The sequence below is a fragment of the Phyllobates terribilis genome, unplaced genomic scaffold, assembly GCF_046119375.1.
Source record: "Phyllobates terribilis strain yellow unplaced genomic scaffold, ASM4611937v1 Scaffold_4__5_contigs__length_816908805, whole genome shotgun sequence".
NCBI lineage: Eukaryota > Metazoa > Chordata > Amphibia > Anura > Dendrobatidae > Phyllobates > Phyllobates terribilis.
Window position 1 is genome coordinate 453,573,497 of NW_027362764.1, and position 144,179 is coordinate 453,717,675.

Here is a 144,179-nt window from a genome sequence, read left to right on the forward strand (position 1 = left end):
CGGCAAATTCTCCTGCTTTGTCCACATCCACTGTACTACTGATTTAAAATTTGCTCCAATTACACCTCTGGCTCCTCTGTTTTTAGTATTTACCCTGGGCTCCAATACCGCTAGTTGCTGCTCAGAAGTGCCGTCTGCACAGTCAACGCTTGCTCCAGTGTTATTGGGGTTCAGTAACGTCAGCTGTTCCCCGGCTGTGTGTCCGACAAATTCTCCTGCTTTGTCCACATCCACTGTACTACTAATTTAAAGCTTGCTTAAATTACACCTCTGGCTCCTCTGTTTTTAGTATTTACCCTGGGCTCCAATACCGCTAGTTGCTGCTCTGAAGTGCCGTCTGCACAGTCAATGCTTGCTCCAGTGTTATTGGGGTTCAGTAACGTCAGCTGTTCCCCAGCTGTGTGTACGGGAAATTCTCCTGCTTTGTCCACATCCACTGTACTACTGATTTAAAACTTGCTCCAATTACACCTCTGGCTCCTCTGTTTTTAGTATTTACCCTGGGCTCCAATACCGCTAGTTGCTGCTCAGAAGTGCCGTCTGCACAGTCAACACTTGCTCCAGTGTTATTGGGGTTCAGTAACGTCAGCTGTTCCCCAGCTGTGTGTCCGGCAAATTCTCCTGGTCTGTCCACATCCACTGTACTACTGATTTAAAACTTGCTCCAATTACACCTCTGGCTCCTCTGTTTTTAGTATTTATCCTGGGCTCCAATAATGCTAGTTGCTGCTCAGAATTGCCATCTGCACAGTCAACGCTTGCTCCAGTGTTATTGGGGTTCAGTAACGTCAGCTGTTCCCCAGCTGTGTGTCCGGCAAATTCTCCTGCTCTGTCCACATTCACACTACTACAGATTTTAATGTTGCTCCAATTATGCCTCTGGCTCCACTCTGTTTTTAGTATTTACCCTGGATTCCAGCACCGCCAGCTGTTTCCAAGCAGTGTCTTTGGCACGGGTACTCCCTCCTGCCCAGCCTGGTTCCAGCACGCCAGCTGTTTCCGGGTAGTGTCAACGTCATTTTTTGTTGACTCCTATGTGGGCTGCGGGATCTGGCAATGAAGGCTGTTTCCATAGTGCCAATAGGACAAGCACCCCATGTAGGACTGTGGGTTTTGGTAACTGCGGCCGGCTCGCGGCCTTGAAACTTTTTTTTACATGGGTACCTTCTGCTACCCATCCAGGTTCCAGTACCGTCAGCTGGTTCTCGGCAGTGCCTTTGGATTAGGTGCCTCCTTCTCGGTATCCAAGTTCCACCAACGTCTGCTGGTCCTTGGTTGCGCTTTCTGGGTCAGGTACCTCCTGCTTAGTAACCGAGTTCCAGTACCGTCAGCTGGTCCTCGGTAGTTCCATTGGCTCTTGTACCTTCTACTACCCATCCGGGTTCCAGTACCGTCAGCTGGTTCTCGGCAGTGCCTTTGGATTAGGTGCCTCCTTCTCGGTATCCAAGTTCCACCAACATCTGCTGGTCCTTGGTAGTGCTTTCTGGCACAGGTACCTCCTGCTTAGTAACCGAGTTCCAGTACCATCAGCTGGTCCTCGGTAGTTCCATTGGCTCTTTTACCTTCTGCTACCCATCTGGGTTCCAGTACCGTCAGCTGGTCCTCGGTAGTTCCTCAGCCTTCTTGTACCTTCTGCTACATTTCCAAGTTCAAGCTTTTTGAAATGGTTCTTGGTAATCACTCTGGATCTCCCTGACGAGGACCCTGAAGACGAGGACCCTGAAGACCAACCCGAAGAAGACGAGGACCCTGAAGACGACGACCCTGAAGACGAGGACCTTGAAGACCACCCCGAAGAAGACGAGTACCCTGAAGACCACCCCGAAGAAAACGAGGACCCTGAAGACGAGGACCCTGAAGACGAGGACCCTGAAGACCAACCCAAAGAAGATGAGGACCTCGAAGACGAGGACCCCGAAGACGACGACCCTGAAGACGAGGACCCCGAAGACGACGACCCTGAAGACCACCCCGAAGAAGACCAAGAAGATGACCCTGAAGAAGTTGACCAAGAGGACAAAGAAGAGAAGACAACCACCAAGATACAGAAGAACAAGAGACAGAAAACCAAGAAGCAGAAGTACAAGAAGCTGCAGAACAAAAAGCTGCAGAACATTAAGCATAAGACTAAAAATCAGAGCAAAAGATAATATCTAAATTATAAGCAGAAGATGACTAAGCAGTGTATGGGGTGAGTCCGTTCCTCCTCGTGGTACCCCTGGAAAAGACCTGCTGCTGCAGGCCAAACTGAACGCGGACAAATCCTGTTGTAAATCTTTTGTGACGGACAGAACGAAAGGTGTAATGTTCAAACTTTTATAGATAACAACTACAGGAATGCCTGTCACAAATAAGAATATGATGAAGAAGAAGAATATGAAGAAGATGAAGAAGTAGAATATGAAGAAGAATAATAGTTGAATAAGAAGAATATGAAGAATGTAAAAAAAAAAGAATAATATGAAGAAGGTGAAGAAGAAGATGAAGAAGGTGAAGAAGAAGTGGATGAAAAAGATGCTGATGCTGAGGATGATGAAGGAGAAAGTGTGGGAGAAGTAAAAAAGAAGGTGAAGAGCATGGAAGTAGTGAAACATAAATATCTGACAAAATATATAAATACTTAACATAGTCAATATTTCCGTAACTCAGAACGTCTTTAAAAAAATATTAATTCCTGCTATTCCATTTGATTGGGCTAAACCTCTATGCCTTTATTGTCTCCCCCACCTCCCCCAATACATTCTACATTATTCTCAGTTGTTTTCCTTCATGTAGAATTAACCTACAAGGAAAGAAAGGGTTTATTTTCATTCCGATATTTCTGTCCCATTGACTTGCATTGGTTTCCGGTATCGGAATCGGCGATATCCGATACTTTTTGGGTATCGGTCCGATCCAATCCGATCCGATATTTGCCAATATCGGAAGGTATCGCTCAACACTAGTGATGAGCAAAAGGGTAAAAATGTTTTGAACTTTTGACTGTCAGGCTCCATATCCCACCATCCACTACTGCATTCAACATGAGACTACTATCATTCTTGGCTATTTCATACATAAATTTTACTTGGAACTATTTAGCATATGATTAGTTATGCATATTCTTGTCATATCACTGCATTGTTACTGTTTTGCTTTAAAAAACTAAATTTTAATTTTTATTATTTTGTTAGTATTTTGTAAATCAACCTTTGGCTTTCAACATTATCTGAAATTTTCTGGGCATACTCTCTATCAGATTCAAACATGTCTCAATCTCAGGTCTCTTCTACACATTCACAAAGTTGGTGCATACAGGTCGACTCACTTGGGTATGTATACAGTTTTTTTTATTCAACTCTACCCACAAGTGTTCAACTGAGTTAAGATCTGGGGACTTTGGGGGACAATCCAGCACCACTAGTTCATTCTCATTGAAACATTTCTTTCCAATCTCGATGTATGCTTCGGGTCGTATCTGGCTGGAAAACACTGTCGTTCTTTTCATACCCATAGTACTCGAGTATATGAAGTAACTCGTCTTGTAGGATACTCACATATAGAGCAACATTGAGACCACCATTGATCCTGGTCAAGTATCCAACGCCTTTGACTGTAAAACAACCCCATATTCAGGCTTCCTCCACTGGACTTGACAGTACCTTCAATTTCTCGATCCATTAGCCCCTTTTTGGTCCAGAATTTATGAATTGGTCTAGGATACATAGATCTGTATTAAATGCGGTTTTATTATCGACACGTTTCAATGTTGACACACTTCTTCGGGGTATAATCACATCTACCACAAGAGATAGTAATGGCAGACACTATAACAATTTTTAAAAAGGATTGGATGATTTCCTCAGTACACATAACATTGTGGATTAAATATAATTTAGTGACAAAATGTATAATTGGTGGAGAAACTTTAAACTTTATGGACCTAAATCTTTTTTCAACCTATGTAACCATGTACAGTAACTATGTTATTATCTTCTTGCTACACGCTTGTCTGATCTTCAGGGCCGAGCTCTGCTCTCTTCCCCTATGTCTGCAGCCCTTTGTTGTGCTCAATGTCAGATCCTACAAGTGGCGCTGGGTTCGTTAGTAAATAGTGATGAGCGGTTCCATGAATGTTTGGCTTCGGCTGAACTTTAAAAAAAAGTTCAGTTCAGGTTCCAGAACAGTACCCAAACTTGTTACCAAACGCAAATAACATTCAAATAAATGGGGGGCCCGAACATCCGGCGGTTGCCACTCTGTCCTATGTGTGACAGCGTGGGAAACAGCTGTTCTGACCAGCGGTAACCTTATTGAAGTCACTGCCGGTGACAGACACTAAGTATCGTGGTTCCCACGCTGTCACACAGAGGACAACGTGTGGGCCAGCAGCTGTGACCGGCAATGAGAAGGTTACCGCCGGTCAGGCGGCGACTGATTACTACAGTCATGGCCAAAAGTTTTGAGAATGACACCAAAATTATATTTTCACATGATCTGCTGGCCTCTGGTTTTAATTAGTGTTTGTCTGATGTTTATATCACATACAGAAATATAATTGCAATCATATTATGAGTACCATTAGGATATATTGACAGTTAGAATGAGTTAATGCAGCTAGTCAATATTTGCAGTGTTGCCCCTTCTTCTTCAAGACCTCTGTAATTCTCCCTGGCATGCTCTCAATCAACTTTTTGACCAAATCCTGACTGATAGCAGTCCATTCTTGCATAATCAATGCTTGCATTTTGACAGAATTTGTTGGTTTTTGTTTGTCCACCCGTCTCTTGATGATTAACCACAAGTTCTCAATGGGATTAAGATCTGGGGAGTTTCCAGGCCATGGACCCAAAATCTCTATGTTTTGTTCCATGAGCCATTTTGTTATCACCTTTGCTTTATGGCAAGGTGCTCCATCATGCTGGAAAAGGCATTGTTGGGCGCCAAACTGCTCTTTGACGGTTGGGAGAAGTTGCTCTTGGAGGACATTCTGGTACCATTCTTTATTCATGGCTGTGTTTTTAGGCAAGACTGTGAGTGAGACGATTCCCTTGGCTGAGAAGCAACCCCACACATGAATGGTTTCAGGATGCTTTACAGTTGGCATGAGACAAGACTGGTGGTAGCGCTCACCTCTTCTTCTCTGAATAAGCTGTTTTCCAGATGTCCCAAACAATCGAAAAGGGGATTCATCAGAGAAAATGACTTTGCCCCAGTTATCAGCAGTCCACTCCCTGTACCTTTTGCAGAATATCAGTCGGTCCCTGATGTTTTTTCTGGAGAGAAGTGGCTTCTTTGCTGCCCTCCTTGAAACCAGCCCTTGCTCAAAGAGTCTCCGCCTCACAGTGCGTGCAGAAGCACTCACACCAGCCTGCTGCCATTTCTGAGCAAGCTCTGCAATGCTGGTAGTCCGATCCCGCAGCTGAAACAGTTTTAAGATACGGTCCTGGCGCTTGCTGGTCTTTCTTGGGCGCCCTGGAGCATTTTTGACAACAATGGAAGCTCTCTCCTTGAAGTTCTTGATGATGCGATAGATTGTTGACTGAGGTGCAATCTTTGTAGCTGTGATACTCTTCCCTGTTAGGCCATTTTTGTGCAGTGCAATGATGGCTGCACGTGTTTCTTTAGAGATAACCATGGTTAACTGAAGAGAAACAATGATACCAAGAACCAGCCTCCTTTTAAAGTGTCCAGTGATGTCATTCTTACTTAACACTAGAACTACTGATGGAGTCATTTTGACTCCTTTCGTTTTTTATTTCTCTTCTGTGACTACATTTTTCAGAATTCCGGCTTGAAACTCTGTGACTTTTCCTCAAATATGATGTGAAAAAAGATTTTGTGAGAATAAATAATTTTGGTGAAAAATTTGCGCGTTTTTTTCAAAATTTACCAAGAACTACTGAAGGGAGTCATTTTGACTCCCTACTATATTTTGAGGTCCTTTTGTCACTAAATGTTGCTATAAAGTTTTGTGCATAATTTTTTCACTCTGTCTTATTTACCCTGATGTTCATATAGATGTAGTTCAATTTACATGTCAACTTTTCACATTTTCCTTGTGTTTTACCTGCTTGTATTACTGTGTAATGCTGAACAAAATAGCTTGTTTACTCTAGCCTCTTATCTTATGCTAATGAAGGGTGGTGTTTTTCTAAGGTCCTAGCAGGAGACAGTATTCTGGATAGTAACTTTACTTTCAGTTCAGCTGAAGAGACAAAGAGAACAGACGCAGACATACGAGCTCTGAAGACTCATACAGGTATGAATTGTTATGAAATAGTTTAGCTGTCTGTCAACTGATTCAGCCCACCTACTTTTGAAAGTGGCAGAACAGTTATTATTTCTTTTAGTTTTCATTTCATTTCTATTTTTCAGCAGGGAACTATATAGAATTAAGGAATTTGTGAGGAATATGGAGAGAAGACGTTTGATAAAGCCTCAGGATATTCTGGCTACTTTGCAATCCATACCGGAGGATGAATCGGAATCCGAATTGCAGGAACATGTATTTGATTCTGACAGTGATGAAGATTTCATTCCTCAGAACATATCAAGTGAATCTGAAGACTCAGAAGGAACAAATCCAGAAGGTAAGTAGTTATGTGTATTTATTTGTTCTTCCACACACTGAGTTAGGGCCTGTGCACACTAGCAGAATTCTGTCTGAATAGCCATCTGGATATTTTTGCCGCAATACAGGCCGTACCTGCCCGCTCATGCCTGAAGCTCCGCTCCGAACCCCGGGCTGGAGCCGCTGTCAGGGACAGAGCAGCGCTTGCTTACGCGTGAGCACGGCTCCGTCCCAGACAGCGGCTCCAGCCCGGGGTTCGGAGCGGAGCTTCAGGTATGAAACTCTGCTCTGTACCTGAGCGGGCAGGTACGGGCCGGATTGTGGTGAGAATATCCGGTCGGATATTCCGCCGCTAATCCAGCCAGTGTGCACGGACCCTTACAAAACAAAAATTCTAAATATTCATCAACTTTTTTACAGATATTCCAAGCACATCAACTGGGGATCGGGCTCATGCAGTTATGTTGCCTCGTGACCATCCTCCTGGTCGTGGACAGAAAAAATCAGCAAAACGTCCCAGAAATGAAAGAACAACAGATAACGATGGCGGCGAAGGTAATGCAACAACAAACACCAGAGAAGGCGAATCTGAAGGAATACTAGTTTCAGCGGATGGTATTCAATGGAAACCTGTTGAAATTGGAGAACACTTGCCTGGTAGGCGTGACAGCCAAAATATTCTTCGAGAAGCACCTGGCCCTACAGGATACGCCAGAAGAAATATCATTATCGATAGTCCTTTGAGCGCATGGCGTTTATTTTTTGATTCATATATATTGACACATATAAAGAACTGTACGCTTGCAGAAGCATGCAGGAACAATAATTTACAGTTTACTCTATCTGATGAGGAGCTAGATGCATTCATTGCGATATTCTATGCTCGTGGAATATCTGGCACGAACCGTCACTCGATTAGCAGTATTTGGTGTAATGACTGGGGAATACCGTTTTGCAAAGCGACAATGTCTAGGGACCGCTTTGTTGAAATTATGAGGTTTCTCAGATTTGATGAGAAATCTACTCGATCGGAGAAACTGGAAACGGACAAGTTTGCTCTATTTTCTACTGTGTGGGACAGGTTTATTGAAAATTGTATTGCGTGTTACAAACCTGGCCCATACATAACGGTGGATGAGCAACTTTTCCCAAGCAAAACTAGGTGTCCATTCACGCAGTACATGCCTTCCAAACCAGATAAATATGGCCACAAATATTGGCTAGCTGTTGATAAGAGGAGCAAATATCTGGCAAATGGCTTCCCTTATCTAGGCAAAGATGACACACGCCGTGCTGAGGACCGTTTAGCTGACCATGTGGTAATGAAGTTATTGGACCCGTTTTTGAAAAAAGGTCGCAATGTTACAACCGATAATTATTTTACTTCAGTAAAATTAGCTAAACAGCTAAAAACCAAAGGAACAACCATCGTGGGAACACTGAACAAGATAAGGCGAGAAGTGCCTAAAGAAATAAAATCCATGAAAGAGGAATTGTACAACACTAAAGTGTTTAGAAATGAAGACAATTTTACACTTACAGTATATCAAGGAAAGCCCAACAAAAATGTTGTCATTTTGAGTTCCGTCCATCCAGATGTTGTTGTTGCGTCTGATTCCGCTAAAAAAACTCCAGAAACGGTAAAGTTTTGCAATGAAACAAAATATGGAGTAGATGTAGTGGATCAGTTGGCACGAAAATATACCACACGAACATGCACAAGGAGATGGCCTGTTCATGCATTTGAAAATGCCTTAGACTTTGCGGGTATAAATGCATGGATAATATTCAAGGAGATTACCCACCAAAAAATGTCACGCAAGGCATTTTTGCAAACGCTTGTGAGAGAGTTGAGTGGTCCTTATGTCACAGATAGGGAAAAGGGTTCCACGTCCCAAGTTTCTACATGCTCAGAAGTGATGGTTCAAACAAAATTTTGCCAGATCAAAGAAAAGTGCAAGAAAAATAGATGTCGGAAATTGTAAGACTTGTGGTAAGTCTTTGTGTGGGCAATGTACTGCCATAAATCAAAGGCAATGCCTAAAATGCGAAACACCAAATGTTTAGAAGGTGAATTCTGCGCCATATTTTCATTTTTATGCTCCTCCACCTACATTTTCTCTGCTTTTTGTTCTTCAGTTGTTGTTTATATGTGTGCACTTGAATAAAAAAAAATGTTTGAAAAACGTCTATTATAATTATTGTTATTTTCTGTAGAAAAATAAGAAAAGCAGAAAAAAAACAATCAAAAGCATTACTGTTGGATCTCACAATAATAATACATTACAAAAAATATAATTATTAATAAATAACCACAAATGAAACTAAAAATAAACGAAAACAAGCAAGGAGTCAAAATGACTTCTTTCAGTAGTTCTAGGCGGGGTCACGAGTCCAGTAGTCCTAGTGTTAATCATGACTGATTGATCGCCAGCCCTGTCCTCATCAACACCCACACCTGTGTTAATGGATCAATCACTTTATCGATGTTAGCTGCTCCTTTTAAGGCAGGACTGCAGTGATGTTGAAATGTGTTTTGGGGGTTAAAGTTCATATTCTGGGCAAATATTGACTTTGCAAGTACAATAATTGCTGTTAAGCTGATCACTCTTTGACATTCAGGAGTATATGCAAATTGCCATTACAAAAAATGAAGCAGTAAACTTTGGAAAAATTACTATTTGTCTCATTCTCAATACTTTTGGCCATGACTGTACTACTGTCATCAGCGAAAACAGGTGACACTAATGAGAGTATTTATCAGCTGTCGTCTGTGCGTAGAGGTAGATTTACTGCTATCCACAGGTGCTGGAGACAAAGAAGATGGACGTGGATTACTTTGTGGGATCATTTTATTAATAAATGGGTGAACAAGGGCTAGTGTGGGGGAGTCTTTAATAAAATCTTTTTTTTTCTATGAATGTGTTTATTTATTTTTACTACTGTGTTAGTAATGGGGGTGTCTGACTGATACCTCTCTATTACTAACTATAAAAACAATTACTCTGATTTTCACCGTGCCAGGGCAATCGGGAAGAGCTGATGCTAAGCACCAGAATTGGTGTATCAAATATGATGTGCCACTTCTGGGGTGGCTGCAGGCTGATATTTGTAGGTTGGGAATGGCCCAATAACCATGATCATTTCCAGCCTATTAATATCAGCTTTCAGCTGTCTGCTTTCCCTTAGTTGGTTATTAAAAATATGGGGGACTCCATGCCATTGTTTTCATTTATTTATTGATTTATTACTAATAAATAAATAAATGAATGAAAAATACTAATACATAAATAAATAAATGAAAAAATGGTACCCCCTATTGTTAATAACCAGTAGTGATGACCGAGCATGCTCGTTACTAGGGATTTATGAGCATGCTTGGGCTAGCACTTATTATCTTCAGCGTGCTCGGGGGTTAAGTTCTCGCCGCTCCATGAACATTATTTGCGACTGTTTGACTGCTTTAATACATGTGAGGAATGCCTGTTTATCCAGCAATCCTCACTTGTATTAAAGCTGTCAAACAGTCGCAAATCATGTTCACGGAGCGACGAAAATTAACCCCCAGCACGCTGAAGTTAATATGTGCTCGCCCGAGCATGCTCGTAAATCTCAAGCAATGAGCATGCTCGATCATCACTAATAACCAGCCAAGAGAAAGCAAACAGCTGTGAGCTGGTCTTATTATTCTGGGAAGATGCCAATATCCATGGACCTTCCCAACCTATTAATATAAGCCCCCAGCTGTCTGCTTTGCCTTTGCTGTTTATTAAAAGTGAGGGGGCCCTGAAAAAATGAAGTGGAGTCCTTCCTATTTTTAATAACCACCTGGGGCTGATACTAATAGGCTGGGAAGGGCCATGGATATTAGTCCCTTCCCAGGCTAATAACACCAGCCCTCAGCTGCCCCATAAATAGCGCATCCATTAGATGTGCCAATTCTTGCTCTTAGCCTCAGGTTTTCCTGATTGCCCTCGTGCTGTTGCAATTGGGACTGTGGGGTTGATGTTAGCTGTGTAATGTCCTCTGACATCAAGGCCACGATTTAGTAATGGAGAGGTGTCTATCAGACACCCCCATTACTAACCCAGTAAATCGAAAGAAAACACACGGAAAGAAAAAATCTTTTGAAAAAAACACACAGAAATTAATGTTTATTTGAAAAAAAGTCCCCAACAATTCCCCTCTTTCCACCATGCATTAAAAAATAATAATAAAAATAAAAATTAATAATCCGCAGGGTTCGCCATAATCCATAGTATGGAGGTCCCACAATGATCTCCGTATTTTTCTTCCAGTCTATGGAGCAGCGTTCAGAGAACATAGCTCCATAGACTGAAGCAGTAGCCACTGCCGGGTCTCACGTTGCACTTCACAAGACCCGGCTGCTGTGAACTGAGATGATGTCAGTAAGGTTATCTCAGTTCACAGCGGCTGGTTCTCGTGAGGGCAGTGCAAGTGCTGGACTAATGAGTGACCGCGAGTCCAGCGCTAGGCACTCATCAGTCTGGCACTGGAGCTGCAGCGAGACCAAGTGGCTGTGAAGTCCGGTAACCTTACCAGAGTTCACAGCCACCAGGTCTCCCAGCAGCTGTGATACCCGGAAAACTTTAGGGAGCCTTTAAGGGAGACTTTAAGGTTACTCAAGTTTCCAGCTCCTGGAACACCTGGAGGCTATGAACTAAGGTTTAGAGTTTACAGCCTCCAGGTGTTCCAACATCGGGAAACTCCAGTACCCTTAAAGTCTGCCTTAAAGGCTAACTTAAGGTTTCCAGGCCTCACAGCTGCAGGGAGACCCACAGCTCGAGTGCCGGACTGATGAGTGCCAGAGAGCCAAATGCCGGATTCGTGGTCTCTCATTAGTCCGGCACTCGCGCTGTCCTAGTGAGAACAGGTATCTGTGAACTGAAGTGGCGTCAGTCATGCTACCTCAGTTCACAAAGGCTCTGCCCTTGTAAGAGCCCGCCGCTGTGAACTGAGACAACCTTACCTCAGTTCACAGCAGCCAAGTCTTGCGGAGCGCAGTGCGAGACCCAGCAAAGGCTGCTGCTCCTGTCTATGGAGCTGCCTTCTCTGAACGGAGCTCCGTAGACTGGATGAACAAGACTTGGATCATTGTGGGACCTCCATATTATGGATTAAGGTGGACCCTGTGGATTATTGTTTTTTATTTATTAGTTTTTTTTAATAAATGGGGAAAAAAGGGAATTATTGGGGAGTTTTTATTTTCAAATAAAGATTTTTTTTCTGTGTGTTTTTTCAAAAAAATATTTTTTTGGTGTGTTTTCTTCACTTTTTACTTACTGGGTTAGTAAAGAGGGTGTCTGATAGACACTTGTCCATTACTAACTTGTGGGCTGACATCAACTCCACGATCCCATTACCTTGATTGCCACCGCACCAGGGCAATCGGGAAGAGCCGAGGCTAAGCGCCAGAATTGGCGCATCTAATGGATGCTTCATTTCAAGGGCGACTGAGGGCTGGTTTTATTAGGCTAAAAAGGGGCCAATATCCATGGCCAATTCCAGCCTATTAATATCAGCCCCAGCTTTCTGCTTTTCCTTGGCTGGTTATTAAAAATAGGGAGACCACAAGTAATTTTCTTCATTCATTTATTTATTTATTAGTAAATGCGTGGGGCCCCCATATTTATAATAATCAGCTAAGGGAAAGCACACAGCTGCTTATATTAATAGGCTGGGAATGCCCATAGTTAATGGGCCATTCTCAACCTACAAATATCTGCCTGCAGTCACCTCAAAAGTGACGCATCATATTTGATGCGCCAAATCTGGCTCTTAGCCTCGGCTCTTCCCAATTTCCCTGATGCTGTGACAATCAGGTAATTGTTTTTGGGGTTAATATCAGGAGCTGGCTGAAACCAAATTCAGGGGTTAGTACTGGAGCAGTGTCAGTCAGACACCCTCATTACTATCCTAGTGTTAAAAATAAATAAACACACCAAAAAAATACTTTATTTGAAAAAATTCTCCCCACACTCCCTCATTTATCCATTTTTTAATTAAAAATAAATCCAGAAAGTTCCGATGATAATCCAATAGCAAAATGTCCCATGGCGCCCATCAAATCTTATAGGGTCTTGTTGTGAGAAATTTGTCAGAACGAGACTTCTTAGGTCACTCCCGTTAAGTGGCAGACATGGAAATTCTCACGCTACTACATACCACTGACCGCGAGAAACTCTATTGCGCCTCATTCTGAAAACGCTCTGAGAGTGAGGTTCAATAGTGTTACTAGCAGTTAGCGGCAGGCACGGGCATGAAGTCTCATTCTGAGAACTTTTTCACCAGACTCCAAAGTATTTGATAGGCATTGCGGGACATTTCACTATTGGATTATTGTCGGAACTTCCTCCATTTAATTTTAAAGCACATCTGTCAGCAGGATTGTGCTCAGTAAACTACATATATTGTCAGGTGGGTGACATTAAAATGAAACCTTGGTTGATGAAATCTATTCTGTGGTTCTTGTGTAATCTTTACTTTCAGTTTGGAGATAATGATATGCCCGTGCTTTGGGGTGGCCTGTGGGGGGGCTCTATCTGGTGCTCTGATTACATATTCGTCTCTATGCCCTTATGTCAGCTCACTGTGCCTTCACTGACCTACCTCCTATTTTACCTAGCCCCCCACTACAAGATGCATTAAGCAAAATAGGAGGCAGTTCAGCGAAGGCACAGTGAGCTGTCATAAGAGCATACAGATGAATATGTAAGCAGAGCACCAGATAGAGCCCCCCCCACAGGCCGCCCCGGAGCACGGACATATCATTATCTCCAAACTGAAAATAAAGCTTACACAAGGACCACAGGGTGGATTTTATCAACTAAGGTATCATTTTAATCAGTATAATTTCGCCCACCTGATAGTCTATGTAGTTTACTGAGCAAAATCCTGCAGACAGGTGCGCTTAAATTAATAAATGGGTAAACAAAGGAGTGCGGGGGAATAAGTATTGAAATAAAGTATTTTTTTCTTGTGTGTCTGTTTTTTTAACTACTCACTTACTGGGTTAGTAATGGGGTGTCTGATAGACACCGCTCCTTTACTAACCAATGGGCTTGATGTCAGAGGACATTACATTGCTGATATCAAGCCCAAGTAATACTCCACTTGCCAACACACAAGGGCAAGCAGAAAGAGCCGGAAAAAGCGCCAGAATTGGTGCATCTAATGGATTTACCTTTTTTTGGGCAGCTGCGAGCTGCTATTTTTAGGCTGGGGAGGGATAAATATCCATGGACCTTCCCAGCCTGAGAATACCAGCCCCCAGCTGTCTGCTTTACCATGGCTGTTTATCAAAAATGGGGGGACCCAATGTTGTTTTTTTAAATTGTTTAGTTAAAAACTAGAAGTCTGTGTTCAGGGCTTGGTACCGGAAACTAGGTGTCTGGTACAAAGCCCAAATTTTACAGTTCAGGTTCGTTCATCCATTTTATTAATATCATCTCCCAAGGCTTATTAAGGCTCTTTTGGACACATTTCAGTGTCTGAGTATTGAGATTAGAATATGTTCTGTTGCTGCTTGTTTTGACCTAGGCTCCATCCAAAGACTTCCGTTGCTATCATCTCCTGACACAATTACCTACTGTTCCGCAAAAACTATTGGTTAACTCATTGTTTGCAGTAAGCAATATGAACTGATATTAACAGACTAATCACTATTAGAGATGAGCGTTGTTCTACTCGAACTGTTCGCCAATCTCAAATTCGAGCTGTTTTGGGCGGTGTTCGAGCCGTTCGGCGAAACGAACAATTTGAGAAAAATTCGGCTGTTCGAGGTTATGTTCGATAACTGTTCGTGCACCAAAATCATAACTGGATTTTTTCTCAGTAATGATGAAAATTAATGTTAATACGCAGTTTGAGTGTACAGCGGGGTGGGGGGAGGGGCAGGGGATGGATCTCTGCAGGAACAATGAAGATCTCCATTTTTTTTTCTCTTTCCCGCATTTGCAGTGGGGAGGTGCAATCTGTCAGCCTATCAGCAGCGCACACACGGAGCGAAGTGCTTTTTTTCACACAAGCAAGGGCATGTGTCATTGGCAGTGTATGTCACATGTCCTTGCCCTATAAGACCAAGCCATTTTCCCCGTCGCCACCATTTTCTCACTGCTGCAGCTGCGTGTTAGACGGCACCGCTGTTGCTGTGTGCGCTATATCTTGTTAATTTCAAGCCAATTTTCGCACAAATATACAGATAGCTTGGGAGTAGGGAATAGTTGTGAATGCAGTCCTTTTAAGGACTAGGTTACAGCATTTCCTACGACTTTTATCAGGGAGGTCTGTGCTCTTAAATAGATAGGTTGTGGGAGTAAAGACTAATTGTAATTGGAGTCCTTTTCAGGACTAGGTTACATGAGTTCCTATCAGTTTTTGCCAGGCAGGTCTGTGCCAGTGCTGTGCAAGTTTTTTTCACAGCATTTGGCTGAATCTAGCAAAGCTAATCCTTTTTGGCCTATTGCAGAGTGTGTTAGTCAGTGGAGTAGCCTATCTGTGTTGCAAGATATAACACCTGTGTATAGAATACCAATTTTTTTACTGCACCTAGTGAAGTAAAATCTTTTGGGCATAGCATCATTCTATTAGTCCATCTATACTGACCTCCATCAGGTTGCAAACGGAATATAATTTTTTTCTGCATCTAGCTCTGAAAAAATATTTGGGCTTCTAGCAGTGTGTGGGACTTGGTCTATTAGTCCATCTATACTGACCTCCATCAGGCTGCAAATTAAAAATAATTTTTTTCTTCATTTAGCTCTGAAAAAATATTTGGGCTTCTAGCAGTGTGTGGGACTTGTTCTATTAGTCCTTCTATACTGACCTCCAGCAGGTTGCAAATTGAATATAATTTTTTTCTGCATCTAGCTCTGAAAAAATAGTTGGGCTTCTAGCGGTGTGTGGGACTTGGTCTATTAGTCCATCTATACTGACCTCCATCAGGTTGCAAATTAAAAATAATTTTTTTCTGCATCTAGCTCTGAAAAAATATTTGGGCTTCTAGCAGTGTGTGGAACTTGGTCTATTAGTCCATCTATACTGACCTCCATCAGGTTGCAAATTAAAAATAATTTTTTTCTGCATCCAGCTCTGAAAAAATATTTGGGCTTCTAGCAGTGTGTGGGACTTGGTCTATTAGTCCATCTATACTGACCTCCATCAGGTTGCAAATTAAAAATAATTTTTTTCTGCATCTAGCTCTGAAAAAATATTTGGGCTTCTAGCGGTGTGTGGGACTTGGTCTATTAGTCCATCTATACTGACCTCCATCAGGTTGCAAATTAAAAATAATTTTTTTCTTCACTTAGCTCTGAAAAAATATTTGGGCTTCTAGCAGTGTGTGGGACTTGTTCTATTAGTCCTTCTATACTGACCTCCAGCAGGTTGCAAATTGAATATAATTTTTTTCTGCATCTAGCTCTGAAAAAATAGTTGGGCTTCTAGCGGTGTGTGGGACTTGGTCTATTAGTCCATCTATACTGACCTCCATCAGGTTGCAAATTAAAAATAATTTTTTTCTGCATCTAGCTCTGAAAAAATATTTGGGCTTCTAGCAGTGTGTGGGACTTGGTCTATTAGTCCATCTATACTGACCTCCATCAGGTTGCAAATTAAAAATAATTTTTTTCTTCATTTAGCTCTGAAAAAATATTTGGGCTTCTAGCAGTGTGTGGGACTTGTTCTATTAGTCCTTCTATACTGACCTCCAGCAGGTTGCAAATTGAATATAATTTTTTTCTGCATCTAGCTCTGAAAAAATAGTTGGGCTTCTAGCGGTGTGTGGGACTTGGTCTATTAGTCCATCTATACTGACCTCCATCAGGTTGCAAATTAAAAATAATTTTTTTCTGCATCTAGCTCTGAAAAAATATTTGGGCTTCTAGCAGTGTGTGGGACTAGGTCTATTAGTCCATCTATACTGACCTCCATCAGGTTGCAAATTAAAAATAATTTTTATCTGCATCTACAGTACCTCTGAAAAAATATTTGGGCTTCTAGCAGTGTGTGGGACTATTTGTATTAGTCCATCTATACTGACCTCCATCAGGTTGCAAATTCAAAAAATTTTTTTTCTGCATCTAACCCAGCCAATAGTTTTGGCCTAATACCACAGTTTGGCCACTCAGCTCTGCTCGGTTACCATCCATTGTTTTTTTGTGCATACAACTCCAGAGTTGTGAATTAGTTAACCACCAAAATGAGTGGAAAAAGGCCTGCTGCTGGTGGAAAGGGGAATAGGCGTGTTGGGAAGGGGAAAAAAGGTTGTGTCCGTGGGGTAGGTGTTAAAGCAACAGTAACATCTGCAGAAGAAAGACCATCTTCCAGCCAAACTAAAATGTCTACTTCTTTTAGCGGACAATGTGATAAGATCCCTTTCTTACGGCCACGCCAATCGCTACAAATTCCAGATGAGGCACAAAAACAGCAGTTGCTTCAACGGATATCAAGTGCTCCTTTAAGTGGGCTCTCCTCCACATCAACTTCAACATCACAAATACTCCAGTCCTCAAAGGTGTCACCCAAATCGCACTTGCTTCCTCACAGCTCCCAAATCTCCAGCTGCCCGTCTGAGTATGAGGTAGAACAGATGGTTGAGTCTGCAGAGCTGTTTACTCATACTATAGCCTGGGAATCAGAGGTCGACTCCAGCGCTTCTGTGTATCCAGACGAGGAAATGATCTGCACTGATGCCCAGAATCTTTATGAGTCGGATCCAGGACCAGACGCAGAAGGTTCTGACCATAATGTAGACCCTCATTCCCAAACTGTAACTCCTGTTGGTGGAGACAATGAGGAAGACGATGATAAGACTCAAATACCTGATTGGAGCGACAACTTTAGTTTTTTGTCAGGGCAGGAACAGGTTGGCTCTGAGGACGACGGGTGTGATAACGCACAGGGTGATGATGATGAACTGTGTCAACCCACAGTCAGCCAAGAGATGAGGTCAGCAGAGGAGGTGGAGGAAGATGCTAGTGACGACGAGGTCAGGTTGCGCCTTCCTGGACAGAGACGTAGTACTGGAAGCACGTCAACAACTGCATCCTCAAACACAACTCTGCCTCTCACCACAAGTCGTGGTGGCTCTTCAGGTCGCATGGGTGCTAAGCCTTGCATAGCCTGGGCATTTTTTCAGATCGATAAAGATGACCCAACTCGTGTTATCTGTAACATTTGTCAGCAAAAGCTAAGTAGAGGCCAAAAAATACATAGTTTGAGTACTTCATGCATGAACCGGCACATGGACATGAAGCATAAGTTGCAGTGGGAAGCTCAGTGTGCTACAATGCGGCCTAGCCGGCCGGGCCAATCACCGTCTGCCATATCTTGTGCATCCGCGGCCTCTTCATCCTCTGTGACTGGGGGGACAGCAGTCACACCTGTTTTGGGGCGCAGACCTGCCACCTCTTTACCAGCAACAGCCAGCGTGATTGGCAGGACATCATTTTCTTTGGAGGTGGTAACACCAGCTGGTGTTGAGCGCTGTCCGACATCGATAGCACCACCTTTGGATCAAGGCAACCTAACATGTCCGCCTGCATCTTCCTCACAGACCGGCAGTTTGCCGGGGACACCCTTATCAACCCCGTCTAAGCACAATAGCCAGCCCTCGGTCCCTCAGATGTGGACAAGTAAAAGACCATTTCCTCCTAGCCATGAGAAAGCTAAGAGGTTGAATTTCACCATCTGCAAGCTCTTGGCTACAGAAATGCTGCCTTTCCGCCTGGTGGACACAGAGGATTTTCGAGACCTTATGTCCGTCGCAGTGCCCCAGTACCAGATGCCCAGTCGGCACTACTTCTCAAAGAAAGGTGTGCCTGCGCTCCACCAGCATGTCGCACACAACATCACCGCTTCTTTGAGAAACTCTGTGTGTGACAGGGTGCATTTCACCACAGACACTTGGACGAGTAGGCATGGACAGGGGCGTTACATGTCGCTGACTGGGCACTGGGTAACTATGGTGACAGCAGGACAAGGGGCTGCTGTCCAAGTCTTGCCATCCCCACGAGTTGTGCGTCAATCCTCTTTATGTCAAAGTTCCTCCACTGCTTCTGCCTCCTCAACCTCCTCTCGGTCTTCCACCTGCACCCAAAGCCTGTCTGGTCATGCCACAAGCTTTCTAACTGCGCAGAAGGGATCCTGCACACCTCCTTACTATGCTGGCAGTAGGGCTCAACGTCATCAGGCGGTTTTTACATTGAAATGTCTGGGAAATGTGAGTCACACAGCTGAGGAGTTGTGGTTAGCTCTGGAGAACCAATTTCATGAATGGTTGTCTCCACTGGACCTGAAACCAGGGAAGGCCGTGTGCGACAATGCTGCAAACCTGGGTGCGGCCCTTCGCCGGGGCAATGTCACACACGTGCCTTGTATGGCTCACGTGTTGAACCTGGTTGTCCAGCAATTTTTAGCCCACTATCCCAGACTAGATGGCCTTCTGCAGAGGGCACGGTCGCTGTGTGCTCACTTCCGCCGTTCGCATCCCGCAGCTCAGCGACTTACATCTCTACAGAAGTCGTTGGGCCTGCCACTTCACCGGCTAAAATGCGATGTGCCTACCCGGTGGAATTCAACTCTGCACATGTTGCAGCGACTGTGGCAGCACCGACAAGCCCTGGTGCAATACGTTCTGACGTATAGCCTGGGCCAACGAGATTCAGAGGTGGGCAAATCACGCTGGAGGAGTGGTCTCAGATCAGGGACCTATGCACCCTTCTGCACAGTTTTGAAATGGCGACGAAGATGTTTAGTGCTGACGATGCCATTATCAGCATGACTTTTCCGGTGATTTACATGCTGGAGCACATGTTAAACAGAATTCGGAGTCAGGTGGTGGCACAAGAGGAGGTGGAGGAAGTAGAGGAGGAGGAGTTGTATGCGAAAGGGCTAACATCTGCAAGGTCCAGACGGTCGGCAGCACCAAGGCGGCAGGCATGTGAGGGTGGGGGAGATGGTTTTACCAGGGCGCATGGTAGCAGCCAAACTAGTGAGGAAGGTGCAGGAGCCCAGGAAGAAGTGGAGGACGAACTGATGGAAGACTCATCAGATGAGGGAGACCTTGATCACATTTCTGTTGTGCGAGGTTGGGGGGAGAGGACAGAGGAAGGAAGCATGATTGTTACCTTGCCACCAACACAACAGGGACTTGGTGCTCCTGGATGCGCAACACACATGAGTGCCTTCTTGCTGCACTACCTGCAACATGACCCTCGAATTGTGAGAATTAGAAATAATCCTGACTACTAGGTTGCCACACTGTTAGATCCCCGGTACAAAAGTAAATTTGCAGAAATTATTCCTGCCATAGAAAGGGATGCACGCATGCAGGAGTATCAGCAGAGACTGTTGCAGAATCTTACATGTGCTTTTCCACAAAATACCAGTGGTGCACGTAGTGAATCTCACAGTTCCAACTTGCCAACCGTGGGACCGTCAAGTGTTCAGCACTCAAACCGTAACAGAACCACAGTATCTGCTGGTAACATCAATTTTGCGGAATCATTTCACCACTTTTTTAGCCCATCCTTTGCAAGGCCACAGGAGACAAGAAGTCTGACACATAGTCAACGCCTAGAGACGATGGTACAGGAGTATCTCCAAGTAAACATTGAAGCCACGACTGTGTCACTGGACCCTTGCTCTCTTTGGGCTTCCAATCTGGATAAATGGTCGGAGCTAGCCACTTACGCCTTGGAGATTTTGTCATGCCCCGCAGCCAGCGTTCTGTCTGAACGTGTGTTCAGCGCTGCTTGTGGTGTGCTGACAGATAAGCGCACGCGGCTCTCCACTGATAATGTAGACAGACTCACGTTCATAAAGATGAACAAATCATGGATCCAAAACGACTTTTCTACCCCTGTGTCATCCTGGGGAGAGTAAAAGCTTGATGATTGGTTAAAATCACCCTACCAACCGTTTTAAGCTTTCAAATTACTAATCATGTTTATCTGTATCTTGACTGGAAAATAATTTGGGCTTTGTAGCAGTGTGCAGCACTGATCCTATTAGGCCATCTATACTAAAGCTTCACCAGATTTAAAATTAAAAATAATTTTTAGCTGCATCTAGCCCGGAAAATAATTTTGGGGCTCCGAGATGCGCAAGGCACATAAGTGCCTTCTTGCTGCACTACCTGCAGCATGACCCTCATATTGTCAGAATTCGAAGTAATCATGACTACTGGGTTGCCACACTCTTAGATCCCCCAAACTTTTCGATCAACCTTTTCATTTTAATAAAGACCAAAAAAATGGTCATTTTTGAAATTATAAGCATTAGCAGGTTGTTAGAAACTGAAATCAAACAGTTTTCAACTCAAAACTTTATTCTAGGTGATGTTACATTTTCACATAGGACCCCTTGTTCGAAAGGAGCTTCTGAACTCTCTCGTCCATTGAATTTGTCAGGTTTTGGATGGTTTCTGCTTCAATTGTTTTGCATGAGGACAGAATACCCTCCCAGAGCTGTTGCTTAGATGTGAACTGCCTCCCGCCATCATAGACACTCCTTTTAATGATGCTCCAAAGGTTGTGAATGGGGTAGAGGTCAGGGGAGCATGGGGGTCACACCATAAGTTTGTCCCCTTTTATGCCCATATCAGCCAGAGATGCAGATGTTTTATGTGCAGCATGAGATGGTGCATTATCATGCAGAAAAATGATCTTGCTGTGAAATACACGGTTCTTCTTCTTGAACCATGGCAGGAAGTGCTGTTTGAGAAAATCCACATACATTATGGAGTTCATCTTTAGCGCCTTCAGGGATCCTAAAGGGGCCGACAATCTCTCTCCCCATGATTCCAGCCCAAAACATTACTCCACCTCCTCCTTGTTGGCGCTGTAGCCGTGTTTGCGTGGGGTGTCCATCAACCAGCCATCCTCCACTCCATCCATCTGGACCATCGAGCGCTGCACGGCACTCATCCGTGAACAAAACAGTTTTGAAATCAGTCTTCATGTAATGTTTGGCCCACTGGAGCCGTTTCTGCTTGTGTGAAGTGGATAGAGGAGGTCGACAGGATGGCGCATGCACAGCTGCAAACCTCTGAAGGACCCTGCATCTTGTTGTTCGGGGGACGTTGGAGGCACAAGCAGCTTCAAAAACTTGTCTGCTGCTATGACAAGGCTTTTTTGCCGCTGCTCTTTCAACCTGACGTAATTGCCTGTAGGAAAGAGTCCTCAATTTGCCCTTATCAGCACGCACACGTGTGTACTGTGAATCAGCTACATACTTCTTGATTGCCAAGACGCTTCATCCTGATCATCGCACAATGTTGATTGTAGTCATGCCTTGACCTAAACACTCCACAATTTGTTGCTTCTCAGCAGCCGACACATCCTTTTTCTTTCCCATTTTGGCAGAAAATGTAGGCTGCTTAATAATGTGAGAGAGCCTTCTTAAGTAGTCTTGCCTTTCATTGGACACACCTGCCAAACTAATTAGCACAGGTGTCTGCAATTGCTTACAGTGATATAAAGAGCCCTGACACACATCACCATCAATGAGTTTAACTGACAAACAAACAAATTCTTCCCTTATCACTCCTAAACACTTTTTGTATAATAATTTGGAACGCAGTGTACATGTGCTTTTCCACAAAACACCAGTGGTTCACGTAGTGAATCTTACAGTTCTAACTTGCCAACCGTGGTCTGTATGGAGTTGTTCAATAAAGGGCCCAAAATTAAGATAACATAGATGGGAGAGGTCTCTATGAATAGGAATTCCTAAGTATTTGATACCCTGTGAGGGCCAGGCAAAGGGAAAGTTGGACTGGATGGAATCCTATATGGATTTGGGGAGGGAGACGTCGAGGGCCTCAGACTTCGCTGCATTGATTTTAAAATTTTACCATGTAACAAAGTGATCTATTTCAGCCATAACAGCATGGATGGATATAGGTGATTGAGTGATATATACTAGGACATCATCAGCAAATAGAGAGCACTTGTACTCGGTGCCTCCCACCTCAATCCACCTAATATTGGGGTTATGGCGAATTGATGAGAGCAGGTGCTCCGTCACTAGGATGTATAAGAGAGGGGACAGAGGACATCACTGCCTTGTCCCATTGGTGATTGTGAAAGGTGATGAAAATGTTCTGACGCACCCCCTGGGCCTTGGGACACCCGGAGCCGGACCCTTTTTGGTGGATGCTGGTGGTTGTAGTCTTCGTGGCGGCGACCCAGTTCCGTGGCTCAGGGCGGTCAAACCAGTGGCGGAACTATTTATGTGGTTTTCATGTTTAAATGTCCGACTACGCCACCCGTGGATTGCGGTCAGAGTGAACCGCTGCTACAGGGCAGACCACTGAGGCTGGTGTTGTGGGTGCAGCAGAGCGTAGCATAACTCCCCACGGGAGGATTATAGCCTCAGGGCAGTGTATGCGGAGGATGGGGGTGATGGTGCAGGGCAGCAGCAGTAACGACACGGAGTCAGTGATGCAGTTCAGGGCCTTTACTCACAGTTCTTATTATCCAGACCACGTCTGCAGGTAACGGCTGCCCACGTCGTACTGTGCTCACCAGGTGAGGGGCTCAGACAACTCCCAGATAACTTTGGAGCACTTCACAGGACCCCCTTTGTGTGTCCTTTGTCTGGCCTTTCTTACCAACACTTCTGTCCGGCTGCCTCGGGCCTCCTCTTGGTAAACTTGGCGCCAGTTTCCCTGACCCTATGTGGTGCCTTCCTAGCGGGTGTAGCGAGGGGCTGCGCCACATAAAATGTCAGAGCCTCCGGTTTCTAGCTGAGGGTCGTTTCCTGCCTCCACTAGTTCGGGGACCGGTCTCCTCCTTTGGCCTGACCCCTCCACGCAGGTGGATTCGGGCGTGCGGTGGCGACTCGCCCGTCCGCACCCCTGGGATCCCTTCATTCCTCGTTCCTGGAGCCTTCTCCGCTCCTCTTCCTTCCTTCTCCCTCTTCCAGGCCTGGGCCTCTGTTACTAGGCCCGCCTCCGGAGCAGAGCTCATGCAGAGCCCCTGCTCCCTGCCACTTCTGCTCAGACTTCTCTGCACTGAACTAAGATGGTGCCCACCTTTTATACTCCCTTCTCAATGCACCCAGGAACTGCTTCCTCCCTGCTCCTGCACTACAGGGTTCCCCTTCCTCAGTGTTCCCTCCCCCCACTCCAGCCAGGGACAGGGACTGTCGTGCCCATCTCAGGGGCATATTGGTCGCCCTGCCCCACGGCAATGTGGTGTAATGCATGCAGGTGTCGGGTCCTGATCCACACTCCATCCTTACCTGAGAGTGAGATATCACACCTCTGGGTGAGGTGCAATACGTCTGTAGCAACCGAGCCCTCAGGGTGCTACAGTTCCATTTATCTTCAGCCTAGGTGACGTATTGCGATACAGGGCCGTGATTTTGGCTATAAAAGGGTCCCCTAGACCCCTATCCCAAGCTTTTTAAGAGAATCATATATGGCGTGCCAGGAGACTCTATGGAATGCTTTCTCAGCATCCAACGAGAGTATCTAATTACAAATTTTTAACTGCATCTAGCCCAGGAAATACTTTGTGCCTAGTAGCAGTGTCTGCTAGTGAGCGGATTATCCCGGCTGTTAAGCAAGCTGCACCACCTGTAGTTTAGACACTTAGTTTTTTCAAAGGAAATGCTTCGGGACCATGGGATACTTAGTGAAGAGCATCAGGAGGCACCCCAAGGCATAGGGCCTGGGACTGGCAGTAGGATGCCTTGCGGTGGACAGCCGAGCTCGATCCTTATAAAAGCTTTTTAACTGCAGCAGCTTTAGTGGACGCTACTGGAGCTGGAATTACCGCGGCTGCTGGCATGAGACTTGCCCTCCAATAGATCCTTGTAAATGGATTTAAAGTGTATTCATTCAAATTAGAGAGACAATTTAAATTAAAAAGCTTAGAGCTGCCTCCACCTCAGGGGGGCTCGCTCGACCCACCAGCGGACAGGCACCAGTATTGGGAGAGGGGGGCTGGCCGTCAGGGTTCACCGCGGCTCTGGCACAAACCCGGCGACACGGAGGTGGCACGGGCAGGAGCGGACTGGCCGTGTCGGCTTCTCATTTTTTGGATTTTAGAAGGGCATGACATGCCTATATCTGTGTCTCCCCCTCCTTTTACTCCTCCACCTCTTTTATTTTCGCATGACTATATGTACTTGTCACTTTTCCATGTGTTAGTTATGTCTTCTGAGCAGTTTGTCAGCTTTTGGACACCTTTGAAGGTGTTTTCTATGTGTTTCTATGTGTTTTTGTTTGCCTGCCATTGGTTTTAACGGTGTTCGAAGGTGTTCGACGAACAGTTCGGCGAACACACGGGTGTTCGACGAACCGAACCGAACTCGAACACTACGGGGGTGGCTCAACACTAATCACTATGCTGCATTCATCTTTTGAAACTCTCGTGATTTCTACAGACTGTCAGACCTGCTTGCATCACTCTTCCTGGTTCCATGGGATTACGCAGCAGTGGATGGACCTGTCATGGCTTGTATCTGCCGCATGCATCATATAGGGACCCGGATTTGCTATTTTTTGTGATGGGATGCTTTTGGCTGGGGCCACTATTTAATGTGCGCCAGCTGGTTTGACACCTTGCCCCCTGACAAAAGCTACACATCGAAACACGTGTTGGGACCTGGCGCCATTACAGCAGGAGGAGATGGACATAGGTACATGATCCATTTACTCTTTTGATTATTTATTTGTCACTTGGCTATATTTTACTATATTTTATGGTATTGGCTCTATGTGTATATGGCCTTCTTTGGCATTTCATCTAGTGTATTACAAGTTTGCTATATCCAATACTCTTATAGCTAGATTTGTTCTATCTCCTCCCTCTGTTTATGTGTCGCCTTAGTGACAACTCACTGTGCCTTTTTATAATGTGTTATCCTCTAATAAAATTGATATTTGTTCATTACATCTTGGTTATAATTTTTTTGTGAATAGGTTATCAAACTGTCAGACCTGTAGATTAACCATCCGCTTGGTACCTACTGGTAAACCCATCATTTGCTGAAAGCCTCAAGAACTGTTGTTAGAGTCTATGCACATTGCGCTATAATTTGCTTTTCAACCTGTCACTGACAACTTGTGTCTCCCCTCATGCTTCGAACATGCCTCGATCACACCCATCCTCAAAAAGCAATCCCTCTGACTAGCTATCACCCCATATCACTTCTCCCTTACGCCTCAAAACTACTGGAACAACACATCCATTCTAAACTGTCCTCCCACCTCTCCTCCTGCTCACTCTTTGACCGCTTATAATCTTGCTTTTGACCGCACCACTTCACTGAAACTGCCCTGACTAAACTCACCAACGACTTATTAACTGCCAAATCCAAGTGACACTACTCTGTCCTCCTCCTCCTGGACCTGTCATCTGCCTTTAAAACAGTGGACCACTCCCTCTTACTGCAGACGCTCTCATCTCTAGGCATCAAAGACTTTGCCCTATCTTGGATCTCCTCATATTTAACAAACAGGACATTCAGTGTCTCCCACAGACACACCACCTCCTCTCACCCCCTATCTGTAGGTGTTTCCCAAGGTTCAGTCCTAGGACCCCTGCTCTTCTCCATCTACTGTTATGATCTGCAACATGAACTAAGGAAAGATAGGGGAAAGCTGTCCCTACAGTAAGACTAAGCTGAATGCCTACGATGAAGCGGGCTGCCTGTTCATTGTGAACAGACCCACCTTAGTCCTCGGCTAGTCTGAACGAAGACTATAGAATTAAGGGATGGGTCCCTAAAGGAACTAAGGACTGGGACAAAAATTGGACACCTCCTAAACAGAAGTTGTTGCAGAGCACAAAAGAGAAACTGACAAAAAGTACTAGAGGTCCCAGAGGACCAAGCGAACTGACAGAGATAGGCACCGAAGCACCTGGCTAGAAAGACAGTCAAACAACACTGAAGTCCAGCAAAGCCAGAAGGGCGGAGCTGGAATATTTAGGCAGATGGTCAAGTGACCGCAAAACACAAGCTAGCTAAAACTAACAGGAGGGTTTTAACATCTACACCTTCGGTCTTGGACAGCTCATAGAGTCTCATGGCTTTCAGTATTACCTCTATGCTGATGACACACAAATCTACCTCTCTGTACCCGGTATCTCCTCCTTACTAACCAGAATCCCACAATGTCTGTCTGCTATTTCATCCTTCTTCTCTGACAGATTTCTAAAACGTAACATGGATAAAACTGAATTCATTATCTTTCCACCATCTCACACAACTCCCCCCCCAAATGACCTATCCATCAAAGTCAATGGCTGCCCACTCTCCCCAGTCCCGCAAGCTCGCTGCCTCGGGGTAACCCTGGACTCTAATCTCTCCTTCAAACCACATATCCAAGCCCTTTCCACTTCCTGCCGCCTCCAACTCAAAACTCAAAACTATCTCCCGGATCCGTACATTCCTCAACCACGAATCTGCAAAAACACTAGTGCACGCCCTCATCATCTCCTGCCTCGACTACTGTAACCTCCTGCTCTGTGGCCTCCTTTCTACCACTCCAATCTATCCTAAACTCTGCTGCCCCACTAATCCACCTGTCCCCCCATTATTCCTCTCCTCTCTGTCAATCCCTTCACTGGCTCTCTATTGCCCAGAGACTCCAGTTCAAAACCCTAACCATGGCATACAAAGCCATCCACCTGTCTCCTCCATATATCTGTGACCTAGTCTCCCGATACTTACCTACATGCCAACCTACAACCCTCACAAGATCTCCTTCTCTACTCCTCTCTTCCCACAATAGAATACAAGATTTCTCCCCTACTCTGGAACTCTCTACCCCAACACATCAGACTCTCGCCACCGTGGAAACCTTCTAAAGGAACCTGACGACCACCTCTTCCGACAAGCCTCCAACATGCAGTTACCCTTGCTCCACCATACCTCTGCACGACCAGCTCTACACTCACCTACTGTAGCCTCACCCATCCCCTATAGATTGTGAGCCCTCGCGGGCAGGGTCCTCGCTCCTCCTGCACCAGTCGCAGACTTGTATTGTTTAAAATGTATTGTAACTGTTTGTGCTATGTATATCCCTTTTACATGTAAAGCACCATGGAATAAATGGTGCTATAATAATAAATAATAATAATTCTGCTTGCTACATCTGTCTGCTGCTTCAGATCTGCCATTTTCCTCCAAATTGTCCCAATGGTTCTTTAGCTTTCAGTGTGTCCTATCACATGTGTTTGCCTGTCATTCTGAATAACCTCTTGCCCAGGTCCTTACTGTTCCATGTACCTTTCAGCTTGATTTACCCTGCCTTGGCTCTGTAAGCCCACCTAGACCTGGGCTTCGTGATTCAACCTCACCAGTTGAGATTAACACTTCTGGACTTAGGAGACTCTTTTCTTTGTTACAACCTAAGTTCAATACAAGGATTTAATATACTCTGGTAAGTCAATCCACATGTGGTATTTGAGATCTTTCTTTGACTATGTTATGTAGCAACTGAGGCTGATTGAGTTATGAAGCTGTGTGAATGAATGTAAGTGTTGAATAATTTTTGCTTTTGTCTATGTCAGGATTGGCTTAATTAATCTACAGTGAAATACAGTAGCTTTTGATGGTAAATGTATTTCATGGTCACAACACAAAGTAAATTATGGGACTGCAAATTAATAAAGGCCTGTCCTGACACAGCAAAACTCATTCAATAATTAAATCCTTACAATCAGCACCCCAACGAGTTATTAAATGGTGTCCTCTGATAAGAAACCATTTTCCTACTGACAGATTTCATGTTTTTGCTTGTACTTAGAAATGAAAGTCACTTCTAAAATTTTAATTTGCTGTCTTAGAGCTACATGGGGTGTTGAACAGTACATATTGAGACATGGGATTAGTGTACCTCTTCCTACTAATTGGGCATAGAAATGTGGAAACGGTTCATAGTGTTAAATATGTATTTTTCCAGAGGAAAATCAGATACATTTCATGAAAACCTTGTATGTTGATATCATGAAATGTGAACTTTAATGCTCCATAACAAAAAAAAATGCAATAATTTTTATCTGCTTTCTGCAGTAAATTAAGATCAGGCTTAAAATAACTTGAAGTAGGTTAAAGTGTTTATATAGGTCCAAACTATAAATGACTCATGCAAAGGATAGTTAAAAGTGTAATAGACGGCCTCGAGAAGGTGATGAAATATGAAGTATCTTTATTTTGCCACAGATAGGATGCAATGGTTTGACTTGTCAGTGTGTCACAGGTCTTTTTCAAGCATACAAAACAGTGTAATACAGTAGGTTTAAATAGTATACCCTATGAGAGTTCATGGCACCACCCCCCAGGACTACCCACCCCTCAAATACAAACACTAATCCATTAAAAAATTATATAGGCACGATACATATTAAATCACATATCAAGAGCGTACTAGAGCATACCTTGGATCCCAAATACTGTATATAAAAAAACTACCACATATTAAATACAGATTTCACTATTCCCAGTATTGAAGGGGTTAATAGGAAGATAAGAGAGGTCAAACTCCAATCATAAAAAAAGTATCCTCGTCACACTTGTAACAGTAGCCCATTCAGAAAAATGCGTGGAAGCCATCCAGTCACAGGGCATAGTAATGCAAAGGAAAATACATTATTATAAGATGAGCTGATATATGGTCCATAAGTATCTGGATTTAACCCCTTCACCATCTTGTAACTTTCCATTTTTGTGTTTTCAATTTTTGCTCCCCTTCTTCCCAGAGCCATAACATTTGTTATATTTTTTTATTTTTCCTCAGGCCGATATTCATAGGAGATTCTTCTGTAGACACCAAGCTGTCATGTCAACCCATCGGACTCCTGCGATCACGTGACAGGGGGGCTGATGGGCTTGCCTCATCACGCGCTTCCAGATTAGAAATTGACAGCTTCAATTAACATGTTAACAGCCGTTCGTGAATCGCGGATACACCCACGGCTGTTAGAGGCAAATGACAGCTGATCAGATCAGCTGCCATGTGCAGGGAAAGATGCGGGCTCAGCGCCAGAGCCCGCATCAAATGCTGGGAGTGGAATACCCTTATTCAGTATTTTGTATAGTGGCCTATTCAGAGTTCTGCAGTTTATTTCTTATTCAAGTGAGCGTTTAGTACAAGTCATTTAATTGTAATTACCTAATATCATGTTATGATGCTACTTTATACATAGGAAAAATTGCAACATCAAACTTTCAGATTGGTGGAGGAATGTACTGTCTTCTAACTTCTATAAATGTGTATGCAGCAGACTATAAGTAAGGCTATCTGAAGCCAGCATGGTTATCACAATGAGCAGATGGACCTTTTTACAGCCCCAAATAAATTAAAAAAAAAGAATACAGATTTGCATAAAGAGTCTATACGTTCTACTGATGGCACGTGCTAGAATGCATGGTTGTCCAACAGCTTAAAAAGACCATCATTAATTCCCATATGTAAGAGACTATTCCTTGTAAAAACATCATACTGAAGGATTTCTCAGAATTTCTAAACATGAAAGAGTTAAAGAGTTTCTCACTGAGATTCAGTGTTAATCATAAAGAGCTATCCCTGGAAATTGCCATGCAGCAGATTTTTTGCAGAATTGTCCTCATTAGTCCTATTTGCTGAAGCTAAAAGCTAACCAATTCAGAAGGAATATAAATTAATTAATTTGAAGTGTCAGGACAAATCTTAATAGTGAGCAGAAGACCATAACTGTAACAATATGTGCATAGCAGGAACTACAGGCTTGCAAGTTTAACCTTTTGTGGGCAAAATCCTTGAGGGTTTACTATGATATTCTATCTTGGAGTTGGCAATAAAAATGATCTCAGGCATCAACGTGGTATTATTTGGGATCGGTCCTGTCAAAATAATCAGGGTTAGCATTGGGCCTTCTCTTTAAAGGGAATCTGTCGCCAGGTTTTTGCTATGTAATCTGAGAGCAGCATAATGTAAGGGCAGAGATCCTTATTCCAGTGAAGTGTCACTTAACGGGCTGCTTATTGTAATCACTGTTTTATCACCATTATATTATCACTTCAAGATTAGTAAACATTCTGTCAGGTAGTCAAGCATATTCATGATATCTGTATAACCCCATCCCCACCACTGATTAGCAGCTTTCTGTGTACACTGTAAATGGACAGAAAGCTGCTAATCAGTGGTGTGGGCAGGGTTATACAAATCTCAACATTTAGATAACTGCTAGATCTGCAGCAGATAAGAGTGATTTTATCAAAATGACAGTAAGCAGCCCAGTAAGTGATATATTGCAGGAATCAGGGTCTCTGCCTTCACATTAACCCATTTGAGACCTTTTCAGTAATAGTACATAGCTGCACCACAGGCCTATAGGGCCAGCTACATACTATTACACGTGCTGCGATCGCGTCTGCACACAAGTGGTGCGAGGCGATCACCGCCAGGTGCCAGCTGATTATCACAGCTGACACCCGGTACTATGTGCAGGGAGAAGTCCCACACCGCTCACTGCACATTAACCCCCGCAATGCTGCGATCGAAGTCGGTCACAGCATTGTGGTGGCAAAGGGGGGGGTGATCGCTATGCTCACCTCTTCTGCTGGCATCCAGCGATGTCTGCGACGGCTTCCGGATGTTGTCATGATGACCCAATGTCATCACCACTTCCAGGAGGCAGGATGTTACTTTGGTCATGCACAGTGCATAACCAAAGTAATGTCTCCTCTGTGTGCAGCACTGATAGGCTGCATGGCAAAGGGAGCTGCTGCTCTTTATGCCATGCAGCCGATGAGGCTGCAAAAGGTGAAACTCCCATAGTGGGACAATGTGTAAGAGTAAAAAAAAAGTAGAAAAGTCAATAAAAAAATAAAATAAAATTGTAAAAATATTTAAAAAAAAATGAAAAAAATAATCCCCAAAAAATAAAAATATATTGAACCCACAATATTTATTATGAAAAAAAAAAAAAAACAATAAAAGTACACATATTTGGTATCGCCGCGTCCAGAACGACCTGACCTATAAAACTTTCCCACTAGATAACCCCTTTAGTGAACATGGTAAAAAACTAAACAAAAAACATACTTCCAAACAAAAAATGGAATAACACGCATTCAAAAAGACGAATGTAAATAAAAATGGTACCGCTGAAAACTTCATCTTGCCCCGCAAAAAACAAGCCACCACACAGCTCCATCATAACAAAAATAAAAAAGTTATAGCTCTCAGAATAAAGTGATACAAAAAAATTATTTTTTCTAGAAAATAAGGTAGTTTTTATTGGGTAAAAGCACCAAAACATAAAAAAGCTATATAAATGCGGTACCGCTGTAAACGTACTGACCTGAAGAATATAGCTGCCTTATCAATTTTACCACACGCGGAACGGCATAAAAAAAAACAAAATAAATAATTCCTGATTGGTGGTTTTTGTTTATTCTGCCTCCCAAAAATCGGAATAGAAAGCGATCAAAAAATGGCACATGCCCAAAAATGGTACCAATAAAAAGTCAACTTGTCCCACAAAAAACAAGCCATCACATGACTGTCGGCCAAAATATGGAAAAATTATAGTTCTCAAAATATGGTGATGCAAAAACTAGTCTTTGCAAAAAAAGCGTCTTTTAGTGTGTGACAGCTGTCAATCATAAAAACCCGATATGAATTTGCTATTGCTGTAATCACTCCGACCCAAAGAATAAAGTTGTGTAATCACTTATACCACACGCATAATGGTGTAAAAAAGTAAACGCTAGGGTTAGGGTTGTGCTAGGCTTAGGGTTAGGGTTGTATTAGGTTTGGGGTTAGGGTTCTGCTAGGGTTAGGGTTGGGGTTAGGGTTGGGCTAGAATTAGGGTTTTGCTAGGGTTAGGGCTAGGGTTAGGTTTGGGCTAGGGTTAGGGTTGGGCTAGGGTTAAGGTTGGGGTTGGAGTTATTGTTGGGGTTAGGGTTAGGGTTGGGGTAGGGTTATGGTTGGGATACGGTTAGGGTTGCGGTTAGGGTTAGGGTTGGGGTTAGGGTTGGGGTTAGGGTTGGAAGAGGGTTAGGGTTGGGCTAGGGTTAGGGTTAGGGTTGTATTAGGTTGGGGTTAGGGTTGTGATTTTTTCAAAAGTAAAGAAAAAAAATGATGACGATATGGCAACCAGTGTTGAGCACAAGTTCTCGCTACTTGAGTTTGCATCGGGTGCTCGTGTATGCACTGAGTATCGTAGGTGTTCGAGTGACATCGAGTGGCTCGAGTCTCTGCCCCATATGCTACGTGGCCAAAAAAAACATTGCTGGTATTGACTTCCATGCACGAGCGATCCTCGCATGGTTTTTCTTGGTGTCTAACAACCGTGAAACATGCGGGGCAGGGAATCGAGCAAGTCACTCGAGCACCCGTGATACATGGTGCATACCCGAGTACCTGATGCAAACTCAAGTAGCGAGCACTTGCGCTCAATAACTAATGACAACTTATTCATTATGATGACCTAATGTTGTCAAATTCTGTCATACCTCTGGGTTCAAAATCTACACTATACCCCTTGATAAAATCTCTGAGGGGTTTAGTTTCAAAAATGGAGTCAATTATGGGGGTTTCCACTATTTAGGCATATCAGGGGCTCCCGAAATGCGACATGGCATTGACTCTTGATTCCAGCCAATTTTGCATTCAAAAAGTCACACAGTGCTCCTTCCCTTCTGAACCCTGACGTGCACCCAAACAGTGTATTTTCCCCACATATGGGGTATTGGTGTACTCAGGAGAAATTCCACAAAAGTTTTTAGGTTTCATTTTCTCCTCTTACCCTTGTGAAACTAAAAAATTTAGGACTAAAAGATAATTTTTGTGGAAAAATTTAGATTTTTTTATTTTCACGGCTTCATGTTCTAAACTTCTGTGAAGCACCTGGGTGTTAAGGGTTCTTACCACACATCTAGATAAGTTCCATGAGGGGTCTAGTTTCCAAAATGGTGTCACTTGTGGGCGTTTTCCACTGTTTAGGCACATCAGGGGCATATCCGCTAAATATTCAAGCAAATTTTACATTCAAAAATTCAAATGGAGCTTCTTCCCTTCCGGGCCCTGCCGTACGCCCAAGCAGTGGTTTTCCCCCACATATGGGGTATCGACTTACTCAGGAGAGATTGAACAACAAGTTTCATGGTGCAATTTCTTCTGTTAGCCTTATGAAAAAGCAAAACTGGGGGCTGAAAAACATTATTGTGGGAAAAACGTTATTTTCACGGCTCCATGTTATAAACTTCTGTGAAGCACCTGGGAGTTCAAGGTGCTCACCATACATCTAGATAGGTTCCCTGAGGGGTCTAGTTTCCAAAATGGTGTCACTTGTGGGGGGTTTCCACTGTTTAGGCACATCAGGGGCTCTCCAAACGCAACATGGCATCCGCTAATTATTCAAGCAAATTTTACATTCAAAAATTCAAATGGCGCTCCTTCCCTTCCGAGCCCTGCCGTACGCCCAAGCAGTGGTTTTTCCCCACATATGGGGTATCGGCTTACTCAAAAGAGATTGCACAACAAGTTTCACGGTGCAGTTTCTCCTGTTACCCTTATGAAAATGCAAAACTGGGGGCTGAAAAACATTTTTGTGGGAAAAATGTGAAAATTTTATTTTCACGACTTCATGTTATAAACTTCTGTGAAGCACCTGGGGGTTCAAGGTGCTCACCATACATCTAGATAAGTTCCCTGAGGGGTGTAGTTTCCAAAATGGTGTCACTTGTGGGGGGTTTCCACTGTTTATGCACATCAGGAACTTCTCCAAACGCAACACGGCGTCCGCTAATTATTCAAGCAAATTTTACATTCAAAAAGTCAAATAGCGCTCCTTCACTTCTCAGCCCTGCAGTGCGCCCAAACAGTGTTTTTTCCCCACATATGGGGTATCTGCATGCTCAGAGGAAGTAGCACAAAAATTTTGGAGTCCATTTTTACCTGTTACCCCTGCAAAAATAAAAAAATTGGGGTCTAAAGTAACATTTTTGTGAAAAAAGTTAAATGTTCATTTTTTTATTGCCCATTCCAAAAATTCCTGTGAAGCACGTGAAGGGTTAATAAACTTCTTGAATGTGGTTTTGAGCACCTTGAGGGTGCAGTTTTTAGAATGGTGTCACTTTTGGGTATTTTCTGTCATAAAGGCTCCTCAAAGTCACTTCATATGATGTGGTCCCTAAAAAAATGGTTTTGTAAATTTTGTTGGAAAAATTAGAAATGGCTGATCAACAAAGCGCACTAATAAAAAACATTTTTGGTTCCAAAATTGTGCTTATGTAAAGTAGACATGTGGGAAATGTTATTTATTAACTATTTTGTGCAACATATCTCTCTGATTTAACGGCATAAAAATAAAAATTTTGAAAATTATGAAATTTTCAACATTTTCTCCAAATTTCCATTTTTTTCACATATAAATGCAAGTGATATCGAAGAAATTTTACCACTATCATGAACTACAATATATCATGAAAAAAACAACACAGAATCAGTGGGATCTGTTAAAGCGTTTCAGAGTAATTACCTCCTAAAGTGACAGTGGTCAGCATTGTAAAAATTGACCTGGTCATTAACGTGCAAACCACCCTGGGGGGTAAAGGGGTTAAGCTGCTCTCAGTTGGGGCAGCAAAAACCTTACAACAGATTCACTTTAATATAATCACCTAGTTTATGGCATACAAACTAGAGTTTCAACATTTGTGAATGATACTAAGCTCTGCAAGTTAATCAACACAAAATATTATAATTTAATATAACAGTTTTCAGCTGGAGGTCTGAGATGCAAATTGGCAAGTGATTTATAATCTAGAATAAATATAAGGTCATGACTTTGGGCTGAGGAAAACAACATATACAACTATGTAGTAAATAGTAAGACATTGGATAAAACTGTAAGGGTACGTGCACATGATCCAGACAGGCAGCATTTTGGATGCAGTATACTAGTGTTGAGCGAACATGCTCGACACTGCTCGGTACTCGCCCGAGCATCACGCTACTCGGGATGTTCGGCGAGCACCGAGCATTTCTGGGTTACTCGAGCGGGAGCTCGGGTCTCCGCCCTGCATGTTTGGCGCTCTTTACAAAGCCAATGAACATGCAGGGATTGCCAGCCAGTCACTGTAATGCTGCAGCCATGTTGATTGTGGGCATTACAGTGATTGGCTGGCAGCACAGCGTCACCTCGAGTATTTAAAACGGGGCGCCACCATCTTGGACACAGTTGCTCCGGATTAGACAGTGTAGGGACAGAGCTGCTGATTTAGGGAGAGATATAAACCGCGAAATAGTTAGTGCAGGGTCTGTAAAGGCTGCCAGAACAAACAAACAGTCCTTTTCAGGACTAAAATCCATCCCAGATACCAGGCAGGCAGGCTGTATAGGAGACACAGTGGTTATACCAGCAAATGCTGCATTACAGTCCTGTGTGCTCCTGTTGCTGAAATTGCTGGACTTAGCACCAGGTGTCGGGGGCCAGGAAAAATCCTTTTTTTTTCATCTAAATCCTCCTTTTTTTTTCCTCCTTCACACTGCACAAATACCCGTCTTATTAACCTTTTGGTGTCCCCCCCCCCCCCAAAAAAAAGCGTGTCTCTGATTTTTCAGACACAAATATAACTGTTCAAAATAGTCTGGTGTAGGCTAGAGAAACAGAAGTGTTGTTTTGCACTTCCACGGTTCAAACCTCTGTATTATCCATTTTGGGCCTTTTGTATCTAAAAAAAAAAAACAGTTTAAGTGTGTCGCTCACTGTTCAGCCGCAAATATCTCTATTTAAAAAAGTGTGGTATACCCCAGTAAACAATAACTGTGGTTTTGCCATCCCACGGTAAAAAATCTCTATTATTCAGCTTTTGGTAGTTTTTTCCGTAAAGAAAAACAGTAGTGTCTCCTGACTGTTGTGACACAAAAATATATCTGTTGAAAATAGTCTTGTGTAGGCCCGACATCCCAGTGTGGTTTTGCAGTTCTACGGGTCAAATCGCTGTACTATCCTGTTTTGGGCCTTTGGTATCTAAAAAAAAAGCAGTTTGAGTGTGTCGCTCACTGTTCAGCCGCAAATATCTCTATTTAAAAAAGTGTGGTATACCCCAGTAAACAATAACTGTGGTTTTGCCATCCCACGGTAAAAAATCTCTATTATTCAGGTTTTTTTAGTTTTTTCCGTAAAGAAAAACAGTAGTGTCTCCTGACTGTTGTGACACAAAAATATATCTGTTGAAAATAGTCTTGTGTAGGCCCGACATCCCAGCGTGGTTTCGCAGTTCCACGGGTCAAATCACTGTACTATCCAGTTTTGGGCTTTTGGTATCTAAAAAAAAAAGCAGTTTGAGTGTGTCGCTCACTGTTCAGCCGCAAATATCTCTATTTAAAAAAGTGTAGTATACCCCAGTAAACAATAACTGTGGTTTTCCTCTTCCACGGTTCTAATCTACTCTTTATTACCCTTTTTCCATTGATAGTGCAAGTGTAAGCTATTTTACTTCATTTACAATGGGCAAGGCGCGTGGCAAGGGACGTGGTAGTGGATGTTCTGGTGATGGTTCGTGCAGAGGACGGGGCCATGGCCAAGGTGAAAATGTGCCACAACCAACAGCCACATCTTCTCGCTCCCACTTCTTGACCAAATTACTAGGGATGCACAGAACAACACCAGTATTGAGAACTGATCAGTGTGAACAGGTTATTAATTGGATAGCAGATAATACTTCCAGTTACCTGGGCACCACCACGTCCGGTCTGTCTTCCACACGGTCAACTCTTAGTAGCCGTGAGTCTCGACCGCATACTCCTCCTCACCCTGATGCTCCTTCCTCCCACCATGCTGAGTGTCGTCAGACAGCAAGTGATCCCACACTTGGACACTCTGAAGAGCTGTTCACTGGTCCATTTCCATATTTGGGCTCCTCGCCTGATACGCTTGAAGTGGAGGAAGAGGAGATCCCATGTTGCGATGCCCAAATATTTGAACAGCCACAGCCACAGGAAGTCGACGTTGGCAATCTGTCACAAGAGGTGGACGATGACGAGACACAATTGTCAGGAAGTGAGGAGGAGGATCGTGGTGCGCAAGTGGAAGAGGAGGAGGTGGTGGATGATCTAGTAACTGACCCAACGTGGAAGGAGGACATGCAGAGTGAGGCCAGCAGCACACAGGGGGAGGGAGGCAGAGTACCCCAACAGGCAGGAAGAAGCAGTGTGGTGGCCGCAGACAGAAGGAAGGCAACCGTTCCCCATAACACCAACACGAGGGACGTTGCCAGTACAAGCGGTAGGTCTTAAAGAGTCTGGAATTTTTTTAAAGACTCTGCTGATAACCCCAAAAAGGCCATATGTTCCACCTGCCATGCCAGCATCAGCAGGGGTGACAAAACTACCAGCCTGACCACCACCAGCATGATCAGGCACATGGCAGCAAAGCACCCGACTTTGTGGGGCGAAACCTAGGGTCCACGACCAGTGTCAGCGGGTGTCACCACTGCTTCTTCCACTGTTGTGCGTGCAATAGAACCCCCTGTTGTGTGTGCAAGGCAATCCCCTGTCCATACTGCATGTAAAGATGCCCCCTCCTCTCAGTCTTCACTTGTTATGGCAGTTTCTCAAGAAACAGCATCAACGTCCACGTCCACGTCCCACCGCAGCGTTCAATTGTCCATATCCCAGTCCTTTGAACGAAAGCGGAAATTCGCAGCTAACGCCCCACAGGCCACAGTCCTAAATTCGCACATTTCACGACTGCATGCATTGGAAATGCTGCCTTTTAGGCTGGTGGAGACAGAATCCTTCTGTAATCTTATGGCGGTCCCCAGCCGACACTATTTTGCCCGGTGTGCCATCCCCGCACTACACAAGCACGTGTCCCAAAGCATCTGCCGTGCCCTCAACAACGCAGTTACTGGGAGAGTCCACCTGACAATGGACACGTGGACAAGTGCTTGTGGCCAGGGACGGTATATCTCTCTGACGGCACACTGGGTAAACATAGTGGAAGCCGGGACCCAGTCGGACCTTGGGACGGAACACATCCTCCCCACACCGAGGATTGCGGGCCCTATGTCAGTCAGAGTTGCCCCCACAGTGTACAGCTCCTGCGCATCCTCCTCCTTCTCCTCATGTTCAGCCTCCATCTCAGATATCACCACATCAGTTACAAGCTGGAAGCATTGCAGTACTGCCTCCGCCAAGCGGCAACAGGCTGTGCTGAAACTCATAAGCTTAGGTGATAAACCTCACACTGCTTGTGAGTTGTGGACAGCAGTGAAAGAGCAGGCAGATCTGTGGCTGAGACCGCTGAACCTACATCCCGGCATGGTCGTGTGTGACAATGGCCGTAACCTGGTGGCGGCTCTGAGGTGAGGTGAGATCCCACACGTACCATGCCTGGCTCATGTGCTTAACCTCGTGGTTCAGCGGTTTCTTAAATCGTACCCCGAGTTGCCAGATCTGCACGTGAAAGTACGCCGCCTGTCAGCTCATTTTCGCAAGTCGGCTACAGCTTCCGCCGCCCTTGCTGTGTTGCAGCAGCGCTTGCAGCTTCCAGCACAACGACTGGTATGTGATGTCCCCACACGTTGGAACTCTACCCTCCACATGTTGCAAAAGATTTGTGAGCAGAAGAGAGCAGTTGTGGAGTACCAGCTGCAACAAGGCCGTCGATATTCAGGTCAGACTCCACACATAAGACCTCAGGAGTGGACCTGGATGTCTGACATATGTACCATCGTGACAAACTTTGAGGAGGCCACCAAGATGGTGAGTGGCGATGACGCCATCATTAGTGTCAGCATCCCACTTGTCTGTCTTTTGCAACGCTCTCTGCAGAGAATTAAAGAGGAGGCATTGCAGCCAGAGTATGATGAGATGGATCAAGAAGCCGTAGCGGGTGATTACACACAGCCCAGCCTCATCTCATCCCAACGTGCATTGGGGGACAATGAGGGAGAGGAGGAAGAGGAGGAGGAGGAAGAACAGGATCTGCTATCATGCGTTGTAGACGGTAGTACCTGTACAAGTGTCATACTGTCGGTTCAGCGTGGGTGGCCTGAGGACAGGGGGGAGGAGGAAGAGGAGGAGGAGAGCATGGTCAGTCGTCATCTTGGTGAGGACACGGAAATATTGCCCGTTACCAGTCTGGCACGCATGGCTGACTTTATGTTACGCTGCCTTAACCGTGACCCTCGCGTTGTCAAAATGTTGGGTGACAGTCATTACTGCTTGGTGACACTTGTAGACCCCCGCTACAAGGAGAACTTTCACTCTCTTATTCCTGAGGTGGAGAGGTCTACAAAAATGGGGCAATACCAGAAGGCCCTTGCTGCAGAACTCTTAAAAAAATTCCCATCTGAACACGCTAGTGGCAGAGGTCACAGTTCGTTGCCCAACCAAGGCGTACAGGCGAGAGAGATGCAACTCCAATCCAGCAGAGGCAGGGGAACACTGTCAACGTTCTGGGACAGTTTTCTGACACCCGCCCAGCTTACAGGCCCTGAGGCGCGGGGTACTCTCACAAGGAGTGGAAAGTTTGAAAAGATAGTGAGGGAGTACCTTGCCGATCGTACCAGCGTCCTCCGTGATTCCTCTGTGTCTTTTAATTATTGGGTATCCAAGCTGGACACTTGGAATGAACTCGCTCTGTACGCCTTGGAGGTCCTGGCCTGCCCTGCCGCTAGCGTGTTATCGGAGCGTGTTTTTAATGCCGCTGTGGGAATTATAACTGATAAGTGCACTCGCCTGTCAACTGACAATGCTGACAAGCTGACCCTTATCAAAATGAACAAGGGCTGGATTGGGCCAGACTTCTCATCACCACCAAATGACAGCAGAGTAACATAAAGTCAAATCCACTGTGTTATTTCGGGAGGTGTATTCACATGCACCGCTTCACACCCACACATGGGTATACGCTTCCTCGTTTCGGCTGTTTAATCTTCTTCTCCTTATCCTCAGCCTCCACCACCACTATACCACCAGGGTGCCAGCATTGCAAGTTCCTCCGTCCTTATTTTTGGCAGCTTTTGCTTGCAAGGCATAAGCAAATACTATGGGACACCCACTCCCCAATAATGGGACTTATGTTTGTAATATGCTGTACTGCATGGCTCTTGTAAGGGGCATTGCAAGTTGCTCCGTCCTAATTTTTGGCAGCTTTTGCTTGGAAAGCATAAGCAAATACTATGGGACACCCACTCCCCAATAATGGGACTTATGTTTGTAATATGCTGTACTGCATGGCTCTTGTAAGGGGCATTGCAAGTTGCTTCGTCCTAATTTTTGGCAGCTTTTGCTTGGAAAGCATAAGCAAATACCATGGGACACCCACTCCCCAATAATGGGACTTATGTTTGTAATATGCTGTACTGCATGGCTCTTGTAAGGGGCATTGCAAGTTGCTCCGTCCTAATTTTTGGTAGCTTTTGCTTGCAAGGCATAAGCAAATACTATGGGACACTCACTCCCCAATAATGGGACTTATGTTTGTAATATGCTGTACTGCATGTGACGCGCCCCCTGGGCCGTGTGTACATGTGTGTGGGATACCCGGTGCCGGGTCTCTGGGGTCTGTAGTCTCCGTGGCGGTCACCCGGTCCCGTGGCTCAGGCTGGTCAAACCAGTGGCAGTCTTTCTTAGGTTTTGAGATTAATTGTCCGACTGCGCCACCCGTGGATTGCGGTCAGGGAGTACCACCGCTGCGAGGCAGACCGCTGAGGCTGGTGTTGTGTGCGCAGCATAGAATGGGATAACTCCCCTCGGGAGGAGTATAGCCTCAGGGCAGTGAGTGTGGATGATGGGGGTGATGGTGAACGAGCGCAGCAGGAATGACTCAGAGTCTTTGCAGTGCAGTTCAGGGTCTTTACTGATGATTATAAGGTAGACCCTCCCGGGAGTACTGGCTAGCATAAGAGGCCTGGTCAGTCTGTGAGCAAGCAGGAGTTCCCCTGGCCAGGTGGAGTTGTAGGCCTCCCCATCTGTCTGCACTCTTCCTGGCTACCTTGCTGTAAGCGGGTAGAAGTAGCCCACGTCCCTGAGTGTACCGTGTAGTGCTCACCCGTATGGCTGGTGACTTGGGGCCTTCTGTTAGCCTCCGCTCCACGACGGCGGTGCTGGTCCTTTGCTTGTGACTGAGCCTTCCGGGCTTCTATGGCCAGAGGACCTGAAATCCCCTGCCGGCTGGTTTCTGCTGCTGGATATATAAGTCCTCACAGCTTCGGACTCCTGTGTCCGGTTCCTATTGTCTTCTGCCAGGGCGAGCTCTGCTCAGCTTCCAGCCCCTGGTCTTTAGCTCCTAGCTCCTACAGAGCTCCTTGCTGTTACTTTCCCTTGCTCTCACTCTGACTCTGACTGTTTTCTGACTCACTCAACCCCGCCCAAGATCCAGTTTATAAGGGCAGAATTCTCCCCTCCCAGGATTGGGGCAGGAGGATGTTGCATGTTTAAGGGATCCTGACCATGAAACCTCCCACTTGCTCTCCGACGTAATATCTCTGTTACTGTGGTGACCAGACCCCTGGGGTGCCACACATGGCTCTTGTAAGGGGCATTGCAGTTCATCATAATTTTTGGAAAGCCTTCCATTCACTGCTTAGGCCAACAGTGCACGGGTGACCCAGTTGCTATAAATGGAAAAAAAGGTTTAGTTAACGCCCTCTGACCTCCATGTCATTTCCAAGGGGCATTGGAGTGGCTCGAAATTTTTGGTAGGCATTGCACGCACTGTATGCCCTATAACTGTGTAGCCGAACCGCTCCTTTTGTATCAGAAACATATCCTACAAGACATATCTGGTTGACAGGCATGATATTGATGCGAATGGTCCCTGTTCCTCCTGCTCTTTCTCCTTTGCCACTACCTCATCCATCATTTATCACCTGAAGCTTTGTTTTAACGGGAGTCATAGAACTTGGATAGTAGCAGGAAAACATCCAGCATTCCTCAGAGGAGGTAGGATATGCGCCAAAACGCTGACCACCTCAGGCCTAGCCGCTACTTCATACATGCGCTTGCATTACAACAAAACAAAGCAGATGCTAACTTCTATCATCCTCATCATGCTCCTCACCTTGGCACTCTCAACTCCCCTGATGGAGAAGCCAGGGCCCACCGGAGGAGTCTGATAGTCCGGTGGGCTCAGAAAATGCTGCCCTAAAGCAGGCCAGGCTAAAAAAAGTGTGGGAAAGGTTACTGGGACAAATAGGGGTGGCTGGGGACCGAGTATGGACACCCGGCCACCGCCTGGAGGCTGGGGAGCAAGCGGGGACACCCGGCCACCAGGCGGCTGGGGACTAAGTATTCATACCAGGCCGCCGACACAGCCATGGCGTGGTGGCCAGATTCCGCCTCCACATGCCTAAAAGGCCCAAATTAAAGTGCAAGCAAGCAAGCAGTATGGTATTGCAGCCTGGGGGTGGGTGGGTGGCAGGCTGCATACTTGCGCTTGCATTGCAAGGAATGGGAGAGGTACAATTGGACACTGCCCTGGGACAAGGACTTGAATGGGGATAGTTGCAAGTCTGCAACGACAGGTGCAAGGTGGGAGGCATCTTCACATGTACCATGAACAGGGGTTTGGCATGCACACACTACAGCGGAATAGGCTCTCCTTCCCACTAAATGCACTGGGGAGGGCACAGGTAATGTTTTGGTAGACGCGCTTAATCTTATGTATAAGGCACACCAGGACAAATATGGGCGGCTGGGGACTGAGTATGGATACCTCGCTGCCGAAGCAGCCATGAGGTAGTGGCCAGCTTCATCCTCCTCCAAACTAAAAGGCCCCATTTCAAGTGCAAGCTAGCAGTATGGAATTTCAGTCTGGGGGTGGGTGGGTGGCAGGCTGCACACTTACACTTGCATTAAAAGAAAACATAGCAGATGCTAACTTCTGTCATCATCATCATGCTTCTCACCTTGGCACTCTCAAATCCACCGATGGGGAAGTCAGGGCCCACTGGAGGAGTCTGGTTCTCTGGTGGGCTCGCCCAATGCTGCCTAAAGCAGGCCGGGCTAAGAAAAGTGTGTGGGGGATGTTCCAAGGAGAAAAAGGGGCGGCTGGGGACTGTTTATGGACACCGGCTGCCCCCAAGTGGCTGGGGACCGTGTGTGGACACCCGGCCGTGGGGCGGCTGGGGACCGAGTATGGACACCCGGCCGCCGGGTGGCTGGGGACTGAGTATGGATTCCAGGCCGCCAACACAGCCATGATGTGGTGGCCAGATTCCGCCTCCACATGCCTAAAAGGCCCAATTTCAAGTTCAAGCAAGCAAGCAGTATGGTATTGCAGCCTCGGGGTGGGTGGGTGGCAGGCTGCATACTTGAGCTTGTATTGCAAGGAATGGGGGAGATACAATTGAACACTGCCCTGGGACTAGAACTTGCATGGGAATAGTTGCAAGTCTGCATCTTCTGATGCGGTAAGGATCACTTATGATGGGCACACTTTTAGACAGTGACCTGGAAGTCAGAGATGCTTCCAGCGGTCTTCCCCATGCTGTTCCCTTGTCTTTTCAACACTTTATGCATGTGCCACACAGCACATGGCCAGATAAGGTTGTAAAATGTTAAAATGACATTTCACGGTGAATGCATTTGTCATAGTTGAAAGCAATACAAAAGTGCAAAAACGCATAAAAAATGCTACTTGTGAACATAGCCGAAGGTGTGGAGGAGTATTTTTGTTTTTGGTCATTTATTTTAACTTATACACAAGTCTTTTCCCTGGAAAGGATGTTCCTTAACATATTTCACAGGAAAAAAAGTTTCACTTTCGTTTTTGAACATTTTATTGTGAGCCTGTAAAAGTGGCTTAATACCTCTGACCACGTTGTTGACAGCAGTGACCTGGGGGTCAGAAATGCTTCCTGGGGCGATCCTCATGCTGTCCCCATGTCATTTGAGCACTGTCACTATCGTTTTGGGCACTTGTTAGGCTTTTAAAAGACTGCCGGGGGTGCCACCGCAAAAATGCTCGAGTCTCCCATAGACTAACATTGGGCTCGTTGCTCGGGTCGAGCACCCGAGTATCACGGCGAGCTCGGCCCGAGCTTCGAGCACCCGAGCATTTTAGTGCTCGCTCAACACTACAGTATACGTTATGCTGTGTCTAAAGCGCTGCGTTATATGAATGCAGGTGAATGTGCATGTGTTCATTGTACCATGTGGATTCACCCCATTCAATACATTGTAGTGATTTCATTTCTCTTGCGGAGATTAGCGACTCCGCAAGAGAAATTGACATGCTGCGATCTGGAAAGATGCGCCACATGTCTGTGTTCGCGGGTGATCCACCGGTGCACGGAGACGCATAGTGGACATAGGATTTCTACAAATCCCATCCACTATGCTGTACCATCTGGCCGCTGAGGGTTTGACACTGCATAACCCGCACATACCTTAACTCAAAAAGACTTGGGTGTATTGGTCGACAACAAACTCACCTTTAGGGACCACCAGTACCAGGCTGCTGCTGCCAAGGTAATAAAATCATGACTTTCAAGAAAAGACTCATCTCATGATGAGAACATAGTTTTGCCTGAATTATGAATAATTTTGGCTATACTGTAGCTAAATTAGTTTGTGTCCAGAGATGACCGACTAATATTATTAACACAATGGCTGGCCTGCAATACCAAGACAGGCGATAGACTTGGGAATATTTAATTAGGAAAATCAAAAGCATATGGATGATCTTAATGAAATGTACAAATAATTGATTGACTGATACAAAGATCTTGCCAATGATCTCTTTACAATTAGGCCTTCAGAGTTAACAAGGAGCATCCTCTACATCTTGAGAAAAGTAGGCATAATCATCATAAGCCAATTCTTTACTGTGCGAGCCTATAAAAAACTCTACCACAACAGGTTGTTATGGTCATTTCACTAAATAAGTTAAAGGATGGCCTGGATGGCTTGAATAATATAAAGAAATATTACAGTTTAAGAGAATTAGATTTTGGAGATTGGACTTTGATTCAGGGACTAGTCTAGTTTTTATCTGGGATTGAAAAGGTGCATTTCCAGTATTACTATTACCAAATTACCCAGAGGGTAAATAGACCCTAATTGAGGGATATATTAAAGCATGACTTTTATTTATATCATTTAAAAGTGGTAAGTAAATTAAAAACACAACATGGTACCAGTGTTGTATCTCTACTCATTGTAATCTCTAAAGCCTGTATAGTTAATTGAGCACACTGATTCACATTCAAAAGAATATTATATCCACCATGACTGCAGTTCATGGATTAGGATCAGCTCAACTGAGTAACTGTTTTATAGGATATACTCTGGTTACAGTAGTGCTAACTAAAAAACATCATTACATAGTCACTCCAACAAGTTTCATCACAAGGGCTTCCTCTGGGGGTTTGGGCTGTAATGACTCATACTAAAATGCATAAAAGACACTGCATTAAATTTGCACCAATTGTAGAGATCTGAGGTTGTGGGTTGTAAGTAATCACCTAGGCAGGTTATCGATGCAGCAATATTTTATTAATCACATCCATGGTAATGCAGCAATTTCAAGTAAATGGCCAAAATACAGTTCTCTCAGTCCTTAAGTTTTCAACCTGGGATCAGTTGATAACTGAGCTCCAACACTCCATAAGCCATCCATCCATCATCTCTTCTCCCACAGCCATAGGTCCTATCTCTCCAGTGTCCTTCCATCAACTCCCCACCAAACATGTCTCTCTCCTACATCCGTGGTGTCAGCCCCCTCCAAAGGTCAGAAGTGATGACACCCTCCCCCTTAGGCATTTACTTTAATATGAGACTGCATGTAAGACCACCTGTGGTGACAGCTCCACTGTGTCCACTCTTTCCATCTACATAAGGGGTCCCTTGGCTGAAAGAACAATGACCCAAGGCCCCTGAGATAAGGTCACTGAATGGAATAGATACCTGAGGTTGAACTGATGAGCAAACAAATCACTAACAAAACACATCAAGCAAATTTCTAACAAAATACAAAAATAAGGTCGATGAAAATGGGTGCTCAGCGCTGGAAAAGTATTTAGTAAGTGGCCAGGTCCTCACACCAATAACAAATTAAAAAGGGGAAAATGCATACAAAGTTGCAATAATCAGAGTGGTTTGCTGTTTTGTATTTTGGTACAGAAATCTGGAGAAAATTAACAGCAGAAAAAAGTAATTGTTTTACACATGGTATTCTTGTCTTAGAGCTTACACTCCTTATTGTTCAATCAGGTTAAAAGCTGATCCTAATAAGTATGAAATAAGTATGAAATAGGTTTGTATTACACACTGAGGACACAACTCAGGGGAAAACCAAACCCACACATGGTAAATTTGTATAAATTTCAAATTGACTCTGGACTATGGCTTCAAAAGGACCTTCCACCAAATTTTTCATGTTGAAGTGGACATACAATAAAATTGCAGATGGAGAGTGGAATAAAAGTTTTTTTTACGTTATCTCTCTGTTGTGGAGACATTAGCAATCAAAATATTTGGCAACTAATGTTTTAACTTTCTTTAAGTCTAAGTGGGTGTTATCAGAAAGCAAGAAAACAGATAAAAGATAGCAGGGAAATCAAGAACAGGTCCTCAGTGAAAATTATCTGATAACACCCAGTTGCGATGTCTCTCTTGCCGTCTTCACAGCTCTGTAGTTCCTCCTCTCCTAACTCTGGGGTGGTGGGCCCACAGTCTCTGTGCTCTGTACATACTTACAATCAATTAAATAACTCCTTCTTCTCTTTTTTGAGATCTGGTGTGATCTTGCGATCTAGGATGTGAACACCATTCATTATCATCATTAGCATCATTGGAGCCTGGAGCAAAAGCTATAAGCTGTAGCTTGCATTGACTAATTTTCTGAAAATGTTCTTTAGTTGAACATGCAGTGTATTCTCCTAAATTGTGGGTTATAAATAATCTAGCGATAGAGAATGTATAACTGGTAGAAGAAGGTTGAACTTGATGGGTGATGTCTACGTTTTCGTCTATGAAAATGAATAAATGAAAGTCAGTCATTGCTTTTCAACCCTGCTTCCACAAATTTAAAAAAAAACTAAACTCATGAAATAGGCCTGGACAGAAATGATGCTACTCTTAGCTTAATATTTTGTTGAACAACCTTATGAGGCAATCACACGATTCCAGTAACTGTCAATGAGACTTCTGCACCTGTTGACAGGTATTTTGTCCCACTCCTCATGAGCAAACTGCTCCAGTTGCCTTGTGTTTGAAGGTGGCCTTTTCCAGACGGCATGTTTCAGCTATTTCCAAAGATACTCAATAGGATTTAGGTCAGGGCTCATAGAAGGCGACTTCAGAATAGTCCAATGTTTTCCTCTTAGCCATTCTTGGGTGTTTTTAGCTGTGTGTTTTGGGTCATTATCTTGTTGCAAGACCCATGACCTGCGACTGAGACCAAGCTTTCTGACACTGGGCAGCACATTTCTCTGTAGAATCCCTTAATAGTCTTGAGATTTCATTGTACCTTGCACAGATTCAAGACACCCTGTGCCAGATGCAGCAAAGCAGCCCCAGAACATAACAGAGCCTGCTCCATGTTTCACAGTAGGGACAATGTTCTTTTCTTGATATGCTTCATTTTTCCGTATGTGAACATAGAGCTGATGGGCCTTGCCAAAAACTTCCATTTTTGTCTCATCTGTCCATAGGACATTGTCCCAGAATCTTTGTGGCTTGTCAACATGTAGTTGTGTCAGAGGTGACAGACAGTCGCCCTGCAATGGTTTGCAGGAGATCTCCACATTTGGCAAAGCAGACAGCTACCTAGATAGGAGGCTGTGTTTAGGACCCAGCGACGACTTCCCTTTACTTTGGGTGTATATATGCCTGGTGTGTCTAGGTGGGCGTCGCCGGTTATGCTTTTTTCAACTTGGAACTTGGCTGAAGCAGCATCACGTCCTCTCTGGAATTTTGAGGCCGCGTGCCCTGTTGGAGTTCTTGTAAAGCTGAGTTGTTGTTCCCCTGTGTTGTCTTCCCCTTTTGTCTTTAGAGTGCTAGCGGAGGTTGACTAGTGCTCATCTCCGTCCACCCCCAGCTATAGCCTTACGCCAGGGATAGTAGGGCGAGACACGTGATCAGCGACAGCAGCGGAGGCTGTACAGGGACGTTAGAGGGAGACAGGGTGACGCTAGTCCAGATTAGGAGGTCACCTCTTCCCCCTTTCCCTAGTGTCTGGGCTCCCTTCCCCTTTCCCCTCTGTGTTGCACTCACACCTGGCGTGACTCTCTGTGTTGCACTCACACCTGGCGTGACAGTAGTTTGGCAAATTTTAATCTGGCATTTTTATGATTTTTTTTCAACAATGGTGTTCTCCTTGGTTGTCTCCGATGAAGTCCACTTTGGATCAAACAACGACGGATGGTGCGATCTGACACTGATGTTCCTTGAGCTTGAAGTTCACCTTTAATCTCTGTAGAAGTTATCCTGATCTCTTTTGCTACCATTCGTATTATCCATCTCTTTGATTTGTCATCTATTTTCCTCCTGCGGCCACGTCCAGGGAGGTTGGCTACAGTCCCATGGATCTTACATTTCTGAATAATATGTGCAACTGTAGTCACAGGAACATCAAGCTGCTTGGAGATTGTCTTATAACCTTTACCTTCAACATGCTTGTCTATAATTTTCTTTCTACTCTCCTGAGACAACTCTTTCCTTTGCTTCCTCTGGTCCATGTTGAGTGTGGTACACACCATGTCACCAAACAGCACACTGAGTATCTGTAGACCTATATACAGGCCCACTGACTGATTACAAGATTGTAGACACCTGTGATGCTAATTAGTGGACACAACTTGATATAACATGTTCCTTTTGTCACATTATTTTCAGAGGAACCATCATTTTCTGTCCAGGCCTATTTCTTAAGTTTATTTTTTTTAAAAATTATGTGGAAGCAGGGTTGAAAAGCAATGACTGACGTTAATTTGTTCATTTTCATAGATTTTTAATTTATTTTTACTTTTGTCAGATTCAAGTTATTTCTGTGACCATTGTGGGTTTTTCTTTAATTAAACGAGGGGTACCAACAATTTTGACCACGTGTGTATATACCAAGATGTGGGATATATATAACTGGATGAAGTCCAGGATAAATTACATATATACCAAGATGGGGAACATATACATTAGTTTAACCCATTTAAAGCCCATAACATACTAATACGCATCTGTGCCCTGGGACTTAAGAGCCTGACCCGTATTAGTACGTCATCACGACAGCGCGCATACAGGCTGTGCGGGCGCGATCGCAACCGGGTGTCAGCTGATTGTCACAGCTGACATCCGGTACTATGTGCAGGGAGCGGTCCGCACCACTCCTGGCATATTAACCCCCGCAATGCTGCGATTGAAGTCGAACGCAGCATTGCGGTGGCTATGGGGAGGTGATCGGAATACTCACCTTCTCTTCCAGCCTCCAGAGCTGTCTGTCGCGGCTTCCCGGGTGTTGCCATGACGACCCGATGTCGTCATGAAAACATCCGGGTCACCAGACAGCAGGAAGATTGTTTGGTCATGTGCAGTGCATGACCAAACAATCTTATCACTATGCAGCGCTGACTACCTGCATAGCACAGGGATGGTTCTCCATCCCTATGCTATGCAGGCGACAAGAATAAAAAAAGTGAAAGTCCCATAGGGGGGCAAAGTAAAAAAGTAAAAAAACTCTAAGAAAGTGAAAAAAAAAAAAAAAAAAAAAAGTTGTAAAAATTAAAAAAAAAAAAAAATCCACTAAAAAAAAAAATATAATGTACCCATCAATAAATATTATGAAAAAAAAACAAACAAACAATAAAAGTACACATATTTGGTATCGCCGTGTCCATAACGACCTGACCTATAAAACTGTTCCACTAGTTAACCCCTTCAGTGAACACGGTAAAAAAAATACCGAAGCAAAAAACAATGCTTTATCATCATACCGCCAAACAAAAAATGGAATAACACGCGATCAAAAAGATAAATATCTACCAGAAAGAAGCCCAGGATGGGGGACATTACTACATAATGGGGATGGAGGGAACTCATATGTCCTTATAGGATTTAGAATCCTACAAGAGCCCATACATATGACCAACATACGGGGGGGCCCAGGTCCGACTTTTGCACCAGAGCCCATCAGACTCTAGTTACATCATTGCTCTCACCCTTAGGACCAGTTTCTTGTTCCTATTAAAGAACTTGCACTTTTTTCACTTTACTAATTATTTGTCTTTTTTTCACTTATTCAAATGTCACTTTATTTTTTTGAATGGTCATAGTATTTTATTCACATTATTATTCGTGTTTTTCACTATACCTACCATTCACCTTTTTGTATTCTTTTTCTCATCATTCATTCAGGTTTCCCATATATTCCAAGTTCTATATACGATGTGAACATGTGCAGATCCTTATGTGACTTCACATTATGTCCGTTCACATGATCGGCTTCCCTATATCACTTGATTTACTTAACTTGTTCTGCGCATACTTCGGCGATCCCGTCTCTGACTTCTTCATCTTTCTTACACCTGAGACTTACGTGAAGGTAATTGCAGCAATCACACAAGAGATTGGTCGGCAATTCCTATATATACAGGGGATCTCTCTCCACCAGCCACCGCGGACTAAGCTGTTGCGAAACGCGCTTCGGGTAGATGGTGGGTGAACGTGCTTCGGGTAGATGGTGGGTGAGCTTGTGTACTTTTTACTGCCCTCTTGGGCATTGCTTTGAATCTTTCTTATCACCAGGTTATGATTTATCTAATCCACAAGGACTTTACCATTAACCATCTCTTTCCCTGATGCTCCATATTAGTTCTTTTGATATTGGTACACCTCTTGTTTGTCTTGAAAAAAGCCCTGTGTGGGTGAAAGGTGTCATGTTAGTGTGTTTTTGGTGTGTACACTGGTGCCAATAAAACTTTTTTGAAGGAGATTATTTGGTGCCTTGGATATATCTATCTGATTTAAATAAAATATTTATTCTAACTATGTACAGGTGCTTCTCATAAAATTATAATATCATCAAAAAGTTAATTTATTTCAGTTCTTCAATACAAAAAGTGAAACTCATATATTATATAGAGTCATTACATACAGAGTGATCTATTTCAAGTGTTTATTTCTGTTAATGTTGATGACTATGGCTTACAGCCAATGAAAATACAAAATTCATTATCTCAGTAAATTAGAAAAATTAACAAAAAGCACCTGGAAAGGCTTCCCATGCGTTTACAAAATGCCCATATATTTTCTTCCAGAGTGGCCCTCTTTTCTGTGTCCTCCCTTGCACGATTGTACAATTTCATATATTTTAAAAACATTGCTTTCTATATCTTTATTAACCTGGAATTACAACATGTTGTTTTCAAATTACTGCATTCACAATTCCACTGGTAGCAAGTGAAATCAGCCCAAACTGAAGACAGCTAGCTTAGCTTCCCTACATCACATCAATGTACAATGTCTGGAGTTAACATATATCAATATAGCAGAGTATGTTATGCAAAATCTCGAAACCAGCAAAGGTTTGAGGAGATTTTAACCTGAAGATTTTGTGCATATATATTTCTGGATGTGATTGAGCAATAAGCTGCATATTTAAGACTCATTTGGTAGTATCAGTTGGAAACTAGATTGTATCGTTACTTAAGTACTTTATGGTAGTTATTAAATAAGTAATGTTTTAAACAAACAGTACTTGCTGTATTATGTCTCTATGTATAGGTCATATACTGTTTTATGGTTTTGTGAAAGATTTATATACAGCTGTATATTAATGCTCTGTGTATGACCCACATACTGTACCTATATAGTGCTAAGGACTGGGCAAAATATTGCTCTGTAAAATGATTTTAATACTTTCTAAATCTTTTCTGGGGACTGGTTTTCCTGATCTAACAGTAGAAAATTATGTCTATTCACTGGTACTTAAAGGGGTTGTCCACTACTTATTATCCCCTCCCAAATGTATCTCCCCGGGGCCCATAAGTGTTTTTGTAAATACCTTCTGTTGCAGTTACTGCCTGTGAGCGGCGCTATCGGTGGCCACTCACAGGCATCACATGACCCCCGGCTGCAGCTGGCGCTGACATCCGCTGACATCACGACAAGTCCAGACTACATCCAAGGGTCCCTCTTCCACATTGCACGGTGGCTGCTGGGTTGTGGGCGGGGTTCTCCCTGCACGTCATACCCAGCACTCACCGTGCACTCTCACTCTCCCCATTCATTGGGAAAGTGCGTGATGGATGTGTGGCACGCCTGCGGGGGATTACCACATGATCCATAGGTGCAGGGAGAGATGTACACTTGGGCACACACAAGACCTTCCACCCCAGGTCTCAGGGGAGGAGTCAGTTTCCAGGGAGACAGCAAAGCGGCAGTTGGTCTTGAGACGGGTGAAGGAGGAGAGAGACAGAGAGCTGTTGGCTGAGGACCAGTGAAGCCCTGAACTAGGAAACAGGTCTGTGTTGTGAAAGCGCCCTAGAGAGAGGGACGGAGGCTAGAAGGAGAAAGAAAGAGATAAAACTATTATCCCTTTAGCTCACCCGGACACCGGAGTCCGAGATTGCTATTAATTCAGGAATAGCATAGAAAACCCAGACAGATCAGGAGGATCTACTCCCCCTGAAGAAGAAGGGGAAAGAGATGCCAAACTTGACCAAGTATAGGACCAGGGGCCCAGAAAGAGAATTGGTAGCCCCAAGGAAAGGTCCTCATTGTCAGTTGTGGAGAAGGACCCCAAAGAAAGTAAATGGTGGCAGGTTCAGCTTAAGGCAGGACTGATCCCAAACAACGCACACATTGTTAGAGGAAGCCTCACAAATCTCCAGAGTGAATATCTCTACCTGCACCGAAAACCTGGTTACCCTCCTGAACTGTACCTCTTACCAGACATCAGTAAAAGAAAGGTACTGAAACAAAGACTTAATGTGTGTGTGTGCCTACTTTGACATTACTGCCTATAGCGTTCATACAAGCCGTATGCCAATCACCTCAGCAACGATAGACAGCGCTGGTAACCGATTTTACCAGTTACCACAGGAGGCGTCAGGACACAATACTCCCATCATCCTGACCCCCATCCCTTTACTGACGGTCCAGGGCACGGAACCGGGAACCGACCAACCGTGATACCCACAGAAGTAACCCATCCATCCCGGTATCCGAGTACCCCTACCCCTGTCGACCGAATCAGTTTGGCGTCACGAACAGGATACCGGGCCCGGTAGAACCGGGTACTGTGTGTTTAAATTGGACTTTATTGAAAGTTTGTGTACTGTAAAACGGGCCGTCATTACTGCGTCGCAGAGAAATTAAACTGCGTCACAGAGCGGAGAAAGTCGCGGGGGCACTTCTAAAGGAGCGCGAGGATAGCCCCGCCATTTTTTTTTAGAGTTACTGGTGACTGAAGGAGTTGATCGTAGCGGCTGGCAACGGTTAACTAGGGGGACACCATCATGATTGAAGCAAACAATATCCGAGACCATGAGGGAGGGAAGCCCAAGACGCAGCAGCAGCTGGTTCCTCAGCTGGTGAAGGAGCCGCAGCATCTGGAGCGATGGCCCCGATAATGCCAATTGCCTTGCCGTATGTACTGGGGGCCAAATGGTTACCGACGTATGAGGGCAAACCCGGTATCTTAGCAGCTTTCAAACATAAAATGTGTGCAGTGCTGGACATGTATGCAATGACAGGAAAGCAGCGAGCCTCCGTTGTGCAGGGACAATTAATAGGTGCAGCGGAGCTAGAAGCTGAGACTTGGAGCGATGCTGGTGGAGACTCTATAGAAAATGTTTTTGATAAGCTCAAAGCTGCTTTTGAAAAACGCACACAGTCTGAACTAAGAATGCTATTCCACCAATGCAAGAAGAGACCGCAAAATACCATCAGAGACTTTGCCCTAAGTATACTGTACAAGCGGCACTCCGGTCCATAAAACAGGTAGATCCAGCAAGTGTGCAAGATGAAGATAAATTGCTTGCAGAGCAGTTTATGAATGGGTTGAGATCAGACTTTCACCGTCAGCAGGTACACATGTGGTTCCTAGATCATCCCGATGTGGATTATAATACCTTAAAGGACCGTGCTATAACTGTACTACGAGACCCATTACCTGCAAATCCTGCAATCCTATCCTGGCAGGTTAACACCTCTCACATGAACTTAGAGCCTACCCCTAAAGACTCTGTAAAAGCGGTAGGACAAGCTGTCGCACCCGAATCTGCTGATGACCTACGTATTCAGGTGTTACAACTAACCAAAAACATGGACTACGTGTTAAAACTCTTGCAAAACAGACCGGAGGCACAACCACCAAGCAAAATCCAGTTAGCTGAATCCCCTGAGGATGTTCCGTGGATGAGGAGAAAGCTCATGTCGCCCGTGCAGGGGACCAATGCACCATTCCAATGTAGAGCCATGTCGCCCGTGGAGGGGATCAACAAGTCGCCCATTCAGGGGACCAACGCACCATTCCGACGCAGAGCCAGTGACCACACGGATTCTTCAGGACAACCCGTTTGCCTTCGTTGCAACAAACCGGGCCACTTTGCAAGAAGATGTCGTTTAAACCCGAGATTCCTGGGTCCCAGGGCCAACCCCCAGGAATAAAACGGCAGGGCCCATATGACTGGCGTAGTCGGTATGTGGGAGGCCGCCCGTACCTCAACATTATGCTAGAAGGAATCCCCACATCGGCCCTATTGGACACTGGGTCACAAGTCACCACCATCCCACATATCCTTTACAAGCAATTTTGGTCTGATGCTGATCTTAGCCCCCCCAGACTCTAGTCTTGTCATTTTAGCAGCTAATGGTCAACCACTGAATCAGATGGGGTTTAGAGAGGTGACAATAAAGCTGGGGAGGGTGGAGTTGAGAGGCCAAGGGTTATGTGTGGTAGAAGATGACCCCAATAACAAATGTCCTTACATGGTGCTTGGTACTAATGTGATTAAAAACTGCCTTGAAGAAGTGATGTTTTTACTCCAACAGATTACAGAGACTGCTGGCATGGGGCGGAAGAGAGTCCTTCAAAGAGAAATCCGTGCCTTAATTCACAAGCAACAGGTAAATCTGTCTGGGGGGGAGATTGGCAGTGTGTGGGTAACAGACCCGTTTCCCATTGTTTTACCACCAAACAGTGAAATGATGATATGGTGTCGAGCATCTATGGGCATCAGAAGAAAGGAATACCAGGCAATTGTAGAACCGGCATATTCAGAGCATAGACCTACACTGCTGACAGCTAGAGGGGTGGTGGATGTACGCGGGGGAAGAGTACCAATCCGTGTCTTGAATTAGGGTGAGGAAGAAGTGAAACTACCCCGGCATGCTACTGTAGCAAAGTTGTACACTGTCAGTAATAACAACATACAGAAAATAGAGTCCTTGCCCCCGTCAAGTCAGGCCGAGGACAACAAACCCAAGGGACAGCTGGAGGAGTGGTGTTAGCAGTTGCACATAGGGACTGATGCCACTCCCGACCACCAAAAGCAAGGAGTTTACCGGGTAGTGCAAGAGTTTAGCCAAGTATTCAGTAAGCATCCATTAGATTTTGGAAGGATAAAAGGGGTACGCCATCACATACCCACAGGAGATAATCCCCCAATTAAAGTGAGACATAGACCCATCCCACCAAACCACTACCAGTGTGCTAAAGAGATGCTGCAGGACATGAAGGAGGCCGGGGTTATAAGAGATAGCTATAGTCCCTGGGCGGCCCCCTTAGTCTTAGTCAGAAAAAAAGATGGCACTATGAGGATGTGTGTGGATTACAGAGAGGTCAATAAGATCACTCACAAAGATGCTTACCCGTTACCCCGGATAGAGGAGTCTCTTGCTGCATTAAAGACTGCTAAGTATTTCTCCACATTAGATCTCACTAGTGGGTATTGGCAGGTCTCCGTTGCAGAAGAAGACCGGGAGAAAACAGCATTCACAACACCAATGGGCCTATGTGAATTCAATAGCATGCCATTCGGGTTATGCAATGCACCGGGGACATTTCAGAGACTCATGGAGTGCTGCCTGGGACACCGGAATTTTGAGACAGTACTTTTATACCTGGATGACGTCATAGTGTATTGCAAAACCTATGAAGAACATCTGGAACACTTAGTGGAGGTATTTACAGCTCTAACAAAGTATGGAATGAAGCTCAAACCATCTAAATGTTACCTGCTGAAGCCAAAAGTCCAATACTTAGGGCATGTGGTCAGCGCGGATGGCGTAGCACCAGATCCGGAAAAAGTGACAGATATCCAGGACTGGCAGAGGCCGACCACCATCAGAGAGGTACGTCAGTTCTTAGGTTTGGTTGGGTATTACAGAAGATTTATTAAGGGCTACGTGAAGATGGCAGTGCCCCTACAAGATCTTCTAGTAGGCCAAGCTAAGAAGAGAAGGTCTGCAGAGCTGCCGATGGAATGGGGAAATAAACAAGAAGACTCCTTCCAACAAATTAAACAGGCCCTGACCGGTGAGGAAATCTTGGTGTACCCAGATTATAACCTACCATTTGTCCTCTACACGGATGCAAGTAATGTGGGCCTGGGAGCAGTGCTGTCCCAAATACAGGAAGGCAAGGAAAGAGTAATTGCCTATGCCAGAATAAGACTTCGACCTACCGAGAGGAACCTGGAAAATTACAGTTCCTTTAAGTTGGAGTTCCTGGTCTTGGTCTGGGCAGTCACGGAGAGGTTCAAGCACTACTTAGCAGCTTCAAAATTTACCATCTTTACGGACAATAATCCGCTAACACACTTGGATACTGCAAAGCTTGGTACATTGGAGCATTGCTGGATGGCCCGGCTATCGAACTACGACTTTACCATCAAGTACTGAACAGGCCGTGGAAATGTAAATGCTGATGCCCTCTCCATAAACCCTCAAGTACATTTGCAAGGGCTTGAAGAAGAAGCAGATGACTTGGAGGAAAGAGAACTTTCAGCTTTCCATAAAAGTAGAAAATGGAAAATGACAGAAACCCATATCTACCAGAACTGTCAGGATGTTGCACTAAACCCGCTGCCTCATTATGGATGGAAAGAGAACCAAGATAGTGATCCGGCAGTAAGCCTAGTGAAGAGGCTGGTAACCCAACCGGATTCCAAACTTGAGAAGAATGCTCCCCCAGAGGAAAAAAAGAAGCAGGTTATTTATCTATAAAAACTAATTGTGCAGACGGTATATCAATCCAAGGACACATGAAATGGTATGGCAAGATGTGGTTCCAAAGAGAGACATCCAAATGGTATTGGAAGCATACAATAATGGAGCAGGACACTTTGGCTGGAGAAAAATAGAAATACTGTTACGTGAGAGGTTTTATTGGATTGGCATGAGGTCTTCCATAGAAAAATGGTGTAAAAATTATGGCCCATGCTCATTAAGAAGAGGAGATCTTAACAACCAGAAAGCACCACTCCAGCCTATCATAACCAAACGGCCCTTGGAACGAGTAGCCTTGGATCACGTCAAACTCACACCCAGTAGATCAGGCTATACTTATGCTCTTACCATGGTGGACCACTATTCCAGATTCCTAGTGTTAGCTCCGGTGAAGGATTTGACAGCTCAGACAGCAGCAAGTACCTTTCAAGCTTATTTCTGCAGGCCACATGGATATCCAGAACAGGTATTGACAGATCAGGGTCCTGCCTTTGAAGCGGAAATATTTCAAGAGTTCTGTAGCTTGTATGGATGCAAGAAAATTCGTACCACGCCTTACCATCCCCAAACTAACGGAATGTGCGAAAAAATGAATCACGTGGTAATAGAATTGCTGAAGACTCTACCCTTGGAAGACAGAAACAGATGGCCAGAGAAATTACCAGATCTGATTGACATCTATAACAACATTCCAGTAAGCTCAACTAATTGTACCCCAGCATACTTGATGAGAGCGATACCAGGAAAATTGCCAGTGGACGTTGAAATGGGCATTGCAGTTCCTGAGGAAGACCACTCAAGTGCAGATTGGGATACTAGAAGAACAGAACAATACAAGAAAATACTGGAGTGTGTTGAGAAAAGTCTAGCAAAATCCAGAGAAATACAAGAAACCAATTTCAATAAAAATGCACAAGGAATCCCTTTAACCCCCGGAGAATTGGTTTTGAAAAGGAAAAAGAGACTTCATAAGCTAGATAATCAATGGGAAGAAGAACCATACACTATATTACTATCTCATTTTGACAACCAGAAAACCTGTCTAATCAGCAAGGATAACGGAAAAACAACAGCAACAGTGTCCCGAGACCACTTAAAGCAGTGTCCTCAACCCTTACAACAAAAGGAATATATCCTTTGTCCCATACCAGAAGAAGAGACGCCAAGGACAATTAAGACAATCTTAGGAGAGTTACCCGCAGATTGGCCCCAAATAGAAGGAGCATATTTAATTCCCATGTTGATATTCCCACAACCAGTAGAAGGATCAAGAGCAGAAGAACCACCTGCTACAGCTGAGCTAGGGAATGCTGCAATTGGTGTACCTGCTATTCCCACTAGGGGAGTGGGAAGACACTCCGGCATACCTGTGCTACGTAGACCAACACAAGAGTCAGTAAGTAGTGTTCGCTTCACACCAGGCTTATGCAACAGTGGGATACCAGTTTTACGGAGGTCACCACGTATTAATTTTGGACACCCACCACTCAGATACAGGGACTAAACCATAACAAAAGGGAAATGTAAATAGGTTCAAAATTGTAAATATGTAGTTAAAGTCAGTATATAGAAGGGTGATGAGTAGACCAAAACAGGTTACACCAGGTACACAACATAAAAAAAGGGGTGAGTAGAGTTAGCGTAAGAAGCTGTCTAGGGAGAGCAAAATCTTGGCCAATAGGTGACCCCAGGGCCAAAGGGCCTATGGTGCTTATGACTGGGAGAGGCCCCTGCAGTACCTAGCACCCTTGCGCCGAGGCACATGTAGTAAATGTTTTGTTGTGTATTGTGAATTATTAAGTCTATTTGAATCTTTAAGCCTAAAGAGACTTTACCTGTTTGGATGTCTGAAACTTTTTGAAAATTTTTAAGAATGGACCGAAACCACAGGACTGGTGGTAGCAAAAACACTTTCCCTTTAACTGCTTGCAGCAGATCGACTAGCGTTGAATGGACTGGTTATCCGTTTTTCCCACTTTCCCTGGTTATTGTAAATTTTATTTTTGAGACTCTGTTCAAATTACAAATATAAATGTTAATGTTATGTTAAATTTGTTAAAAAAAAAAATGTTTCAGTCCCGGAGGACTGAAGTTAACTAGGGGGGAATGTGGCACCCCTGCGGGGGATTACCACAGGATCCATAGGTGCAGGGAGAGATGTACACTTGGGAACACACAACACCTTCCACCCCAGGTCTGAGGGAAGGTGTCAGTTTCCAGGGAGACAGCAAAAGCGGCAGTTGGTCTTGAGAGGGGTGAAGAAGGAGAGAGACAGAGAGCTGTTGACTGAGGACCAATGAAGCCCTGAACTAGGAAACAGGTCTGTGTTGTGAAAGCGCCCTAGAGAGAGGGACGGAGGCTAGAAGGAGAAAGAAAGAGATAAAACTATTATCCCTTTAGCTCACCCGGACACCGGAGTCCGAGATTGCTATTAATTCAGGATTGGCATAGAAAACCCGGACAGATCAGGAGGATCTACTCCCCCTGAAGAAGAAGGGGAAAGAGTTGCCAAACTTGACCAAGTATAGGACCAGGGGCCCAGAAAGAGAATTGGTAGCCCCAAGGAAAGGTCCTCATTGTCAGTTGTGGAGAAGGACCCCAAAGAAAGTAAAAGGTGGCAGGTTCAGCTTAAGGCAGGACTGATCCCAAACAACGCACACATTGTTAGAGGAGGCCTCACAAATCTCCAGAGTGAATATCTCTACCTGCACCGAAAACCTGGTTACCCTCCTGAACTGTACCTGTTACCGGACATCAGTAAAAGAAAGGTACTGAAACAAAGACTTAATGTGTGTGTATGCCTACTTTGACATTACTGCCTATAGCGCTCATACAAGCCATATGCCGATCACCTCAGCAACAATTCACAGCGCTGGTAACCGATTTTACCAGTTACCACAGGAGGCGTCAGGACACAATACTCCCATCATCCTGACCCCCATCCCTTTACTGACGGTCCAGGGCACGGAACCGGGAACTGACCAACCGTGATCCCCACAGAAGTAACCCATCCATCCCGGTATGCGAGTACCCCTACCCCTGTCGACCGAATCAGTTGCTGAGTGTGAAGCATGGGGAAACCCAGCCCACAACCGAGCAGCCACTGCGGGGACCCCAGCGCTGAGTCATGCCTCACTTGTTGTGACGTTAGCATGGGGTCACATGATGCCTGTGAGCGGTCAGCAATAGCGCCGCTCACAGGCAGCACCTGCAACAGAAAGTATTTACAAATATACTTATGGGCCCCAGGGGGATACATTGGGGGCATAATAAAGAGTTGTGGCCAACTTCTTTAATAGACAATTCTAGCACTAAATAGTAATATGTTCATGACGCCTAGGTTTTAAAGTGGTCTATCTTTTTCCTATATTATAATGCCTGTTATGCAAAAAACACAATGGCAAAGAAATAGCATTAAAACTATATGTGTGCAAGGTATTAAACTGGGATCTAGGGGGTAACGTTTCTCCTTGTGGAGAGTGACAAGCAAGGCTTGGGATGTTAGAGTGAGGAGACTTACATGCCATGTTTGCTTCTGTGGGAAATCAAATATGCAAATTGCCTCTTAAGAGAGGACCAGGACTAAAACTGAAGTGCAACCTACTGGAAGTAGCAATCCTTAAAGTCAATATTGATAAAAGTCAAAGCTCGTTAAAGGGTCGATATTGACTTTTAGGATGGCTACTTCCAATAGGCGGCACTAGAGTCCTAGTCCTTTTTCTCTCTGCAGACGCAATTTGCATAGGTATAAAGCTAAAACAGTACCATAGCTATAGAAACATAAAAATATGTAAAAGGCTACTGCACAAGAATGAGACAAAAAGGCGGGGTAGCCCCATCATAGCACATCATATATGTAATAAGTATACAGTACAAACCAAAAGTTTGGACACACCTTATCATTTAAAGATTTTTCTGTATTTTCATGACTATGAAAATTGTACATTCACACTGAAGGCATCAAAACTATGAACTAACACATGTGGAATTATATACTTAACATAAAAGTGTGAAACAACTGAAAATATGTCTTATATTCTTGGTTCTTCAAAGTAGCCACCTTTTGCTTTGATGACTGTTTTGCACACTCTTTGCCTTCTCTTGATGAGCTTCAAGAGGTAGTCACCGGAAATGGTTTTCAGTTCACCGGTGTGCCCTGTCAGGTTTAAAAAGTGGGATTTCTTGCCTTATAAATGGGATTGGGACCATCAGTTGTGTTGTGCAGAAGTCTGGTGGATACACAGCTGATAGTCCTACTGAATAGACTGTTAGAATTTGTATTATGGCAAGAAAAAAGCAGATAAGTAAAGAAAAATGAGTGGACATCATTACTTTAAGAAATGAAGGTCAGTCAGTGCGAAAAATTGGGCAAACTTAGAAAGTGTCCCCAAGTGCAGTTGCAAAAGCCATCAAGCGCTACAAAGAAACTGTCCCACATGAGGACTGTCCCAGGAAAGGAAGACCAAGAGTCACCTCTGCTTCTGAGGATAAGTTTATCAAAGTTACCAGCCTCAGAAATCGCAGGTTAACAGCAGCTCAGATTAGAGACCAGGTAAATGCCACACTGAGTTCTAGCAGCAGGCACATCTGTACAACTGTTAAGAGGAGACTTTGTGCAGCAGGCCTTCATTGTAAAATAGCTGCTAGGAAACCACTGCTAAGGACAGGTAACAAGCAGAAGATACTTGTTTGGGCTAAAGAACACAAGGAATGGACATTAGACCAGTAGAAATCTGTGCTTTGGTCTGATGAGTCCAAATTTGAGATCTTTGGTTCCAACCACCGTGTCTTTATGCGACGCAGAAAAGGTGAACGGATGGACTCTACATGCCTGATTCCCATTGTTAAGCATGGAGGAGGAGGTGTGATGGTGTGGGGGTGCTTTTCTGGTGACACTGTTGGGGATTTATTCAAAATTGAAGGCATACTGAACCAGTATGGCTACCATAGCATCTTGCAGCGGCATGCTATTCCATCCGGTTTGCGTTTAGTTGGACCATCATTTATTTTTCAACAGGGCAATGACCCCAAACACACCTCCAGGCTGTGTAAGGGCTATTTGACCAAGAGGGAGAGTGATGGGGTGCTACACCAGATGACCTGGTCTCCACAGTCACCAGACCTGAACCCAATCAAGATGGTTTGGGGTGAGCTGGACCGCAGAGTGAAGGCAAAAGGGCCAACAAGTGCTAAGCATCTCTGGGAACTCATTCAAGATTGTTTGAAGACCATTTCCGGTGACTACTTCTTGAAGCTCATCAAGAGAATGCCAAGAGTGTGCAAAGCAGTCATCAAAGCAAATGGTGGGTACTTTGAAGAACCTAGAATATAAGACATATTTTCAGTTGTTTCACACTTTTTTGTTAAGTATATAATTCCACATGTGTTAGTTCATAGTTTTGATGCCTTCAGTGTGAATGTACAATTTTCAAAGTCATGAAAATACAGAAAAATCTTTAAATGAGAAGGTGTGTCCAAACTTTTGGTCTGTACTGTATGTATAACCAAGTTCAGGCATGGACTGCATGTAAACAATGTCAATACAAAGTAAAAGAATTGTTACATGCCCATGTCCAAAACAAATCATAGCAGAGTCGTGGTAGAGTAAGGGTTAGACAGCCACTCACGACCCAACGTACATTTGCTTATTGCTTCATCTGGGGTCTTTATCATATGTTTTTAAAGGGTTATTCCCAGAATCACAATATTTTTCACAAGGTACAGTAAATGCATGCTTATTGTTAATATTAAGGCTTAGATCAAAATTAAGTTTCTTTCTTGTACCTTAGTGTCTTTTTTCTTCTCTATATGCCCCACTCTGACTCCAGCTTCATGTAGCTGAATGGTCAATGTTATTTTTATCTGCTAAAACTAATTTTGCCAGCAACACCTTGCTTCTCCTTAGTGCTGAAGACCATTCAACCTATGTTTCTGTGTGTTCCTGACTAGCCCTACATCTCTGATTTATTATCAAGCTAATCAAAGTGTAGAATTCACATTATACATCTGTACACTCTCTGTACAGTACCCTGCCTGAACAATCTTATTTTCTGCCATCTGATCAGTATGTTGTTTTACATCATTAGCTGTTTCTAGCAGAGCTCAACTCTCCTGAACTTATCTACAATGGAGGTAATGAGTTGTGTTTGTTACCTGCTACTTACACATAATTTTTGTGAAACTGGAAATGCTGATTTATTGATACATATGACATGAGATAATCCTCTGGTATATGTATCAATAGAGCGGCATTTGTAGTTTTACATTATTAGTCTCTCAGCAGAAGACAATAGATACAGCTCAGAATGGTGCACAAGAATATGATCCTAACCATATACAGAAATCGATCAAAAAATGTTATATACCCCAAAATGTTATCAATGAAAATTTCAAATTATCACTAGTGTTGAGCATTCCGATACTGAAATATCAGGTACCGACCGATATTCGCGGTATCGGAGTTCCGATACTGAGTTCCGATATTTTAAGAATATCGAATACCGGAATTGGAAGTTCCCATAATGCCTGCGCTCTTCAGTGTCTCTGAAGGATGACAAGTTGGATGGCAGCGCTCAGCTTACTGTACTTGTCATTTAGTGTTAAAGGATAGTGTTGAGCCACCCCCGTAGTGTTCGAGTTCGGTTCGGTTCGTCGAACACCCGTGTGTTCGCCGAACTGTTCGTCGAACTGTTCGTCGAACACCTTCGAACACCGTTAAAACCAATGGCAGGCAAACAAAAACACATAGAAACACATAGAAAACACCTTCAAAGGTGTCCAAAAGCTGACAAACTGCTCAGAAGACATAACTAACACATGGAAAAGTGACAAGTACATATAGTCATGCGAAAAGAAAAGAGGTGGAGGAGTAAAAGGAGGGGGAGACACAGATATAAGCATGTCATGCCCTTCTAAAATCCAAAAAGTGAGAAGCCGAGACGGCCAGTCCGCTCCTGCCCGTGCCACCTCCGTGTCGCCGGGTTTGTGCCAGAGCCGCGGTGAACCCTGACGGCCAGCCCCCCTCTCCCAATACTGGTGCCTGTCCGCTGGTGGGTCGAGAGAGCCCCCCTGTGGTGGAGGCAGCTCTAAGCTTTTTAATTTAAATTGTCCCTCTAATTTGAATGAATACACTTTAAATCCATTTACAAGGATCTATTGGAGGGCAAGTCTCATGCCAGCAGCCGCGTAATTCCTGACCTCCATCAGGTTGCAAACTGAATATAATTTTTTTCTGCATCTAGCTCTGAAAAAATATTTGGCCTTCTAGCAGTGTGTGGGACTTGTTCTATTAATCCATCTATACTGACCTCCATCAGGTTGCAAACTGAATATATTTTTTTTCTGCATCTACCTCTGAAAAAATATTGGGCTTCTAGCTGTGTGTGGGACTTGTTCTATTAATCCATCTATACAGACCTCCATCAGGTTGCAAACTGAATATAATTTTTTTCTGCATCTACCTCTGAAAAAATATTTGGGATTCTAGCTGTGTGTGGGACTTGTTCTATTCGTCCATCTATACTGACCTCCATCAGGTTGCAAACTGAAAATAATTTTTTGTCTGCATCTAGCTCTGAAAAAATATTTGGCTTTCTAGCAGTGTGTGGGACTTTCTCTATTAGTCCATCTATACTGACCTCCATCTGGTTGCAAATTAAAAATAATTTTTATCTGCATCTACCTCTGAAAAAATATTTGGGCTTCTAGCTGTGTGTGGGACTTGTTCTATTAGTCCATCTATACTGACCTCCATCAGGTTGCAAATTAAATATAATTTTTATCTGCATCTTGCTCTGAAAAAATATTTGGCCTTCTAGCAGTGTGTGGGACTTTCTCTATCAGTCCATCTATACTGACCTCCATCAGGTTGCAAATTAAAAATAATTTTTATCTGCATCTAGCTCTGAAAAAATATTTGGCCTTCTAGCAGTGTGTGGGACTTTCTCTATTAGTCCATCTATACTGACCTCCATCAGGTTGCAAATTAAAAATAATTTTTATCTGCATCTACCTCTGAAAAAATATTTGGGCTTCTAGCTGTGTGTGGGACTTGTTCTATTAATCCATCTATACAGACCTCCATCAGGTTGCAAACTGAATATAATTATTTTCTGCATCTAGCTCTGAAAAAATATTTGGCCTTCTAGCAGTGTGTGTGACTTGTTCTATTAGTCCAGCTATACTGACCTCCATCAGGTTGCAAATTCAAAATAATTTTTTGTCTGCATCTAGCTCTGAAAAAATATTTGGCCTTCTAGCAGTGTGTGGGACTTTATCTATTAGTCCATCTATACTGACCTCCATCAGGTTGCAAACTGAATATATTTTTTTTCTGCATCTACCTCTGAAAAAATATTGGGCTTGTAGCTGTGTGTGGGACTTGTTCTATTAATCCATCTATACAGACCTCCATCAGGTTGCAAACTAAATAAAAAAAATTTCTGCATCTACCTCTGAAAAAATATTTGGGCTTCTAGCTGTGTGTGGGACTTGTTCTATTAGTCCATCTATACTGACCTCCATCAGGTTGCAAATTGAATATAATTTTTTTCTGCATTTAACCCAGCCAATAGTTTTGGCCTAATACCACAGTTTGGCCACTCAGCTCTGCTCGGTTCCCATCCATTGTTTTTTTGTGCAAACAACTCCAGAGTTGTGAATTAGTTAACCACCAAAATGAGTGGAAAAAGGCCTGCTGCTGGTGGAAAGGAGAATAGGCATGTTGGGAAGGGGAAAAAAGGTTGTGTCCGTGGGGTAGGTGTTAAAGCAACAGTAACATCTGCAGAAGAAAGACCATCTTCCAGCCAAACTAAAATGTCTACTTCTTTTAGCGGACAATGTGATAAGATCCCTTTCTTACGGCCACACCAATCGCTACAAATTCCAGATGAGGCACAAAAACAGCAGGTGCTTCAACGGATATCAAGTGCTCCTTTAAGTGGGCTCTCCTCCACATCAACTTCAACATCACAAATACTCCAGTCCTCAAAGGTGTCACCCCAATCGCACTTGCTTCCTCACAGCTCCCAAATCTCCAGCTGCCCATCTGAGTATGAGGTAGAACAGATGGTTGAGTCTGCAGAGCTGTTTACTCATACTATAGCCTGGGAATCAGAGGTCGACTCCAGCGCTTCTGTGAATCCAGACGAGGAAATGATCTGCACTGATGCCCAGAATCTTTATGAGTCGGATCCAGGACCAGACACAGAAGGTTCTGACCATAATGTAGACCCTCATTCCCAAACTGTAACTCCTGTTGGTGGAGACAATGAGGAAGACGATGATAAGACTCAAATACCTGATTGGAGCGACAACTTTAGTTTTTTGTCAGGGCAGGAACAGGTTGGCTCTGAGGACGACGGGTGTGATAACGCACAGCGTGATGATGATGAGGTTGGAGATCCCACTTACTGTCAACCCACAGTCAGCCAAGAGATGAGGTCAGCAGAGGAGGTGGAGGAAGATGCTAGTGACGACGAGGTCAGGTTGCGCCTTCCTGGACAGAGACGTAGTACTGGAAGCACGTCAACAACTGCATCCTCAAACACAACTCTGCCTCTCACCACAAGTCGTGGTGGCTCTTCAGGTCGCATGGGTGCTAAGCCTTGCATAGCCTGGGCATTTTTTCAGATCGATAAAGATGACCCAACTCGTGTTATCTGTAACATTTGTCAGCAAAAGCTAAGTAGAGGCCAAAAAATACATAGTTTGAGTACTTCATGCATGAACCGGCACATGGACATGAAGCATAAGTTGCAGTGGGAAGCTCAGTGTGCTACAATGCGGCCTAGCCGGCCGGGCCCACCACCGTCTGCCATATCTTGTGCATCCGCGGCCTCTTCATCCTCTGTGACTGGGGGGACAGCAGTCACACCTGTTTTGGGGCGCAGATCTGCCACCTCTTTACCCGCAACAGCCAGCGTGATTGGCAGGTCATCATTTTCTTTGGAGGTGGTAACACCAGCTGGTGTTGAGCGCTGTCCGACATCGATAGCACCACCTTTGGATCAAGGCAACCTAACATGTCCGCCTGCATCTTCCTCACAGACCGGCAGTTTGCCGGGGACACCCTTATCAACCCCGTCTAAGCACAATAGCCAGCCCTCGGTCCCTCAGATGTGGACAAGTAAATGACCATTTCCTCCTAGCCATGAGAAAGCTAAGAGGTTGAATTTCACCATCTGCAAGCTCTTGGCTACAGAAATGCTGCCTTTCCGCCTGGTGGACACAGAGGATTTTCGAGACCTTATGTCCGTCGCAGTGCCCCAGTACCAGATGCCCAGTCGGCACTACTTCTCAAAGAAAGGTGTGCCTGCGCTCCACCAGCATGTCGCACACAACATCACCACTTCTTTGAGAAACTCTGTGTGTGACAGGGTGCATTTCACCACAAACACTTGGACGAGTAGGCATGGACAGGGGCGTTACATGTCGCTGACTGGGCACTGGGTAACTATGGTGACAGCAGGACAAGGGGCTGCTGTCCAAGTCTTGCCGTTCCCACGAGTTGTGCATCAATCCTCTTTATGTCAAAGTTCCTCCACTGCTTCTGCCTCCTCAACCTCCTCTCGGTCCTCCACCTGCACCCAAAGCCTGTCTGGTCATGCCACAAGCTTTCTAACTGTGCAGAAGGGATCCTGCACACCTCCTTACTATGCTGGCAGTAGGGCTCAACGTCATCAGGCGGTTTTTACATTGAAATGTCTGGGAAATGTGAGTCACACAGCTGAGGAGTTGTGGTCAGCTCTGGAGAACCAATTTCATGAATGGTTGTCTCCACTGGACCTGAAACCAGGGAAGGCCGTGTGCGACAATGCTGCAAACCTGGGTGCGGCCCTTCGCCGGGGCAATGTCACACACGTGCCTTGTATGGCTCACGTGTTGAACCTGGTTGTCCAGCAATTTTTAGCCCACTATCCCAGACTAGATGGCCTTCTGCAGAGGGCACGGTCGCTGTGTGCTCACTTCCGCCGTTCGCATCCCGCAGCTCAGTGACTTACATCTCTACAGAAGTCGTTGGGCCTGCCACTTCACCGGATAAAATGCGATGTGCCTACCCGGTGGAATTCAACTCTGCACATGTTGCAGCGACTGTGGCAGCACCGACAAGCCCTGGTGCAATACGTTCTGACGTATAGCCTGGGCCAACGAGATTCAGAGGTGGGGCAAATCACGCTGGAGGAGTGGTCTCAGATCAGGGACCTATGCACCCTTCTGCACAGTTTTGAAATGGCGAAGAAGATGTTTAGTGCTGACGATGCCATTATCAGCATGACTATTCCGGTGATTTACATGCTGGAGCACATGTTAAACAGAATTCGGAGTCAGGTGGTGGCACAAGAGGAGGTGGAGGAAGTAGAGGAGGAGGAGTTGTATGCGGAAGGGCTAACATCTGCAAGGTCCAGACGGTTTGCAGCACCAAGGCGGCAGGCATGTGAGGGTGGGGGCGATGGTTTTACCAGGGCGCATGGTAGCAGCCAAACTAGTGAGGAAGGTGCAGGAGCCCAGGAAGAAGTGGAGGACGAACTGATGGAAGACTCATCAGATGAGGGAGACCTTGATCACATTTCTGTTGTGCGAAGTTGGGGGGAGAGGACAGAGGAAGGAAGCATGATTGTTACCTCACCACCAACACAACAGGGACTTGGTGCTCCTGGATGCGCAACACACATGAGTGCCTTCTTGCTGCACTACCTGCAACATGACCATCGAATTGTGAGAATTAGAAATAATCCTGACTACTGGGTTGCCACACTGTTAGATCCCCGGTACAAAAGTAAATTTGCAGAAATTATTCCTGCCATAGAAAGGGATGCACGCATGCAGGAGTATCAGCAGAGACTGTTGCAGAATCTTACATGTGCTTTTCCACAAAATACCAGTGGTGCACGTAGTGAATCTCACAGTTCCAACTTGCCAAACGTGGGACCGTCAAGTGTTCAGCACTCAAACCGTAACAGAACCACAGTATCTGCTGGTAACATCAATTTTGCGGAATCATTTCACCTCTTTTTTAGCCCATCCTTTGCAAGGCCACAGGAGACAAGAAGTCTGACACATAGTCAATGCCTAGAGACGATGGTACAGGAGTATCTCCAAGTAAACATTGAAGCCATGACTGTGTCACTGGACCCTTGCTCTTTTTGGGCTTCCATTCTGGATAAATGGCCGGAGCTGACCACTTACGCCTTGGAGATCTTGTCATGCCCCGCAGCCAGCGTTCTGTCTGAACGTGTGTTCAGCGCTGCTGGTGGTGTGCTGACAGATAAGCGCACGCGGCTCTCCACTGATAATGTAGACAGACTCACGTTCATAAAGATGAACAAATCATGGATCCGAAACGACTTTTCTACCCCTGTGTCATCCTGGGGAGAGTAAAAGCTTGATGATTGGTTAAAATCACCCTACCAACCGTTTTAAGCTTTCAAATTACTAATCATGTTTATCTGTATCTTGGCTGGAAAATAATTTGGGCTTTGTAGCAGTGTGCAGCACTGATTCTATTAGGCCATCTATAATAAGCTCCACCAGATTTAAAATTACTAATCATGTTTATCTGTATCTTGACTGGAAAATAATTTGGGCTTTGTAGCAGTGTGCAGCACTGATCCTATTAGGCCATCTATACTAAAGCTTCACCAGATTTAAAATTAATAATAATTTTTAGCTGCATCTAGCCCGGAAAATAATTTTGGGGCTCCGAGATGCGCAAGACACATAAGTGCCTTCTTGCTGCACTACCTGCAGCATGACCCTCATATTGTCAGAATTCGAAGTAATCATAACTACTGGGTTGCCACACTCTTAGATCCCCCAAACTTTTCGATCAACCTTTTCATTTTAATAAAGACCAAAAAAATGGTCATTTTTGAAATTATAAGCATTAGCAGGTTGTTAGAAACTGAAATCAAACAGTTTTCAACTCAAAACTTTATTCTAGGTGATGTTACATTTTCACATAGGACCCCTTGTTCGAAAGGAGCTTCTGAACTCTCTCGTCCATTGAATTTGTCAGGTTTTGGATGGTTTCTGCTTCAATTGTTTTGCATGAGGACAGAATACCCTCCCAGAGCTGTTGCTTAGATGTGAACTGCCTCCCGCCATCATAGACACTCCTTTTAATGATGCTCCAAAGGTTCTGAATGGGGTAGAGGTCAGGGGAGCATGGGGGTCACACCATAAGTTTGTCCCCTTTTATGCCCATATCAGCCAGAGATGCAGATGTTTTATGTGCAGCATGAGATGGTGCATTATCATGCAAAAAAATGATCTTGCTGTGAAATACACGGTTCTTCTTCTTGAACCATGGCAGGAAGTGCTGTTTGAGAAAATCCACATACATTATGGAGTTCATCTTTAGCGCCTTCAGGGATCCTAAAGGGGCCGACAATCTCTCTCCCCATGATTCCAGCCCAAAACATTACTCCACCTCCTCCTTGTTGGCGCTGTAGCCGTGTTTGCGTGGGGTGTCCATCAACCAGCCATCCTCCACTCCATCCATCTGGACCATCGAACGCTGCACGGCACTCATCCGTGAACAAAACAGTTTTGAAATCAGTCTTCATGTAATGTTTGGCCCACTGGAGCCGTTTCTGCTTGTGTGAAGTGGATAGAGGAGGTCGACAGGATGGCGTATGCACAGCTGCAAACCTCTGAAGGACCCTGCATCTTGTTGTTCGGGGGACGTTGGAGGCACCAGCAGCTTCAAAAACTTGTCTGCTGCTATGACAAGGCTTTTTTGCCGCTGCTCTTTCAACCTGACGTAATTGCCTGTAGGAAAGAGTCCTCAATTTGCCCTTATCAGCACGTACACGTGTGTACTGTGAATCAGCTACATACTTCTTGATTGCCAAGACACTTCATCCTGATCATCGCACAATGTTGATTGTAGTCATGCCTTGACCTAAACACTCCACAATTTGTTGCTTCTCAGCAGCCGACACATCCTTTTTCTTTCCCATTTTGGCAGAAAATGTAGGCTGCTTAATAATGTGAGACAGCCTTCTTAAGTAGTCTTGCCTTTCATTGGACACACCTGCCAAACTAATTAGCACAGGTGTCTGCAATTGCTTACAGTGATATAAAGAGCCCTGACACACATCACCATCAATGAGTTTAACTGACAAACAAACAAATTCTTCCCTTATCACTCCTAAACACTTTTTGCATAATAATTTAGAACACAGTGTACATGTGCTTTTCCACAAAACACCAGTGGTTCACGTAGTGAATCTTACAGTTCTAACTTGCCAACCGTGGTCTGTATGGAGTTGTTCAATAAAGGGCCCAAAATTAAGATAACATAGATGGGAGAGGTCTCTATGAATAGGAATTCCTAAGTATTTGATACCCTGTGAGGGCCAGGCAAAGGGAAAGTTGGACTGGATGGAATCCTATATGGATTTGGGGAGGGAGACATCGAGGGCCTCAGACTTCGCTGCATTGATTTTAAAATTTGACCATGTAACAAAGTGATCTATTTCAGCCATAACAGCATGGATGGATATATGTGATTGAGTGATATATACTAGGACATCATCAGCAAATAGAGAGCACTTGTACTCGGTGCCTCCCACCTCAATCCACCTAATATTGGGGTTATGGCGAATTGATGAGAGCAGGTGCTCCGTCACTAGGATGTATAAGAGAGGGGACAGAGAACATCCCTGCCTTGTCCCATTGGTGATTGTGAAAGGTGATGAAAATGTTCTGACGTGCCCCCTGGGCCTTGGGACACCCGGAGCCGGACCCTTTTTGGTGGATGCTGGTGGTTGTAGTCTCCGTGGCGGCGACCCGGTTCCGTGGCTCAGGGCGGTCAAACCAGTGGCGGAACTATTTATGTGGTTTTGATGTTTAAATGTCCGACTACGCCACCCGTGAATTGCGGTCAGAGTGAACAGCCGCTCCAGGGCAGACCGCTGAGGCTGGTGTTGTGGGTGCAGCAGAGCGTAGCATAACTCCCCACGGGAGGAGTTTAGCCTCAGGGCAGTGTATGCGGAGGATGGGGGTGATGGTGCAGGGCAGCAGCAGTAACGACACGGAGTCAGTGATGCAGTCCAGGGCCTTTACTCACAGTTCTTATTATCCAGACCACGTCTGCAGGTAACGGCTGCCCACGTCGTACTGTGCTCACCAGGTGAGGGGCTCAGACAACTCCCAGATAACTTTGGAGCGCTTCACAGGACCCCCTTTGTGTGTCCTTTGTCTGGCCTTTCTTACCAACCCTTCTGTCCGGCTTCCTCGGGCCTCCTCTTGGTAAACTTGGCGCCAGTTTCCCTGACCCTATTTGGTGCCTTCCTAGCGGGTGTAGCGAGGGGCTGCGCCACATAAAATGTCACAGCCTCCTGTTTCTAGCTGAGGGTTGTTTCCTGCCTCCACTAGTTTCGGGGACCGGTCTCCCCCTTTGGCCTGACCCCTCCACGCAGGTGGATTCGGGCGTGCGGTGGCGACTCGCCCGTCCGCACCCCTGGGATCCCTTCGTTCCTCGTTCCTGGAGCCTTCTCCGCTCCTCTTCCTTCTTTCTCCCTCTTCCAGGCCTGGGCCTCTGTTACTAGGCCCGCCTCCGGAGCAGAGCTCATGCAGAGCCCCTGCTCCCTGCCACTTCTGCTCAGACTTCTCTGCACTGAACTAAGATGGTGCCCACCTTTTATACCCCCTTCTCAATGCACCCAGGAACTGCTTCCTCCCTGCTCCTGCACTACAGGGTTCCCCTTCCTCAGTGTTCCCTCCCCCCACTCCAGCCAGGGACAGGGACTGTCGTGCCCATCTCAGGGGCATATTGGTCGCCCTGCCCCACGGCAATGTGGTGTAATGCATGCAGGTGTCGGGTCCTGATCCACACTACATCCTTACCTGAGAGTGAGATATCACACCTCTGGGTGAGGTGCAATACCTCTGTAGCAACCGAGCCCTCAGGGTGCTACAGTTCCATTTATCTTCAGCCTAGGTGACGTATTGCGATACAGGGCCGTGATTTTGGCTATAAAAGGGTCCCCTAGACCCCTACCCCAAGCTTTTTAAGAGAATCATATATGGCGTGCCAGGAGACTCTATGGAATGCTTTCTCAGCATCCAACGAGAGTATCTAATTACAAATTTTTAACTGCATCTAGCCCAGGAAATACTTTGTGCCTAGTAGCAGTGTCTGCTAGTCAGCGGATTATCCCGGCTGTTAAGCAAGCTACACCACCTGTAGTTTGGACACTTAATTTTTTCAAAGGAAATGCTTCGGGACCACGGGATACTCAGTGAAGAGCATCAGGAGGCACCCCAAGGCATAGGGGCTGGGACTGGCAGTAGGATGCCTTGCGGTGGACAGCCGAGCTCGATCCTTATAAAAGCTTTTTAACTGCAGCAGCTTTAGTGGACGCTACTGGAGCTGGAATTACGCGGCTGCTGGCATGAGACTTGCCCTCCAATAGATCCTTGTAAATGGATTTAAAGTGTATTCATTCAAATTAGAGAGACAATTTAAATTAAAACGCTTAGAGCTGCCTCCACCACAGGGGGGCTCGCTCGACCCACCAGCGGACAGGCACCAGTATTGGGAGAGGGGGGCTGGCCGTCAGGGTTCACCGCGGCTCTGGCACAAACCCGGCGACGCGGAGGTGGCACGGGCAGGAGCGGACTGAACGTGTCGGCTTCTCACTTTTTGGATTTTAGAAGGGCATGACATGCCTATATCTGTGTCTCCCCCTCCTTTTACTCCTCCACCTCTTTTCTTTTCGCATGACTATATGTACTTGTCACTTTTCCATGTGTTTGTTGTGTCTTCTGAGCAGTTTGTCAGCTTTTGGACACCTTTGAAGGTGTTTTCTATGTGTTTCTATGTGTTTTTGTTTGCCTGCCATTGGTTTTAACAGTGTTCGAAGGTGTTCGACGAACAGTTCGACGAACAGTTCGGCGAACACACGGGTGTTCGACGAACCGAACCGAACTCGAACACTACCGGGGTGGCTCAACACTATTTGCAACCTGATGGAGGTCAGTATAGATGGACTAATAGAATGATGCTATGCCCAAAAGATTTTACTTCACTAGGTGCTGCAAAAAAATTGGTATTCTATACACAGGTGGTATATCTTGCAACACAGATAGGCTACTCCACTGACTAACACACTATGCAATAGGCCAAAAAGGATGAGCTTTGCTAGATTCAGCCAAATGCTGTGAAAAAAACTTGCACAGCACTGGCACAGACCTGCCTGGCAAAGACTGATAGGAACTGATGTAACCTAGTCCTGAAAAGGACTGCAATTACAATTAGTCTTTACTCCCACAATCTATCTATTTAAGAGCACAGCCCTGCCTGATAAAAGTCGTAGGAAATGCTGTTACCTAGTCCTTAAAAGGACTGCAATCACAACTATTCCCTACTCCCAAGCTATCTGTAGATTTGTGCGAAAATTGGCTTGAAATTAACAAGGTATAGCGCACACAGCAACAGCGGTGCCGTCTAACACGCAGCTGCAGCAGTGAGAAAATGGTGGCGATGGGGAAAATGGCTTGGTCTTATAGGGCAAGGACATGTGACATACACTGCCAATGACACATGTCCTTGCTTGTGTGAAAAAAGCACTTAGCTCCGTGTGTGCGCTGCTGATAGGCTGACAGATTGCACCTCCCCACTGTAAATGCGGGAAAGAGAAAAAAAAATGGAGATCTTCATTATTCCTGCAGGGATCCATCCCCTGCCCCTCCCCCCACCCCGCTGTACACTCAAACTGCGTATTAACATTAATTTTCATCATTACTGAGAAAAAATCCAGTTATGATTTTGGTGCACGAACAGTTATCGAACATAACCTCGAACAGCAGAATTTTTCTCAAATCGTTCGTGTTCGCCGAACGGCTCGAACACCGCCCAAAACAGCTCGAATTTGAGATTGGCGAACAGTTCGAGTAGAACAACGCTCATCTCTATTAAAGGATTTATTAAAAAAAATAATGGTGTTTTCATGCATTGTCTCTTTAAAAAAGCCGGCCGGCAATTCACCAGCGGCATACACCGGTACCCGACAATTTACAACAGAAAGAATAGAACATCACACATAGATTAGATAGATAGAAACATGTCAGTGACATATATAAGAAGTACAGTGACAGTGTTGCTTACTGTACTTGTCATTTAGTGTTAAAGGATTTATTTAAAAAAATAATAGTGTTTTCATGCACCGTCTCTTTAAAAAAGCTGGCCGGCAATTCAGCAGCGGTACCCGACAATTTTGAATAGAAAGAATAGAGCATCACACATAAATTAGATAGATAGAAACATGTCAGTCACATATATAAGAAGTACAGTGATAGTGTTGATTACTGTACTTGTCATTTAGTGTTAAAGTAAAGGATTCATTAAAAAAAAAATTGGCGTGGGTTTCCCCGTAATTTTAGTCTCTAGCGGAGGTTAAGCAGACGGCTGGGGCAGATGTTTGAAGCCTGGGAAGGGGGTAATACCCACGGAGCTTCCCAGGCTACTAATATCAGCCCCCAGCTGAATACCTAGCCTTTACTAGCTATTAAAATTGGGGACCCCCCCAAAAAAATGACGTGGGGTCCCCCCTATTTTAATAGCCAGCAAAGGCTAGGCAGACAGCTGGGGGCTGATATTAATAGCCCAGGAATGGGTGCCATGAATATTGGACCCCTCCCAGGCTAGAAACACCAGCCGTCAGCCGCCCCAGAAATGGCGCATCCATAGGATGTGCCAATTCTGGCACTTAGCCTCGCTCTTCCCACTGCCCTGTAGCGGTGGCAGTGGGGTAATAGGGCTGGGGTTGATGTCAGCTTATAATGCCAGCTGCCAACAAGCCCAGGTTAGTAATGGAGAGTCGTCTATAAGACACCTCCATTACTAACCCCATAGTCAAAGTTAAAAAAAAAACACAAACACCCAGAATAAAGTCCTTTAATTGAAATAAACACACAATTTTTTAATGTTCTAAATTAAATCATACTTACCATCACGCCCATTCCAGCTGAAGCCAATGTCTTCTGCAATAAAAGTAAATAATAAACCAACATCATCCTTACCTTTCCATGGTTCCCACAACAGCTTCAGCTCTGCTACATTGACATGACAGGCTGGATCGCCACAGAACGCTGCCATCCAGCTTGCCATGTCGCACACACTGAGAAGCGCAGGCATGCTTGCGCTCCTCAGTGTCTCGCTGTGACGGCATAAAGATGAGCCAAGGTTATGTCCAATGAACTCAGCTCACCTCATTCACATCACTGACAGCGTGGGAGAATTCTCCAGCTCAAGCCCTGAGTGCAGGAGAATTCTCCCACGCTGTCAGTGACGTGCATGAGGTGAGCTGAGTTCATTGGACATGAGCTCACCTCATGCACGTCACTGACAGCATGGGAAAATTCTCCTGCGCTCAGCGCTTCAGCAAGCGAATTCTCCCACGCTCACTGCAAGCACAGGAGAATTTTCCCACGCTGTCAGTGACGTGCATGAGGTGAGCTCATGTTCAATGAACTCAGCTCACCTCATGCAAGTCACTGACAGCGTGAGAAAATTCTACTGCCCTCAGCGCTTGAGCAGGAGAATTTTCCCACTCTGTCAGTGACGTGCATGAGGTGAGCTGAGTTCATTGGACGTAAGCTGACCTCATGCACGTCACTGACAGCGTGGGAAAATTCTCCTGCGCTCAGCGCTTCAGCAGGAGAACTCTCATGCTCACTGCAAGCGCAGGAGAATTTTCCCACACTGTCAGTGACGTGCTTGAGGTGAGCTGAGTTCATTGGACATGAACTCGGCTCATCTGGATGCCGTCACAGCCAGACACTGAGGAGCCCAAGCATGCCTGCGCTTCTCTGTCTCTGCGGCATGGCAAGCTGGATGGCAGCTTTTGGCTGCGATCCAGCCTGTCATGTGAATGTAGCAGAGCTGGAGCCGTCGTGGGAACCATGGAAAGGTAAGGATGAGGTTGCTTTATTATTTTACTTTTATTGCAGGAGATCGTTGGCTTCAGCTGGAACGGGCGTGATGGTAAGTATGGCTTCATTTAGAACAATAAAGAATTGTGTCTTTATTTCAATTAAAGGACTTTATTATGGGTGTTTGTGTTTTTTTTTAACGTTGACTATAAGGTTAGTAATGGGGGTATCTTATAGACGCCTCTCCATTACTAAGCTGGGCTTGATGTCAGCTGGCATTATAACCTGACATCAACCCCAATTCTATTACCCCACTGCCACCACTACAGGGCAGTGGGAAGAGCGAGGCTAAGTGCCAGAATTGGCACATCCTATGGATGCGTCATTTCTGGGGCGGCTGACGGCTGGTGTTTCTAGCCTGGGAGGGGGCCAATATTCATGGCACCCTTCCTGGGCTATTAATATCAGCCCCCAGCTGTCTGCCTAGCCTTTGCTAGCTATTAAAATAGGGGGGACCCCACGTAAATTTTTTTGGGGGTCCCCCATTTTAATAGCTAGTAAAGGCTAGGTATTCAGCTGTGGGCTGATATTAGTAGCCTGGGAAGCTCTGTGGGTATTACTTCCTTCCCAGGCTTCAAACATCTGCCCCAGCCGTCTGCTTAATCTCCGCTAGAGACTAAAATTACGGGTACCCCCACGCCAATTTTTTTTTAAATAAATCCTTTATTTTAACACTAAATGACAAGTACAGTAATCAACACTGTCACTGTACCTCTTATATATGTGACTGACATGTTTCTATCTATCTAATCTATTTGTGATTCTCTATTCTTTCTAATCTAAATTGTAGGGTACCGCTGCTGAATTGCCGGCCGGCTTTTTTAAAGAGACGGTGCATGAAAACACTGTTATTTTTTTAAATAAATCCTTTACACTAAATGACAAGTACAGTAAGCAACACTGTCACTGTACTTCTTATATATGTGACTGACATGTTTCTATCTATCTAATCTATGTGTGATGTTCTATTCTTTCTGTTCTAAATTGTCGGGTACCGGTGTATGCCGCTGCTGAATTGCCGACTTTTCATGTAATACATTCTACATTATTGTTAGTTGTTTTCCTTCATGTAGAATTAACCTACAAGGAAAGAAAGGGTTTATTTTTATTCCGATATTTGTGTCCCATTGACTTGCATTGGTTTCCGGTATCGAAATCGGCGATATCCGATATTTTTTGGGTATCGGTCCGATCCAATCCGATCCGATATTTCCCGATATCGGAAGGTATCGCTCAACACTAATTATCACACAAAATGCAAGATCCCACTCGGGTCTATCATCTGTCTTTGGAAATTTAGAGGTTTTCCATGTTACTGATAGAACAAATGTTCTCTAAAAGCATCATGTCTCCCACCCCTCCAAATACAATCCAGTAAAATCTGTGGTTTCAAATCAAAATGACATCTTCCCTTTTGAGCTCCACAGTATACCTAAACCACAGTAAGTGAACACTGGTTAACATTGCTGTAGCAGAGAGCCCACTTAACAATTTATATGATATATTTAGAAGCTAGACACAATGTATGTGCACTAAGCTGGCATATTTTCAAATCTCTAGAAAAAAAGTATGGAGTGAATGTTGTAGAGTGAAAACACTTGATGGGGGCATAATTATTGCAGCCATAGATGAATTAATCGAGAGGTGTAATTTCTAAAATTTTCTTAGCCCTGCAGTGGGCAAAACAATAGTTTTCAACAATATATGGGGTATCCCTACGTTCAGAAGAAATTAAGCAACAAATAGTGAAGTCCAGTTTTACCTATTACTTTTGTGTAAATTTGCACATGAAAAAAAAAATATTTTTACCACTAAAATGTTGCATTTACACACAAAACCACAATCTATTCAAACAACACCTGCATTCTAAAAGCCAAAGAGCACTCCTTACCATCCGATTCCCAATGTGTGCTCAAACGGTAGTATACAACTACATATGGGGTACTGGCACATTCAAAACAAAAAAATTGCAAAACAAATTGTCAGGGCCGGCGTCAGCACCCGGCGCACCCGGGCAAATGCCCGGGCCCTGAGCAGGCAGAGGGGCCCACTGGCGGTCGCGCACCCCGCTGGGCTATGGGCGGAGGAGAGCGGTGTCAGCACCCGCCCTTCTCCGCTGCTTAATCAGGGCCCCGGCGGCTGGATACTTACCTCTCCCCGTGCCTCCGCAGATCAGCTGTCTTCCTGCTCTGCGCTCCCTGTGACGTCTCAGGTCAGAGGGCGCGGTGACGCCTTTACACCGCGCCCTCCCCTGAGCCGTCACAGGGAGCGCTGAGCGGGAAGACGCCGACAACGCTGGAGTTCAGACCCGAGCAGCGGGCAGCGGACAGCGGGCAGCGGGCAGCAAGCAGCGGGCAGCAGGTAGCAGGTGAGGAGAAGGGAGGTGAGTATTTGATTTTTTTTTTTTAATGTATGGAGGCATGGGGCAGTATAAAGAGAGGGGGGGACATCCTGGATGGGGCATTATAAAGAGGAGGGGTGACAGCCTGCATGGGGCATTATAAGGTGGGGAACAGCCTGCATGGGGCATTATAAAGAGGGGGGGCATCCTGCATGGGTCATTATAAAGAGTAGGGGTGACAGCCTGCATGGGGCATTATAAAGGGGGGGGCAGCCTGTATGGGGCATTATGTGGGGGGTAACAGCCTGCATGGAGCATTAAAAGGGGGGGCCTGTATGGGGCATTATGTGGGGGGTAAGAGCCTGCATGGAGCATTATAAGGGGGGACAGCCTGTATGGGACATTATGTGGGGGGTAAGAGCCTGCATGGAGCATTATAAGGGGGGACAGCCTGTATGGGACATTATGTGGGGGGTAACAGCCTTCATGGAGCATTAAAAGGGGGGGCCTGTATGGGGCATTATGTGGGGGGTAAGAGCCTGCATGGAGCATTATAATGGGGGACAGCCTGTATGGGACATTATGTGGGGGGTAACAGCCTGCATGGAGCATTAAAAGGGGGGGCCTGTATGGGGCAATATGTGGGGGGGAACAGCCTGCATGGAGCATTATAAGGGGGGGGCAGCCTGTATGGGGCATTATGTGGGGGGTAACAGCCTGCATGGAGCATTAAAAGGGGGGGCCTGTATGGAGCATTATGTGGGGGGTAACAGCCTGCATGGAGCATTATAAGGGGGGGACAGCCTGTATGGGACATTATGTGGGGGTAACAGCCTGCATGCAGCATTATATGGGGGCCAGTATCCTGTATGGAGCGTTATAAGGGGACCGGTATCCTGTATGGAGCGTTTTATGGGGGCCAGTATCCTGTATGGAGTTTTATAAGGGGACCAGTATCCTGTATGGAGCGTTATATGGGGGCCAGTATTCTGTATGGAGCCTTATATGGGGGCCAGTATTCCGTATGGAGCCTTATATGGAGGCCAGTATTCCGTATGGAGCCTTATATGGGGGCCAGTATTCCGTATGGGGGCCAGTATTCCGTATGGAGCCTTATATGGGGGCCAGTATTCCGTATGGAGCGTTATATGGGGGCCAGTATTCCGTATAGAGCCTTATATGGGGGCCAGTATTCTGTGTGGAGCGATTCACCGGTTTCTGAGCTATTGTGGAATTTACAATAGATATCACTCATGTAAGTGAAATCTTTGCATTGTACTATATATATATTTCTCCGCCGTATCTCTGCATCATGAATCGTGGTATGTGTTAAAGGGGCCCACTGAGACTCTTTCGCCCGGGGCCCAGAAAAACCTGGAGCCGGCCCTGCAAATTGTCCTGTCCAATTATCCGTATTATGCTTTGTGTGAATTAAAGCTTTTAGCTTAAAAAAAATTTCATTTTTCGTTTTAACGGCCAAATCTTTTAAAATTATGTCATGTAGTTTTTGGGTTAAAATGCTCTCCACACCCTTAAATGAATACCATATGGGGATTAGTTTGCCAAATAGGGTCACTTGTGGGAGTTTCTGATTTTTTGGCACCTTAGGGGTCTACAAATGTTATCTGGTGTCTAAATTTGCTTTTCCAAATTTAAATAGCGCACTTTGCTTTCAGAGCTTTACCACATCAGCAAACATTTTTTTTACCGCATATGGGAGTTCACTGTGCAGGAGAAATTGTGTAAAACATTATGTGGTCAATTTCTGTTTATTACCTCTCATGAAAATTATATATTTTGTGCTAAAACAGTATTTTTCTGGGAAAAAAATATTTTTAATTTTTACATCTAAATGTTACAAGTTCTCATGAATCAACTGAGATAATAAGGCTTAACAAAGCCCTTGATAAATTCCTTGAGAGGGTATATTTTCCAAAATGGGGGCATTGTAAGGGTTTCTGCTGTTTTGGTATGTTAGGGGCTCTGCAAATTCGACATGGAATCTAGAATTTATTTCAACAATATTTGAGCTCCAAAATTCAATTTTCTCCTATTATCCCTTTTGTGAAAATTCTAATCTTGGGGCTAAAACAATATTTTAACAGGAAAATTTTCATTTTCAATTACAAATACAAATTTTAAAAAAGCTATGGGTTAAAAGGCTCAACACACTCCTAGTTGAATTCCTTGAGCAGTCTGGTTCACAAAATGGGGTTACTTCTAAGTGGTTTCTGCCTTTTTGATATATCAGGGTTCTACAAATGAGACATGGCTTCTGCAATTTGTCGCAGCCAAATTTGTGATCCAAAAATATAGCGCTCTTTCTTTTACGAGCCTTGCCATGTTCCCAAATATTAGTTTTTGTCCACATATGAAGTATAAGCGCATTCAGGAGAGATTGTGTAACAAAATAATCAATCAATATACTCCTATTACCCCTTGTGAACATTACAAACTTGGGCTACAGTGGTGGCCAAAAGTATTGCCACCCCTGCAATTCTGTCAGATAATACTCAGTTTCTTCCTGAAAATTATTGTAATCACAAATTCTTTAGTATTATTATCTTCATTTAATTTGTCTTCAGTGAAAAAAACACAAAAAGAATTGTCCTAAAGCCAAATTGGATACAATTCCACACCAAACCTAAAAAAGGGGGTGGACAAAAGTATTGGCACTGTTTGAAAAATCATGTGATGCTTCTCTAATTCGTGTAATTAACAGCACCTGTATCTTACCTGTGGCACCTAACAGGTGTTGGCAATAACTAAATCACATTTGCAGCCAGTTAACATGGATTAAAGTTGACTCAACCTCTGTCCTGTGTCCTTGTGTGTACCACATTGAGCATGCAGAAAAGAAAGAAGACCAAAGAACTGTCTGAGGACTTGAGAAACCAAATTGTGAGGAAGCATGAGCAATCTCAAGGCTACAAGTCCATTTCCAAAGACCTGAAAGTTCCTATGTCTTCCGTGCGCAGTGTCATCAAGAAGTTTAAAGCCCATGGCACTGTGGCTAACCTCCCTAGATTTGGACGGAAAAGAAAAATTGACGAGAGATTTCAACACAAGATTGTGCGGATGGTGGATAAAGAACCTCGATTAACATCCAAACAAGTTCAAGCTGCCCTGCAGTCCTAGGGTACAACAGTGTCAACCCGTACTATCCATCGGCGTCTGAATGAAAAGGGACTGTATGGTAGGATACCCAGGAAGACCCCACTTCTTACCCCGAGACATAAAAAAGCCAGGCTGGATTTTGCCAAAACTTACCTGAGAAAGCCTAAAACGTTTTGGAAGAATGTTCTCTGGTCAGATGAGACAAAAGTAAAGCTTTTTGGGAAAAAGCATCAACATAGAGTGTACAGGAAAAAAAAAAGAGGCATTCAAAGAAAAGAACACGGTCCCTACAGTCAAACATGGCGGAGGTTCCCTGATGTTTTGGGGTTGCTTTGCTGCCTATGGCACTGGACTGCTTGACCGTGGGCATGGCATTATGAAGTCTGAAGACTACCAACAAATTTTGCAGCATAATGTAGGGCCCAGTGTGAGAAAGCTGGGTCTCCCTCAGAGGTCATGGGTCTTCCAGCAAGACAATAACCCAAAACACACTTCCAATATATAAAATGGTTTGATAGAAAGCACTGGAGACTTCTAAGGTGGCCAGCAATGAATCCAGACCTGAATCCCATAGAACACCTGTGGAGAGATCTCAAAATGGCAGTTTGGAGAAGGCAGCCTTCAAATATCAGGGACCTGGAGCCATTTGCCAACGAAGAATAGTCTACAATTCCAGCAGAGCATTGTAAGAAACTCATTGATGGTTACCGGAAGCGCTTGGTTGCAGTTATTTTGGCTAAAGGTTGTGCAACCAAGTATTAAGCTGAGGGTGCCAATACTTTTGTCTGGCCCATTTTTGGAGTTTTGTGTGAAATGATCAATGATTTGATTTTTGCTTCATTCTCTTTTGTGTTTTTTCCTTGCAAGCAAATTAAATGAAGATAATAATACCAAAGAATTTGTGATTGCAATCATTTTCAGGAAGAAACTGAGTATTATCTGACAGAATTGCAGGGGTGCCAATACTTTTGGCCACCACTGTATAACAACTTTTATGTGTGCACATCCCCTTCATTGGTTTGTTCATTAAATCCACACCTGAATTTTTCCATGTGATTTTGAAATCCAATGACCATGAAGGTTGGTGTATATTTAAACATCATTGTTTGTGTATTTTTATGCCATGAAGAAGGATCATAATTGAGCTGAAACACGTAGCATAACTACACTCTATGTCTTGTTCATATTTTTTGGGGATTATTCAAAGCCATTGATTATTTTAATTTCGTTCGTGGGAGCTTGAAGTTTCTTTGCTTTTTTCTGATTCAAGTGATGTCCAACATTTTCACAGACCCAAAGACTTGCATGGTGAGTTTGATCTGAAACTTGTGAACAGCTCCATTTAATATACTAACTACAATTTCTATAATAGCAGGAGACAACAAGAGCTTTTAAATGCAAATATGAAAAATCCTTTAATGAATAAATATATAAATTGTAAAATTACACATAGAATCAATAAAACATCTACAATGTGCTTAGAACAGAAGCAGACACCCCATCAGAATAACCACTCCAAGGAGTGAAGTGCGACGTAATAAAGTTGACAAGTATATATAGCCACATAACAGCACATGACCACCTAACAAAAAAGTTGCTTAGAGGTAAAATTGAGGAAAGGGGAGCAGGAAATACTGCTAAAATTCCCCATAGCCAGCCATGAGCCAAATAGAAGGAGCAACAGATGGTGGTCCTCCTAAAAGATAGTGCTGAACGGGAACAAACAGTGAAACCAGTAGTGGACACTTACCCCAGGACAGGAGACCCCCCAGTGGGATAAAAGGGAGCTAGGACAACTTTCCAACTATGTATTTGGGTTTTTTGTTCCTAATAGCTACAATTTCTACCTGTGAAAAACACGGATAGAACTCTAACAAGAAAAACTGACGGCTGAATGAGGCCTGGTATTGGCACAAGTGAATTAATATATGTGTACATTATGATAAAGCAACATAGTGATTTTGGGAATGCCCCCTTAAGAATGCAACAGAACAGATGTCAGCTAAATGAGAGAATAAAGGAATTCAAGTATTTATTGGCTTCTTTAAAATGTTGGTTCCCACTTCTGTCCTTTCCATTTTCGTTGCTTGCAATTCTCATCCTGCTGTTGCTCTTGCTTGCAGTTGGATTGATTTGGCAATTGAGAATATATATATAAAAAAAACCTGCATATTATTCCTTAGTTTAGTAGTTGTGTAATTTAGGATACTGTGAAAATACCCAGTAATTAAACAATAATGTCCCTATGCATTACTTAGCCAGCTGGTTTTGCAATATATTTCTATTCTACCACAAATAATTTCAGCTATGTCATTCTAGCAAGTAATATTGATCTAGAACATTAGTAATTATTGTTTGGCTATTTTGCTACCTAAATGTAATTGTTTCATTTTGAGCAAGCATGCCCTTGAATGTAATGCTTCGCAAGTAAATACCTTAGCTAAGCATGCAATCTGCAAGAAGTGGTACAAGAATCTGCAAAGAATATGGAAAAGAATAGGAAATATGCTACAATAAATTTATGAAACAAAATCAGAAATCAATACACAGAATGCGGATTTCTATTGACACATTAATCAGCCCCCTGAAGAAAATGAGTTCCCATGTTTAACTGTTTTCTTTACTGAAGATAAATACATTATATTCCAAATATGTAGACGATGCTCCATGGGATATTCAGAAATGTCTTATTAGAACAATAGTTCTTTGTTCTCTTTGCTAGGTTTGAATTAACCGTTATGGCATAAAACAAGCCTTGAAAATCCAAACTACCGCATGGAAACTAGAGAAAAGCATGAACGTGCCACAAATTGTATAATATAGATTCTTCTTTGATCATGACAGAATACATATCTCAGAATTTATGGGCTAATTTTCTTTGCTGAAAAATATTGCTGAAAAATGATTGAGTCAGGCTTTGAACTTCATTTTTATGTTTTTTTTTCCCAACAAACTATAATGAAAGTAAATGTCAATCACAGATTCAGAATTGTTACATCCATCTCTAATCTTTTGTACGCTAGTCTAAAACTGAATACAAAATATGCTAAAGGTATATATATTAGTGAAGAAGAACTAAATTTACAAAACTTGCTTCTATTAGATATTATAGAAAAAGCAAGGTAATAAATCTTTATGCTGGGATGGTGGATCAAAGAAGCATAATATAAGAGTGTGCAAAGCAGTCATCAAAGCAAAAGGTGGCTACTTTGAAGACCCTACAATATAAGACATATTTTCAGTTGTTTCACACTTTTTTGTTAACTATATAATTCCACATGTGTTAATTCATAGTTTTGATGCCTTCAGTGTGAATGTACAATTTTCATAGTCATGAAAATGCAGAAAAATCTTTAAATGAGAAGGTGTGTCCAAACTTTTGGTCTGTACTGTATGTCAAGCATTGAATGCTACAGACCCATGTATATATATAATCAATCTGAAGACAGGCAGTAATCTGACATAATTCAAGCATGAGCATAAATGTCAAGCATGTAATGCTGCAGACACAGTATATATATATATATATATAAATATATATATATATATATATATATATATATATATATTTATATATATATATATATATATATATATATATATATATAGGGAACACTCAAATAACACATCCTAGATCTTAATGAATGAAATATTCTCATTGAATACTTTTTTCTGTACAAAGTTGAATGTGCTGACAACAAAATCACACATAAATCATCAATGGAAATCAAATTTATTAACCAATGGAGGCCTGGATTTGGAGTCACCCCCAAAATTAAAGAGGAAAAACAAACGACAGGCTGATCCAACTTTGATGTAATGTCCATAAAACAAGTCAAAATGTGGCTCAGTATTGTGTGTGGCCTCCAAGTGCCTGTATGACCTCCCTACAATGCCTGGGTATGCTCCTGATGAGGTTGCAGATGGTCTCCTGTGGGATCTCCTCCAGGATGGCACATCAATGCGAGCTGTGGCAAAAAGGTTTGCTGTGTCTGTCAGCGTAGTGTCCAGAGGCTGGAGGCGCTACCAGGAGAAAGGCCAGTACACCAGGATATGTGGAGGGGGCCGTAGGAGGGCAACAACAGAGCAACAGGACCGCTACCTCTGCCTATATGCAAGGAGAAACAGGAGGAGCACTGTCAGAGCCCTGCAAAATGACCTCCAGCAGGCCATAAATGTGCATGTGTCTCCATGAGGGGGGTATGAGGACCCTACATCCACAGATGGGGCTTGTGCTCACAGCCCAACACCATGCTGGACGCTTGGCATTTGCCACAGAACACCATGATTGGCAAAGTCGCCACTGGCGTCCTGTGCTCTTCCCAGATGAAAGCAGGTTCACATTGAGCACATGTGACAGACGTGACAGAGACTGGAGACGCCATGGAGAGCGATCTGCAGCCTGCAAAATACTTCAGCATGGCCAGTTTGGCAGTGGGTCAGTAATGGTGTGGGGTGACATTTCTTTGGAGGGCTGCACAGCCCTCCATGTGCTTGCCAGAGGTAGCCTGACTGCCATTAGGTACCGAGATGAGATCCTCAGACCCCTTGTGAGACAATATGCTGGTGCGGTTGGCCCTGGGTTCCTCCTAATGCAGGACAATGCCAGACCTCATGTGGCTGGAGTGTGTCAGCATTTCCTGCAAGATGACGGCATTGAAGCTATGGACTGGCTCGTCCGTTCCCCAGACCTGAATCCGATTGAGCACATCTGGGACATCATGTCTCGCTCCATCCACCTACATCACGTTGCACCACAGACTGTCCAGGAGTTGGCAGATGCTTTAGTCCAGGTCTGGGAGGAGATCTCACAGGAGACCATCTACAACCTCATCAGGAGCATGCCCAGATGTTGTAGGGAGGTCATACAGGCACGTGGTAGCCACACACAATACTGAGCCTCATTTTGACTTGTTTTAAGGACATTACATCAAAGTTGGATCAGCCTGTATTTATGTATATATTTATATATATTTATAAAACTACTCTGAGAACAGACAATAAACAGGCAAGGAGGGAAGTGTTATTATACACCTATAACCTATAGCAATCCTATCAGGGTGTCAAATCAAGCAACCCTAACATCCGCAATGACAATGGGTCATGAAGATGAATAGAAATCCTGCGTCATTGTCAAAAATAAAGGGGATACTGAAAACAGTGTAATACCTGGTGGTCCTTGGTGTCCTGTGTGGCACACTGACTCACGGAATAATCATTGCAGGCAGAGTGTTCCATATAGACAGTGTCACAAAATAAACAGTTTGAGAAAAATGTTCCATATTAATAATAGTGTCCATAGAATCCAATAATAAAATTATAGCCTCACTTTCCACTAGGGGGACCTCACTACATACATAGATACAGTGGGAAAAATAAGTATTTGATACACTGCTCATTTTGCAAGTTTTCCCATCTACAAAGAATGGAGAGGTCTGTAAGTTTTATTGTATGTGCACTTCAACTGTGAGAGAAAGAAATAAAAACTGAAAATCACATTGCATGATTTTTCAATAATTAAATTGCATTTTATTGCATGAAATAAGTGTTTGATCACCTACCAACAAGCAAGAGTTCTGGCTCTCACAGCCCTCCTACTCTGCACTCATTATCTGTATCAATTGCACCAGTTTGAACTCGTTACCTGCATAAATGACACCTGTGCAAACAATCAATCACACTCCAACCTCTCCACCATGGCCAAGACCAAAGGGCTATCTAAGGACACCAGGGACAAAATTGTAGACCTGCACAAGGCTAGGATGGGCTACAGGACCATAGGAAAACAGCTTGATGAGAAGGCAACAACTGTTGGCACAATTGTTAGAAAATGTAAGAAACATAAGATGACTGTCAATTTTCCTCAGTCTGGGCTCCATTCAAGATCTCGCCTCGCATGGTAAAGACGATTCTGAGAAAGGTCAGGAATCAGCTCAGAACTACATGACAGGACCTAGTCAATGACCTGAAGAGAGATGGAACTACAGGAAAAAGAAGGATGAGTACAACCCCAAGAACACCATCCCAATCATGAAGCATGATGGGGGAAACATCATACTTTGGGGGTGCTTTTCTGCGAACGGGACAGGATGACTGCACTGTATTGAAGGGAGGATGGATGGGGTGTATCAAATACTTATTTTCCCCACTGTACATGTACATTGAATAAATGAAAGTTATGAAATACAGTACTTATGTAGCTAGTTATACTGTGACCTCCTATTTGCTATGTACACAGCAGTTTAGATTTGCTTGCTTTGTCAGGCATCCACAAATTCTCTATTACCTTGTTTTGGGAAAAAAATTCTCTGTGTTACAAACTTTTATCTTTCTTTATTTTTTACTTTCTTGTACCAGTATAATTAAAAAAATATATATTTTTTAAGGTCTTTTCAAGACCTGGATAAGTGGTATATTGTGCAGCTCTTCTTCTAGCATGTTTTATTTGCCATACTTACTACTAATAGGTGGTAAAGCAGCATACTGAAACAGTATTTAGAATTTTATGGCCTCATTCAAAAATGTGCCTAAATCTTTAATATGATTTGATGTTTTGCTCCTATTTTTACAAGCATTGTTTTTAAAATCTGTTTTGTGCCATATTTCCAGGCTGGAGATCAAAAATGGGGAATAAATACACATGTAAAAATATATTAGAAAATTCCATAGTATTTCAGGCTGTACTAAATATTATTAGGAACTCATTATGATAGAGCAGTCTCCATAAAAAAACATATTGTAAAGTATGTGGTGGTGCAAAGGGGAGCACAAGGGTTCTAGTTCCTTGAAGAGTCTAAAATGTTTCTCATACAAAACTACACCAGAATTGAAAATCACCCATAGTAGATAGGGGACCATGTTTCAGATTCTGATTTGGGGCACAGGAACTTTAAGGTATGCTAGACTTATAGTTGGATACTTTTACTGGTGCTGGGTAAAGAGGGGCCAGCCAAGAAGCCATTCTGCAATAGGAGGATATTTAACATGGCTTGAGTAACACCTCTTGATATTTAATGTATAATTTGAATGATTGAATGTAAAAAGTTACATTTTTAATTCTCTGCACCCATAGACTTCTATTTTTCTGTAGTATATATTTATATAGCTTGTCACATAATTACCCTGTAACAAAACAAAAACATGTACTATATGTACAGTAAATTAAGTTTTTGTGATGATTGTCACAATAGAAGTAGAAATTTCATTTTGAGAGAAAACCAGAAAGCAAGCCAGAAAACCATATAAACAGATTTCACCATTTTTTATCATTGTGGAGATTAAATTAAAATGGAATGTGCAGTACCGGCTGTTGGGAGATGTTCTTTACACCAATCACAACAGTTGCTGAGCATACGTGCATGGCCAAAATAAGATATTTTACCCGGAAAAAAAATTAAAAATTGCAAAAATAGCAATTGACATTATTTCACACAGTCATGGAACAGATACATCAGTGATAGGAGCTTGCACAATGCTTTTAGTACAGAACCACACAGCCCCAATACACTGCCTTATAGGATTCATTGTTCTCCATGTGTTCTGAGATTTTCTCCCCTAGGCACATTTCTCCATACTCATGGAGTGTGCTGAAGCTTGACACACAATTTTATCCATTGTACAGAATGTGACAGACAAAAGGTTCAGTATGCACCTATGTGAAATTGTACGCATAAAGAGTTATAGTAGAGGTCTCATTTACCTCCATGGCAGCCCTATTACTACTCTTTTCAAACAGAGCCATAATACAGCCATGTGTAGTGAGTTGTTTCCTTAGAGTCATGCTTTCCATAGTGAAGATTTTAGACCCAGAATATAGTACAGTATATAAATGATTGAATTCAAGCTATCAGAAGTCTGTAATTTAAAAATAGAATAATTGAGTCAAAATTTTAAGGGATGATAATTTTAGATGTGAACTTAAAATGCTCAATTATCACGGCATGAGATAAACATCCTCAATAAGTCTGAGTATACAAGCTAGTATGAATCCTTAGAAAGATAATTATAATTTGAAATTATTATGATTAGAAAATTATAGGAGGAAGATTAGATATTGTAAAAGCAAGTCTGAGTTTATTTCAAGGTGAGACAAAACATTATATATGAAAGATCCATATAATAGCTAGTGTTGGTGGTATATTCACAGGTTAACATATTTTCCTAGAAAATACACAAAAGGGGCTGTCCAGTGATAACTTAGTAATAAGGGGGTTGTTTGACCGCTGGGACCTATATCGATCAGTAGAACGGGGATCTTGCAGTGCGCATGATCAACCGTTGCTCCATTCATTCCCTATGGGGATGCTGAGTGCTGCACTCATGTTAGGAATCATAGCTCTGTGGTCCCACCTGAGAATGGAGCAGGTTCGGTGCTACGCTACTCAGGTCGCAGGTGCCACCATTGTCCTGACTCTGGAGGTAGAGCTACTACATGTGCACAGTCTGTCCCAATATTTTGGAACATCGCGTTCTGGTGTTGTATGGTGTGAGGACACAAGATGCATGTCTCTCACTGATTTCTCCACTTGCCAGGCAATGCAGGACGCTGTGGTGTTTGGCACTATGCAATAGTGGGATGGTGTTCATTCTGCTGTTCAAACTAGCAGGGAGTTGCTGTCTGGGGATCATTGGGAAGTATTCAAAACCTGACCATTAGGCGGGCTATTTAATCCTGCTCCCTGCACAGTCCTTTGCTGTTTATTTCAGTTCCTATGTGATTGGTGGTGAGTGGTGTTAGCATTAGTGTTCCTATCTTTCAGGGATTTTCTAATTTTCTCTTCTGGTTTCACTTTCTGAGGTTCTTGCAGAGGTTCTCACCTGGTTCTTGACTATTTACCAGCCTCGTCACCAGACGCCAGCTGTCTGGCGATAGTGGGCCTGGGAAGGGCTCTGCCAAAGTCCCCCTTCCATTTACTGGGAACTGGGTAAAGAGTATTCCTTGCCCTCAAGGGCTCGCCTAGCTGGGCAGCTTCTGCCAAGTGCATCTGTGGCTGTGCCATTGCTGGTTTGGTGTCAGCCTTCCTGGGTCCCTCTGCACAGCGCAGTTGGAAATCAGCAGCTTTCATCAGCTAAAGGCAAGAGTTGATTCTTACAGTAAGATATAATATAAGGCTAGGACTGATACCGCTTCATAATTTGGGAGATTATCTTTTGGTTTTACCTAAACACACAAACATAGACTTTTATCCCTCTTCTATGTTGGATTTATTCCCACTGAAGAAGTACATAAAGATCCTGCTAATGAATTGCAATATGCTCTTTGTATATTGCTTCCTTTTATATTGTTCTTTAGCATTGGTTGTTTTTTCTACCCACCATAAACAGCCTTTCATCAGAAATATAATAAAAAACACATGTAAATGAATACTTTATGTATCTATACAAACTTAATACTTTTAATTTACTGCATGTTTTAGAGTGTGTATCCTATTAGCTGCAGGTGGTTGGCAGCTTTTGCTGCAGAACATAGAATAGGAACATGGACAGACAGACAGACCCATGGGTCCGATCCGGCATACTAGAATTATTAGTTGTAGACATGGTATCTGTATGGATAATAAGCAACATCAAAGTAAGAATAGGTCAAAGTCAGGATTCAGGTGTAGATCTAAAGGTTATAGGCAAAATCCAATGTGCTATTCAATGAGCAGAGTTCAGGAACAAAGCTAGTTTATACACAGTTGATGAACTAGAAATATAAATGACTAGTGGCAGATACAGAACTGACTAGCACTTGACAAACAAGCAACTGACACAATAGATAGCTGTTGGACAAGTTATCCATGTACAGGAATATTCTGATCAGTGATTGGTCTCTCTCTCTGTGTATAGGGAGAGACCTGTAAGTCATTGTGAGTAGAGATAAGCCGCCAGGGACCCACCTATTCGATTAGTCTCCCACACAGCTTGGTCCCCAGAGGCTTTTAAAGTATGTTTTTCTCTGAAACACCACAGTACTTTCAGAGTCAAACATACCTGGCTGAAATCACACAGTCAGTGTCTGATACATGCTGCCCTTGTATCGGCAGCACATATCAGCTGTCAGGTTCCCTTTAAAAAGCCATTAAAAAGTTTTTTTAAAAAGGCTTCATATAAATCTAGATTCCTTCCTGTGTTCAAGGATGAGATACACACAGAAACAAAGAAGCTCAACACTCTGGTAATTGTTTTTCAGTTTTCATTTCAGTAATTGGTTGGAATCTCAGCATCTCATTGATCAAAACCACTAAAATACTACTATGACACATCAGACATCTCGTACAACTATAGTTACTCATGAAAAATACTACATATGTCATATATGATCATTTATGCTTCTATACCCTGGCTAATACTTGTAACAACCCTGCTACTTCTTTGTTTAGCGTAATTTTTTTGGTATTCTGTTTTGAAGAAAGCTGGGCAATTATAGATACAAAAATCATCATGCTGCACTCATTTAAAGTGAACCTGTCATGTAAAATAATGCTGTTAACCTGCAGATATGGGGTTAATCTGCATGTCAATAGCATTCTGACACCATGTGGCCACTGCACTGTGAGCCCCGCTGCCAGGAGGAAATTAACTTTATTCCACCCCGCAGAATTTGCCTTCCAGTCATAGGGGTGGCATCGGCATGGTTTCAGTCACTGTTCTGTGTATAGAGCGGTGGCTGTAACCGCACCATCGGCACTGACTGACAACAGACTGCAACTCTGCCAGGGGGGAAAAGTTAATTTCATTCTCGCAGTGGGGCTCTCAATGCTGGCGCCGCACGGTGTCAGATCACTATTAACCTGCAGATTAACCCCATATCTGCAGGTTAATAGAATAGAACTTTAAAACACCTTGAGGAAGATTTCTGAAACTAAAAATCAAGCAATAAAACTAGGTCTGGTTTTGGCACATATGTTTTGGTCATGTGGGACACTAATGCTATCTGGACAAGCACCCAAAAGAAACTGGCTTTTTATTATTGTCAAAGAGCTGAAGTAAAATCATTGTTTTACATGAAAATTCTGGGGAAGTTAAATAACTCTTAACTAAAGTATACCAAATATTAAAATATTCACAAGCAATAATGACTACAATGACCAGGGTTTATTTTTCTTACATAGGTGTTGCAAGAACCTAATTACTGCATACTGTAGAGTAGTATATCCTGAGTTACTCCCACCTATTACTGGAACTTCAGAACAATACATGCAGTATTTATGCATTGCATCCATTTTAACATCGGAATGTATCCCTGAGCTCATGGCTCCGAAAAATATAGTGAATTGACATTCAGTGAATCTCCTGTTGACATTACTCCCAAGCAAGGTTTCTCTTCTACCTTTCATGTAAAGAGCCATTGCCATACAGTTTCTAGGGTGCAATAGTTTACATTTGCAGCTGAGAACAGGAAGCTAAGTTTATAGACTTCAAGGTCTATTGGGGCTAACATATTGTTCTGTTTTACAGACTATTCTGTTAAGATTGATTGAAAGAATGAAGGTTGCTATTCTCATGTTCCAAGAGTTTGTCCTTGGAAACGGGCAATTTAATAAAGCAAAGAAAATCAAATGAATTAAGTTATTAAGAGCAAAATCTATGAAATTTATTACTGCAGATTTCAAAGTCTTGGAGTTTTTAAGTCATATAAAAATAAAAACATTAAGAAAACTTATATTCCTATTAATAGAGGGACAATATAGAAATATGTACAATTTATGCTTTAAATGTTTATTCATGTGTTGCTCTATAATATGAAGAGAAAAAAATCCATAAAAACATAATTTGTAATTTATGACACATTTACCAAGGCAAAGCCCGAGATTAAGTCGTACAACAAGATGAAAAGATAGATTGCATTAAAAAAAACAGATTTTCTACAATAGCAAATGTAAAAAGTATCCCAAAGTTCCAGCATAGTTGACCTTAAGTACATTTATGAATCTGGATTAGCTCATGTCTTAGAAGAAATGGAGGATTTAATTAAATGAGGATGCAGCTAAATTTAGATTAGACTGGTACAATTAACGTAAATAATAAAGTCATATTTAGAGCTGATGCACAGGGACATGTCCTAATGCACAAAATGTCATATAGTAGCATAGAAAAACTGACTGGAAACAAGATTAATATATAAATTTAATGCGCGAATTTTACCAGTAACATTTTGCTGTTTGCTATGACTTCATTTGCATTTGTCAACCCAAATTTTTTATTATATTACCCTATTTGAATATGTTTTACTCATAATTTCATCCATAAAAATTTTAACTAAAGAGGACTAGTGATGATCGAGCACTAAAATGCTCGGGTACTCATTGTTCGAGTCGAGCAAATTAGAATACTCGGGTGCTCGACCCAAGCAACGAGCCCAATGTAAGTCTATGGGAAACTTGAGCATTTTTCAGGTGGCTCTCCCCAGCGGTCGGCAGAGGGCCTAAAAATTGCCCAAATCGATGGGAACAGTGCTCAAATGACATGGGAACAGCATGGGGAAGACCCCTGGAAGCATTTCTAACTCCCAGGTCACTGCTGTCAACAACGTTGTCACAGGTATTACGCCACTTTTACAGACTCACAATAAAACATACCAAAACGAAACCAAAATGGATTTTCCAGGGAAATATGTTTAGGAACATCCTTTCCATGACATGTACAATGTATATAAAGCAAAATAAATAACCAAAAACAAAAATACTCCTCCACACCTTGGGCTATGTTCACAAGTTGCACTTTTGCATTGCTTTCAACAAAGACAAATGCATTCACTGGTAAATGTCATTTTAACATTTTAAAACCTTATCTGGCCATGTGGTGTGTGACACATCATCAGACTCATGCATACAGTGATGAAAAGACATGGGAAATGTCACTCTTAAGGGGACGGCTGCAAACAACTTTATTAAATAATGGAAAGCAACTGAACCCGGGGTCCATGATGCAGCCTGGAGGACTGCGGCCGAACATCTTCCGGGTAAGAAGGTAAAGCAACCAACAGAAATAACAATCCCCTCCATGTTACTGCACACCGGAACTGCAATAGGGATTCGCACTATCTCCGTTAACTGCACGAGAGATGTGCAATAAATAATGTATCTGTAGGCCAGTTTACAGCACAGGGACTACATAGCAGGCGCTAGGATGCGTGTGTGATACACGCCGGCGTATACGTGCTCCCAGCCGGCATTCTACCGGACTGAGGAGTATCTCTCCACGTGGCTTACAGGTGGTGCCGGGAAAAAGGCGTCTGCAGATGGCTCGGGGTGTATGGCGACCCCTTTGTCAGAGCCAGACTGTCAGATGAAGCTACCTACCTATTTCATCTAAGCCTGCCTATTTCCACTAAACCTGACTGCCAGAAACTAAAACTAAAGCACACGTGGAGCCCAAGAGACCAAGCGTCCTCACAACACCATCACAGCTCAGTGATCAGAGCGCGCCGCCATGTTTGTGGGGGGGCTTTTTAAAGATTAAGCCCTGCACACCGTCGCACCATTGGTGGCGTCACCCGCGACCAATCAGGCTTTATCAGGTCACTGGATCAGCTGACTCCCAACCACCAATCACGGTCCGCCATGTCACGGGCATGCTCAGTACAGAGAATCCTGGACTTAGGCTTTAACAGCCCTGTCTCCCTCCACAACCTATCCTTCATGTTGCTAGGAACAAAAACCCAAGAGACAACCTGTACTTCTTGTGGACCAGCTAGACTTTGGGACTGATGATGATGCTGAGCAGCATCAGCCCTGGCTGGACCAGAATGGGACACCACAGAAGGCTCTGGACCCATTTCAAATCCAGCAAATGCCCAACGCCTAACATTATCCCCCTCTACTTGACACTCATTTTCCTCAACGAGCAGGGGAGCAAGAATGTGGTCCACCGGTTCACAGGGATGATCCTCAGATCCATGGCCCCTCGAGTGTACTGTGTAACCTTTTTTCCCACAAACCATCTTAGACCCCATAATAGCCTGCACCACGAGATTATCACCCCTGGTGTCTGTAACAGGTTGGGGTTCAGCGAGTTTTGTCAGGTGAACAGGTTTAAGGAGCGACACATGGAAAGTGTCGTGACTCCTCAGATGTCGTGGCAACTGTAACCGGTACATTACAGAGTTTACTTGGGCCAAAATAAAGTGGGGGGCAAACTTAGCAGATTCCCCGCGTACTTTAGTATTGCGAGCTGTGAGCCACACTCTGTCGCCCGGATAGAATACGGGAGCAGGACGACTAAGAGTGTCAGCCGACTCACTATCTGTGGAGTCCGCCACGAGTAACGGGTGGAGAAGGCCAGCCAGACTTTGATGGGATGATTTATCTCTCGCAAAGAAGGCACACGCAAGAACATATTCCTTAACGTCCTGCCGCCACCGGGGCCACCAATAGGACCGTTGAAGGGACTTTGTGGTACGTTTGACACCAAAATGGGCTCCGATCTTAGGGGCATAAGCCCAGGAGAGCACCTCATTTTGTAGATTAGGGGTAACGAATGACCTCCCTGAAGGAACCTGGTTTAAGGACACTGCAGCCACCCTCCGCATACCTCCCGAAGGAACGGTGAGCCTGGGCTCGTCATCGTCCTCAGCCGTATCAATAGACTGGGACAAAAGGTCTACCCGAGGGTTCTTTTTGACATAATCTGAAAAGACCTGGGTCTTGGGGACAGACAGAGGATCTGTGCCGGCGGCCACATTTGTAGAAGGGTCAGAGAGAACCCTCCGGGTGACTGTAACCATATACTGAGACACACAATTCTCACTCCAGGAAGAAATTCTCCATGTATTCCAGTCAATGTGTGGAGTGTGACAAAGTAACCATGGAAGACCCAATAACACCTCATCTAATCCACTGGGAATAATAAGAAAGGAAATAACCTCCCGGTGACCCTGAGGAAATGACATGGTGAGGGGAATCGACTGGTGGGTGATTTGCATGTCCAGGAGTGAACCGTTGACTACCCTAATGTTCATTGGTCTTGGCAGTAACTCTATAGGGATGGCATGCCTCTGGGCAAACGTAGATGACAAAAAGTTTCCATTGGCGCCAGAATCCACCCACGCCTTGGCAGTAACCACGGATGCTCTGAAGGACAATGTCACCTTATACAATAATTTGGAGGAAGAAGCCCAAGAATCTAACACACCACAGGTAAGTAGTTTGAACAGCAAACTGCTGTGAATTGCTTCACTGACACACTAAAGGAAATTTTTAATGGAGGCCAGAAATGGCATTATTTTCTGACAACGTATATGTGATCCGTGTGATGGAGAAAACAGAGTGTTAAATACCTGGCCTGTAGGTAAGTAGTTTGAACAGCAAACTGCTGTAAAATGCTTCACTGACACAATAAAGGAAATTTTTAATGGAGGCCAGAAATGGCAGTATTTTCTGACAACGTATATGTGATCCGTGTGACGGAGAAAACAGAGTTTAAAATACCTGGCCAGTAGGTAAGTAGTTTGAACAGCAAACTGCTGTGAATTGCTTCACTGACACACTAAAGGAAAATTTTAATGGAGCCCAGAAATAGCAGTATTTTCTGACAATGTATATGTGATCCGTTTGACGGAGAAAACACAGTTTTAAATAGCTCGATTTCTAGTGCTGTAATATGGAAAGGACCTGGCTGTATTCTGCAGTGCCAACAAGCAAATAGTGCAGAAAAACGGTGTTCTCTGGATTGCTTTTTAAGCAAATAATGAGGATTAAGATCCAAAGAAAAGTATTCCTGGCCCCTGAGACCTGGGCCTTTGTATAGAAATATCGAACAGCAGCAGAAGGCAGAATTGGAATGGAGCCTCTTGTGCTATATGCACTGAAGTCTGCTATATAAACTGCCTGCCTATACACCCTGCCTGTCTGATATCTCTGCAGATGGATTAGTCCTCAGAAGGACTGTTTGTTAAGATGGATATGTGTAATGTATGTTTTTTCTCCCTACACTACCTAATACACAAGCAAATCTCTCCCTGATGCAGCACCAGCTCTCCCTATACTGTCTGATCCAGAGTGACTGTGACGAGCATGGTGGCGCCAGGTCTGATATAGACCTGATGACTAGAGATGAGCGTTGTTCTACTCGAACTGTTCGCCAATCTCAAATTCGAGCTGTTTTGGGCGGTGTTCGAGCCGGTCGGCGAATACGAACAATTTGAGAAAAATTCGGCTGTTCGAGGTTATGTTCGATAACTGTTCGTGCACCAAAATCATAACTGGATTTTTTCTCAGTAATGATGAAAATTAATGTTAATACGCAGTTTGAGTGTACAGCGGGGCGGGGGGAGGGGCAGGGGATGGATCTCTGCAGGAACAATGAAGATCTCCATTTTTTTTTCTCTTTACCGCATTTGCAGTGGGGAGGTGCAATCTGTCAGCCTATCAGCAGCGCACACACGGAGCGAAGTGCTTTTTTTCACACAAGCAAGGGCATGTGTGATTGGCAGTGTATGTCACATGTCCTTGCCCTATAAGACCAAGCCATTTTCCCCGTCGCCACCATTTTCTCACTGCTGCAGCTGCGTGTTAGACGGCACCGCTGTTGCTGTGTGCGCTATACCTTGTTAATTTCAAGCCAATTTTCGCACAAATATACAGATAGCTTGGGAGTAGGGAATAGTTGTGATTGCAGTCCTTTTAAGGACTAGGTTACAGCATTTCCTACGACTTTTATCAGGCAGGTCTGTGCTCTTAAATAGATAGATTGTGGGAGTAAAGACTAATTGTAATTGGAGTCCTTTTCAGGACTAGGTTACATCAGTTCCTATCAGTTTTTGCCAGGCAGGTCTGTGCCAGTGCTGTGCAAGTTTTTTTCACAGCATTTGGCTGAATCTAGCAAAGCTAATCCTTTTTGGCCTATTGCAGAGTGTGTTAGTCAGTGGAGTAGCCTATCTGTGTTGCAAGATATACCACCTGTGTATAGAATACCAATTTTTTTACTGCACCTAGTGAAGTAAAATCTTATGGGCATAGCATCATTCTATTAGTCCATCTATACTGACCTCCATCAGGTTGCAAACTGAATATAATTTTTTTCTGCATCTAGCTCTGAAAAAATATTTGGGCTTCTAGCGGTGTGTGGGACTTGGTCTATTAGTCCATCTATACTGACCTCCATCAGGTTGCAAATTAAAAATAATTTTTTTCTGCATCTAGCTCTGAAAAAATATTTGGGCTTCTAGCAGTGTGTGGGACTTGGTCTATTAGTCCATCTATACTGACCTCCATGAGGTTGCAAATTAAAAATAATTTTTTTCTTCATTTAGCTCTGAAAAAATATTTGGGCTTCTAGCAGTGTGTGGGACTTGTTCTATTAGTCCTTCTTTACTGACGTCCAGCAGGTTGCAAATTGAATATAATTTTTTTCTGCATCTAGCTCTGAAAAAATATTTGGGCTTCTAGCAGTGTGTGGGACTTGGTCTATTAGTCCATCTATACTGACCTCCATCAGGTTGCAAATTAAAAATAATTTTTTTCTGCATCTAGCTCTGAAAAAATATTTGGGCTTCTAGCAGTGTGTGGGACTTGGTCTATTAGTCCATCTATACTGACCTCCATCAGGTTGCAAATTAAAAATAATTTTTTTCTGCATCTAGCTCTGAAAAAATATTTGGGCTTCTAGCAGTGTGTGGGACTTGGTCTATTAGTCCATCTATACTGACCTCCATCAGGTTGCAAATTAAAAATAATTTTTTTCTGCATCTAGCTCTGAAAAAATATTTGGGCTTCTAGCAGTGTGTGGGACTTGGTCTATTAGTCCATCTATACTGACCTCCATCAGGTTGCAAATTAAAAATAATTTTTTTCTTCATTTAGCTCTGAAAAAATATTTGGGCTTCTAGCAGTGTGTGGGACTTGTTCTATTAGTCCTTCTATACTGACGTCCAGCAGGTTGCAAATTGAATATAATTTTTTTCTGCATCTAGCTCTGAAAAAATATTTGGGCTTCTAGCGGTGTGTGGGACTTGGTCTATTAGTCCATCTATACTGACCTCCATCAGGTTGCAAATTAAAAATAATTTTTTTCTGCATCTAGCTCTGAAAAAATATTTGGGCTTCTAGCAGTGTGTGGGACTTGGTCTATTAGTCCATCTATACTGACCTCCATCAGGTTGCAAATTAAAAATAATTTTTTTCTGCATCTAGCTCTGAAAAAATATTTGGGCTTCTAGCAGTGTGTGGGACTTGGTCTATTAGTCCATCTATACTGACCTCCATCAGGTTGCAAATTAAAAATAATTTTTTTCTGCATCTAGCTCTGAAAAAATATTTGGGCTTCTAGCAGTGTGTGGGACTTGGTCTATTAGTCCATCTATACTGACCTCCATCAGGTTGCAAATTAAAAATAATTTTTTTCTTCATTTAGCTCTGAAAAAATATTTGGGCTTCTAGCAGTGTGTGGGACTTGTTCTATTCGTCCTTCTATACTGACGTCCAGCAGGTTGCAAATTGAATATAATTTTTTTCTGCATCTAGCTCTGAAAAAATATTTGGGCTTCTAGCGGTGTGTGGGACTTGGTCTATTAGTCCATCTATACTGACCTCCATCAGGTTGCAAATTAAAATTAATTTTTTTCTGCATCTAGCTCTGAAAAAATATTTGGGCTTCTAGCAGTGTGTGGGACTTGGTCTATTAGTCCATCTATACTGACCTCCATCAGGTTGCAAATTGAATAAAAAAAATTTCTGCATCTAGCTCTGAAAAAATATTTGGGCTTCTAGCGGTGTGTGGGACTTGTTCTATTAGTCCATCTATACTGACCTCCATCAGGTTGCAAATTAAAAATAATTTTTTTCTGCATCTAGCTCTGAAAAAATATTTGGGCTTCTAGCAGTGTGTGGGACTTGGTCTATTAGTCCATCTATACTGACCTCCATCAGGTTGCAAATTAAAAATAATTTTTTTCTGCATCTAGCTCTGAAAAAATATTTGGGCTTCTAGCAGTGTGTGGGACTTGGTCTATTAGTCCATCTATACTGACCTCCATCAGGTTGCAAATTAAAAATAATTTTTTTCTGCATCTAGCTCTGAAAAAATATTTGGGCTTCTAGCAGTGTGTGGGACTTGGTCTATTAGTCCATCTATACTGACCTCCATCAGGTTGCAAATTGAATAAAAAAATTTTCTGCATCTAGCTCTGAAAAAATATTTGGGCTTCTAGCGGTGTGTGGGACTTGGTCTATTAGTCCATCTATACTGACCTCCATCAGGTTGCAAATTAAAAATAATTTTTTTCTGCATCTAACCCAGCCAATAGTTTTGGCCTAATACCACAGTTTGGCCACTCAGCTCTGCTCGGTTACCATCCATTGTTTTTTTGTGCAAACAACTCCAGAGTTGTGAATTAGTTAACCACCAAAATGAGTGGAAAAACGCCTGCTGCTGGTGGAAAGGGGAATAGGCGTGTTGGGAAGGGGAAAAAAGGTTGTGTCCGTGGGGTAGGTGCAGAAGAAAGACCATCTTCCAGCCAAACTAAAATGTCTACTTCTTTTAGCGGACAATGTGATAAGATCCCTTTCTTACGGCCACGCCAATTGCTACAAATTCCAGATGAGGCACAAAAACAGCAGGTGCTTCAACGGATATCAAGTGCTCCTTTAAGTGGGCTCTCCTCCACATCAACTTCAACATCACAAATACTCCAGTCCTCAAAGGTGTCACCCAAATCGCACTTGCTTCCTCACAGCTCCCAAATCTCCAGCTGCCCGTCTGAGTATGAGGTAGAACAGATGGTTGAGTCTGCAGAGCTGTTTACTCATACTATAGCCTGGGAATCAGAGGTCGACTCCAGCGCTTCTGTGAATCCAGACGAGGAAATGATCTGCACTGATGCCCAGAATCTTTATGAGTCGGATCCAGGACCAGACACAGAAGGTTCTGACCATAATGTAGACCCTCATTCCCAAACTGTAACTCCTGTTGGTGGAGACAATGAGGAAGACGATGATAAGACTCAAATACCTGATTGGAGCGACAACTTTAGTTTTTTGTCAGGGCAGGAACAGGTTGGCTCTGAGGACGACGGGTGTGATAACGCACAGGGTGATGATGATGAGGTCGGAGATCCCACTTACTGTCAACCCACAGTCAGCCAAGAGATGAGGTCAGCAGAGGAGGTGGAGGAAGATGCTAGTGACGACGAGGTCAGGTTGCGCCTTCCTGGACAGAGACGTAGTACTGGAAGCACGTCAACAACTGCATCCTCAAACACAACTCTGCCTCTCACCACAAGTCGTGGTGGCTCTTCAGGTCGCATGGGTGCTAAGCCTTGCATAGCCTGGGCATTTTTTCAGATCGATAAAGATGACCCAACTCGTGTTATCTGTAACATTTGTCAGCAAAAGCTAAGTAGAGGCCAAAAAATACATAGTTTGAGTACTTCATGCATGAACCGGCACATGGACATGAAGCATAAGTTGCAGTGGGAAGCTCAGTGTGCTACAATGCGGTCTAGCCGGCCGGGCCAACCACCGTCTGCCATATCTTGTGCATCCGCGGCCTCTTCATCCTCTGTGACTGGGGGGACAGCAGTCACACCTGTTTTGGGGCGCAGACCTGCCACCTCTTTACCCGCAACAGCCAGCGTGATTGGCAGGTCATCATTTTCTTTGGAGGTGGTAACACCAGCTGGTCTTGAGCGCTGTCCGACATCGATAGCACCACCTTTGTATCAAGGCAACCTAACATGTCCGCCTGCATCTTCCTCACAGACCGGCAGTTTGCCGGGGACACCCTTATCAACCCCGTCTAAGCACAATAGCCAGCCCTTGGTCCCTCAGATGTGGACAAGTAAAAGACCATTTCCTCCTAGCTATGAGAAAGCTAAGAGGTTGAATTTCACCATCTGCAAGCTCTTGGCTACAGAAATGCTGCCTTTCCGCCTGGTGGACACAGAGGATTTTCGAGACCTTATGTCCGTCGCAGTGCCCCAGTACCAGATGCCCAGTCGGCACTACTTCTCAAAGAAAGGTGTGCCTGCGCTCCACCAGCATGTCGCACACAACATCACCGCTTCTTTGAGAAACTCTGTGTGTGACAGGGTGCATTTCACCACAGACACTTGGACGAGTAGGCATGGACAGGGGCGTTACACGTCGCTGACTGGGCACTGGGTAACTATGGTGACAGCAGGACAAGGGGCTGCTGTCCAAGTCTTGCCGTCCCCACGAGTTGTGCGTCAATCCTCTTTATGTCATTTTTCCTCCACTGCTTCTGCCTCCTCAACCTCCTCTCGGTCTTCCACCTGCACCCAAAGCCTGTCTGGTCATGCCACAAGCTTTCTAACTGCGCAGAAGGGATCCTGCACACCTCCTTACTATGCTGGCAGTAGGGCTCAACGTCATCAGGCGGTTTTTACATTGAAATGTCTGGGAAATGTGAGTCACACAGCTGAGGAGTTGTGGTCAGCTCTGGAGAACCAATTTCATGAATGGTTGTCTCCACTGGACCTGAAACCAGGGAAGGCCGTGTGCGACAATGCTGCAAACCTGGGTGCGGCCCTTCGCCGGGGCAATGTCACACACGTGCCTTGTATGGCTCACGTGTTGAACCTGGTTGTCCAGCAATTTTTAGCCCACTATCCCAGACTTGATGGCCTTCTGCAGAGGGCACGGTTGCTGTGTGCTCACTTCCGCCGTTCGCATCCCGCAGCTCAGCGACTTACATCTCTACAGAAGTCGTTGGGCCTGCCACTTCACCGGCTAAAATGCGATGTGCCTACCCGGTGGAATTCAACTCTGCACATGTTGCAGCGACTGTGGCAGCACCGACAAGCCCTGGTGCAATACGTTCTGACGTATAGCCTGGGCCAACGAGATTCAGAGGTGGGGCAAATCACGCTGGAGGAGTGGTCTCAGATCAGGGACCTATGCACCCTTCTGCACAGTTTTGAAATGGCGACGAAGATGTTTAGTGCTGACGATGCCATTATCAGCATGACTATTCCGGTGATTTACATGCTGGACCACATGTTAAACAGAATTCGGAGTCAGGTGGTGGCACAAGAGGAGGTGGAGGAAGTAGAGGAGGAGGAGTTGTATGCGGAAGGGCTAACATCTGCAAGGTCCAGACGGTCGGCAGCACCAAGGCGGCAGGCATGTGAGGGTGGGGGAGATGGTTTAACCAGGGCGCATGGTAGCAGCCAAACTAGTGAGGAAGGTGCAGGAGCCCAGGAAGAAGTGGAGGACGAACTGATGGAAGACTCATCAGATGAGGGAGACCTTGATCACATTTCTGTTGTGCGAGGTTGGGGGGAGAGGACAGAGGAAGGAAGCATGATTGTTACCTCGCCACCAACACAACAGGGACTTGGTGCTCCTGGATGCGCAACACACATGAGTGCCTTCTTGCTGCACTACCTGCAACATGACCCTCGAATTGTGAGAATTAGAAATAATCCTGACTACTGGGTTGCCACACTGTTAGATCCCCGGTACAAAAGTAAATTTGCAGAAATTATTCCTGCCATAGAAAGGGATGCACGCATGCAGGAGTATCAGCAGAGACTGTTGCAGAATCTTACATGTGCTTTTCCACAAAATACCAGTGGTGCACGTAGTGAATCTCACAGTTCCAACTTGCCAACCGTGGGGCCGTCAAGTGTTCAGCACTCAAACCGTAACAGAACCACAGTATCTGCTGGTAACATCAATTTTGCGGAATCATTTCACCACTTTTTTAGCCCATCCTTTGCAAGGCCACAGGAGACAAGAAGTCTGACACATAGTCAACGCCTAGAGACGATGGTACAGGAGTATCTCCAAGTAAACATTGAAGCCACGACTGTGTCACTGGACCCTTGCTCTTTTTGGGCTTCCAATCTGGATAAATGGCCGGAGCTAGCCACTTACGCCTTGGAGATCTTGTCATGCCCCGCAGCCAGCGTTCTGTCTGAACGTGTGTTCAGCGCTGCTGGTGGTGTGCTGACAGATAAGCGCACGCGGCTCTCCACTGATAATGTAGACAGACTCACGTTCATAAAGATGAACAAATCATGGATCCGAAACGACTTTTCTACCCCTGTGTCATCCTGGGGAGAGTAAAAGCTTGATGATTGGTTAAAATCACCCTACCAACCGTTTTAAGCTTTCAAATTACTAATCATGTTTATCTGTATCTTGACTGGAAAATAATTTGGGCTTTGTAGCAGTGTGCAGCACTGATCCTATTAGGCCATCTATAATAAGCTTCACCAGATTTAAAATTAAAAATTATTTTTAGCTGCATCTAGCCCGGAAAATAATTTTGGGGCTCCGAGATGCGCAAGACACATAAGTGCCTTCTTGCTGCACTACCTGCAGCATGACCCTCATATTGTCAGAATTCGAAGTAATCATGACTACTGGGTTGCCACACTCTTAGATCCCCCAAACTTTTCGATCAACCTTTTCATTTTAATAAAGACCAAAAAAATGGTCATTTTTGAAATTATAAGCATTAGCAGGTTGTTAGAAACTGAAATCAAACAGTTTTCAACTCAAAACTTTATTCTAGGTGATGTTACATTTTCACATAGGACCCCTTGTTCGAAAGGAGCTTCTGAACTCTCTCGTCCATTGAATTTGTCAGGTTTTGGATGGTTTCTGCTTCAATTGTTTTGCATGAGGACAGAATACCCTCCCAGAGCTGTTGCTTAGATGTGAACTGCCTCCCGCCATCATAGACACTCCTTTTAATGATGCTCCAAAGGTTCTGAATGGGGTAGAGGTCAGGGGAGCATGGGGGTCACACCATAAGTTTGTCCCCTTTTATGCCCATATCAGCCAGAGATGCAGATGTTTTATGTGCAGCATGAGATGGTGCATTATCATGCAGAAAAATGATCTTGCTGTGAAATACACGGTTCTTCTTCTTGAACCATGGCAGGAAGTGCTGTTTGAGAAAATCCACATACATTATGGAGTTCATCTTTAGCGCCTTCAGGGATCCTAAAGGGGCCGACAATCTCTCTCCCCATGATTCCAGCCCAAAACATTACTCCACCTCCTCCTTGTTGGCGCTGTAGCCGTGTTTGCGTGGGGTGTCCATCAACCAGCCATCCTCCACTCCATTCATCTGGACCATCGAGCGCTGCACGGCACTCATCCGTGAACAAAACAGTTTTGAAATCAGTCTTCATGTAATGTTTGGCCCACTGGAGCCGTTTCTGCTTGTGTGAAGTGGATAGAGGAGGTCGACAGGATGGCGTATGCACAGCTGCAAACCTCTGAAGGACCCTGCATCTTGTTGTTCGGGGGACGTTGGAGGCACAAGCAGCTTCAAAAACTTGTCTGCTGCTATGACAAGGCTTTTTTGCCGCTGCTCTTTCAACCTGACGTAATTGCCTGTAGGAAAGAGTCCTCAATTTGCCCTTATCAGCACGCACACGTGTGTACTGTGAATCAGCTACATACTTCTTGATTGCCAAGACACTTCATCCTGATCATCGCACAATGTTGATTGTAGTCATGCCTTGACCTAAACACTCCACAATTTGTTGCTTCTCAGCAGCCGACACATCCTTTTTCTTTCCCATTTTGGCAGAAAATGTAGGCTGCTTAATAATGTGAGAGAGCCTTCTTAAGTAGTCTTGCCTTTCATTGGACACACCTGCCAAACTAATTAGCACAGGTGTCTGCAATTGCTTACAGTGATATAAAGAGCCCTGACACACATCACCATCAATGAGTTTAACTGACAAACAAACAAATTCTTCCCTTATCACTCCTAAACACTTTTTGCATAATAATTTGGAACGCGGTGTACATGTGCTTTTCCACAAAACACCAGTGGTTCACGTAGTGAATCTTACAGTTCTAACTTGCCAACCGTGGTCTGTATGGAATTGTTCAATAAAGGGCCCAAAATTAAGATAACATAGATGGGAGAGGTCTCTATGAATAGGAATTCCTAAGTATTTGATACCCTGTGAGGGCCAGGCAAAGGGAAAGTTGGACTGGATGGAATCCTATATGGATTTAGGGAGGGAGACATCGAGGGCCTCAGACTTCGCTGCATTGATTTTAAAATTTTACCATGTAACAAAGTGATCTATTTCAGCCATAACAGCAGGGATGGATATATGTGATTGAGTGATATATACTAGGACATCATCAGCAAATAGAGAGCACTTGTACTCGGTGCCTCCCACCTCAATCCACCTAATATTGGGGTTATGGCGAATTGATGAGAGCAGGTGCTCCGTCACTAGGATGTATAAGAGAGGGGACAGAGGACATCCCTGCCTTGTCCCATTGGTGATTGTGAAAGGTGATGAAAATGTTCTGACGCACCCCCTGGGCCTTGGGACACCCGGAGCCGGACCCTTTTTGGTGGATGCTGGTGGTTGTAGTCTTCGTGGCGGCGATCCGGTTCCGTGGCTCAGGGCGGTCAAACCAGTGGCGGAACTATTTATGTGGTTTTGATGTTTAAATGTTCGACTACGCCACCCGTGGATTGCGGTCAGAGTGAACCGCCGCTACAGGGCAGACCGCTAAGGCTGGTGTTGTGGGTGCAGCAGAGCGTAGCATAACTCCCCACGGGAGGAGTATAGCCTCAGGGCAGTGTATGCGGAGGATGGGGGTGATGGTGCAGGGCAGCAGCAGTAACGACACGGAGTCAGTGATGCAGTTCAGGGCCTTTACTCACAGTTCTTCTTATCCAGACCACGTCTGCAGGTAACGGCTGCCCACGTCGTACTGTGCTCACCAGGTGAGGGGCTCAGACAACTCCCAGATAACTTTGGAGCGCTTCACAGGACCCCCTTTGTGTGTCCTTTGTCTGGCCTTTCTTACCAACACTTCTGTCCGGCTGCCTCGGGCCTCCTCTTGGTAAACTTGGCGCCAGTTTCCCTGACCCTATGTGGTGCCTTCCTAGCGGGTGGAGCAAGGGGCTGCGCCACATAAAATGTCAGAGCCTCCGGTTTCTAGCTGAGGGTCGTTTCCTGCCTCCACTAGTTCGGGGACCGGTCTCCCCCTTTGGCCTGACCCCTCCACGCAGGTGGATTCGGGCGTGCGGTGGCGACTCGCCCGTCCGCACCCCTGGGATCCCTTCATTCCTCGTTCCTGGAGCCTTCTCCGCTCCTCTTCCTTCCTTCTCCCTCTTGCAGGCCTGGGCCTCTGTTACTAGGCCCGCCTCCGGAGCAGAGCTCATGCAGAGCCCCTGCTCCCTGCCACTTCTGCTCAGACTTCTCTGCACTGAACTAAGATGGTGCCCACCTTTTATACTCCCTTCTCAATGCACCCAGGAACTGCTTCCTCCCTGCTCCTGCACTGCAGGGTTCCCCTTCCTCAGTGTTCCCTCCCCCCACTCCAGCCAGGGACAGGGACTGTCGTGCCCATCTCAGGGGCATATTGGTCGCCCTGCCCCACGGCAATGTGGTGTAATGCATGCAGGTGTCGGGTCCTGATCCACACTCCATCCTTATCTGAGAGTGAGATATCACACCTCTGGGTGAGGTGCAATACGTCTGTAGCAACCGAGCCCTCGGTGCTACAGTTCCATTTATCTTCAGCCTAGGTGACGTATTGTGATACAGGGCCGTGATTTTGGCTATAAAAGGGTCCCCTAGACCCCTACCCCAAGCTTTTTAAGAGAATCATATATGGCGTGCCAGGAGACTCTATGGAATGCTTTCTCAGCATCCAACGAGAGTATCTACTTACAAATTTTTAACTGCATCTAGCCCAGGAAATACTTTGTGCCTAGTAGCAGTGTCTGCTAGTCAGCGGATTATCCCGGCTGTTAAGCAAGCTACACCACCTGTAGTTTGGACACTTAATTTTTTCAAAGGAAATGCTTCGGGACCACGGGATACTTAGTGAAGAGCATCAGGAGGCACCCCAAGGCATAGGGGCTGGGACTGGCACTAGGATGCCTTGCGGTGGACAGCCGAGCTCGATCCTTATAAAAGCTTTTTAACTGCAGCAGCTTTAGTGGACGCTACTGGAGCTGGAATTACGCGGCTGCTGGCATGAGACTTGCCCTCCAATAGATCCTTGTAAATGGATTTAAAGTGTATTCATTCAAATTAGAGGGACAATTTAAATTAAAAAGCGTAGAGCTGCCTCCACCACAGGGGGGCTCTCTCGACCCACCAGCGGACAGGCACCAGTATTGGGAGAGGGGGGCTGGCCGTCAGGGTTCACCGTGGCTCTGGCACAAACCCGGCGACACGGAGGTGGCACGGGCAGGAGCGGACTCGCCGTCTCGGCTTCTCACTTTTTGGATTTTAGAAGGGCATGACATGCCTATATCTGTGTCTCCCCCTCCTTTTACTCCTCCACCTCTTTTCTTTTCACATGACTATATGTACTTGTCACTTTTCCATGTGTTAGTTGTGTCTTCTGAGCAGTTTGTCAGCTTTTGGACACCTTTGAAGGTGTTTTCTATGTGTTTCTATGTGTTTTTGTTTGCCTGCCATTGGTTTTAACGGTGTTCGAAGGTGTTCGACGAACAGTTCGACGAACTGTTCGGCGAACACACGGGTGTTCGACGAACCGAACCGAACTCGAACACTACGGGGGTGGCGCAACACTACTGATGACGCTGTGCGGCCTGCCAATCACTGTAATGCCCACAACCAACATGGCTACGGCATTACAGTGCATGGCAGGCAATCCCTGCATGTTCATTGGCTCTATAAAGGGCGCTAAACATGCAGGGAAGGGACCCGAGTTCACGCCTGAGCAACCCGGAAATACTCAGCGAGCGCCGAGCATCTCGAGCAGTGAGATGCTCGGGCGAGCACCGAGCAGTAGCGAGCATGCTCGCTCATCAATAAAGAGGACCAAAAAAGCATTCAATGAATTCAAAGGTCCTATATAAAGGGGTTTTGTAGCCATAAAGCGAGCTTTAAAGGGAATCTTTCACCAGGTTTTTGCCTCCTAATCTTAAAGAAGCATAATTTAGGAGCAGAGACCCTGATTCCAGCAATGTGTCACTTACTGGGCTGCTTAGTTTAGTTTTGATAAAATCAATGATTTAATAGCAGGAAATTATCAACAGAAGACTAGTAAACATTCTGCCAGGTATTCAAGCATATTCATGAGCTCTGTCTAACCCTGCCCCCACCACTGATTGACAGCTTTTTCTGCACACTGTACACAGCTGCTAATAAGTCGTATGGGTGTGGTTATACAGAGCTCAACATTCAGATAACTGCTAGATCTGTATACACAGTGATTATATCAAAATAACAGCAAGCAAGTATCCGGTGCTAAATGCCGAACAGACTTCTCCCGGAAGTTTGTTGCAGTGTTCGGATTTCCAGGGGAAGTCCGTTGCAGAGAGAGGATTTTCAAGCTCAAAAGTTCAGATCCCCATTGTTTTCAATGGAATTTGGGTTCTAGTTCAAGTTCGGATACAGTTCTGGTACTTAAACTGAGCTTTGGAATATGTATGGCTGACAATTGACCATGTTTTGGCCGTCATAAAACGTTAGATCGGCAAAATGAGTAAATGCTTGCCGATCATTCAATGACTGTTCATGTATACACTGAACCTTTCCTCAATCTACAGGTTGTGCTAAAGTGACTTGCTCGGCTCTCCGGAGGCAAACACAGGACACACGGTTTGGGTAAACTTCCTGAGGGTTTATTGTGCGGCACAAACTCTAGTAGCGTCCCATAAAATTAAACAGTCCCTCTTGGGGTTAAAGGGAAAACAAAAGATGAAATATAACAAAGTCCTCTAGCCAGCAAGGCCTTTGCCGGCTGCAGATAGTCCTGTGAAGTTTCAGCAACACCAGTCCTCCGGTGTTGCTCTCTGGCATCAGCCACATACAGCCTGGAGACTAGAGATGAGCGTTGTTCGACTCGAACTATTCGCCAATCTCAAATTCGAGCTGTTTTGGGCGGTGTTCGAGCCGTTCAGCGAATACGAACTATTTGAAAAAAATTCGGCTGTTCGAGGTTATGTTCGATAACTGTTCGTGCACCAAAATCATAACTGGATTTTTTCTCAGCAATGATGAAAATTAATGTTAATACGCAGTTTGAGTGTACAGCGGGGCGGAGGGGGGGGGGGGGGCAGGGGATGGAGCTCTGCAGGAATAATGAAGATCTCCATTTTTTTTTTCTCTTTCCCGCATTTACAGTGGGGAGGTGCAATCTGTCAGCCTATCAGCAGCGCACACACGGAGCGAAGTGCTTTTTTTCACACAAGCAAGGGCATGTGTCATTGGCAGTGTATGTCACATGTCCTTGCCCTATAAGAACCAGCCATTTTCCCCATCGCCACCATTTTCTCACTGCTGCAGCTGCGTGTTAGACGGCACCGCTGTTGCTGTGTGCACTATACCTTGTTAATTTCAAGCCAATTTTCGCACAAATCTACAGATAGCTTGGGAGTAGGGAATAGTTGTGATTGCAGTCCTTTTAAGAACTAGGTTACAGCGTTTCCTATGACTTTTATCAGGCAGGTCTGTGCTCTTAAATAGATAGGACAGCTCCTTCATTACCTTGCTCATGAACGGGGTCCCTTGGTCCATTAGGATTTCCTTCGGCAGACCGATCCTGGCAAATATATGGATGAGCTCCCTGGCTATGCATTTACTCGATGAGTTCCTAAGCGGCACTGCTTTCGGTATAACTGGTCGCATAGTCCATGATCACCAGGATATATTGGTGGCTTCGGGCTGATTTGACTAAGGGCCCTACTAAGTCCATAGCAATCCTCTCAAAGGGGATCTCTATCACCGGCAGTGGAACTAATGGACCACGGAAGTAGGAAGAGGGAACGATTATTTGGCTGGTTGGGCAGGACCTACAATAGTTCTGAATTTCTCAGTAACACCCTGGCCAATAAAACCTTCTCATTATCCTCTCCTGAGTTTTCTCGACCCCTAGGTATCCCCCAAGAACCTGTGAATTGGCCATATCTAGTACCCTCCATCTGTATGGCCCCAGCACTAACAGCTGTTTCACTATCTCACCACCCCTTAGCTTGGTCACCCGATATAGCAACTCCCCCTGCACTGCAAAGTGGGGGAACCTGATGCCAGCCTCAGGCTCTTGGGCAATCCCATTACATACAGTAACCTGGTCAAATGCCCCTTTAAGGTCAGGTCTCGAATTTGAGCTGTCCCAAAGTTCTCTCCAGACATATCTAACTGCAGGGAGGTTGGCCTCCTCGATCACCATCTCGCCCTCGTCTCCGGCAAGGACGCAGAATGGGAACTCATCCACCTGAGACTTTGTTGGAGGTTCTTCTCCAGGGACCTGGCTTTTGCCCATGCTACTTAGTCCAGTTCCCTTCCCACACAAGTCCCAAAATAAAGAAAAATAATGGTCCAGTATGACGGGATGTATCATGTCCTTAACCACCCCGACTTTGCGGGACTTGGCACCACAGTCTGTTCCCACTGTCACTGTGGCCACGGGATAATCCTTGGTGTCCCCATGGATGCACCGAATGCCCACAGTTTTGGAAGGGATCAACTGGTGAGGATGGGTAACTCTGATTAAGGTCACCAGAATCCCAGAGTCCAACAGTCCAAGCACCTTTATCCCATTAACGGATACAGCACACGCTTGCGGCCCCTCGCTGGGTCGACATTCCACACTGCAGGCTGGATAAACATAATAGAAGACCTGCCTAGGCTTCAGTCTATGGGCTCATGGGACATATGACACCTGGCGGCTACGAGGGTTCAGGGTTGTGACAACGCCAACAGAGTATAACTTTTGCAACAGTCCTTGTGGCAACTTCAGTGGGAGTGGGATATCCACCGGAGGTGGCTCTAGACCTCTTCCGTGGTGAACCTGCCCCCTTTTGGGTATCCCAGTATGGAGAAGTGACTGTATATCCGGTTTCCCAAGGGATTTCTCAACCACCTGGTACCTCTCTACCAGGCCGATGAAGTCATCTGTGTTCTGGGGATCGCCCTGGACAACTCAAGTCGGTACTGGCTTGGAAAGGGAGTGCATGAATCTTTCAATTACCACCCGTTTGACCATCTAGGCCGGAGTGGAGGACTCCGGCTGCAACCACTTCTGAACGAGATGCAATGGGTCAAACATCTGCGAGCGAGGGGGTTTGTCGCTGGCATACACCCAGTGGTGGACTCGTTGGGCTCTCTCTGCCATATTTACTCCCAGGTGTGCTAAGATCTCTGTCTTTAGCTTGGCGAATTCCTTGGCATCCTGCAGTGCCAAGTCATAATATGCCTTTTGGGTTCCCCCGACAAATATGGTGTCAAAACCCGATCAGCCACCCTCTCAAAAACTGTCAGAAATGCTTCTACATCATCCCTGGGTGCCTTCTGCATGGCCCGTCTTATCGCCTTCCTGATGTGGGAGTCATCAATCGGCCCTGGGGTTGGGGCGGTCGCTCTGCCCTGGATGGCGTCCGCAAGAAGCTGTATCTGATGTTGCTGCACTGGCTGGTGCTGCTGCTGTGCCTTTTGCTGCAACTGGATCTGTTGTAGTAACAGTTTGGTCATCTCCTGTTGAGCTGGCTGCTGCTGCAGGATCTGCTGCTGCTGTAGCTCTCGGTGTTGCTGCAATTGTTGCAGGTGCTGCTGATGTTGCTGCTGCTAGCTTTGGACTAAATGCTTTATAAGCTCCTCCATGTTGCTGGACATCTCTGGCTGGCTGACGGCCTTCACCCAGGACATCCACCGTTCTCTGTGGCAAGTACACGTGTTCCTGGATCTTTGCCAGCACTCTCACACCAACTGTGGTAAAGCGACTTGCTTGGCTCTCCAGAGGCAGACACAGGACACACAGTTTGGATAAAATTCCTACGAATAAACTCCAGCAGCGTCCCATAAAAATAAACAGTCCCTCTTGGGGTTTACGTGAAAACAAAAGATGAAATATAGCAGAGTCCTCTAGCCAGCAAGGCCTTTGATGTCAACCCTACGGGTGACAAAGAGATCGGGTTCCCCCCTTTTTATGAGGGACTATTGGATTCCTCAATATTTACTTTTCATCTGGACAGTCCTCACACCCCAGATAACCTGTCTCCAGTTAGTACCTGTGGTGAGTCCAGATTGATATAAGCCCCCAATTCCGTTACAGGGATAGATAACTAAATATAGAAAATATCAAGGGATGAAGTCACATCTTTTCTTACATTACCCCCTTTTTGGGGGGAAAATAACAAGGTATCCCCCCCGGTTCAAGTAAATGTGGAACCATGCAGGTATGTAAAAAAAAACACAACATTTTTCACATTAATCCCCTGGATGGTGGCAGCTCATCCAAAATGTGCAAAGTGAAAAGAAAACACAGGGGTAAACAAGGAAGGGGAAAATGGGGCAGACCCATTAGCTACCCTAATACATTTACCCAGTCACCCAAAAAGGAACAGAATCTAGGCATTTTTAATTTGTCGAAATATGTTCTTTCATTTAATGAAATCCAACTGTTGAAAAAGGGACTATCTTTCTGTCCAACTGCTGATGCAAATACATTTGATTTTTTTCTAAACATTAACAAGTTTGTATGCAAACTTACTTTAAAAAGACACTTTTTATTACTGGATTAGAGAAAGGTGGGAGTAGAAGGAAATCAAATCTAACAGCCTGACCAAAATGGAGGCGACCACTCTGTTAATGTGGCAGGTGACCCTCAACATACCCTATATACCATCAAGGAAGCCATCTTGACACATTCTACCATCTATTGCTAGAGGAGCTTGGAGCATTTCCCAAAGTCATAGGAAAAGACAATCTTACCGCAACTAAACGTCAAGCCCTCTGATCACTCAGATCCAACCCACAAATTGTAATCAGAACAAAAGGGGGGAGTCATTATGGATAGAACTTGGTATGTGGAGGAAGTTTTGCGTATTCCGAGTGATGTTAAATATTATTGCAAATTTAATTCAGATCCAACACCCCAATATTTGGTTAGGTATTATGAAATGGTTAAGAACGCCATTGGTGGGAACATCCTGAACAAGAAGGAGAATGACTTCTTGAGTGTCAAACATTTTTAGATGCCCTATTTTTATTTTATACCCAAGATTCACAAGAGTTTATCACATCCCGCTGGATGTCCTATTATTTCGGGAATTAGATCTATTATAGCCGATTTGTCCCATTATCGACTTTTTTCTACCGAAATATGTCACACAACTTGATTCCCACATCCAGGATTCATCGAATTTGATAGTGGAGCTTAAAAATCTTCCATCTATGCTACAGTGTATTTTTTTCATGTTGGATATGAGTTTGTTATACTTCAATATTGATCACCAATTGGGTTTGGCTGAGGTAGAATTCTATTTAGGTCAGGAGAGGGATATTTCTGATTACCAGATGGTAATGGGCATTGACTTCATACTTAACCATAACATCTTTTGTTTTGAGGGTGTGACCTACCGGCAGACCAGGGGCTGAGCCATGGAATCGAGATTCGGCCTGTCTAAGCGAATCTTTTTATGGGGTGATTTGAGTCCCTTCATATTGGTGGTCCCTCCTACTCCTTTACAAAAGATTTATTGATGATTTGATGTTTATCTGGAATGGTACTTGGGCTGAGGCTCAAATCTTCATAGACAATATAAACAAAAATGCATGGGTGCTTGAATTCACATCCACATTTGCGGAAGACTACATTGAATTCCTGGATGTAACTATCTCCAAATAAGGCAATGGGTAGATATATACATCCACCTATTTCAAAAAGGTGGATGTGAATAGTTATCTAGACTACACAAGCAGACATTCCCCAAGTGGATAAAAAATCTGTTAAAGACATAAAGACTATAAGTATAGATAGTGTTTTGTTACAACATTCAGTAGATCCCATAGAGCTGTTAGGAATCTATTAAAAAAATATTGGTTCATCCTGGGAACGATCCTGTCCTCTCTGTAGATTTACCTAAGAACCACATTATAGTATTTAGGAAGAATATGAGTATAAAAAATGGCATCGCCCCTACCCAAGTCATTGGTGGGGAGAAATCCTCCAATTCCCTTGTATCATCCTCTGAACATAATAGGGTACATAGGTGTGGGAACATAAAATACCTTTGTTGCACCATGCTGAGGCATAGTAGTAAGAATTTCCAACTGAAGGTGACAGGAGAAGTTTTTAATGTCAACCAATATCTGACCTGTAGCACGCCCTTCGTCGTCTACCTGTAGGAATGTGATTGTTGTTTCCAATACGAGGGATGGACTATGCAGCCCATCAACAAGAGAATAAACAGCTACAGGTATAATGTAAAACGTGGGATAACTAAGCACAGTCTATCTAGGCATTTCCCAATATACCATAAAAAAAATCCCAAGAATTTGCACCTCACTATTCTGGAGCATATACCTGTGACCAGTCCAGATTGCTTACAGAGGCTAAACAATAAATCCTTCTGGATATTCAAATTGGCTACTTTACATCCAGAAGGTTAAAGTATCATTATTGAACACACATATTAGCATAACTTTGTATCTTTGATATTAAGGAATTGTATTGTTAATAATAATACATGTGGTTTTGTTCAATAATACATTAGAAACAAATATTTTATCTTGTGCTCTGGCCGAAAGGGGGCCCCCAAGGAGAGGTGTGATTACATTAAGTATTTATCTATGTCTATATCTTTTCTTTTAATTGATCTCTTTTATGCATTTGTATCCATGTCATTTTATGCATGTTTTAATTTTTATACATATTTGATTAATCAACAAATCACACCAGTGCCGGTTTATTTAAAGCACTGAGATAAGTGTTTATTCCATACTCACCTGACGAAGGGGATGGCTCATCCCAGAAATGAATTGTGCCTATTAAATCATTATGTTCACTTATCCGGCTAGTCTTCTGTATCTGAGCGTGGTGCCCTAGAAAATCCGCCCACTACTCCCATCATCTCTCTGCAATATAAAGATGCAATGAAAGATATCCTTGAAGAAATTTCCACTATGAAAAAAAATGAACAAATAACTTACTATAAAAAGACAAATGGTGCTTCAACTTTACTATAGTTTATCTATTCTGTGAACAAAAATAGTTTTCCTTCTGTACTCCATTATTTGTTTTCACTAGAAGGAATTATATTTGCTGTACTTTAGGCGAAGGGAATAAAATGTCTTAAAGGGAATCTGTCACCACATTTGACCTATCTAAATTACTAATTTAGTCATGCAGGTTATAGACTACTGAGGAGAGTGATCCCTGTATGTCTCATATCAGATGTGTTCTTGTTGAGAAATCATCTTTTATCACTTTATATAAATGATCTCTTCCAGGCTATGGGGAGGATGTTGCCTGGAAGATAACTCTGCTTCCAGTGCTTACTGTACATGAAGGGGGAGTTACCAGTGTGATGTGTTATGGCCGTTCTCTGCTCTCCTGATCTCACTGCAGAGCTGTGTGTGATTATACCTGACACATCTGCAGGTTCCTCTCAGCTTCAGCATCCATCTCACAGGGAATAGGGTTGTAATATTGCAACAATACAGCAGAGCTCAGAGAGCTGCAAAAAATTTGTTTGCAAGAAGACAAATTTAATTTCTCCTGTTCTGTGTTAGTTTCATTTCTCACACTGGTAACTCCTCCTTTTATTTAAAATAAATTCTGGATGCACGGTTTTCTTTCAGGCAACATCATCTCCATAGCCTGGAAGAGCTCATTTACATATAAGAAAAACATGGATTTCTCTGAAATAAGACATCACATTGCAGATATCAAGGTATCATTTTATTCAACTTCCTATGTCCTGCATGTCAATAAAGACAGCTTAGAAGGGTTGATCCTACCGACAGATTCCCTTTAAAAGAAAATCCTATATTCACTACACTTTGAACCTTCCCATAGTTCTCCTACCTCAACAAGTCCTCCAAGAAGCTCCTCTTTCTTTTTTCTTCTATCTTCTTTTACCTCCAGGCCAGTCGTGTGTCACATCATGTGACATCATGGAGTCTAGTGAAGAGCAGCAAGGCGGAAAACCTGTTAAAATAGATTACCGAAGACAGAAGAGAGATGACAATTGGAATTTAGAGTGGTTTGTTAACCTCTTCCCTGTCAATTCAATTATTGCCTAATTTATTTCATTCAAATCAAATTTCCTGGCAGAATTTGGGTGAATCTGCAAATATGAAATTCAGATTTTCTCATCTCTATTCCTGACTCTGGAACAGACCTCTAAACTATAACAAATTTTAGATTAATCCCCATAAATAATTTAAATACCAGATCAAGCCCTTAAATATATTCTGATCCCAGGACAGCATAGTTCATGCCACATAACAAACCTCTAAACTATTAGAGTCTTCAGACTGTAATATTCACTGCTCAAAAAAATAAAGGGAACACTTAAACAACAGAATATAACTCCAAGTAAATCAAATCCAAATCCAAGTAAATCAAATCAAGCAACACTGATTGACAATCAATTTCACATGCTGTTGTGCAAATAGAATAGACAATAGCTGGAAATTAATGGCAATTATCAAGACACACTCAATAAAGGAGTGGCTCTGCAGTTGGGGATCACAGACCACATCTCAGTACCAATGCTTTCTGGCTGATGTTTTGGTCACTTTTGAATGTTGGTTGTGCTTTCACACTTGTGGTAGCATGAGTCGGACTCTACAATCCAAAGAAGTTGCTCAGGTAGTGCAGTTCATCCAAAATGGCACATCAATGCGAGCTGTGGCAAAAAGGTTTGCTGTGTCTGTCAGCGTAGTGTCCAGAGGCTGGAGGCACTACCAGGAGACAGGCCAGTACACCAGGAGCCGTGGAGGGGGCTGTAGGAGGGAAACAACCCAGCAGAAGGACCGCTACCTCCGCCTTTGTGCAAGGAGGAACAGGAGGAGCACTGCCAGAGCCCTGCAAAATGACCTCCAGCAGGCCACAAATGTGCATGTGTTTGCACAAACGGTTAGAAACCGACTCCATGAGGGTGGTATGAGGGCCCGACGTCCACAGATGGGGGTTGTACTCACAGCCCAACACCGTGCAGGATGCTTTGCATTTACCACAGAACACCAGGATTGCCAAAGTCGCCACTGGCGCCCTGTGCTCTTCACAGATGAAAGCAGGGTCACACTGAGCACATGTGACTAGTGTTGAGCCACCCCCGTAGTGTTCGAGTTCGGTTCGGTTCATCGAACACCCGTGTGTTCGCCGAACTGTTCGTCGAACACCTTCGAACACCGTTAAAACCAATGGCAGGCAAACAAAAACACATAGAAACACATAGAAAACACCTTCAAAGGTGTCCAAAAGCTGACAAACTGCTCAGAAGACACAACTAACACATGGAAAAGTGACAAGTACATATAGTCATGCGAAAAGAAAAGAGGTGGAGGAGTAAAAGGAGGGGGAGACACAGATATAGGCATGTCATGCCCTTCTAAAATCCAAAAAGTGAGAAGCCGAGACGGCCAGTCCGCTCCTGCCCGTGCCACCTCCGTGTCGCCGGGTTTGTGCCAGAGCCGCGGTGAACCCTGACGGCCAGCCCCCCTCTCCCAATACTGGTGCCTGTCCGCTGGTGGGTCAAGAGAGCCCCCCTGTGGTGGAGGCAGCTCTAAGCTTTTTAATTTAAATTGTCCCTCTAATTTGAATGAATACACTTTAAATCCATTTACAAGGATCTATTGGAGGGCAAGTCTCATGCCAGCAGCCGCGTAATTCCAGCTCCAGTAGCGTCCACTAAAGCTGCTGCAGTTAAAAAGCTTTTATAAGGATCGAGCTCGGCTGTCCACCGCAAGGCATCCTAGTGCCAGTCCCAGCCCCTATGCCTTGGGGTGCCTCCTGATGCTCTTCACTGAGTATCCCGTGGTCCCGAAGCATTTCCTTTGAAAAAATTAAGTGTCCAAACTACAGGTGGTGTAGCTTGCTTAACAGCCGGGATAATCCGCTGACTAGCAGACACTGCTACTAGGCACAAAGTATTTCCTGGGCTAGATGCAGTTAAAAATTTGTAAGTAGATACTCTCGTTGGATGCTGAGAAAGCATTCCATAGAGTCTCCTGGCACGCCATATATGATTCTCTTAAAAAGCTTGGGGTAGGGGTCTAGGGGACCCTTTTACAGCCAAAATCACGGCCCTGTATCACAATACGTCACCTAGGCTGAAGATAAATGGAACTGTAGCACCGAGGGCTCGGTTGCTACAGACGTATTGCACCTCACCCAGAGGTGTGATATCTCACTCTCAGATAAGGATGGAGTGTGGATCAGGACCCGACACCTGCATGCATTACACCACATTGCCGTGGGGCAGGGCGACCAATATGCCCCTGAGATGGGCACGACAGTCCCTGTCCCTGGCTGGAATGGGGGGAGGGAACACTGAGGAAGGGGAACCCTGCAGTGCAGGAGCAGGGAGGAAGCAGTTCCTGGGTGCATTGAGAAGGGAGTATAAAAGGTGGGCACCATCTTAGTTCAGTGCAGAGAAGTCTGAGCAGAAGTGGCAGGGAGCAGGGGCTCTGCATGAGCTCTGCTCCGGAGGCGGGCCTAGTAACAGAGGCCCAGGCCTGCAAGAGGGAGAAGGAAGGAAGAGGAGCGGAGAAGGCTCCAGGAACGAGGAATGAAGGGATCCCAGGGGTGCGGACGGGCGAGTCGCCACCGCACGCCCGAATCCACCTGCGTGGAGGGGTCAGGCCAAAGGGGGAGACCGGTCCCCGAACTAGTGGAGGCAGGAAACGACCCTCAGCTAGAAACCGGAGGCTCTGACATTTTATGTGGCGCAGCCCCTTGCTCCACCCGCTAGGAAGGCACCACATAGGGTCAGGGAAACTGGCGCCAAGTTTACCAAGAGGAGGCCCGAGGCAGCCGGACAGAAGTGTTGGTAAGAAAGGCCAGACAAAGGACACACAAAGGGGGTCCTGTGAAGCGCTCCAAAGTTATCTGGGAGTTGTCTGAGCCCCTCACCTGGTGAGCACAGTACGACGTGGGCAGCCGTTACCTGCAGACGTGGTCTGGATAATAAGAACTGTGAGTAAAGGCCCTGAACTGCATCACTGACTCCGTGTCGTTACTGCTGCTGCCCTGCACCATCACCCCCATCCTCCGCATACACTGCCCTGAGGCTATACTCCTCCCGTGGGGAGTTATGCTACGCTCTGCTGCACCCACAACACCAGCCTTAGCGGTCTGCCCTGTAGCGGCGGTTCACTCTGACCGCAATCCACGGGTGGCGTAGTCGGACATTTAAACATCAAAACCACATAAATAGTTCCGCCACTGGTTTGACCGCCCTGAGCCACGGAACCGGATCGCCGCCACGAAGACTACAACCACCAGCATCCACCAAAAAGGGTCCGGCTCCGGGTGTCCCAAGGCCCAGGGGGTGCGTCAGAACATTTTCATCACCTTTCACAATCACCAATGGGACAAGGCAGGGATGTCCTCTGTCCCCTCTCTTATACATCCTAGTGACGGAGCACCTGCTCTCATCAATTCGCCATAACCCCAATATTAGGTGGATTGAGGTGGGAGGCACCGAGTACAAGTGCTCTCTATTTGCTGATGATGTCCTAGTATATATCACTCAATCACATATATCCATCCCTGCTGTTATGGCTGAAATAGATCACTTTGTTACATGGTAAAATTTTAAAATCAATGCAGCGAAGTCTGAGGCCCTCGATGTCTCCCTCCCTAAATCCATATAGGATTCCATCCAGTCCAACTTTCCCTTTGCCTGGCCCTCACAGGGTATCAAATACTTAGGAATTCCTATTCATAGAGACCTCTCCCATCTATGTTATCTTAATTTTGGGCCCTTTATTGAACAATTCCATACAGACCACGGTTGGCAAGTTAGAACTGTAAGATTCACTACGTGAACCACTGGTGTTTTGTGGAAAAGCACATGTACACCGCGTTCCAAATTATTATGCAAAAAGTGTTTAGGAGTGATAAGGGAAGAATTTGTTTGTTTGTCAGTTAAACTCATTGATGGTGATGTGTGTCAGGGCTCTTTATATCACTGTAAGCAATTGCAGACACCTGTGCTAATTAGTTTGGCAGGTGTGTCCAATGAAAGGCAAGACTACTTAAGAAGGCTCTCTCACATTATTAAGCAGCCTACATTTTCTGCCAAAATGGGAAAGAAAAAGGATGTGTCGGCTGCTGAGAAGCAACAAATTGTGGAGTGTTTAGGTCAAGGCATGACTACAATCAACATTGTGCGATGATCAGGATGAAGTGTCTTGGCAATCAAGAAGTATGTAGCTGATTCACAGTACACACGTGTGCGTGCTGATAAGGGCAAATTGAGGACTCTTTCCTACAGGCAATTACGTCAGGTTGAAAGAGCAGCGGCAAAAAAGCCTTGTCATAGCAGCAGACAAGTTTTTGAAGCTGCTTGTGCCTCCAACGTCCCCCGAACAACAAGATGCAGGGTCCTTCAGAGGTTTGCAGCTGTGCATACGCCATCCTGTCGACCTCCTCTATCCACTTCACACAAGCAGAAACGGCTCCAGTGGGCCAAACATTACATGAAGACTGATTTCAAAACTGTTTTGTTCACGGATGAGTGCCGTGCAGCGCTCGATGGTCCAGATGAATGGAGTGGAGGATGACTGGTTGATGGACACCCCACGCAAACACGGCTACAGCGCCAACAAGGAGGAGGTGGAGTAATGTTTTGGGCTGGAATCATGGGGAGAGAGATTGTCGGCCCCTTTAGGATCCCTGAAGGCGCTAAAGATGAACTCCATAATGTATGTGGATTTTCTCAAACAGCACTTCCTGCCATGGTTCAAGAAGAAGAACCGTGTATTTCACAGCAAGATCATTTTTCTGCATGATAATGCACCATCTCATGCTGCACATAAAACATCTGCATCTCTGGCTGATATGGGCATAAAAGGGGACAAACTTATGGTGTGACCCCCATGCTCCCCTGACCTCTACCCCATTCAGAACCTTTGGAGCATCATTAAAAGGAGTGTGTATGATGGCGGGAGGCAGTTCACCATTTTTTTGGTCCTTATTAAAATGAAAAGGTTGATCGAAAAGTTTGGGGGATCTAAGAGTGTGGCAACCCAGTAGTCATGATTACTTCGAATTCTGACAATATGAGGGTCATGCTGCAGGTAGTGCAGCAAGAAGGCACTTATGTGTCTTGCGCATCTCGGAGCCCCAAAATTATTTTCCGGGCTAGATGCAGCTAAAAATTATTTTTAATTTTAAATCTGGTGAAGCTTATTATAGATGGCCTAATAGGATCAGTGCTGCACACTGCTACAAAGCCCAAATTATTTTCCAGTCAAGATACAGATAAACATGATTAGTAATTTGAAAGCTTAAAACGGTTGGTAATGTGATTTTAACCAATCATCAAGCTTTTACTCTCCCCAGGATGACACAGGGGTAGAAAAGTCGTTTCGGATCCATGATTTGTTCATCTTTATGAACGTGAGTCTGTCTACATTATCAGTGGAGAGCCGCGTGCGCTTATCTGTCAGCACACCACCAGCAGCGCTGAACACACGTTCAGACAGAACGCTGGCTGCGGGGCATGACAAGATCTCCAAGGCGTAAGTGGCTAGCTCCGGCCATTTATCCAGATTGGAAGCCCAAAAAGAGCAAGGGTCCAGTGACACAGTCGTGGCTTCAATGTTTACTTGGAGATACTCCTGTACCATCGTCTCTAGGCGTTGACTATGTGTCAGACTTCTTGTCTACTGTGGCCTTGCAAAGGATGGGCTAAAAAAGTGGTGAAATGATTCCGCAAAATTGATGTTACCAGCAGATACTGTGGTTCTGTTACGGTTTGAGTGCTGAACACTTGACGGTCCCACGGTTGGCAAGTTGGAACTGTGAGATTCACTACGTGCACCACTGGTATTTTGTGGAAAAGCACATGTAAGATTCTGCAACAGTCTCTGCTGATACTCCTGCATGCGTGCATCCCTTTCTATGGCAGGAATAATTTCTGCAAATTTACTTTTGTACCGGGGATCTAACAGTGTGGCAACCCAGTAGTCAGGATTATTTCTAATTCTCACAATTCGAGGGTCATGTTGCAGGTAGTGCAGCAAGAAGGCACTCATGTGTGTTGCGCATCCAGGAGCACCAAGTCCCTGTTGTGTTGGTGGCGAGGTAACAATCATGCTTCCTTCCTCTGTCCTCTCCCCCCAACCTCGCACAACAGAAATGTGATCAAGGTCTCCCTCATCTGATGAGTCTTCCATCAGTTCGTCCTCCACTTCTTCCTGGGCTCCTGCACCTTCCTCACTAGTTTGGCTGCTACCATGCGCCCTGGTAAAATCATCTCCCCCACCCTCACATGCCTGCCGCCTTGGTGCTGTCGACCGTCTGGACCTTGCAGATGTTAGCCCTTCCGCATACAACTCCTCCTCCTCTACTTCCTCCACCTCCTCTTGTGCCACCACCTGACTCCGAATTCTGTTTAACATGTGCTCCAGCATGTAAATCACCGGAATAGTCATGCTGATAATGGCATCGTCAGCACTAAACATCTTCGTCGCCATTTCAAAACTGTGCAGAAGGGTGCATAGGTCCCTGATCTGAGACCACTCCTCCAGCGTGATTTGCCCCACCTCTGAATCTCGTTGGCCCAGGCTCTACGTCAGAACGTATTGCACCAGGGCTTGTCGGTGCTGCCACAGTCGCTGCAACATGTGCAGAGTTGAATTCCACCGGGTAGGCACATCTCATTTTAGCCGGTGAAGTGGCAGGCCCAACGACTTCTGTAGAGATGTAAGTCGCTGAGCTGCGGGATGCGAACGGCGGAAGTGAGCACACAGCGACCGTGCCCTCTGCAGAAGGCCATCTAGTCTGGGATAGTGGGCTAAAAATTGCTGGACAACCAGGTTCAACACGTGAGCCATACAAGGCACGTGTGTGACATTGCCCCGGCGAAGGGCCGCACACAGGTTTGCAGCATTGTCGCACACGGCCTTCCCTGGTTTCAGGTCCAGTGGAGACAACCATTCATGAAATTGGTTCTCCAGAGCTGACCACAACTCCTCAGCTGTGTGACTCACATTTCCCAGACATTTCAATGTAAAAACCGCCTGATGACGTTGAGCCCTACTGCCAGCATAATAAGGAGGTGTGCAGGATCCCTTCTGCGCAGTTAGAAAGCTTGTGGCATGACCAGACAGGCTTTGGGTGCAGGTGGAAGACCGAGAGGAGGTTGAGGAGGCAGAAGCAGTGGAGGAACTTTGACATAAAGAGGATTGACGCACAACTCGTGGGGACGGCAAGACTTGGACAGCAGCCCCTTGTCCTGCTTTCACCATAGTTACCCAGTGCCCAGTCAGCGACATGTAACGCCCCTGTCCATGCCTACTCGTCCAAGTGTCTGTGGTGAAATGCACCCTGTCACACACAGAGTTTCTCAAAGAAGCGGTGATGTTGTGTGCGACATGCTGGTGGAGCGCAGGCACACCTTTCTTTGAGAAGTAGTGCCGACTGGGCATCTGGTACTGGGGCACTGCGATGGACATAAGGTCTCGAAAATCCTCTGTGTCCACCAGGCGGAAAGGCAGCATTTCTGTAGCCAAGAGCTTGCAGATGGTGAAATTCAACCTCTTAGCTTTCTCATGGCTAGGAGGAAATGGTCTTTTACTTGTCCACATCTGAGGGACCGAGGGCTGGCTATTGTGCTTAGACGGGGTTGATAAGGGTGTCCCCGGCAAACTGCCGGTCTGTGAGGAAGATGCAGGCGGACATGTTAGGTTGCCTTGATCCAAAGGTGGTGCTATCGATGTCGGAGAGCGCTCAAGACCAGCTGGTGTTACCACCTCCAAAGAAAATGATGACCTGCCAATCACGCTGGCTGTTGCGGGTAAAGAGGTGGCAGGTCTGCGCCCCAAAACAGGTGTGACTGCTGTCCCCCCAGTCACAGAGGATGAAGAGGCCGCGGATGCACAAGATATGGCAGACGGTGGTTGGCCCGGCCGGCTAGGCCGCATTGTAGCACACTGAGCTTCCCACTGCAACTTATGCTTCATGTCCATGTGCCGGTTCATGCATGAAGTACTCAAACTATGTATTTTTTGGCCTCTACTTAGCTTTTGCTGACAAATGTTACAGATAACACGAGTTGGGTCATCTTTATCGATCTGAAAAAATGCCCAGGCTATGCAAGGCTTAGCACCCATGCGACCTGAAGAGCCACCACGACTTGTGGTGAGAGGCAGAGTTGTGTTTGAGGATGCAGTTGTTGACGTGCTTCCAGTACTACGTCTCTGTCCAGGAAGGCGCAACCTGACCTCGTCGTCACTAGCATCTTCCTCCACCTCCTCTGCTGACCTCATCTCTTGGCTGACTGTGGGTTGACAGTAAGTGGGATCTCCGACCTCATCATCATCACCCTGTGCGTTATCACACCCGTCGTCCTCAGAGCCAACCTGTTCCTGCCCTGACAAAAAACTAAAGTTGTCGCTCCAATCAGGTATTTGAGTCTTATCATCGTCTTCCTCATTGTCTCCACCAACAGGAGTTACAGTTTGGGAATGAGGGTCTACATTATGGTCAGAACCTTCTGCGTCTGGTCCTGGATCCGACTCATAAAGATTCTGGGCATCAGTGCAGATCATTTCCTCGTCTGGATTCACAGAAGCGCTGGAGTCGACCTCTGATTCCCAGGCTATAGTATGAGTAAACAGCTCTGCAGACTCAACCATCTGTTCTACCTCATACTCAGACGGGCAGCTGGAGATTTGGGAGCTGTGAGGAAGCAAGTGCGATTTGGGTGACACCTTTGAGGACTGGAGTATTTGTGATGTTGAAGTTGATGTGGAGGAGAGCCCACTTAAAGGAGCACTTGATATCCGTTGAAGCACCTGCTGTTTTTGTGCCTCATCTGGAATTTGTAGCGATTGGCGTGGCCGTAAGGAAGGGATCTTATCACATTGTCCGCTAAAAGAAGTAGACATTTTAGTTTGGCTGGAAGATGGTCTTTCTTCTGCACCTACCCCACGGACACAACCTTTTTTCCCCTTCCCAACACGCCTATTCCCCTTTCCACCAGCAGCAGGCCTTTTTCCACTCATTTTGGTGGTTAACTAATTCACAACTCTGGAGTTGTTTGCACAAAAAAACAATGGATGGTAACCGAGCAGAGCTGAGTGGCCAAACTGTGGTATTAGGCCAAAACTATTGGCTGGGTTAGATGCAGAAAAAAATTATTTTTAATTTGCAACCTGATGGAGGTCAGTATAGATGGACTAATAGACCAAGTCCCACACACCGCTAGAAGCCCAAATATTTTTTCAGAGCTAGATGCAGAAAATTTTTTTATTCAATTTGCAACCTGATGGAGGTCAGTATAGATGGACTAATAGACCAAGTCCCACACACTGCTAGAAGCCCAAATATTTTTTCAGAGCTAGATGCAGAAAAAAATTATTTTTAATTTGCAACCTGATGGAGGTCAGTATAGATGGACTAATAGACCAAGTCCCACACACTGCTAGAAGCCCAAATATTTTTTCAGAGCTAGATGCAGAAAAAAATTATATTCAATTTGCAACCTGCTGGAGGTCAGTATAGAAGGACTAATAGAACAAGTCCCACACACTGCTAGAAGCCCAAATATTTTTTCAGAGCTAAATGAAGAAAAAAATTATTTTTAATTTGCAACCTGATGGAGGTCAGTATAGATGGACTAATAGACCAAGTCCCACACACTGCTAGAAGCCCAAATATTTTTTCAGAGCTAGATGCAGAAAAAAATTATTTTTAATTTGCAACCTGATGGAGGTCAGTATAGATGGACTAATAGACCAAGTCCCACACACTGCTAGAAGCCCAAATATTTTTTCAGAGCTAGATGCAGAAAAAAATTATTTTTAATTTGCAACCTGATGGAGGTCAGTATAGATGGACTAATAGAATGATGGTATGCCCAAAAGATTTTACTTCACTAGGTGCAGTAAAAAAATTGGTATTCTATACACAGGTGGTATATCTTGCAACACAGATAGGCTACTCCACTGACTAACACACTCTGCAATAGGCCAAAAAGGATTAGCTTTGCTAGATTCAGCCAAATGCTGTGAAAAAAACTTGCACAGCACTGGCACAGACCTGCCTGGCAAAAACTGATAGGAACTGATGTAACCTAGTCCTGAAAAGGACTCCAATTACAATTAGTCTTTACTCCCACAATCTATCTATTTAAGAGCACAGACCTGCTTGATAAAAGTCGTAGGAAATGCTGTAACCTAGTCCTTAAAAGGACTGCAATCACAACTATTCCCTACTCCCAAGCTATCTGTATATTTATGCGAAAATTGGCTTGAAATTAACAAGGTATAGCGCACACAGCAACAGCGGTGCCGTCTAACACGCAGCTGCAGCAGTGAGAAAATGGTGGTGACGGGGAAAATGGCTTGGTCTTATAGGGCAAGGACATGTGACATACACTGCCAATCACACATGCCCTTGCTTGTGTGAAAAAAAGCACTTCGCTCCGTGTGTGCGCTGCTGATAGGCTGACAGATTGCACCTCCCCACTGCAAATGCGGGAAAGAGAAAAAAAAATGGAGATCTTCATTGTTCCTGCAGAGATCCATCCCCTGCCCCTCCCCCCGCCCCGCTGTACACTCAAACTGCGTATTAACATTAATTTTCATCATTACTGAGAAAAAATCCAGTTATGATTTTGGTGCACGAACAGTTATCGAACATAACCTCGAACAGCCGAATTTTTCTCAAATTGTTCGTGTTCGCCGACCGGCTCGAACACCGCCCAAAACAGCTCGAATTTCAGATTGGCGAACAGTTCGAGTAGAACAACGCTCATCTCTACATGTGACAGACGTGACAGAGTCTGGAGATGCCGTGGAGAGTGATCTGCTGCCTGCAACATCATTCAGCATGACTGGTTTGGCAGTGGGTCAATAATGGTGTGGGTTGGCATTTCTTTGGAGGGCCGAACAGCCCTCCATGTGCTCGCCAGAGGTAGCCTGACTGCCATTAGGTACCGAGATGAGATCCTCAGACCCCTTGTGAGACCATATGCTGGTGAGGTTGACCCTGGGTTCCTCCTAATGCAGGACAATGCCAGACCTCATGTGGCTGGAGTGTGTCAGCAGTTCCTGCAACATGAAGGCACTGAAGCTATGGACTGGCCCGCCCATTCTGATTGAGCACATCTGGGACATCATGTCTCGTTTCATCCACCACAGACTGTCCAGGAGTTGGCGGATGCTTTAGTCCAGGTCTGGGAGGAGATCCAACAGGAGACCATCCGCAACCTCATCTGGAGCATGCCCAGGCATTGTATAGAGGTCATACAGGCATGTGGAGGCCGCACACAATAATGAGTCTCATTTTCACTTGTTTTAAGGACATTACATCAAAGTTGGATCATCCTGTAGTGTGTTTTTCCACTTTAATTTTGGGGATGACTCCAAATCCAGGCCTCCATTGGTTAATAAATTTGATTTCCATTGTTGATTTTTGTGTGATTTTGTTATCAGCACATTCAACTTTGAACAGAACAAAGTATTCATTGAGAATATTTCATTCATTCAGATCTAGGATGTGTTATTTGAGTGTTCCTTTTATTTTTTTGAGCAGTGTACATATACATATCTCTAGGAACCATTTGTATATGCATATATGTGTTGTAGACTTTGGTACTCGCTCGGCTGCGGTTGAGGTAGGCACAGTAAGCGTTTTCGTTAGAAATCCAGGCTGGTTTATTTAGACAGCATAAACTGCTCAGGAAACAAAACACAAAACAGCCTTTTTCCGGCACAAAAGGTATAACTGAACAAAACTCAAAATAACCAGCCCATATGTAGCATGGCCTCAACCGTTTAAAGTAAGTGTTCTTCCTCAGACTTCAGCAGGTCTGAGCAGCACATGCAAAGGCCTCCTCACCTTGCAAAACACACAGTCAGAGTGAGACAGACACAGTTGCCTTAAATCAGACCTTCCAAGACCTGGACTGGAGGTAGCTTATCCCACCCAGGTCTTTCAGCTGCTCGTAAAACCCGGCCCCATTATGCGGGCCCATTAAAAACCTCTCAGCACTGTGTGTGCTGGAGCATGCTTTTCCAAATCCTACATCACCGAGGCTTGGCACCTCGGGGACACATACCTCCCGTCCATGACCTATCCTGCAACCTTACAGTGTATATACGGTATATATTTATATACATATAAACATGGTTCCCAGCGATGACTATGCAGGGTGAAAATGGGGAGAGCACCTTATAGTCGCGCATGTCGTATGTCACTGGAGCAAAAGTCACAGTGACTGCACAGAAGATCCCTGAATACACTACCCATAGACGGGAGGAAAAAATATGGATTTTGGAGGGAGTGCAAGGCGCAGGCGTGGGATTCCTACTCCACAACTGCTTGTCATGGGGCACTGTGATGTGCATGGGAGGTGGGTGGTATTATAATGAAGAGAGGAGGCTGGGATTTCTACCAGGCACCCTATGCCCCAGAGCTTGGAAGAAATTATTAGTATAATGAAATAAAATACGATTTCTCAACAACAAGGCCGCTAATATGAGGCATACAGGTAGGACCAGTTTAACATTTCTATCACCTTTATGCCCATTTTAGTAGATCAAATACATGCCAGGGGGTGACAGATTCCCTTTATTGACTTTTATAACTCCTATGCTCCTCCTAGTGGTTATTACTTCAGACAAAATGTAACCAATTCATTATATATTTGTGTGGAGGGAATTTAAAAATGTACAATATTGTATCTGAAAAATTTATTTCCAAACAATATAAATATATACTCTGTTATAAAATAAAGAAGCATTGAATTTTGGACAACCAAATAGCATGGTGCTAAGTTTGGCTTACATTTTAAATTGGAAAAAGGTAAAAAAAAAAAGCCAGTTCACCGCAGTTACCTAATCTCTTCGGAGCACTGAATGTACATCACTTCCACCGACGATGATGATGAGAATGAAGTAGAATAAATCAAGCTCGATGGTAGCAAATCTTCCACTTTATTTGATTAAAACACCTTCACATGGATCATTATTCTATAGATAATTATTAGTGATGAGCGAGCACTAAAATGCTCAGGTACTAGTTGCTCGGGTTGAGCAAATTGAAATGCTCGAGTGCTCGGTCTGAGCAATGAACCCAATGTAAGTCTACGGGAAACTAAAGCATTTTTCCAGCGGCTCCCCCCGGCGATCTGCAGAAAGCCTAAAAATTGCCCAAATCGGTGGGAACCGTGCTCAAATGACATGGGAGCAGCATGGGGAAGATCCCTGGAAGCATCTCTAACTCCCAGGTCACTGCTGTCAACAATGTTGTCAGAGTATTATACCACTTTTACCGACTAACAATAAAACATACAAAAACGAAACCAAAATGGATTTTCCTGGGAAATATGTTAAGGAACATCATTTCCAGGGTAATGACTTGTACATAAGGCAAAATAAATATACAAAAACAAAAATTCTGCTCCACACCTTGGGCAATGTTCACACGTAGCGTTTTTGATGCATTTTTGCACTTTGGAATTGCTTTCAACGGTGAAAATGTATTCACCGGGAAATGTCATTTTAACATTTTACTACCTTATCTTTTCATGTGGTGTGTGAGACATCATCAGACACATCCTGTTTCATTTATGAAGGAGGGACTCTGAAAGTGACAAACACTATTTTTATAGGGCTAGCAGTCGGCTATGCTTTGTTGTTCCCATTATTAAAGAGTGGGTCTCCATACTGTTATTGTGTACGCAGTGACTGCAAGGGCTGCCACAAATTTGGAGGCACTCCAATGTCCCTTGCGAGAGGCGTAGAGGTCGGAAACCCTCTTGAAAACAATGTTCCCATTATTAGGAAGTGGGTCTCCCATACTGTTTGCCTATGCAGTGAATGCAACGGCTGCCCAAAATTTGGAGGAACTCCAAGTCCCTTGCAAGAGATGCAGAGGTCGGAGGGCCTCCTGAAAACAATGTTCCCATTATTAGGAAATGGGTTACCCATACTGTTTGTCTATGCAGTGAATGCAATGGCTGCCAAAAATTTGGAGGAACTTCAATGTCCCTTGCAAGAGACGTAGATATGGTGATATGGTAGATATGGTGGTGATGCTGTGGTGGAGGATGAGAAGGAGGAGGACAAGAGCAAATAGGCAAAATCAGGAAGCGTATACCCATGTCTGGGTGTGAAGACAGAGGTGCGTGGGAGTTTATTTTACGGTGCGTGGCAATAGAGTTAGACCTCCCAAAAAAACCACATTGCATTTGAGTCTATGTTATGCTTCTATCATTCAGTGGTGTTGAGAAGTCTGGCCCAATCCAGCCTCTGTTCATTTTTATAAGAGTCAGCCTGGCAGCATTTTCAGTTGAAAGGCGGATGCACCTATCGGTTATAATTCCAACGGTGGCACTAAAAGCCTGCTCTGACAAAAAGGTAGTGGTATGGCAGGCCAGGACCTCCAAGGCGTAGAGAGCCACGTGTTCAGCTTGGATACCCAATAGTTATAAGGCACAGAGGAATCACAGAGGATGTTTGTACTGTCAGCAAGGTACTCCCTCACCATAATAATAATAATCTTTATTTTTATATAGAGCTAACATATTCTGCAGTGCTTTACATACATTATTGTTGCTGTCCCCATCGGGGCTCACAATCTAGATTCCCTATCAGTATGTCTTTGGAGTGTGGGAGGAAACTGGAGAACCTGGAGGAAACCCATGCAAGCACAGGGAGAATATGCAAACTCCTTGCAGTTGTTGTCCTTGGTGGGATTTGAACCCTGGACCCCAGTGCTGCAAGGCAGCAGTGCTAACCATTGCGCCACCATGCCCCCACTGATGCCACCATCTTCCAAAACTTTTCCCTCCTTGCGAGAGAACCCCACACCTCAGGCCCTGTGCAGGGAGGGTCTGAAAAAACTGTCCCAGAACTGTCCCAGAACTTTGACAGTGTTCCCCTGCCTCTGCTGGATTGCATTTATGTCTCTCTCGCCTGTACTCCTTGGTTGTCCAACAAACTCTGAACCCTGCCACCAGTGTTTTCAGATGGGAATTTTTTAAATAATTCCGCAACAAGGACAACAAGGACCTCCTGGTACTGCCCCATTTTATTAGGCCTGTCCTGCAAGGGAATAAGACAGAAAGTTCTCTTTGTAGCGTGGGTCTAGAAGTGTCAGCAACCAATAATGACTGTCACCCAAAATTTGGACAACGCAAAAGTCACGGGAAAGGCAGCATAATATAAAGTCAGCCATGTGTGCCAGACTGCTAACAGGCAAGATTTCTGTGTCCTCACCAAGAGGACGACTGACCATGCTCTCCTCCTCATCCTCCTCCTCCCTGTCCTCAGCCCATCTACGCTGAACAGACAGTATGACAGTTGTGCAGGTAGTACTGTCTATAGCACAGGAAACTAATTCCTATTCTTCCTCCCCCTCCTCCTCTTCCTCATTGTCACCCAATCCACGTTGGGATGAGATGAGGCTGGACTGTGTGGAATCACCGTGTATGGTTCCTTGCTCTATCTCATTGTGCTCCGCCTGCAATGCATCCTCTTTAATTGTGAGCAGAGAGCGTTTCAGAAGACAGAGAAGCGGGATGGTGATGCAACTTATGGCGTAATTGCCACTCACCATCTTAGTGGAGTCCTCTAAGTTTTGGAGGATGTTACAGATATCTGACATCCTTGTTCACTGAGGTCTTAAGTGTGAAGTCTGACCTGAATACCGACGGCCTTGTTGATGCTGGTAGTCAACAACTGCCCTCTTCTGCTCACAAATCCTTCCCAACATCTGCAATGTAGAGTTCCAATGCATGGGGACATCGCACACCAGTCGGTGAGCTGGAAGCTGCAAACGCTGCTGAAGCACGGCAAGGGCGGTGGAAGCAATAGATAACTTTCTAAAATGGGCACAAACATGGTGTACCTTGACAAGCAGATCCGACAGATCCAGGTAAGTTTTGAGAAACCGCTGAATCATGAGGTTAAGCACATGGGCCAGGCATGGTACGTGTATGAGCTCACCTAGCTTCAAAGCCGCCACCGGGTTCCGGCCATTGTCACACACAAACCATGTCTGGCTGTAGGGTCATTAGTGTCAGCCACAGTTCTGCCTGCTCTTTCAGAGCTGTCCACAACTCTTCAGCGTTGTGTGGTTTGTCACCTAAGCATATTAGCTTCCGCACAGCCTTTTGCCGCTTGGCCAAGGCAGTGCTGCAGTGCTTCCATCTTGTGACTAATGTTGTCATTTTGGAGATGGAGGCTGAAGAGGAGGCGGCTGAGGAGGTGCAGCAGCTGTAGAATGTGGGGGCAACCCTGATTGACCCAGGGCACACAATCCTCGGTGTTGGAAGGATGTCTTCTGTCCCAAGGTCCAATTGGGTCCCGGCTTCCACTATATTAATCCAGTGTGCCATCAGCGAGATGTACCGTCCCTGCCAACTTGTCCATGGTTAGGTGGACTTTTCCAGTAACTTCGCTGTGGAGGGCACCGTTAATGTTCTGGGACACATGCTCGTGTAATGTGGGGACGGCACACCGGGAGAAATAGTGGCTGCTGGGGACCGATTACTGAGGGATGCCCGCCGCCATCAGGTCGCGGAAAGTTTTTGTTTTCACAAGACTGAAAAGCATCATTTTGAGCGCAAGCATTTGTGAAATGTGTGAATTTAGTAGAGTGGCCAGTGGGGCGTTGACTGAGTATTTGCGCTTGCGTTCCAAGGACTAGGGTAGGGACATCTGAATGCTGTGCTGGGACAAGGACGTGGACACGCTTGCTGAAGGTGCTAGTTGAGAGTTTGTAATGACACGTGCAGGGCGGGAGGCATCTTTGCATGCACCACGGACAGGGGATTGGCACGCACAACAGCGGAAGAAGCAGTGGTGTCACCCACAGACACTGTTTCTGGAACCTGGGATTCGGCCCACTTAGTCAGGCACTTTGCCATATGCCTGATCATGCTGGTGGTGGTTAGGCTGCTAATTTTGCTACCCTTGTTGATGCTGGCCTGGCAGGTGGTGGAAATGCCCTATTTGGGGTTATCTGCAGAGTCTGTAAAAAACAACCCGACTCGGGAAGACATAACAATTGCACTGGCAACTTCCGTCGTGTTCGTGTTAGGGGAACGCTTTCCCGCCTTGTTTCTGTGGCCACTGCTTCTTCCTGCCTGTTGTTGTGCTACGCCTCCCTCCCCCTGTGTGCTTCATTCCTCGCTCTGCACGACCCCCTGCCAGGTTGGGTCAGTTACTATATCATCCATCACCTCGTCTCCCACTTCCGCATCCTTGTCCTCCTCCTGACTTTATGGCAATTGTGTCTCATCATCATCATCCACCTCTTGCGACAATAATTGCACTTTCAAACCGTTGACTTCGTATGAACGTGGCTACTCAAATAATTGGGCATCTCTACATTCGTTCTCCTCCTGACTTGCTTGAAGATGGCCAGGTGAGAGGCCCGAATCTACAAATGGAAAAGTGAACAGCTCATCTGAGTGTCCAAGTGTGGGATCAGTTGTCAACATGGTGGGAGGAAGGAGGATCAGGCCTGTAGTTTACTAATATTATTCTTCCCAATGACCTAGTGTGAATAGCTTGACCGACACACTGCAACAAAATGGAAGGCAGAATTTGCTGATTTTGGAATGCTGTTATATGTGATACGTCTGACAGAGAACCATGGTTTTAAATTGCAGAACTGTAGTTTACTAATACTATTCTTCACAGAGACCTAGTGTGAATAGCTTGACTGACACACTGCAACAAAATGGAAGGCAGAAATGGCTGTTTTGGAACCCTGTTATATGTGATACGTCTGACAGAGAACCACGGTTTTAAATAGCAGGCCTGTAGTTTACTAATACTATTCTTCACAGAGGCCTAGTGTGAATAGCTTTACTGGCACACTGCAACAAAATGGAAAAGGAGGCCAATATTTTCCACATTCAGTTCAAATTTCTGGATTTTTATCGCTGCGATATGGAAAAGATCTGGCTGTATTCTGTAATGCTAACAAGCAAATGGAGCAGAAAAAAATGGTGTACTCTGGATTGCTTTTTAAGCAAATAATCAGGATTAAGATAAAAAAATATTTGCTCTGGCCCCTGATACCTGGGGCTATGTCTACAAATATCTGTAAGAACAGCAGCAGCAGACAGAGCGTGCAATGAACCCTCTTGTTCTGTATCATGCACTGCTGTCTGCCACATACACTGCCTGCCTGCCTGACTCCTGCTATCACCACTGAATATATGCAGCTGGATTAGTCCTCAGAAGGACTGTTAGTTCAGATGAATATATATATATATATATATATATATATATATATATGTTGTGGAATACCTATACTAATTATATACAAGCAAATCTCTCTCTTATGCAGAAGCACCTCTCCCTACTCTGCCTGTTTCTGGGGTACACTGTGACGAGCATAGCAGCACCAGGTTTTATATAGACCTGATGACGCTGTGCGGCCAGCCAATCACTGTAATGCCCACAACCAACATGGCTACGGCACTATAGTGCGTGGCAGGCAATCCCTGCATGTTCATTGGCTCTCTAAAGAGTGCCAAACATGTCGGGCGGGGACCCGAGTTCCCACCCTCGCAACCCGGAAATACTCGCCGAGCTTGTCGGGCACCATGATGCTCGGGCGAGTACCGAGCAGTGACGAGCAGGTTCGCTCATCACTAATAATTATCTTATCTTATAAGAGCATCAATGCATTTCTGGTGCACTCAGAACAATATACTATAGTGTAAATGTGCTGAGTACACCAGAAAAGCGTTGATATTCCTATCTATGGACGAATGATGCATGTGGAGATGTTTAACTCATATACAAATAAAGTTGAAGATTTTCAACCATTGACCTGGATTTCTTCTACTACATTCTAACATTTTAAATGACACATTCAGCTTTGCCTAAGCCCATAAAATAAAAACAATGATCATGGAAAAACGTTTCAGAAAAAGATGTTGATATATGTTTAAAAAGGGTTTTCATGAATTTTTATTTTTTATTTTCTGAACTAGGGAAGGTAAAATAACAAAATTTGCCATATTCACTCATCGCTGCTCCAGTAATGTCACTTCGACACTGCCACTTTTTTTTGTCGACAGGGTGCAGCCGTGATGTCATGATTACATTGCATTGCACTGCAACCTGCCACTGAACTCAGCGGTCTTGAGCCATCCAGGAATTTGTTGCAAAGGTCACACGTAATGTTGTGATGTCACTGCAGCAGCCTTTTAAAAAAGACTGGCAGCAGCAGAGAGGCAACTTTGGAGCATCAATAATTAAGTATAGCCTATGGAATAAAAGAATGAGCACAGAAAACTCCTTCATATATTATATTAACATTCTGCTATTATTAATACCACGAATCAGTATGATTTTAATTTTCACTTTTTTTATCATCTTATGGCACTGCTTTAGTTTCAGTTACTCAACAAAATTGATTGATGAAGTCTCCACTGTATATCACCTTATAAAAGGACAGTTCATAAAATAATTAGATTATTGTCCATTACCACATTTCGAAATGACTCCAGACGTGCTAGCAAATGCTCCATTTTATCCATCAAATATTGACTGAGCAACTTTATTAGCAGCTTGTCAATGGAAACTTTTCTCTATATTATATATGAAAACCTTAAAAATACAGGCAATCCAATCTGGAAGCTTTCTCCCTGCAAGCAATTTCCTGCGTGAAAGGGCAGCCAATTAATTATATTAACCACTGAAGAACAGAAGTAGTACAGGCTAAAACAAATATTAACTGACACAACACAGTGAGCAGTCTGGTTCCAATAAGAGGTTTATCAGGCAGAATTAAGTGCATGCACAGAATATAATTATTAAGAAAACAGCTTGCAAAATAATAAATTTGGCAAACCATTTTTGATATACTTTATTATGTGCAAGGACATTAACTATGGTAACGAAAATAGATTTTTTTTATGCCTGAGCATTGTAAAACGAATGAAGTATCCCCATAAGATTCTAGATCCATATTGTGAAATGTTGCAAAGTGACAAATTAGCATAAAAATTGGTGCAAATCAAATTGCACAGCCCCGTTCACCAGCCACATCAGTCATCAGTAAACGTCCTACCTGATCTGCTGCTCTTTTTCTGATTAATCGACCTGTCACGACATCATGTGTGTCACGCCGCAATGATGACGATACACCATGCCGGCTAATGAAAAGAAACAAGCAAATGGAAAAACAGGAAAGTTAATAAGCACAATAGCGTCTTATCCGAGTAAAAACAGAGAAAAAAACAATTTCTGCTCACCTGGGGGGGTTGTGAGAGTCACAACCCCTACGCAAGCTTAGAAAAAGGCTGTTGCAGATCCACGTTCTGGAGAAACTTGTGAGGCTGGAGATGAGTGGGTTAAAATCTGCCTGCCAGTAGACCACGGATGAGCAGGAGATGGAAAAAGTAGAAATGCGGTTAATAGGTTAATGCATTTTGAAGTGATGCACTTCTTCCTCAGGACAAACCACAATGATCCACAATGAACCAAAATGATTGTGTTTTTTCCTGATGAAGAATTGTGTCACGTCGAATTGTGTTTACCAATAAACCGCATTTCTACTATTCCCATCTCCTGCTCATCTCTGGACTACTGGCAGCACAGATTTTAACACACTCATCTTCAGCCTCACAAGCTAATCAAAAGCGGTGCTGTGGACGCTGGAAGGTAATAGGCGATTCTCAGGCCATAGATTACTGATGTACTGGGGCCCTGTGAATTGATAGAATGCTAACTGGCACCAAACCAAAATAATGGAATTCTCTGTGACTTTTAAAAACTAAAAAAAATATGTTAATATTTTAAAATAATCATAACTTATGTTTTTAATCCCCCACCACTCCAGTGTTGTGACTTCTATGGTTCGTGCCAATCCTGCAGGTATTTCTATTACTTTATAATGATCCTTGAGGCCCAGGATCCTAGAAACATATCATACCTCTTGTTATCTCAAAAAAAAGGAATTTGCATCCATACTTCACACGATCTGGTCATCAGCACCAAATTGAGCGTTTCTTCCCCACCACATAGAAGGTCTACTTATCCCCCTGTGAGGTCTCGCACACCCAACTAAGGATTCAGGACACTGGCAGCGATCACCTCTGGATCTCCACATTTTCCATGCCTGATTTTTTGTTGTGTCCACAGCACAACTTCCAAAGTTGAGCTTTTATATCAGTACACTGTAAGACCTTTTCTTAAAATACTCACCCTATGAGCGCCTTTTTGTCTGGACCACATGCTTTATGAAATAGGTTTTGCATTGTTAACACATTGCTATGGTCGGTGACTGGCTGCAAAAGTCAGATGAATAATGGATGTTACATCATCACCTATTGGGAATACTGGAGCGATGATTAATTGAATATGTAAAAAATAGTTAATTTATTATTCTTACACATTTGCAGTTGGCCAGTTTTTAAACATCCCGATCAACATCTTTTATAATACTTTGTGCTTGCAGATCCTGTAATTGAAGATCCAAGTAAATATTTTCAATGGTCTTCTCATAGACTTATCAGTAATTGATCATAATTTTCATCAGAAAGGTATCATCACTTTAACTTCATACATGACTATAAGAAAACGCATACGACACAACTAAACAAAAAAAAGTATTAATGTTTAATTAACAGAGAAGCTCAAGAAATAGCTTTATAAAATTATTTTTAAAAGATTATTCACATAAAATATTGTCAATCGAGTATCCTGACTCAATATTTTGACATATTTGAATACAATTTGGGCACTATATAGCTTATAAAGAGCAACCAATTGCCATATATTCTTCCAATGGGGCGTATGAACAAGTAGGAGTACATTTATGAGGCAACCCATTTAACCCTAGAACGCATGACCATAAAAATCTATACTTTCACATACCTGGGGCCTTTTAGGCCCTTGTGCAAATAACATGGAATAACTCAAACAAAAATGACAAACAACTATATACCTGAGGAATACCTAGAGTTTCAAAATTTTAACTAAAGTATTCTTGCAGAAAATAGAAAACAATTAACAGGGCAGGCCTGCGAGGCCCCAGGTATGCGTTCTAGGGTTAATAGAAAACATTTTACAAGTATAAATGCTTCAGTAACTTACAAAACTGGAGCATTAATATACTAAATATCTGAAACCAGCTGGACTGTTAATACTATGCTATATTCTTCCAATTATCACTTAAAGATTTCCTAGTACTCCAGGGAGGAGTAGTAAAGAAATATTGTAAATGTTAACTCCAGTCACAAGTCCCTATGCTCATTGCTATTTAAAGTTCTGTACAACCTATAAGTTATAGAGAACCAAAACACCGTACAACGCTCCTTACTGTGCTTCATATAGAGATGCTGAATATTTGCTGTGATCTTACTAATTGATTTAACTGACTATTTGTAAAAATGTAGAAGTAACAAGCTTCAAAGGGAACCTGTCATGTCCCCAAATGACTATTAACCTGCAGATATAGGGTTAATCTGCAGTTAAATAGTCTTACAGTGTTGTCAGACCAACTTACCGAAAATGCACTTTATGCCTCTATGGAGCCACCGGCTTTCAGTCATAAAGGCATTCACTAGGCAGCTTCAGTCGCCGCTCAATACACAGTGAGCAATGACTGTAAGCACACCCTAGCATTTAGATTTACTGCCCACTCTGAAAAATATATATGTTCAGAGTGAGCTGTTGGTGCAAGCTTACAGCTGCCACTCACTGAGAACAGAGCAGTGACTGAAACCACTTTGGCACGCCTCTATGACTGAAAGCCAGCATCTCCCTGGAAAAACAAAGTTCATTTCCTCCCAGCAACCGATCTTTCAGTATAGTGGCTGGACAAATTGAAATGCTATTAACCTGCTGATTAATCCTATCTCTGCAGGTTAGGGGACATGACAGGTTGCCTTTAAGGAACTGAAGTCCATTGAAGCCGTAATATTGTCAAATTCTTTGTTGTGTAAACTCCAAGATACAACCTGTTAAAGTGCTCCTGTCAGCAAGATTGTGCTATGTAAACTACAGGAATGTGTCAGGTGGGTGACATTACACTGATTAATATGATACCTTGGTTGATGAAATCCATCCTGTGGTTCTTGTGTAATCTTTACTTTCAGTTTGGAGATAATGATATGCTCATTCTTCGGGGCGGCCTGTGGGGGGCGCTCTATCTGGTGCTCTGCTTCCATATTCATCTGTATGATCTTATGGCAGCTCACTGTGCCTTCACTGACCTGCCTTCTATTTTACCTAGCCCCACAGTACTAGATGCAATATGTAAAATAGGAGGCAGGTCAGTGAAGGCACTGTAACGGGTCCGGGGGGCGGAACCTCTGAGCTACTATACAAGGGGGCGGCCCTTGTAAGGGAGCGGGTGGCAGTCTCTGGATGAACGGACAGGGAGATACGGCAAGTGATCAGGGCAGTCTCTGGGTGAACGGACAGGGAGATACGGCAAGTGATCAGGGCAGTCTCTGGGAAAGGGGTAGGTACGACCTGTGATGGCAGGGCCTCCGGGTAGGCTAGCAGGCAGATGGTAGATGGGTGCTCCCAGGTGAGCAAGCGAGAGTCTCTGGAATAGCAGGTGGTCACGGCACGTGACGGCGGAGCCTCCGGGCTGGCAGGCAGGCAGGTAACGGAGAAGCGCTCCCAGGTGAGCGGGCAAGAGTCTCTGGAATAGCTGGTGGTCACCGCACGTGACAACGGGACCTCCGGGCTGGCAAGCAGGCAGGTAACGGAGATGCGCTCCCAGGTGAGCGGGCAAGAGTCTCTGAGATAGCTGGTGGTCACAGCACGTGACAACGGAGCCTCCGGGCTGGCAAGCAGGCAGGTAACGGAGAAGCGCTCCCAGGTGAGCGGGCAAGCTGGTCCATAGACAGACTGACCGGAGTAGTAAGGCAGACCGTCGGACCTCAGGCAAGCAGGCAGGTAGCTGATATGCGCTCCCAGGTGAGCGGGCAGGCTGGTCCTTAGACAGACTGACAGGAGTAGTAAGGCAGACCGTCGGACCTCAGACTGGCAGACAGGTAACAAGTATTCAGGCAGGAATCAGGCAGGTAACTGGCAGGAATCAGGCAGGTAACTGGCAGGTAACTGGCAACGGGACCTGAGGGCTGAAGCACAGGTGAGACACAGGTGCAAACAACATTGCTCGGGCACCTCCATTTTGGAGGAGGTGCCTTATATATGATGAAGTCCTCCGGCCATTGGCCGGGGACTCTTTAGGGCGGCGCGCGCGGCCCCTTTAAGAGGAGGGGAGCGCGCGCGCGCGCGCCCTAAGCACAGGGGCCGGGAAGGAGCGCGCGCTGAGAGCAGAGCAGGAGGAGGACGCCGGGACGGAGCGCGCGCTGACAGCAGAGCGGAGGGAGGATGCTGGGCACGGAGCAGAGCGGTGAGAGGAGCAGCGTCCCTGCCTAGCAGAGGGCAGGGACGCCGGCACTACAGGCACAATGAGCTGTCATAAGAGCATACAGATGAATATGTATGCAGAGTGTATACAGGCCGCCCTGGAGCATAAGCATATCATTATCTCCAAATTGAAAGTAAAGATTACACAAGAATCGCAGGATGGATTTAATCAACCCAAGTATCAATTTTAATCAGTGTAATGTCACCCACCTGACAGTGTGTGTAGTTTACTGAGCACCATCCTGCTCACAGGTGCACTTTCAAATGTTAATGTTTACTTATTGCATCTTCAAACACATTTGCAAAGCAAAAACTCATTACATCCTATTATCTCAAGACTCAAGCTTGTAATGTACAGTATTAGAGATTGACAGGGTAATCGTTGATTGTCTATAGAGAGAAAATCTGCAGACAGTCATCAGACAGGATGCCAGTGACAATATATAGATACAACTTTGATCTAAGTTTTACCTCAATGACACCGTTTTAGTATAGTATGCAAATAATATGAATACCTATTTTTTTACTCTAATAATACTTAGATTAGGCTTCAGGATAAAGCATCACCTATAAAGCTTTACAATACCAAATGGAGCTTTTATGCAGCAGGAACATTGGTAACTATTGGTTAAAGCCTTTAGGAAGTGAGAATTACATTGCAGACACTATAGACACATTTCAGTATTAGAAAATTGTTTTTAGAGAATATAAACAGCAAACTAAATCTTACTTGTCCATGTCTTCAAGCAGGTTTGGAGTACAGTGGGTGACACAAGCTTGAAGAACATTGTGTTGAAGCAAAAATTAAGCAACATGCCAAGTTTGATGT

At 44.5% G+C, this 144,179-nt stretch overlaps 1 protein-coding gene across 1 annotated transcript; it reads left to right on the forward strand.

The window, feature by feature from the left end:
- Positions 1–6,361: 6,361 nt before the first annotated feature.
- LOC141264667 (uncharacterized) lies at positions 6,362–119,047 on the forward strand. The gene is made up of 3 exons (XM_073676936.1): positions 6,362–6,572; positions 6,974–7,648; positions 118,890–119,047. The coding sequence occupies exons 1-3, from the start codon at positions 6,395–6,397 to the stop codon at positions 119,045–119,047; spliced, it is 1,011 nt and encodes a 336-aa protein (XP_073533037.1). The 5' UTR covers positions 6,362–6,394.
- The last annotated feature ends 25,132 nt before the right edge of the window (positions 119,048–144,179 follow it).

What these genes read in the sequence shown, in the direction of transcription:
- LOC141264667 (XM_073676936.1), top strand. Translation starts at nt 6,395, where the DNA reads ATGGAGAGAAGACGTTTGATAAAGCCTCAGGATATTCTGGCTACTTTG. An exon ending in AGAAGGAACAAATCCAGAAG is followed by an intron (nt 6,573 to 6,973) that starts GTAAGTAGTTAT and finishes ACTTTTTTACAG; the next exon opens with ATATTCCAAGCACATCAACT. An exon ending in GGACAGGTTTATTGAAAATT is followed by an intron (nt 7,649 to 118,889) that starts GTATTGCGTGTT and finishes TTTTACCTCCAG; the next exon opens with GCCAGTCGTGTGTCACATCA.